The sequence below is a fragment of the Pseudonaja textilis genome, chromosome 1 (genome assembly GCF_049901715.1).
Source record: "Pseudonaja textilis isolate UNSWEBS1 chromosome 1, rPseTex1.2, whole genome shotgun sequence".
In the NCBI taxonomy this organism is placed as follows: Eukaryota; Metazoa; Chordata; class Lepidosauria; order Squamata; family Elapidae; genus Pseudonaja; species Pseudonaja textilis.
Window position 1 is genome coordinate 239,008,152 of NC_141990.1, and position 144,179 is coordinate 239,152,330.

The 144,179-nt window shown below is 38.4% G+C and overlaps 2 long non-coding RNA genes across 2 annotated transcripts; both read left to right on the plus strand.

The window, feature by feature from the left end:
• The first annotated feature begins 19,289 nt into the window (after positions 1-19,289).
• Positions 19,290-42,107, plus strand: LOC148128119 (uncharacterized). The gene is made up of 3 exons (XR_015741367.1): positions 19,290-19,401; positions 41,584-41,634; positions 42,039-42,107. It is a non-coding gene; the product is annotated as an uncharacterized LOC148128119 (long non-coding RNA).
• A 2,660-nt stretch (positions 42,108-44,767) lies between these two features.
• On the plus strand, positions 44,768-76,875 carry LOC148128120 (uncharacterized). The gene is made up of 3 exons (XR_015741368.1): positions 44,768-44,874; positions 49,982-50,105; positions 76,860-76,875. It is a non-coding gene; the product is annotated as an uncharacterized LOC148128120 (long non-coding RNA).
• The last annotated feature ends 67,304 nt before the right edge of the window (positions 76,876-144,179 follow it).

A 144,179-nucleotide genomic window follows, 5' to 3' on the forward strand; every position in this document is an offset into this window, starting at 1 on the left:
TATAATTTTAAATGTATGGTATTCAGCTTTGTTCAGGTATTTTCCCACGTCATTATAGTTGTGCTTTTAAAGTTGTAGCAACGTTTCGTAGCAACTTTAAAAGCACAACTATAATGACGTGGGAAAATACCTGAACAAAGCTGAATACCATACATGTAAGTACCTGCAAAAACTTAAGAAAACCATTACATGTAAGTACCTGCAAAAACTTATAGAAAACAATTATATATATATATATATATTTTCTATTAAAAAAATATAGAAAGCTCATTTTTCCCTAAAAGAAATAGGTACTTTGCTTTAGATTCTTCCAGAGGTCAAGTAAGTTTTTCATCAGAAAATTAAGCAATTCACAGATGTGAATTCTTACTCCATAAAAATATAGGAGATGTGCACAATTCTGACTTTAGCATAACACTTACTTCTTGTCACAATGTTCATGTTAGTCAGATTTTCTATGAATTTGTTTTTTTTTAATTTTCTGTCTATGGCTTATAGCAGTGGTGGCTAACCTTTTTGGGCTCTTGTGCCAAAAATTGTGCATGCGCTTGTGCACGCACGTTTGCGTGCCAACACCCAGAAGGCAATATGCTCCCCCCCTCCATGCTCCCTGTGCATGCACATGCAATCCCCTGACCCATTACCTGCACTGCGCCTCCCAGATGATTTTCGGCATGTTTGAGGCCTATTTTGGCCTCCCAGGCTTGAGGAAGGCCTCTGCAGCCTGAAAAATAGGCCCATTCCATCACTTCCGGTATTTCCGGAATACAGAAAGTGATGAAATGGGCCTATTTGTCAGGCTGCAGAGGCTTTCCTCAAGCCTGGGAGGGTGAAAAAGGCCTCAAACCAGCTGAAAATGAGCTGGGAGGTGTGCGCATATGCAGTGAGGTAAGTTTGCTTGTGGCTCGTGTGCCGGCACAAATGGCTCTGTATGCTACCTGTGGCACATATGCCATCGGTTCGCCATCATGGGCCTATAGGAATGCTCTGCATTTCATCCCATATTGGCTAAATTATATACAGGTAGTCCTCAACTTACAACAGTTCATTTAGTGGCCATTCAAAGTAACAACAGCACTGAAAAAAGTGACTTATGACCATTTTTCAGAGTTACAACCTTTGCAGCATCCTCATGATCATATGATCAAAATTCAGGTGCTTGGCAACTGGTTTTGTACTTACGACCTTTGCAGCATCCTGGGGTCATGTGATCACTTTTTCCAAACTTCTGACAAGCAAAGTCCATGAGGAATCCAGATTCACTTAATAACCAGTTTTCACTTCATAACCAGATTCACTTAATAACCAGTTTGGGACATAAACCAATCTTGCTGCACTTATAACATGCAACATTAGATATATCGTTCCTAATAACTGAGTTACTAACTTATCAACTGCAGTGATTCATATAACAACTGTGGCAAGAAATGTCAACACTCACTTGACAAATTCTCCCTTAACAAAAATGTTAGGCTCAATTGTGGTCTTAAGTTGAGGACCGCCTGTATTCCTTGATAGCTATTGAGTTTTTCTATGTTTAGCAAAATGTCTTATTCTGCATCAATGATGCCACATAAATATTGGACAAATCTGGATATCAAAACAATTGTATCCCTTTCATGCATTAAGAGAAGCGGTTGTAAAACTAGTCTTCTTAATGTTACCATTAGAGACTCACATCAAGAACTCACTTTCAGTGGAATCCTGTTGAATGGACTGAGGATAATGAGCAATATGGTTTTGTGAATGGAACTAGTGATTCATGCATTGACTTCATTATGTATACCCAACTGCATGGCACCAGCATGGCCATTTAGGTAATTTTAAAAAGGCAGGGTTAGACCTTTTTGAACTAGAAAATCCAGAGCATATCATTGAAATAACCAGAGATGGCCCTGGGTACAAATACAATGACGGCTCTATGGCCCCAAGATTTTGTAGAGTTGTATGCAAAAATGAGTCCAGCAAATGCATATTCATTCATGCAATAAACACCACTGCAAAAACCAATCCCAACCACAAAAAACTTCGCTCAAGACCAGACTTATCCATACTGCAAAGAATCTGCTCCCATGAACTCTGCAAAGAACTCAAAAATGATCTAAACAATGGAGAAAAGGACCTATACATTGACTACAGAGCTGATTGCATCAAAAGAAAGTCACACAACCCACAACTCTGCATCCAACCCCATCCCATCCAATCCAACATCACTCAAAACTAGGCATGCACAACCCTAACTACCTCTATTCCAACCACAACTGGCCTTAAATGCAAGCTACTCAATGCAAGAAGCCTTGTAAATAAAATACCTAAATTTATCCTCTTACTAAATACGGCTAAATTCAACATTATATTTGTCTGTGAAGCATGGCTCAACACATCTCTCCCTGACTTCATTACCACAGTAATAGACTATCATGTTTACCTATCAGATCGTGAAATCCGTAGAGGAGGTGGCGTTGCTATCTTCTATAAAAAGTCCCTACATCTAAAAAACATCCAAGTTACCCGGAAGCTTGCTATTCCTGAGACCATCTTCTGTGAACTGTCCTTAAATATCACATTTCGGTTCTTACTATGTTACAGAACCCCTGATTATGACATCAAACATGCAAACAAGCTAAATACACTACTAAAATGGGCAGCATCCTGCCCACATGCTTTTATCTTTCTTGGTGACTTCAATTTACCTCATATTAACTGGGCCCTTAACGAATGTACAACTGAACCCACACATGCAATCTTCTACAATGCAGTAACAAATCTGGGACTAGAACAACTAGTAACCAACAACACTAGACTTAACAACTGCCTTGAACTCATCTCCTGCGATAGTTTGAATTCAATTTACGGAATACAAATTAAAGAACCCTTTTCCAATAGTGACCACAACATGATAGACTTTTGTCTCAACATATGCCCACACAAAAATCATCACAATGACAGAATCCCAAATTATAACTTCAAAAAAGGCATCTATGATCTTATAAACAATGATCTCTCATCCCTTGACTGGCAATTTCTATTCACTGGATACAATACTGTAGAAGACCATTACAACATATTTTTACTTGAAGTCAAAAAAGTCATCAAACTATATGTACCATTAAAAACTCCCCAAACCAGAAAAAGCAAATTACCCATAACAATAAGGAAGCTTCAATTCAAAAAGAAATCACTTTGGCGGAAAAACAAATCTGGTCACGTTGCCAACTTCAAAAGGCAATACAAAAATTTATACCACCAGATAAAAACTGAATGCACCAATTACCACATTAAACAAGAAGAAAACCTTCTATGCACCAATTGCACCTGCCCTTTCTACAATTTTGTAAACAACAAACTAAAAGACTCAAGGTCCATCCCACCCCTGAAAGGACCTAATGGTAAAGACTGCAATGACAACACTATTAAAGCCAACCTCTTTAACACATTCTTTGGCTCAGTATTTGTAAACAGCAATAGATCATGCCCAGTATTTCCTAGTTGAAACACAGACAACTACAATGATCTAATACATATCGATTTTACAGAAGACAATGTTAAAAAAGCACTACACAATCTAAAACCATCTCTATCTATTGGACCAGATGGAATATGAGCCTACTTCTTAAAAAAGCTATCAACTGCCATAGCTGAACCTCTAAGCATAATCTGAAAAATCTTTCAGGACCAGCTCCTTGCCAAAACTATGGTCACAAGCCATGGTCATCCCCATCTTCAAAAAGGGAGACCCCAGCTTAGTTGAAAATTATAGTCCTATCTCTTTATGCTGCATCACCTGTAAAGTCATGGAATCAATTATTAACCAATCCATCATCCTCCACTTAGAGACAAACAACCTACTCTCCAATAAACAATTTGGTTTCAGGAAAAACTAACATGTAATCTGCAACTCTTCCACTGCAAAAACATATGGACTACACAACTCGATCAGGGCAAAGCAATAGATGCAATCTACATAGACTTCTGTAAAGCCTTTGATTCAGTGGTACATGACAAACTACTCCTAAAACTAAAATCTTATGGTATCTCTGGACACCTGCATAACTGAATAGAAGCATTCCTGTCAAACAGACAACAAATGGTCAAAATTGGGAGCATCCTGTCAAATTCTGTACCTGTCAATAGTGGTGTCCCCCAAGGCAGTGTTTTAGGACCAACTCTCTTCATACTCTACATAAATGATCTCTGTGATGATATCAAGAGCAACTGCATTCTCTTCGCTGATGATGTAAAGCTATTCAACACCACAGACAATATTGCTACCCCTCAAAAAGACCTTGAATATGTATCAGAATGGTCAAACAAATGGCACCTTCAAATCTCAACAAATAAATGCTCTATCTTACATATTGACAAAAAAACACAGAAAATAAAATACAGGCTGAATAGTCAAGAACTTGTTGATGATCCAAACTCTGTCAAGGATCTTGGAGTACTCATCTCTAATGACCTAAGTGCTAGACCCCACTGTAACTACATAGCCAAAAAGGCGTTAAGAGTTGTTAACCTAATCTTATATAGCTTTTTCTCTAGTAATATTACACTAATAACTAGTGCATACAAAACATTTGCTAGACCAATACTTGAATATAGTTCATCAGTCTGGAACCCACATTTCGTATCTGATATTAACACAGTTGAGAAAGTCCAGAAATATTTCACAAGAAGAGTTCTCCACTCCTCTACTCATTCCAGAATATCTTATGCCACCAGACTCGAAATTCTAGACCTAGGAAACCTAGAACTACGCCGCCTTTGGTCCAATCTAAGTATAGTATATAAAGTCATACATTGCAATGTCCTACCTGTCAATGAATACTTCAGCTTCAACTGTAACAACACAAGAGCAAACGACAGATACAAACTCAAGGTTAATCGCACCAAACTTGATTGCAGGAGATATGACTTCAGCAACAGAGTGGTCAACGTCTGGAATACTCTACCTGACTCTGTGGTTTCTTCCCCAAACCCCCAAAACTTTAATCTTAGACTGTCTACTATTGACCTCACCCCTTTCCTAAGAGGTCTGTAGGGGGCGTGCATAAGCGCACCAAAGTGCCTACCTTCCCTGTCCTATTCTTTCTTTTATTTTTTTTATTTTTCTTATATGTATCCATGTATTCATAACAATGTTTTTACTTATACCTATTATCTTGTAAGCAATTGACAAAAATAAATAAATAAATAAACAAACAAACAAACAAATAAATAAATAAGCAGTAGGTTAGACCTGACAGTTTGAAAAACATATGAGCAGATGGAAGATAGAACTGCCAAGAACATATATTTATGGAAAACAACTTTGGGCAATTTTCATTACACTGTCCAAACCAATCCCACTTCCTTTTTATTATGGATGTGCATTTTTAATCAAACCAGAGAAGAGTCCCCAATAGTACAGGAGAACAAATAAGCAACATGGCATTGGGAATGTGAAAGCAACTTACAGTTTTAGAGAGTTTTCAGGATGCAATATTTCATATTAAAGCACAGTCAGTTTTATAGCCCTTTTTCTCCATTCCACTAAATAAATGGTATCATGATAGCATGTTTGTTAGAAGTAAATCTGCAACTGGGCAATTAGATTCTTGTATTAGTTGTCTTCTATTTTATGCTGTTCTGGGATAAGACTTTTGTAAAAGGCATTGAGTTGGCAGTCACAACCCCAACTATAGTATAAGGAAAAATTTCCTTCCCAGTACAAATGTATCTTGATTAAAGAAATCATCAAGAAAGAAACATCTTGTGTGGTTTTCATTTTCAGAAAGGAAATGGAAGTTAGACCTCTTTCCCTAGTACACCCAAAAATGCATACGGTTGTATTGCTGTTATATCAAACATATGAATTGTTCATATGCTTTAAATTTTAAATATTTTACATATCTTTCCAGAAACTCCTTATGCAGCTCATTCAATGCAAAACCAATACACGCAAACTGAGGCACACTTAAAATACATTGAAAATTCCCATTTCACACACCAAAGGGATGGGAAGAAGAAAAATCGACAGTCAGTGAAGGGACTTCTGAAACCTTACATGTAACACAATTGAATATGTTATGTAGATCCTACCAATTCATTCTTACTTAAGCAAATAAGTGCACCAGAGAGAAAGATGAGTGGCTTTTCCTACAGCATCATTCCTTTCCTGGAACTGCCTCACAAACAGCTCCCACAAATGGAAGGGTTCAGAGCCTATACGGAACACCATTTCATCTCCCCACTGAAAGTGGTACCTACCCATCTACTTGCATGGAAGATATTTTGAACTGTTAAGCGGACAGAAGCTGAGGTGAGTGACAGGAGGTCACCCTGCCATGCAATGCTTGGACTCGAACACCCAGAGCTGAGACTATCCCCAGCATCATTAAGCCGCTGAGCCACCATGCCTCTAGTGCACCTAGGAATCTGAAGAAAGCCCATATCACTTGGACCAACGTTTTTTGTTGCAAAATGCAGAGCTCTTAAACTGCATCAGACTATAAACAGGTAGGCTTCCTTAGGATTGCTGTGAAAGTTTTTGAACCTTATTAACAATGTATCCAATGTATCAGATCCTATTATTTTGAGAAGAAAGGCACTTACATTTTCTTCCCAGAGTTTTGTTTTGTTTTGTGCTCTGCATGCACTAACGGTATTCTTTTAAGCTACAGGCCAGGATACCTAAGACCATCTCATCTGCTCCCTCTCAGTCAAGCAGGGAGGGACATCCTGCGTATCCTGTCAGTCAAGGAATTGTGATTGGTGAGATTTAGGAGGAAGGCCTTCTCAGCTGATGCCCCCATTCTTTGGAATATCTTAACCCCAATGGTGAGGTGAGCCCACATTCTCTGGTTTTCCAGAAAGTGTTAAGATACGGCCTTGCCAATTAGCATGGGGGTATTATGCAGCCCTGGGGAATGGCTGGTGACTTGAGAATTCTCCGCTGCCTTGTTAATCTTTCAGGTTTTGGAATTTTTAAACTTTGATGTTTATTTTTACTTAAAATAAATTAGAAACATAGACAGATTAGAAACAGAATTAAGGACAAGTTAAAACTTCCTTTAACTTGTTCTTAATTCTGTTTCTAATCTATGCGTTTATTCATGGGGTTGATATGGCTTTATTATGATATTGTAAATTGCCCAAGAGTCACTTAGGTGAAATGGGTGGTGTATAAATTTAATAAATAAACTAAAATAAATAAAATAAAATTGGACAGGAAAGTATGCTAAACTGGAGAAACTGATATAAAAGAATGGACTGGACCTGAGATCCGTGAAATATATGAATAAAAAAAAAAGAATCTTAGCCATTTTAATTATTGAAAAATCTAGGAAAAGTGCTGAAAGATAGTTGGAATATGTAATTAAACTTAATGCCCCAAATAAGAAAGAAAAGCACCGGTGCCATTAACATCAAAGCCACATTCAAAAAATGTAGGCTTTACAACTGATAAGCTCCTTCTAGAAAAAAGAAAGAATCAGAAAAATCTCCATATGTCAGTGTCACTTGAGTAAAACTGACATGATAAAAGCAAATATGTGAAGAAAGAAAAGGCAAGGGAGGGGAAGGGGGTGTCAGGTTCCTGCTCCCAGCAAGATTGTATCATGTGAAGTCTTTAAGTAGTGAACTTTGTTAAAAAGTAACTAATTCTCAGGCAGCTAAGAAAATGACTCCCCCCCCCCCCTCTTCTTCTCCTGTAGGCTGCAGATGGAACGCTTGCACCCTCCATATCAAAGCAAAAGAGGGGGGGGCAGTTAGATTGACAGAACGACTCTTTAGATAAGTTTTGGCTCAAAAGCACAAGCGGTTAATGTCCTTTTCTCTCAGGGTTGATCTTACATTATTTCACAAAAGGCTTAATCTTAATGATTCACAAAGGATGAAGCCTGATATCCCAGCAATATGCCAATGAATAAAATATATTTCTTTTAAGAGCAGTAAAATTAAGCAGGAAAGAAAAAGTCTTAGAACTTATTAAGAGTCCTAATTCCGGTCTTTTAGTAAAACCTGAAGAAGTGCATTCAGCGGGGTTGAGATGTATTTGTTCTGACTTCTTTTTATAATTCTTAAATTCCAAAAACTCCGTGCCGAAAGTAACCTAACTATGCTTTCTGCCACTCGCTTGCAGTTATAGAAATAAATTTGAAACTGAATCTGTCCTAAAGTACATGGGAATCACTTTTAGGCTTCTCTAAAAAGAGAAAGGATGTTGTGCTATGGTATGCAGATAAACCTCTAATTTTCCTTATCAGAGTACAAAAAAAAAAAAAAAAAACCTCACCAAAATAAAAAACAGGGTGGTGGCTGAGATTCTGTGAGTTATGGCAACCTGACAAGAAAACCCAATGTTGCCATTGGAAGGACAGGTGCTGAAAAACAACCTTCAACAGGAGTTCAGAGTTGTTTATCCTCTTTCCTAGAGTTTGCAAGTCTGTTAGTGGATGCAATTGTTTATTTATTTTTTATTTATTTGATTTGTCAATTGCTTAAAAGATAATAGGTATAAGTATAAACATAGTTATGAATACATGAAATGGATACGAATAAGAAAAAAAAGAAACAATAGGACAGGGATGATAGGCACATTGGTGCGCTTATGCATGCCCCCTGCAGACCTCTTAGGAAAGGGGTGAGGTCAATAGTAGACAGTCTAAGGTTAAAGTTTTTGGGGTTTGGGGAAGAATTGCTTAAAAACTGAAGGATTTTTATTTAACAGTGTTAAGTAAAAATACAGGTAGCCCTCAACTTATGGCAATATTCAGAACCAGAATGTCTATTGCTAACAAGGTGAGTCATACCTGATTCAGTGAGTCATACCTGATTTCATGAACTTTTTTTAAACCATGGTTGTTCTTCACTTTGCTTGACAGAAGCCAGCTAGGAAGGTTGTAAATGGCTAGCATATGACCCCAGCATGCTGCCACCATTGTAAACACATATCAGTTGCCAAACACCTGAATATTGATCATGTGACTGTGGGAAAACTGTAATGGTCATAAGTGGCAATAGGGCATGTAACAGCCTGGAATATAGTGGTTTCTCATGGTTTGTAAAGAACGCTGAGGTAAAGATCCTTCCATTTTTTGTATGCTGTAAGGAGAACAAGTGGGCTGCAGTCTTATAAAATGACACAGGGAGTCCTCTTTATAATCGGTCATTAAGCAAAGCAATTTCTAAGTTAAACTGTCATTGCCCTATGATTTTATTTCAGCTTTCTTTTGCTTGACAGACTTGCAAAGATCATAAATGTAAAGATTGATCACAAAGTTGCTTCTTCATTGTTGTTGTACCTGCAAACAGTCGCTAAATGAAATGGTCACTAAACAATGAGAAGCCAGACTTATCAGTACTTTTAATTGCTTGATATTCCAAGGCTTTTCTTTTTTGGGGGGGGGGGGGGGGGCTATTTTGCATATTCCAGATCCATGTGGCCTTTCTATATGCAGTCCATTGTATACACACCACATTTGTTTATTAAGCCTTATGCAGAAGTAGATTACTTGACTAATAAATATCCACTGTGACAAGAGTCTGAACACATGTAACGCAAAGACAAAACGACACAACATGTGAGTTCCTACTATTCACAGATTTTGTTTTTGTTTTGCTGTGCTTTTTAAAATGAGAAACATAGGTAATAACTCAAACACAGAGAGATCTATTTATGGCTCAGAACAAACAATTTACAAAGTCTATTATATACAGATGTCTAAATATTTGGAAAAAAATTGTTTATGGATGTGAAATGAAACTACCTGTTTCTATTTGAAATATTTTCCCCTTAAAATTTGCATGTAAAACTAAAATCATTTGTTCTCTGCTGCACAGCAGTAAACAAGGCTTATTTGCAGAGTATGTGAAGTGCCTAAGGTTATGCTTGTATACAGAAGAGCAAAAAATTTGAATGTTCATTAGATGGCTTCCTTTTTTCCAATGAGGAAAAAAATATAGATTCATTCTATTCAACGAGTACCAACCAGCTTACTTTTTGTCTTTGTCAGGAGACAACTGGCAAATTGTAGGCAATGTATTTCCGTTACTATACAGTTGTGTAGGAAACACAATGTTTTTCCAAGCAATTTAATCAACAGGGTAAAATACAAAATGATCTGCAAAATAAATACTTTTTAATAATGATCAACATCTTGTAATGATCGCAGGATAAGTTTATGCATCTGCCTTTTGCCTTTTTTTTTCTCCTCCTCAAACACAAAGCACATCATAGTCTATTATCTGCAGTTTTTGGAGTATAATCCTGCAAAAATGGTTTACGTAAGAATCTCCTTCTCACACTTCAACAGAAAAGATGGGAAGTGGAGATTTACGTATAATCAGGCCAAAAAAAGTTTTCTTTTCTATTGAATGACATTCAGTGATGCATAATAGTACTAGTCATCCTTGACTTACAACAGTTCATTTAATGACTGTTCAACGTCACTGAAAATAGTGACGTATGACCATTTTCCACACTTATGATGATTCCAGCATCCCAATGGTCATGTGATTTGCATTTAGATACTTGACAATGGACTCATATTTATGGCGGTTGTAGTGTTCAGGAGTCATTTTGTGACCCTCTGACAAGCAATGGAGGATCCAGATTCACTTAATGACCATGTTACAAATTTAACAACTGCAATGATGCACTTAACAAAATTTTCACTTGACAACATAAATTTGGGGCTCATTTGTGGTCTTAAATTGAGGACCACCTATACTTGCATTTGCAATGACAATATTTGTTCCTTCATACCTTCCACTGTATGTCATCAAAATTTGACCTGAAACCTTGTAAAGCTATCTCAACAAATACAAGGAGGCTGAATAAGACATGGTATGATCATTTCCTTTACTGAGGGAAGCCTTTCATCTGCAGAAATTCACTATTAAATTTCTCCCATTCATTTCAATGGAGTAGATTCCCTATTAAGTGTGTCCCCTCCATCCCTCACCCACATGAACGGAAGATCTGACAGATGAAAAGGGATTGGTAATAAGCGATCCTGACAAAATGCTCCCTGGGATCACACCATCTATTTACTACTGATAGATGCAAAAAAATGGGATAGAAATAAAATTTATATTTATTTAACTAATTTCTAAACTGCTGCAATCCGGTTGTCCCTCAGTGATGTACAACAGATTAATAAAAAAAGACATAAAACATCCACAGTAGACATAAATATGGATAATACAAACATCCCATCCTGCTAATCTTCTCTGTGATTAGCTCCACACAAATCTGGAGCTAGTTCCAAATTAGAAATGAATAAAGGAACACAGAAACAGCAGAGATTTGCATTTTTCAATATTCTTCTCTATTAATATCATGCATTGAACTAATTATATGGGTATCACTTGAAGTCCTTTTCATATTTTATAAAAAAGCAGGGAAAACAGAAAAAAATGAATATAATTGCCACGTTTTTATAACCTATCAACTGACTAGATGAAGAAAATAATTTCAAGTATTATAAAAATTAGTGTTTGCATAAGAACAAATTTGTTTCACGTTTGATTGTATAATTCCTTTAATAAAGAATTATTTTATCTGGATTCCAAAATAAAAAGGACATAGTTTTAGGAACAGAAAGGCATAATTAAACATATTGCTAATTTTATGTTATGCATAAGATTAGCTGACCTTTCTTTCTTTTACAATTTCTATCAGAAATCCCAAAAGGTTTCTGCATATCCTAATGCAGGGGCCCACAACCCCCAGATTGTGGCCCACTACCAGTTTGCAGCCTGTTTTAAAACTGGGATATGGGAGATATGGGTAAGCATGCATGAGTAAAACTTCACTTACATAAGTGGAGGGTGCTTGCGCCTGAAGCTCCATTCACATCAATGGAGCTCCATGTGCGAGCATCCTCTGCTTACGCAAATAGAGATTTGTGCATAAGCACAAGTGCTCTCTACTCACACAAGTGGAGCTTCTCACACACAAAGCTCCATTTGTGTGAGGTGCACACAGGCATGTACCTGTCATTCACATGCACCCCTCACCTGTGCTGGGTGGAAAGGTTGGGGACCACTGTCCTAATGGAAATGCTGAGAAATAAGGGAAATAATATTTTTAATGCTTGAAAACAGCTAGTTTGTTTGAAAGCTTTTTTTAAAGGTTACTAACTGAAGTTGGCAAAATAAATCCAAACATACATGGACAAAACACTGTAATCCATTATACGCAACCAGAAATATTCATCCTGAACATCCTCAACATTAAAGAGAAGGCAAAATAGAATAAAACTAAGGACACTTTCTAAAATAAAACCGTATTAAATTCTTTAGGAATACGATGGTATCCAGTGATGCCAGGGATGTCAAAATCTTCAGGTTAGAATAGAATATAATAACAGAGTTGGAAGGGACCTTGGAGGTCTTCTAGTCCAACCCCCGCTTAGGCAGGAAACCTTACACTATTCAGACAAATGGTTATCCAACATCTTTCTAAAAACTTCCAGTGTTGGAGCATTCACAATTTCTGGAGGCAAGTTGTTCCATTGATTAATTGTTCTAACTATCAGGAAATTTCTCCTTGGTTCTAAGTTGCTTCTCTCCTTGATTAGTTTCCATCCATTGCTGTTTGTCCTGCTCTCAGGTGCTTTGGAGAATAACATGATTCTTGCTTCTTTGTGGCAGCCCCTGAGATATTGGAACACTGCTATCATGTCTCCCCCAGGTTGGTAGATGGAGCATCACAAATCAAGCCCTAGCCTTTTTGTCATATGTGTGCATTGCCCATAAGAAAGAGTAAGATTTTAATAATAATACCCACCATCTTATTGATTTTGACACCTGTCATGGATTATTTAATCTTCAAGTAACAAAGTATTTCAACACAACTTCTATTAAAAAAGTATAGCCAATACTTTTTTTCTATTCTAACTTCACTGGGAAAAAAGTAGGTGTCTATGGAGATTATTAATCATCCTGGTGATAGTTGTCCCAAAGGTGCTTTTCCAAAAGGCAGCTTGACTTCCTCAGCTTTTAATTTTTTTCCTTGAAAACATTTCACTTCTTATCTAAGAAGTGAACTGAAGAAGTTTCTTGGATGAGAAGTGAAATGCTTTCAAGGAAAAAAAAACAAGAAAGTCCAATTGTCTTTTGGAACAGCAGCTTTGGGAAAGCAGTAGGCATTTTCTGGCTTACTGTAGTAATTGGAAAAAGTTCAAAATTGTGGGTTTTTCTGGGGATTTCTTTCTTGGGATATAAATGTAAATATAGCGAGTTGGAGAAGGATGGCATACTGATTCTAAGATATATCTATGACAGAATAATGAAACAATAGACTATTGTGGCATGTTCATATTTAATAAGACATGGTTGCTCTTATTTCCTGCCTTTTTGTCCTAGCAAAATGGTATATTAAAGCACTTAAACTAATGTTGTGTGTAATTTTCACAGGGTGCCTACTAGGTAGGTGAAATGGCAGCATCCACATGCAAAAGATTAGAAGATTTGGGAGAATCCTTGGGAGTTGCCAAACTCTGAAAAGAAGTGATAAGTTAAGGAATATTAAAAGAAACACGTGGTGTTTAAACCTCCTTGGGTTACTGATTGACTATTGAAGAAAATGGAAATCAGAAGAAGGAAGAAATTAAATGGACACCATCATCATCATCATCATCATCAACAACAACAACAATCTTCACGATGAAACCACTTTGTTACTAGTTTCACAAATGACATATATTAAGGTAAACCAGCCAAGTCATAATCAGTCCAGACAACATAACCATTGAATGACCACGGAATGAATAAGACTTATCCAAACCTCACAAGGCAGGAAATGGACTGCTACAAAAAAACCCAAGTTATTTGTTCATTTATGACTTTGTGAAAATCTTTTGGCTCTGTCAGTTGTTTTGAATAGAGAGAGAGGATAAGCTGAGGTTTATCTCTTCTGGGGAATAAATTTCAAAATTCTTCCAGCTTCCTGCTACCATGAAGTTTTATATGGGAATCTGGCATTCAGCATCTAACAGCTGCTTAAGCAGCTCTTACAAAGAATAAATATCAAGAATGGAATTTCTGTTCTTGTTGATGATGTTGACAGTGAACAGAAAGGTTTCAAAATAGTTACTGTTTACTTAGATTTTTACATGTGGATAAGAGAGGATCAAAGAATCCCCAAAAGTAACGTATCTGAATATGAACACTGATACCTGTAAATAGATAAACATTTGAAAAAATAGCCTTCAAAATTGTCTATATATTTTGAGTCAGAGACATTGCAAGAGTTCTCTTTTAACAGTTTTGTGGGCTCAATTATGAGCTCTTTTCTTATGAGATTGTTCTCCTTCCCTCCATCCTTTCTATCTACTACTAGTAGTAATGGCAGCAAATCTGAGTAGTAGACTCATCTTGTTGCATCTTGCATAGTGCCAAAGATAGAAAATTCCTTGATAGTCCAAAGAAATATGGTAAATGGAGAATTTTTCAGAGTAGCTTCTGTTTCAAGCAGGAGAAGAAAAGGGTTGAGTCCTAAATGCCATCCAACACATTAACCACATCACCACACCATAGTATCTGAGAATCTCTGATTTCCTATCTTGTAGGTGGCTTGATGGTATTCAGCCATACTCTTGCAGAGCAGAAGAGAGCTTTCTTCCTTTCTGCAGGAGGCACAACAAATTAAGGTAAATATAACCTAGTTGATGGTTTTTCACATAGTAGAACTAGATTTTCCTGGTAAAGAATGTTCCTACTGTTGACTTGCAAAATATACTAATAATCAAACTGTGACTGGCTCTGCTGTCCTCTAGTCAAGACCATTAGTCAGTTCATTCACATTGCAGATATTATTGAAATACTATTTAAAGGACTAGTGTGTTTTTCCTAGAAAAGATATAATAAAGAGAGAACATGATAGCTTGCTTAAAATATTTGAAGATTGTCATAGAGAAGAGCAGGTGTGTTCCCTGTTACTGTGGAGATTAATCCTGAACCAACAGAGTCAAATGCCAAGGAAGGGGAAATTCATTTAGAAGGACTTACGGAAATCACAAACTTCTTAAAGTAGTACAGCATGCTTGGCAAATGGATGAGCTGCCCTTTGTTTTATGCACAAGTAGGAATAAGAACATCTCCAGGAATAAGAACATCTCCAGAGGATTCATCTTTGGAAAAAGATGGGAGATTCAGTTAGAATGGCAAATTTTTCCTGAAATCTGAGGTATTTCCTACTTCCTTTGGGAGAACCTGGGTGTCAACTCATAAAGCATTCCTATGCCTGTTTTAGAGTTGCCATAAACGGGTGACAGGGTGGGGGGAGGAAGGAAATCTGGAAGAGCAGTGCAGCAGTTTGAAATCAAAAGTATATTCCAACACATGTTAAAAAAAATTGTAACTAAACTACAGAGCTTTTGCCCGTGAATATTTTTAATTGGAGAACATGATTGATAACACCCAGCCTGTGAATGTGCTTAATTGGAGAATCTGATTTATGGGACACCCAGGGGGAGGGGGGAAACAGGATCACAGGTAACTGCAAATTATGGGTGCCAGAGTTGGCTTCATACAGGTAATGACAGTATGTCTCCTCCAATAAATCCTTTAAAGTTTTTGAAGTTTGGCTCGAGACTCATGATTTAATTAGGGCGATCACTGGAATCCTGACACTAGATCTAATTGCTGGGGTCTAGGTGCTTCGGATGCTTTGAATTCTGGATTGGGTACCAGATTTCCAGTTGAGTCAGCCAACCGCGAGTGACAAAAGAATTAGCCTAAGGTTGAATGGCCTATATTCATCCATTAATCGAATTTTTATGAATTTTGATCCCCTTTCCAGTGAGACAAGGATAGAAATAGGGGAAAATGGCTGCCAAAAATGAAAGAAAATAAAACATATGGAAAGTAAAGGAATGCTTACCTTGCAGGTCATTCCCTTCATAGTAATTGTATATAAGGAAAATGTTTAATATGAATATTTCAAGGCCATATGTCATGCTATGGAATTGGTGTGATCCTGAAACTTTAAAAATTTATGTTCTGTGTCAATTTTTGAATCTTGAAAAATGAAGTTTGTCATTAAGTTTGCATTGCATTAACATAGCCTGTTGATATTAAGGTTATCTTGGAGGGTTTGTTGTGATAGTGAGCATCAGCTTTGCATTCTTTTAGTTCACCTTTCACAAGGATCTTTGTCACAATCAGCCCTCAAAATGGCCTCATCAATTAAAATATGAGAAGTTCTTGGTATTCTGTTCCAACTTTGGACTTTAGGCATTGCATCAACCTTCTTATTTCTGTATTATTTTACTAAAGTACAAGTTTGTTGGGAGGCAGCCAGAGTTGGTTAGAAGAGGGGGGCTATATAAATGCTTTAATGCTTTAAATAGATAGATAATAGAAAGATAGATAGATAGATAGATAGATAGATAGATAGATAGATAGATATTGATGAAGCAATACAAAAAATAATATTAATGAAATTGTATCTACAAAGACATTAAGATTGCTTTTTTGTTAGCATTTACTAAGATATGCCTGCAGGGGAAAAACCATACATATTAACTGAAATAGTGTAAACTTCAGTGAACTTTACTCAGCGCATTTGTTTTAAAATATTTAGAAATAAAAATTAAGCCATTTTTCATTTAAAAAAACAAATAAGTTATGTTGAACCTCAGAATTCCAGATGGAAATGTGGATTATAGTATTCTGCAGTATCTCTAATATATTACATAAATACATACAATGTGCAAAAGTACATCATGGCTTTGTGCCAGTTGTTACAATTGGAATGTTATATCCCAAGGGAATGAGTTTATGCATCAATATATAATCTGTCTTCTCTTGGAGGGAAGGTTGTCTAATGTTTTGAAGTGCTGGATCATCAATATGCTTATGATACTGATTTTTTTTTTCATTTTAGTTAAGGGCAATTTCTTCTGATCCTTGATGTCAGGTGTTTCTTATTTGTGTTAGGCGTGCATAAGCACACCAATCGTGCCTACTGTCCCTGTCCTATTGTTTTTTATTTTTCTTATAAGTATCTATCTCATGTATTCAAAACTATATTTATTCTTATACCTGTATCTTGTAAGCAATTGACAAATCAAATAAATACTAAAATACTAAATAAGATCTCTCTTTCCTATAGTTTAATTGTGCATGAAAGAGCGAACCAGTCTTTGTGTTCCTGTGCATGCACCTGCAAATCAGGTAAATAAGGTGAGAGAAATATAAGACGTGGAATTAGTGATAGAGGTTTGAACTCTCCTTTGCCATTGTTAGCACATTTGATACTGAAGCTGAAACTGATGGACTTTGGAGCTAACAGACTAATTAAGCTGGTCCATCGCTGAAGATTTCTGAAATCAACAGGAATCCCAAATACTTGTAAAGTGTTGTCATGATAGTGCTCTAATGGAAATTATAGTCTCATTACAAAATTGTGAAATGGAAATTTGCTGTGGATACAATTTCTATCAAATATCCTCTCAGCTTTTCTAAAGTTTATCCACTTTAGCAGATTCAAAACATTATGGGCAAATACTTCTATGAGACAAGGAGCCCTGGTGGTGCAGTGATTAGAATGCAGTATTGAAGGCACAAACTGTGCCCACAGCCTGGAGTTCAATCCTGATGGGGCTCGAGGTTGACTTAGCCTTTCAAACTTCCAAGGTCAGTAAAATTAGGACCCAGATTGTTGGGGACAATATGTTGACTCTGTAAACCACTTAGGACTGTAAAATACTAGAAGCAGTACTACATGCTATTTCTATAGCTATGTGATTAGTCTAGACATTCTCTGAAAATAAGGGCCCTGCAAACAAGAAAAGATGCTGCTCTGATCTTTGAACTGTGGACCTTAAGCAGTCCATTCCACTTCTGACATACTTCTGTCTGAAAAAGGTAAAGACTGTGAGGGCCTCATCCTCTTACGAGATGGAAAGGTAGAGGATCCTCAGCCAGCCAAAATGAAATTGTACCCCTTGGCACTCTAGGAAGGCTGTGAAAATAAGTAAGAACAGTCTCTCAGAGTCTAGAAGAACCTGGTTATCACCAGCCAATAGCCCCATTTTTTAAAGTCAATATAAATATAAATCTCATAACCCGTCATTTTGTAAATACATATGATAGGGCTGATGTTGGATTATAAACAGACAAAAAGAGGAAACTATTAGATGCTTTGTTATGAGTCTGGCCAACTTAATTCCAAACAATGCTTACCCTTTCATTATGTCCAAAAATTGAAACTATCCAGATTCTGGGAAACAAGCAAAGAATGTGACACAAAGATTTCATTGATGGAATGGCAAATACACGGAGTTCTAAAATAGGGCTGAAATAATATTACTGCTCCCTCTGATACTACTAATACAACACATCTCTCTTTGTTTTTTTGGCAGCTGGGGTTGGTCAAATGGGTTATGTAGATATAGTATACATTTGAATTTAAGTAAGGAGAAATAACTGCTTTAAACAGCATAATCCTAATGATGAAACACATGGCTTAAAGCAATTAATTCCAATGAATGACTCTACTGGCTAAAATATAGCATTTACAACATACTGTTATAGATTTGCAGTGAATTTTTGTGGCAATGAATCATTTGTTAGATAAAATCTTTCAGAAGATCAGATTAGAAATAAGTGAAAAGAGAGGCTCTATTACTAGAAACACTTAGAATCATAGAGTCACAGTCTTCTAATCCTATGTCCTGCCTAGAGCAGGAATCCTGAGATTGTCCCTGACAAATAGCTGTCCAATCTTTTCTTGAAAACCCCCAGTGACGGAGTGCCCATTCTTATATATAGTATTTATTTATTTATATTTTCATGGTTGACCATCTTGCCACAGAAACTCTAAGCAGGTAGCAACAGATAAAGCAGGCCTAATAACTTGGAGATGCCCCATGGTCTCCACCTAAACACAGCCCCTTGCTCAGGAGCTTATCCAAAGTCTTTAGCTTTATGAGACGCCAGCAGATTTGGGGCCAACCTAACCTTATGGAGTGTGTCATTCAAAAGGGCAGGCACTAAGACAAAAAAAGGTCCACTTTCTGAGTCTGCAAGATGACATACCTAGATTGATGAGACCTGTAGCCTGTGTCTCCTTCCAGATCTGATGGGGTTGGTAGAAACAATTGAATAAAAAGAGAGTCTATCCCTCAAATTAACTTGTTCTATGCTCAGATGATGAGGCCCATACAGTCTTACAAATGTGCAGATTTATTATCTTCTTCCTGTTCTGATGCAAGACGGCAGTCTGAGAAGGGCCTGAATTCTACAATCGCTGGTTTACTGCATTCCAAGCCACAGCTCCAAAGAGAGGGAATTGCCTGAGAACTCCAACTGAAATCAAGTTGGACATCAAGGTGCTAACTCGGGACTTGCTCAGAAAAAGTACTTTTCTCTAGAAAGTGTACCTGAGAGCACAGATATGAAGAGAAGGTACGTCTATTGCTCATTTGGAACTCTTGAAATCTGTTGAACACAGGAGTCTCTTCCAAAGCTGTAGACAGTGTTCATTGTAGCAGACTAGTACCATCTTGGGTTGTGCCTGGAACATTGTACCTTCCTTTGAAACTTTTCTTTTTTAAAAAAAAAAATCATTTGAAAACAGCTGTGAACAGTTCCTAACCATATATATCTTGAGCTTTAAATGTTTGCATTTAATATTTAAAGTTAAAACAGATTCTATGTTTTGTTCCTTTCAAAAAAACATTGCTTTTGTTTATGTCTTGCAAGATACAGAGTGGCTAAGTCTTCCCATTAAGGTATGTATGTCATATAGCTAGGAATCGGCATTATTGATATTTATTTTTTTATTTATTTTATTTATTTATTTTGTTTGTTAAGCATGTCTGAGAAAATAAATATAAGTATGAATGTCACATATAAACATATAAGTATAAACAGGTATAAGTATATATATAATAAATGAGTACAAATAAATGGATAAATGGGAACAATAGTTCAGGGATGGTAGACACGCTGGTGCACTTATGCGCACCCCCTTACAGACCTCTTAGGAATGGAGTGAGGTCCACAGTAGACAGTTTAAGATTAAAGTTTTGGAGGTTTAAGGATGTAACAACAGAGTCAGGTAGTGAGTTCCAGGCATTGACCACTCTGTTACTGAAGTTGTATTTTCTGCAATTGAATTTGGAGCGGTTCACTTTGAATTTGTATCTATTGTTTGCTTATGTATTATTGCTGTTGAAGTAGTCATTGACAGGTAGGACATTGTAGAACATTGTAGCAGACAATTTTTTGTACTAAGCTTAGATCAGACTATAGGCAGTGTAGTTCTAGGTTGTCCAGATCCAAAATTTCAAGCCTGGTAGCATAAGGTATTCTATTGCAAGCAGAAGATATTATTTCAATCTTTTTGTCATCAGAAAGTTGCAGAGATTGTGAGAGCCTTAACTCTCTCACACACTGGGGTTAGGAAGAAAAAGTCTGGTGGAAGATACTGGGAATCTTCCAAGTCCCTATTTTAAAGCAGGAGGTTTTGGGGCAGAGGAGGTTTGAGACTTTCAATATTTTTATGCACCTGTGTTCCAGTACACTCATGGAAACAAATATTATTTAGATCAAATTGAATAGAGTCAAAATTGAATAGATTGAAAGAAATTTTAAATTATGTGCACACTTTGTGAAACTATGCAAATGTTTCTGATATGGTAAATACCCCAAGCATTGCTTACCATACAGCTTTCTGCTTCTTAGGAAAATACCCCAGGTTCTGGAATGCATATGTCATTTTTTAACTGGGATGTAAACTCTTCTTTTTCAGATTGAAGTTCATATTCAAACAAGAACCTGTTAATGCCAGGCACAACTGTTCTGTATTTTGAAAAATAAGCAACTAATTTCTACCTACTTCCCATCAATATACTTGAGCCACCAATTTACAAATGATTGTAGATCTACAGCAAAATGTGTTTAGATACTATATTTGAAACAGGTTTGACAGAGGGTCAGGTAACAACAACCCTGTAATGCACAATAAAAGAAAGAAAGAAACAATAGGACAGGGACAGTAGGCACGTTGGTGCGCTTATGCATGCCCCCTACAGACCTCTTAGGAAAGGGGTGAGGTCAATAGTAGACAGTCTAAGGTTAAAGTTTTTGGGGTTTGGGGAAGAAACTACACAGTCAGGTAGAGTATTCAAGATATTGACCACTCTGTTGCTGAAGTCGTATTTCCTGCAATCAAGCTTGGTGCAATTAACCTTGAGTTTGTATCTATTGTGTGCTCTTGTGTTGTTATGGTTGAAGCTGAAGTATTCATTGACAGGTAGGACATTGCAATGTATGATTTTATATACCATACTTAGATCAGACCAAAGACGGCGTAATTCAAGGTTTTTTAGGTCTAGTATTTCAAGTCTGGTGGCATAAGGTATTATACAACGAGTAGAGGAGTGGAGAACTCTTCTTGTGAAATATTTCTGGACTTTCTCAACTGTGCTAATATCAGATACGTAATGTGGGTTCCAGACCGATGAGCTGTATTCGAGCATTAGTCTAGCAAATATTTTGTATGCTCTAGTTAGTAGTATGATATTACCAGAGAAAAAGCTACATAGGATTAGGTTAACAACTCTTAATGCCTTTTTGGCTATGTAGTTACAGTGGGCTCTAGCACTTAGATCATTAGAGATGAGTATTCCAAGGTCCTTGACAGAGTTTGGATCATCAACAAGATCTTGCCTATACAGCCTGTATTTTATTTTCTGATTTTTTTTGCCAATATGTAAGACAGAGCATTTATTTGTTGAGATTTGAAGTTGCCATTTGTTTGACCATTCTGATACATAGTCAAGGTCTTTTTGAAGGGTAGCAGTATTGTCTGTAGTATTGAACAACTTTACATCATCAGCGAAAAGAACGCAGTTGCTCTTAATATGATCACAGAGGTCATTTATGTAGAGTATGAAGAGAGTTGGTCCTAGAACACTGCCTTGGGGGACACCACTATTGACAGGTACAGAATTTGATAGGACGCTCCCAATTTTGACCATTTGTTGTCTGTTTGACAGGAATGCTTCTATCCAGTTATGCAGGTGTCCAGAGATACCATAAGATTTTAGTTTTAGGAGTAGTTTGTCATGTACCACTGAATCAAAGGCTTTACAGAAGTCTATGTAGATTGCATCTATTGCTTTGCCCTGATCGAGTTGTGTAGTCCATATGTTTTTGCAATGTAAGAGTTGCAGATTATAGGATAGTTTTTTCCTGAAACCAAATTGTTTATTGGAGAGTAGGTTGTTTGTCTCTAAGTGGAGGATAATGGGTTGGTTAATAATTGATTCCATGACTTTACAGGTGATGCAGCATGAGGAGATTGGTCTGTAATTTTCAACTAAGCTGGGGTCTCCCTTTTTGAAGGTGGGGATGACCGTGGCTTGTGACCATAGGTTAGGCAAGGAGCTGGTCCTGAAAGATTTTTCAAAGATTATGCTTAGAGGTTCGGCTATGGCAGTGGATGATTAAGCAGATAACTATATCAGCACAGGGAGCATTTCCCTTTCTTTCATCCTAGGAGACAGTATTTGTCCCTTTGATCCCTGAACAGATCAAAGACCTCACTAATCAATTATTTCCCTTTTCGTCTTTCACATTCTGCCACAGACCTTCAAACACAAATAGCAGATTGCTCCAAGAATTCTTTATTTGTTTTCTTTTCTTACAACAACTATACACTACAAATAAGTGTTTTGAATTCACTTTTGAAGAATGTCTATTCTTCAGAATATGACTTTGCAAGGACAAGCTTTCAATATTTCTGTGGTGCAGTTTATTACTGGTTACCCAGTTAAAGAAAATATTTTGATTCTTTTAAATGCAACACCGAAAGAAAATCTAGAGCAACGTATGATGTTATTTTGATAAATAATAACAGGAGTCTTCTGCGCTTTTAAAGAACATTTACCGAGCAATATCCTGCCAGCATTCTTTTCATTTTGACTTTCTTGCCTTCCTCCATTAGTCATAAGCTAACTCACATTGTCCTAAACTGTTCTGACCCAAGCCTTGTTCAAATTAAACAAACACAAACTGTGTATAAAAGCAAACCTTTTTAAATGCGGCGCTGGGAATTCAGTGCATTCCCAGCCAAGAGACATTTAATTGTCTGATATGGAAAGCAAGGCCTTTCAAGGTTGCAAAAGGCTGCCAAGAACAGAAGATTAATTACTGATTAAACATCCACCGACAGAAGTTTCAAAAACCAACCCTTTTTTCTTGCAAACTGTATCAGTTGCTGTCATAAGATTGTCCATTTCATTCTCGATTGCACAAAGATGATTCACCATCTTTATATGTGTGGCCCAACAATTCACAGTGTTCATATCAACATAGTCATTATCAAAGCCAACTTTCATTTGATGTTCAATTTCGCTTAGAGGGATTCTTTCAGTGATCAAAATTCAAATGTGGCATGTTGCTTAAAGCATGCTGATGAGTATCTACTGTAGTACTCATGAACATTAGCAATACAGGTAGTCCTCGATTAACAACAGTTCACTGAAAAATGTGACATGACCGTTTTTCACAGTTATGACCTTTGCAGCATCTCTATGATCATGGGATTAAAATTCAGAGGCTTGGCAACTGGTTCATACTTATGACCAGGGGTGGGATTCTACCAGTTCGCACCTATTCGCTAGAACCGGTTGTTAACATTCTAAGGAGTTCGGAGAACCGGTTGTTAGAAGAAATTACTGGCCTAATCCTGTAAGGAACACAGGAAGGAAACATTCTGGTGTTGCTTACAGAAACTGCCTCTCTGTTAACCCTTATTACATTCTTGGCAGGACTAGACTTCCTGTCTCAGAAACCTCTCTTGAGTTTTTCCCCCCTCCTTTACAGGTACTTTGCTTGTGTGGAGTGACCATTCAAAGTTAAAATGGCACTGAAAAAAGTGACTTATGACCATTTTTCATACTTATGACTGTTGCAGCATCCCCACAGTCATGAGAGGCCAGGCAAGAATGTGAGTGATATTGAGTTGGCCACACCCAGCCAATAACATGACCACCAAGCCATGTCCACCCAGTCACATGACCACCAAGCCACACCCACCACCTAAGCCATGCCCACAGAACTGGTTGTTAAAAATTTGAATCCCACCCCTGCTTATGACCATTGCAGCATTCCAGGGTCACGTATACCAGTGGTGGGATTCAACAATTTTTACTACTAGTTCTGTGGGTGTGGCTTGGTGAGTTTGGCTTGGTGGGCATGGCAGGGAAAGGATACAGTAGTAAAATCTCCATTTCCTACCCACTCCAGGGAAAAGGTTACCACTGGTTCTCTGGACTACTCAAAATTTCCACTACCGGTTCTCCAGAACTGGTCAGAACCTGCTGAATACCACCTGTGAATACCCTTTTGCCACTTTCTGACAAGGAAAGTCAATGGGGAAGCCAGATTCACTTAACATCCAGGTAACTAACTTATCAATTGGAGTGATTTGCTAAACAACTGTGACAAGAAAGGTTGAAAAGTGGGGCAAAACTCACTTAAGAAATGTCTCACTTAGCAATAGAAATTTTGGGCTCAGTTGTGGCGGTAAGTCAAGGACTACCTGAATAACCTTTCCTCATAGCAACATTCTGCCAACTGAAATATACAAACAGTATATTTGTGACTTATAACATTGGAGGCATTATTTTTCATTCAACCCTTATACTTATTCCAAATGGTATGACTGCACTCTGTATGGTTTTTCATCCACCCATCCCACTGTGCACAACAAAAAGAGGGGTTTCAAACTTAGGATACAATATGTCCCTTTGAAATAATCCTCAGAATACTAGCTGCATTCCAGTAGGACAAACTCAAACACAGTTCAAATGTTTTAAATTGGGTGAAAATAAAGCTATTTAGCTATTTAGCTTTATTTTTCCTATTTAGCCATAAAATATAAACTTCTTCTATCCTTGTTTCGTACCTTTGGGCCACATGTGTAAGTGGTAGTCCATATTCACAGGAGTAGTAAAATGAACCAAAGACATGGTTGTCATGATTTACAGCCTGAGCTTGGCATATCTAATATTTCATTGCTTAATTTGACTTTTTGACTTGACTTGGCAAAAGATTCACAGCCATGGAATTTAAACTTAAGCCTGCTTTTTCTCATTTACTGAATTAACAGATTCTTGGCTTCGGACTTGTTGAACTTGAAAATGAGCAGTTATCTGCTATCTCTGGGTTGGGAACCAGTTGCCACCTGACCTATCTTAACTTTCACATATCTTTAAACACTTTTAAAGCACAAAACAATTTAATTTGTGATGGAAAAAATCCATTAATCCAAGTCTATTGTCACTACCTTTTCTAATCCCCACACTGGTTACCAGGGGAGTAAAGTTGTTTTTTGTTTTTGTTTTCAAAATAAACCTTGAGTTATTCAGGCAACACATTAACAGGACATTAGAGCTATTGTTATCAATATTATCTTCAATTATTTCATCCCAGCCTGGGAATAAACAAGGCAAGTGAGTACAAATTGTCCTGAGTTGTATCTTTCCCCGCCTTCTCTTTGTATTTGATGCAGCTCACGAAAGCTTATGCCTCCTAATAAAATTTATTTATCAGGAAAGATTTTACCAGATTCTGATTTTTTTCTTGTCATATATTAAGACAGCTTTCCTCCTAAAATTCCCTTCACATGGGATTTTTTAAAAACATTTCCATTTTAAAAGTAATCTCTTTCAAATATTTTTTTTTGTTTGACAGCACAGGCTAGCCTATTACCTCTTAAGGAATATCAAGCAAGACATTTGCTGTGGTTTTTATTGTAATTAAAGTATTCTGCTCAGCTTAGTTCTTGCTAAATAAAGAGAGCATGAACAGAGAAGCACTATACAGATAGTTACTGCTCCAGACTCTCCTATTAGCAAACAAAACCATTTTGAAAGCTCATCAACAGTCAAAGGAACAATCATACAGACACACCAATTATTCAGCAAATTAGGCAAATCCATGCAGCAGTTTTAAATGCATCTGGAAATTCAGTGTCTACAAGACAATATCCATAAGGCAAACAAAAAGCATGCACAGAGTGCACATATCCTGAAGTTTAGCACTGTGAAATATGTGGCTGGAAGGCCTTGTGCAAGTCGACCTATTCCATGAATTCTTCAGAGTGGAAATGAGCAAATTTTGAGTTCCTTTTTTTTTAGTATTTGTTGTTATTTGAGTGATGAATTTGAAGAGGTCAGATTGATGCCTTTAGTCTTGCAGATGCTTAAAACATTCATTTGACTCATTTAAACTCCCTGGAACCTCATCTCCAAATGGATCCTGATTCCATTTAATTTTGGAGCGCAGCCTTCAACTTGCCATAGAAAGTCTGGTATGATTCTCTGATCAACAGAAATTGCCTCCTTCTGCCAAATCATTTCAAAGTAACAAAAAATAACTTTGCATTTTAAACAAACTAAAAGCTTATATGAGCATGAACAGTGAGCTCCTCCAACACCAACTCGGAATCGGACCAAACCAACAAAGAACTTTATTGTTTGAAATGCTTTCTGTGGTAGTGGACCAAAGCAAGAACACTAGCAATACTTGAAGAGCTTCAAAGTTAGCTTTGTTTTATTGACAGCTTGAACAAAATACTTCTCAAAGTGGTTTCATGGAACAATGTTGCATCCTGCCACTAAGCAGTAGAAATAGTTAATCAACCAAAGCTTAGCATGTCACTCTAATCAATGTTTCCCCACCTTGGCAACTTGACAATTTGTGGACTTGAACTCCCAGATTTCTCCATGTTTGCTGGGGAATTCTGGGAGTTGACATCCACCTCTTGAAGTTGCTAAAGCAGGTTGAGAAATTCTGCTTTAGATAAGGGACCAAGGTCACCAAGCTCAGGAAACTACGAGATGAGCTTTGAAAAGGAGCCAGCTCCACCTTGCCTTGTGGCTTGGCGCACCTGCCTGCCTTCTTCCTCAAAGGAGGGACACTTCTTTTCAGCCTGGCTCCTGGTGATTACGAACAGAACCTCATCTCAGAGGAAAGTTGGACAATTAGAAGGAGAAAAGCCACTTAGAATAATGTGGATCATCTAAAGATGTACATTTGTAGCTCCTATAAGATATACATTTTGATTTAATCCAAACTGCTGTTTGTATTTTGTATTGTATTTAGTCTTATTTTGTTCTACTTATAATCTCTCTCTCTCTCTCTCTCTCTCTCTCTCTCTCTCTCTCTCTCTCTCTCTCTCTCTCTCTCTCCCCCTCTCTCTACACCCTCCCTCTCTGTGTATCCTGGACAATTAGCTGCAAGTAAAATCCTGAAGGATTCAAAGCATTTTTCTTTCTCCCCATCGTCTTCCTCTGTTTTCTCCTTAACCTTTACCTACACAATAAAAAACTTGAATCTTTTCAAACCATATCAGTCTCCTTCTGACAGGGAATTTATCCTGTCATGCATCCCCTCGGCTCTACTACTGAGAGAAACACAAGACAGTCAAGACCTGGGGAAGATTTTCCATTCCTTTCCTCTCAAATCAGGTGCAGAGAATTTCTTCTGGATGATGATAGTGACTGAACAGACCAGACCCTCCCATGTCTTGTGAGAGGGAGCAACAGGAACCCCTACTAGATCCCTCTGTGAGTGTGCCATTGCAGCCCCTCACCTCTCAAAGCAAAATGAAGCCTTGCTTGCATTCTTCAGCACTTCAACAGTTCTGGAGGAGATGCTGAAGAGGCCGCAAGCTGATGTGAAGCAGCTTGTTCAGGCAAATTGTGTGGCCTCTTTACTTAGACAAAATGCTTCGTGTTGCTTTCTCAGTGTGAAACATCTTATTAAACCAAATCAAAACCGCAGGCTCTGTAGTGATGTGGAGCAATGCACATGCATACACACACCATTTGCATTTGCCTGTCTGCTTTTACGTGCGTTCATTTGCTTTCTTTTTCAGGAGAGGCTGAAATCCAGACAACAAAATGTGGATGTACCCTTCTTACTTATCTATGGGAATTCTCATTTTCCCCACATAAAGTATTTTCTAAAACCTAAATAATGTATCAGGCTGGTTGGGATTCTTGCATTTGTGAACATTTTTAGTCCAGCCATCTTGCTTAAGGGCTGCTTTTCTCTCAATGCACCATGCCCTCACCAAGTCTCCAGCCAATAATAGTGATTTTTGCTTGCGTACTGACCAGACTGGAAAAAGTTTGGGATGAAAGCAATCAACTTCAATCCAGATATCAATATCTCAACTCTAGTGTTTGAAACTTTCAGTGCACACAAAGCAACACTACATGAAACAATCATGAACAAATTTGAATTCAAATACTCAAATGACTGTATAAAGGATTTTGCACACCTCTAAATGTAATATTGACCACAAAGCAACTTTCCATGTCAAATCTCATTTTCCAGGGTTTGCTAGCTAACATAGGAACTTCTGAAATTATCCCTTGTGATTTTGCAATCATACAGAGGTTGCAAAGTTGTATAGTGTGAATTGGACTCAATAGATCTGGATGATTTTTGTCCGGTCTCCAATCTTTTCCTTTTGAGAAGGTAATTGGATTATAGCTCCAGTTCTTTAATACCTCAGTGACCTTAAATATCAATCGTGCTGAGCCTCAGGGGATTAGAAATAGGAGGTGGTTCTTCTTTCTCTGCATGTCCAGTTTCAGTCAAAGTTGTGTGTGTGTTTGTTAAGAGATCAAACCTGAGGCCTCTGCTCTTTTATGTAACACCTACATGAAGGCACTGGGGGATGTCTTCCTTCAGCATAAGGTGTAGTATCATTAGTATGCTGATGATACTCAGATGTATATGTTTTGTTTGAGCAATGAGAGGCTGAACCAGAGCATGAGTGCAACAATACTTTATTTTACAATAAAGGGCTGACCGTGCTTGCCAAGCCTGGAACTGGCTCGCAGCAATCAGCAACCGGTTGGACCCCGCAGCCTGCTTTTATAGCTGGCTGCTGGGGAGAGCCAACCAATGGGAATGGGGGAATAACGCCCACGTAAAGAGAGTGGACCTGAGTGAGAACTCCTTGAGTCCTCAGGACATAACACCCCTTCCCCCAGATGCGAACATGCATAGTCCTTGAGGTAGACGGGGGTTTGTGTTGGCGCCCGGAACGGCGCAACTCGGGAACATTGTCTGTCTGTTCAGTACCAGTCTGTGATGGTCGAGCTGGCATAGTGTCGCCAACACTCTCTCTGGACTGGGCATCCTCGGGAACCACCGGGTTGGTTACTGGGGTCGAGCTCTCGTGGGTTGGATCAGGCTGGTCAACTCTCTGGGCGCTGTTGTCCGAGTTTGGGCTGACCGGAGCGACCGCTGGTGCAGACTGGTCGCTGGGTACGATGTGGCTGGGCGGCGGATGAGGCGGTTCTCCTTCGACTGGAGACTCTGGATTCTTGTTGGCAAGGGTGCTGAGGCGCCTTCTAAGCTGGTCTATATGTCTCCTCCAGACGCGACCATCCTCCAGCCTGACTCTATACGATCTCGGCCCGGTGATGGCGATGACCTCGCCTGGAATCCAAAGTGGGTCCCCAGCGAAATTCCTTGCGAATATCGGCTCCTGTAACAAAAATGTCTAACCCCGAAGTAGAAGCGAGGAGAGTCAGGGCAGTATTGTGGGTGCAATCTGTCCAATACAGTCCTCAGGCGCCGGCCCATCAGAAGTTCCGCTGGGGACTTATTGGTGACTGCACAGGGGTTGAGTGCTGGCTCATCAGGAACCGTGCGAGTTTGTGGTGCCAGTCATCCCTGCCAAACCTAGCGAGGGCCTCTTTGGTGGTCCTGACGGCCCTTTCAGCCAACCCATTACTGGCAGGGTGAAATGGGGCTGTGAAAATGTGGCGAATGCCCAGGTTGGCAGCAAAACGGCTGAATTCTACTGATGCGAACTGTGGGCCATTATCGGAGACAATGGAGTCGGGTAGTCCATGTGCTAACGAACAGGCGCGTTAACACGTTGGTGATTGCTAGTGTGGTGGTCGTGGATAGCTGTGCCACGTCTATCCATTTGGAATAAGCGTCCCACGACCACTAGGAACATCTTTCCATGCACGGGGCCTGCCAGATCGATATGGATTCTAGACCAAGGGCGTTGGCGTTCTCCCATCTGGTAGGGGTGGCGATGGGGGAGCAGGACGGGATTCCTGGCAAATGCTGCAGGAACTTACCCAATTGACAATGTCCTCGTCTAGACCCGGCCACCACACGTAGCTGCGTGCTAATGCCTTCATTCTCACAATGCCGGGTGTCCCTCGTGCAACGCTCCAGGACTCGGGTGCGCAGCGAGGTCGGAATGACCACTCGAGTGCCCCACAGGTAGACAACCCTGCAAACTGGACAGCTCCTGCATGCGCGAGTCTTAAAGGGTGTGAATTTGTTATCAACGTTGCCTCCCGGCCACCCCTCCTCACCCAGTCGAGCACCTGGGCGGCGTGTGGTCTGCCTTGGTTTTAGCGGCGATGTCAAGGGCGGTGATGGGCAGGTCCAACTGGGTGATCTCGAAAATGGCGTTGACAGGAGCTGGGTCTTCAGCCAGAGCGGGTAAGGGCAGTGACTGAGAGCGTCGGCGTGGGATAGAGTTTTGCCCGGGCGGTGAATAAGTTTGTATGAGTAGGCCGCTAGGAAAAGCGTCCACCTTGTCATTCTAGGGGAAAGGACTTGAGGTGTCTGTTTGTCGCCGACCAGTAGGCCCAGGAGGGGCTTATGGTCGGTGACCAGTTCAAGAAATGGCCAAAAAGGAATTCGTGAAACTTTTCACGGCTGCAACAACTGCTAGGGCTTCCTTGTCTATTTGGCTGTAATTACGCTCCGTGGCGAGGCGTCCTGGAGAAAAAGCGATGGGGGCCTCGGCGCCATTGGCGTCGTGACTAAGGACCGCCCCAATTCCAAAGGGGATCGTCTGCTGCCAGTACTAAAGGAAGGTTGGGGTCGGTGGATGAGCACTGCCTCTGGCGTAAGTAGTGATTTGTGGCATTAAACGCCTGGTCTTCTTTGTGCCCCCAGTGCCACGGTGACTTTTTGTCTAGTAATCTGTGTAGGGGTTGGCTACTGAGGCTTTATGGGGCAAGAAGGATGCATAAAAGTTCAGCAGCCCTAAGAAAGCTTGTAGCTCCGTTTTGGAGGTTGGTGTGGGACCTTCGTGGATTGCTCTAACCTTGGACTCCAGGGGTGAATGCCAGAGGCGTCAATTTTATAACCCAGAAAGTCCACCTGTCTAGTGGCAATGGCGCATTTTCTTTTTTTTAACTTGAGGCCATGCTGTCTGAACCTCTCTAACACTGCTCGCACTCTCTGGAAGAGTTGGGGTCTGTCCCTGGCCGAGACCAAGATGTCGTCAAGTAGGGTACTACACCAGGGAGGCCCTGTAAAATCCGCTCCATGAGGGATTGAAAAATACCGGGCAACACTCACGCCAAATTGGAGACGCTTGCATCGGAAGGCACCCCTGTGAGTGGCGATGGTCTGAAGTTCCGCTGTTTGGTTATCAACCGGGAACTGCTGATATGCTTGAGACATGTCCAATTTAGCAAAAATACTGCCCGGCTCGAATGTGTGCAATAAGTGCTGAATGACGGGCACAGGGTAGGCGCTAACTTGTAAATATTTATTGATTGTTGTCTTGTAGTCCGAGCAAATTCTCAGGCTACCATCTTTTTTTAAGGGTGTGACGATGGGCGTCTCCCACTTGGCGAAATCTGTTGTTCAATGACCCCTTGTTTTAGTAGTTTATCAATTCAGCGTCTAGTTTTGGTGAATAGCAAATGGAACTCTCACGTGGTTTTAATCTGATTGGGACTGCCTGGGGTCAACGGTGAATGAGATGGGGGTTCCATTATAACACCCCAGCTCCTCGCTGAACACATCTGCGTAGTCAGCGAATAAGAGTCAGTGTCTGAGGTTGAGACAGCATGGACTCCTGTTAACCCTAGGCCGAGGTGGGGGAAACCAATCGAGCCCCAATAAGGTGGGTAGATTGCCGTTAACTACCACTAGAGGTAGGTGGCCTTTAAAAGCTCTAAAACTGACAAAGAACTTGCCTCTACCGATCACGGGAATGGCCTTCCCCTGGTAGTCCTTCAGACCGAACTGGCATCTCTGAAGCCGGGTAGTAGATAGGCTGGGGTGGAGTCTCTTGAGGGTGTTCCATGAGATTATTGAGGAGCGCTGACCCTGTGTCAACCTCCATGTGCATGGTTTACCTTCTAGGGAAGCGGAGAGAGAATTTTACTAACAGCGTGGCAAGTACGCCTGGCAAGGCGGTGCGTGCGACAGTTTAATACTTGCCTCTGTGGTCCTGCGTGCGGGACGGGGTCTGTGTGCAGCGCTTTGGGGGCTTGGCAGACTCTCGCGATGTGCCCCTCTTATGGCAGTTGTTGCAAGTGGCTCCTTTAAACTTGCAGGTGGCCCTTTGATGCGATCCCCACAGGCTAGGCACAATGTGATGTGCTTGGGTGGACCTGTGTATTCTTGTTTGGCCCCTACCTGCGACCGTCTGTCGTTGGCGGCGGTGGGCGTCGTTTTCATCGTTGTGGGTTTCCTCCGCTTCCACCTCTTGAATGGACTGGGAACGATGCTAGCTTGGCACTTGGGCCCTAATTTCGGTGGCTGCGTTCGTTGCTAGCTCGGCTGCTAGGGCCTCCTCGACCGCTTGCGCGAGGTTGAGGTCTTTTGCTAGCAGGCGCCTCTGTAGGTTGAGATCCTTGACCCCACAAACTAATTGATCGAGGAGCATGTCCTCTAAGTATGTTCCAAACCCGCAGTGCAGGGCTGCTGTTCTGAGGCGGCCATATATTGATTGATGGTCTCCTTACTTGATTGCTTCCTCATACGGAGCGTGAACCTCCTGGCGATTTGTGAAGGCCTGGGGCGTAGTGGTTAGTGAGGACCTCCAGCAACTTCCGGACCACGGAGCGTTTTCAATTCTCTCGGCGCTACGAGTGCTGCGGCGGTATCGTAAGCGGTGGCTCCGCAGTAGATTAGGAAATAGATTTTTCCGATGCTCTCCCGCATCCGCCAAGCCGACCGCATCGATGTAATGATTGAAGCGGTTCTTATCGACTCCCACTTCTCTTCGTCTGGTTTAAACGCCCGGGAATACTGGGTTGGAACTCATGGTGCTGGAACGGCTGTGCAACCTGCGGAAAAATCTCTCTGGGACTACGGGCGCTCATTAGTGATATCAGCTCTGGAGAGGTTTTTGCTACCCTCTCTTTCTCTCTCTGGGTTACCACGTTGGCTGCTAGCCATTGGAGGTGTCTTGATTCGCGCCAAAAAGTGGGCGCTAGTGACTTCCTACAGCTGTGCTGTGTCTCCTACTGGCCCGAAATTCAAATGACACCCGTTTGAATTTGGCGCCAAATACAGAGCGGCTGCGGCTCGCAGCGCTTCACTTTCCCTGCAGCGGGCCTAACAAGCGGCTACAGGCGCTTCTAACTTTGAATCAGACCGCTTTCTCTGGCTGCGGATCAGCGTTTGCTCTTTTTGATCGCTCGTATTGTTGGCTGACCGCTCTCTCTGGCTGCGGATCAGCGTTTCCCTTGTCGCCAGCCGATCGCTCTCTCTGGGCTGTAGATCGGAGGCTAGTGACTCAGCGGTTGCAAGGTGCTTCTGGTAGCCATCCCACCTTCGTCGCCAGTGTTTTGTTTGAGCAATGAGAGGCTGAACCAGAGCATGAGTGCAACAATACTTTATTTTACAATAAAGGGCTGACCGTGCTTGCCAAGCCTGGAACTGGCTCGCAGCAATCAGCAACCGGTTGGACCCGCAGCCTGCTTGTATAGCTGGCTGCTGGGGAGAGCCAACCAATGGGAATGGGGGAATAACGCCCACGTAAAGAGAGTGGACCTGAGTGAGAACTCCTTGAGTCCTCAGGACATAACAGTATATTTCTGTTCTGAGCCAGTCAAGCAATGTTGGTATGGTCCCTTCCTTGTAATTGGAGGCTAAGAGAATCTGGATAGTGGAGAACAGGTTTTGGATCAAAGCTGGCTGTGGATTTTAAGACCCTCTGGTTCTAGAGATTACTATCTTTGACTCAGCCTGGTGATGCACTTTTACAGTAAGAGAAAGTGAACAATTTGAATTCATCCATGGCTAGGGATGCTTTTGCGCAGGTTCATCTTAAGCACCAGTTGCACCAATTTGTGGACCAGGAGACCTAGTCCATGTTGATAGATGCCTTAGTCACTTCCTTGAATTCCTTGAATTACTGTATTGTGCTCTACTTGGGGCTGCCCTTGAAGATTATTCAAAAGCTGCAGTTCACAATGCAGTTTTGGCATTTCTTGATACACTCAAATAACACTAGTTCCCACAAGCTACACTGGCTCAGGGGAGGCTTCCAAATCCAATTTATGATGCTGGTTACCATCTATATAATGCCTTACATGGCATAGGACCAGGCTATTTGTGGGACCACATGCCCCCATTGTTTATTCCTGTCTTACCATGTTTAGCAAAGAAGGAATGCTCTGGGTTCCTTCATTGTTCCTTCAAGCAATGCCATTTTGTTGGGCTCCAAATTTCAGCCTTCTCTGTAGCTGTGGCTGTCTTTTAGAATATCATCTCTCCAGAGAATTAGACAGTCCCAACATTGTTAGTTTTTTGCTGTTTACCCTAGTTTAGGCAGTTAGTAAAACTTTGTTGGTGATCTCATTTTATTTTATGGGTATTGTAGAATCAGGCTATCATTAGTTTATACAGTTTTGATGTTTCAAATCTTTGTACACCACCCAGAATCACTGCTGTGAGATGGAAAGCTCAATAAATAATTTAGATAAATAAAGTAAGAGTTGTGCAAATAGGACACTGAGCTCTTAATAATAATATTCTGTTCCCTTTTAAACCAAAATCAAAATACTGTATCATTCCCTATCACCCATAATGACCAGTGGCCCAACATAAGAGATTCAAACAAACCTCATTGTGTAAACAGGAGCCTGTTTTTTCATACTATTTAGTTAGGTGAGGAAGATGAATGGTTTCAAACTTTGATAAACAAATACATAATATGGAAGGAGAGAGATGAATCCTGAAATCTTGGAACCGACCGTGCTATTGCAAGCTGCATTGGGGAAACCATTTTGTCTGCTTTACAAGAGGAGCACATAATTTTGACAAATTAATACAGTGGTGTGTTTAAAAGAACAGAATAACTGATTATTTAGAATTAAACATCAAGCAAACTTCAACTGTTAAAAAAGCTATTTGAACAGTATGTTTTTGTTTTCCATGGACATTTTACTCCGTCTCTTCAGATGAAAGAAAATCTCACTTGGACAGTCTTAACTGATTCCTCGAATGCACATTTCCTGTAAGGAGGCCAATGGGAATGAGGGAAAAATTTTGAATTTCAACTGACTCCTCCTTACAAGATGGATAACTCTCTTGCAACATAAAATGTCAAGCAACATAACATGTAAATGGTATTATATAGCGTACTGTCCACTACTTCATATTTCTCTACTCCATTTCTATTTTATTTTATTTTATTTTATTTTATTTTATTTTAGGCAAAGGACAAGTTCTGGAATATAAAAAGAGGATACAGAATCACTGCATGGACAGCATTTCCAACAATCCCAATATTTTCAAGTGGTTTGTATTTTTCATTCCTTATACCACTTTCAGAATTTATTTATTTTTCTTTTATTCTTATTCATTTTGCCTCCATTTCAACCCACAATTACTGCAAGGTCTAGTCAAACAACCTCTTTGGAGTTATAGTCAATTCCATAAGGAATAAAATAAAATAAAATAAAGAACCTTCATAAGATTTCCATTGTTCAATTCAGGATTTGTAAATCAAACCTAAGCAGGTAAAAACATCTGCATTTCCAATAAGCATAGATCTGGTTGGCACTTGACTTGGAGATCATCAAGGATTTCAGAACTGTAGACTAAATATGAGAACACTTCCATATTGCCACCAGGAAAACTGCAATGACATGTCAGGCTCCCTGGTTCAAACTTGGCAGACACTTGGAACAGTAAGTAAGAATCTTTATTGCAAACTGAGATGAAACCATCTCAAGCAGTTGATTATTCTCCACTATGAGAGTGGAGTTCTTTCTTACAGCTATTTATATAGACCACAAAAGTCAGTCATTCCATGACCAGTATCATCTTTGTCAGTAATCGTCAGACACTAGTAGATAAATCTTATTCTGTGAGGTTAAACCCTCTACCAGGAATTGAACTCACAAACAATTGTACTATATACAATGCATTAGCTTTGCAAGCTATCCAAGCTCAGGAGTTTGAAGAAGGAACATATAGAATCTATCAGAATGATGTATACTATTTTTCTTAAGTTATCAGAGCTGGGAGATAAAGATGTTACATTATGCCATGTTTCTTTTTTTTTAAATAAACTTTATTGAATTTTTATTACATTAAAAACATAAAAAAATATATCACTCAATAACAGCTATTTGTGGTGCTTATCATATAATCATTTGTGCAATATTTACAGGTATTAATTTGTGCATAATTATATTCTTATTCTATCTATATTCTATATTTAATAATTATCTATCCTTAATCAGTCTCCGATCTATCCAGCTATACCATTGTTCCCATACCTTATAAAATATTGAAGCTTCCTTATCTTTTAAACTCAGCGTTAATTTATCCATTTCAGCACAATTCATAACTTTTTGTATAACCAGTTCCTCTACGGGTGTATATGGCTGTTTCCAACATTGGGCAAAGGTGATCCTGCAGCAATCAATATGTGCAATAATAAGTATTTTGTACTCTTTACATATTTTTTTTGAAGATCCCCAATAGAAAGAGTTCTGGTTCTAGGTCTAATTGTTCATTGGTGATTTCCTGTAGCCAATTTCTGATTTTGAGCCAATATTTTCAAGCCTCTGGGCAAGACCACCACATATGATAATATGTTCCCTCTTTTTTTTTTTTACATTTCCAACATATAGGACTCATTTTAGAGTACATTTTCACTAATCTCAAAGTGGGTAAGTGCCACCTATAGAACATTTTATTTGCATTTTCTTTGTTTGCTGCTGATTTTGTTAATTTGTGATTTCTATTCCATACAGTCTCCCAGTCTGATAACTTTATGTTATGACCAATATTTTGACCCCATGTGATCATACATCCTTTCACTACTTCTAGTAGTAAGAAGTATGCCATGTTTTTATGTATGGGTCATATAATTAAATCCTTGTGAATTTAAATTGGAACTTCTTTTTCCTGCCTGTCCCAAGACTTGTTGAACACATTTCTCAGGTGCTCTGCAGTGGTCCTTGGTAGTTTATTTCTTGATTTATTATACTTCAGTCCAGAGGTGGTATTCAGCAGGTTCTGACCAGTTCTGGAGAACCAGTAGTGGAAATTTTGAGTAGTTCAGAGAATCAACAAATACCACCTCTGACTGGAGATTTTACAGTATCCTTCCCCTGCCATGCCTACCAAGCCACACCCACAGAACCGGTAGTAAAATAATTCAAATCCCACCACTGCTTCAGTCCATCATTACTAGCATTTGTGCTCTGGGGTCATCTTGTTCTGCTCTAGTTTGTAATTCCTACATCCCTGGTAACAGAGATCAAGTCAAGGGCATCAGAGATCAAGTCAAGTGTAGAGACTAATGCCCAGGTAGATAGCTGGACCTAACTAATCATGGATATCAGAACTGGGAAATGAGAAATCCTAGGGCTAGATGGCAAATGAGGAAGAAGGCAATAGCAAAACCGACTACATATTGTTGCCAAGAAAAGTATACCGAAATGTCCGTAAGGCCACCCAAAATAATTTTTTACTTGAAAAAGACTTCATTAAAAAAAAACTACTTCATTTTTAATTAGATGCCGAAGATGATACAGAAAGGAAACTAGTGATGAATCTAGAGCAGAGTATGAGGAGTTCCTAACTTTCTCTTTTTCACAGTTATCAGAAGGTATTACAAATGGAATAAAGAAGCTGCAATAAGGTGAATAATTCTGTCAGAACAAGTAGTGATTTTATTTTATTTTATTTTTAGAAAAAACCCCCACATTACTTGCAATTCAGAAGCGAAAGTTGCTTTCCCTTACCTCTTTCTTTTGCCTGGGGTATTCCTAATTCACATTTTCATGTTTCGCTCTAGGGGATTTGAGGGACATTGTTTGAAACTTCAGGAATATCTTTCTGATGTTACAACCAGAGAAACTTCTGACTTCTGATTCTGTGTCACTTTTGACCTGAAGCAGTAGCTGCAAGAGTGACAGTCCATAATCTGAACAGAAGAACTGCCAGTAAACTAAATTTATGAACACAAGACCCTTTGATCCCGAGACATGCCCAAAGGTATTGATGGATGCCTTTGATAAAGGGACCAACCAATCACAGGCTTCTCACCTCTGGTTTGACTTATACTCAAGTAGCTTTGATGCACTGTCAGTGTGCCATGCACCTTTGTAACAAGGCATTATTTTGTTGAGTTGCCAACTCTGAAGATTAAGAAGATAAGGAAAAAAGGTTTCTATTCCTCATAGGCAGCAAGGGCCACATCACAATTGACAGTCACATGATTTTCCAAATCACACATTTTCTCTTCGTAACAAATATGAAAGAGAGATAAAGGATCGTGAACATATTTCCCAATCCATAGAGCTCTTTATAATAAAGTAAACCTTTGTGCTGAAATTCACATGAAAATAGCTTCCATTTTCTTTTTCTGAGCGAAGATCATTTCTATGCAGTGAAGACACTGTGGGTGAAGTGATTTTTTTTAAAAAAAATTTACACTGCTCTACAGAGGTCTCTAATGGCACACTAGGAAGAAAACATTGTTATGAATTTCATTGGCTTGATCACGTGGAAGAGTGATTAGGGAAAGACAAAGGAATGTTAATACTTCTAAATGCTGCTAGATGATTTTCTAAATGGGCAATCAACATACAGGGGTGAAGTCTGGGATCAGAGCTGCACAGATGTGAGATTGAGAAACAAAGCTAGGCTGGAATCTCTCAGACTTCTTTTGTGAGAAAAGTTTTGAGATTTTGCAGGAATACTTTTTGTTCAGGTTTCCCCCACAAATGCAATTTTGATTAGGTTGGCAGCTGTTCCTTCATCTCCATGATACCCTAGCACAGTATTTTTCAACTTTTGTCACCACACTGCACACTGACAAGGGATTAACTTGAGCGGTTGCATATCTCTTTGAATAGAATAGAATAGAATTCTTTATTGGCCAAGTGTGATTGGACACACAAGGAATTTGTCTTTGCTGCCCATGCTCCCAGTGTACATAAAAAATACATACATCAGGAATCATAAGTTACAACAGTGATAGTCATAGGTTACTAATAAGCAATAAAATCATACTAGGAAACAAATAAAACAATATAAATTGCAAAGATACAAGCAACAAGGTTATAGCCATAAGTGGGAGGAGATATGTAATAGGAAGGATGAGAAGAATAATAGTAATACAGACTTAACATAATAAATTCTTAAAATAATAAATAATAAATCTTAAAATAATAAAGTCTTAAGCTTGACAGTGGAAATTAGTTGTTTAGCAGAGTGACGGCATTTTGGGGAAAATGTCCTTGTGTCTAGTTTTTCTGGTGTGCAGTGCCCCTAGTGTCATTTTGAGCATAGAATTTGAAACAATTTATGTCCAGAATGTGAGGGGTCTGTAGATATTTTCACAGCCCCCTTTTTTTACTTGTGCAGTATGCAGGTCCCCAATGGAAGGCAGGTTGGTAGCAATTGTTTCTTTCTGCAGTTCTAATTATACATTGAAATCTGTGTCTGTCTTGTTCGGTTACAGACAACCAAACTTTGGTGGGGGTTTTAGGTTACAAAACAATCTGTCCCGTAGTGTCACAGATTGCTTAGATTTGGGTGGAGAAATTGAGGCAGTCTGTCCCTGATGATGTTGTGGAGGCAGGGATCTGTCTGCACAACTGCACAGCACTTCCAATCATTGCTCACTGATGCAACACACTTGTGGACCTTTCACTGCATAGCACTTGATCTAAAAGGACACTAGATTAGGGACACTGTAGAAGATGCCAAATGGCTGTCATCAAGTTGGCAAGAGCTTGTACCACAAGGAAAATTAAATAAGCCAAGCCCTGTCATCAACTAAAAAATGGAAAAATCCTCATAACCCTAGGATACTTTTAAATAAAATGGTCTTTCCTATTTAACTGCTGGTCAACAGGGCAGCTTCTATGTCGATGCTGATATCTACTGTGACAATTGATCCATCCCAACTTGATTTATCTCTTATCAGACCTCTAGTGACATTCATATCCTATGCAGCCTCATAATTTACTAATGTGCTAGTCCAGTCTTTTTTTTAATCATTTCTTCTCAGTTAAATGACTTCACAAGACCTTTGTGGGAAGAAAGGAGATGATTGCATCCATGTCAGATTCCTACTAACCTTGCTCCCCAAAGCAAAACCATGTTCTCTCTGAGTAATTTATGGTATCAAGAATAGCACTCTTGAAAACAAGAAAAGAAAAATGTTGTTTTCAAATATCCTGACTTCAGTGGATCTGCTTTATAAGCAAGGATTTTGTTAGCTTTTGGTGGTGCAGTGGTTAGAATGTAGCATTGTAGGCTAACTCTGCCATCAGCCAGGAGTTCGATCCTCACTGGCTCAAGGTTGACTCAGCCTTCCATCCTTCCAAAGTTGGTAAAATGATGGCTCAGAATGTTGGGGGGAATATGCTGTCTCTGTAAACTGCTTAGAGGGGGCTGTAAATCATTATGATGTGGTATATAAGTCCTATTGCTTTTAGCTTTATATCTGAATGTAATTCAGAGCATGGTTCCTCCTAAAGAAAAGAATATTGAATTTGCTAGTAGATGGGATTGCACATCTGCCTGGCTCTATAGCTAAGGTACTTGGTTGTCCATCATTCTTAAGGTGTCGGAGGTGATCTTGGTGGGACTCAGGGGTGGGATTCAAATTTTTAACAACCGGTTCTGTGGGCATGGCTTAGATGGTGGGCATGGCTTGGTGGTCATGTGACTGGGTGGACATGGCTTGGTGGTCATGTTATTGGCTGGGTGTGGCCAACTCAATATCACTCACATTGAGGCATGCATCTCCTCGTCTGGCCTCTCATGACTGTAAGGATGCTGCAACAGTCATAAGTGTGAAAAATAGTCATAAGTCACTTTTTTCAGTGCCATTGTAACTTTGAATGGTCACTCCATACAAGCAAAGTACCAGCAAAGGAGAGAAAAAAAAACTCCAGAGTCGTTCCTGAGACAGGAAGTCTAGTCCTGCCAAGAACATAATAAGGGTTAATGGAGAGACAGTTTCTATAAGCAACACCAGAATGTTTCCTTCCTGCCTTTCTTACAGGATTAGGCCAGTAATTTCTTCTAACAACCAGTTCTTCGAACTGCTTAGAATGTTAAAGACCAATTCTAGCGAATAGGTGCTGGTAGAATCCCACCCCTGGTGGGACCGATATAAAGTTTGAGAGTTATCAAGGCCTTAGATAGATTCTGAGGTCTGTTTGAATGAGGTATCCCAGTGGACATTTTAATTTTCCCCAGAGGATTTATTTAGACTCATGACAGTCTTCTGATTTGTCTAAAGAAGATCAGGATAAAAATTAGAGTAAAAACCTTCTGTCTTTTACTTTTCAGGGGGAAAAAAATACTCCACCCACCCAAGTTTGTGGAAGACTATGAAATATGGTAAGTGGGAGATGAATGAAAGCACCCCGCCCCTGAGGCTTATAAAATTCAAATTCATTTATAACCAAACTTTTTTTTTTGCTGGAAGTCTCCAGTATTGTTTCATTTGATAGTAGATTTCATTTCAAAGAGGAACCATCTAAAACAAATGCATATGTATATATCACATGATATGAAATATAAACACAGTACTTTAGATTTTGCCCTGTTTTAATGTCAATCTTTTTAAAAAATAAATTGAAAAGAGTTAAATCTATTCTTCCTATTCAATATCCTTGCTCCCTCCTTCAAACACTTTACCAGAATTCTATTTCAGATATTTTGTGTCCTACTTTGATAGAAAAGAAATACTATTGATATTTTTATTTCAGCTTGATAAGAAGTATGTTTGTTTTTGTTCATAGATTTAAAGCCCAAAATGGACCAGCACTGTAAATAAAACATGCAATCTCATTTTAAAAATTTATTACAAGGAACTTTGTTTATGATTTCATGTTCTCCAGTAATAATTAATTGGAGGCCTTCACTGGTCCCTATAGACCAACTATCATTCAAAATGCACTAAAGGATGATCAACAAAGAGCATCTCGTCAACAGTAGCAATAACCATATGTGTTTTTGATTCTGGCTTAATATAATTTTAAAAAAATCTTATTACAATTTATATCATTTACAAATATCAAGACCAACACATTTCTCCACATCTAGATGGACAAGCACGCATCCCATTTATTCCCAGTCACTAATAAATACTTAATAATTGTGATTTTGTATTGCTATAGTTTCTGTGTTCAAAGCAGTGGAAAATCCTGGCAAGTATTAATGAATTAAACATATTTATGTATTTTGGACAACTTGTTATCAATACAAATTATTTTTGCATTACAGAAAGTATGTAACAAAAGGGAAGCAAATTTTCCCTTCAGTCAATTTGCAAATCTTCAGGAAAAAAAATTATTTGCAAATATTACAAAACACTTCCTTTCAAGAGTTTGTTCAAGTCAGGCAGCATTCAAATTGAATAAAATAAACAAATATATAAATAAAGACAAGCTTTACATCATATGAATATCTGGCTGCATTTTATTATGGGCTGTATTATAGCTAGTTAGCATAATGTTGAAAGAGATTGTAGTCTGATCAAAAGTAGAGGCCATTTATAGTAATGCTGAGAAATCAGCAAAATGGATAGACAGTAATTCTGGGCTAAATTGCCTCTTCTCTGTGTAATTTCTTATTGCCTATGCTGAACAAGTGATTTTCATCACACAATGGTTGGGCATGCTCATTGTGTTAGGCCTAATGTGCCTGATTGCTCGCCCTGGCCCACTTGCTGCAATCAACTCACCATGGCCAATTCACCACAGGAAAATAGTTTCACTAATATTGAAGAAATAGTGGAATAGCACCATTAAAGAAAGGATGCAAAAGGAGGGACAAAATAAAATGTGAATGACAAAAATTAAAATATTTTTAAAATTATTTTAAATAATTAATTGGAATTGTTGAATTTTCCCATAGTGAGTTGTCCTGTGGAAATTTGGCCGTGGTGAGTTGGCCGTGGTGAGATGATGATGGCAAGTTGGCTGCAGTGAGTTGTCCCATTCCATGGTATCTTAGCCAATCAGGCAGGAGTTGGTTAAGGAGTTGGTTATTAGAATTGATAAACTGTGGTTGATGACTTAGTGTGATGTGCGAAGCCTGACATGTACTTTTTGCAAATATACCTATTTCTGTTACATATTAGTGTTTCAGTTTTTGTGCACATTTAATGGCATACTAAAGGTTAACTGGACCAGTTATTTAGGAGTTCATATCAATTATCAATACAAAAAATCCAGAGTAATTTTCAGTAGAAATCTAAAGATGTAACAGTGATGAAGCAACAGTACATCAGATAGTATGATGTTCATTGTTAGGGAAAATCAAAAGAAAGTCTTTGATGTCTTAAGGATTGCAATATTACTGTAAGATGAGTTCCTTTGGATACAAAATTCCAGAAATGGAGAAATGCAATAGAAAAATCTTTATACTTGACTTCCATTTGGCTTATCTCAGGTGACAGGAACATTGAAAGACTCTAAAATTAATTTTAATATCATGCTAGGGTAGACTAGTGCCCCTTAACCCAACCGTATAGAGATTTCTATACAAGGAAGCCTCAGGGTAGTCCACAGGTGATATTTATTCTGGTCTGTGTTTGGCCGTATGTTCACATGGTATCAAGAGGCCTTTTGTAACTGAACCATTAACTTCTGGTCTCTTGTAGTGCTGGAAGAAATGTTGCAAGAATGATTATCCCATGTTGGCTCCTAAGCCAGGGTTTCCCAATCTTAGTAACTTTAAGACGTGTGGACTTCAACTCCCAGAATTCCCCAGCCTCAAGGGAAGGGCTGCCTGGAGAATTCTGGGAGTTGAAGTCTATACTTCTTAAAGTTTCCAAGGTTAGGAAACTGTATTATGAACAGTGGAGCAGGCAATTTCTTCTTGGTACCTCTCCGCTTCTTGGATTTCTCCATCCCTGCTGAAATCATGGTGCCATTTCAACAGGCTTTATTTAAACTGCTTAAATAGAAATTAAGGCACTATCATATTTTATCACTATTGCACCAAGTTTTCCTGGAGCAGTGGATTTTTTTTTTCCTTTCAGTGAAAACTAAGTGGGGATGTAAACAATTCCTAACTCCCAATGACTTGGGGGCATTTTACAAAATTTAAGAAAATAAAACAAAATTATGTGCATCTAGAAGAGTGACTCCCAACTTTTGCAGCTTGGTCACTCAGTTGATGGGAATTGGATTATGCAAATAGTGGGCCATGCACATGTAGCTCAACTTATGCAAATGGCGAACTTTATTCAAGGTGGAAAACATATCTAATACTGCTTCCTCCTATTATTTTCTCCACAACAAAAATAACAACCCTGTGAGGCAAGTTGGGCTGGGAGTGACGGAGATTGGTCCAAAGTCAGTCTTTTTCATGCATAAGGTGGGGGCTAGAAATCAGTCTCTTGGTTAACCATTAGCTTTCATATGAATATAATTTATGCGAACAAAACAAATATATTAAAAATGGCTATTGGGGAATTTATGACTGTTTTTTCAAACTTTTACAGTCCTACCCTTTCCTAGATGGCAAAGCTACAAGATCAAGACATTAAGCACTAGTTATGCAATGTCACAGCAGTAGCAAAAAAAAGTGGAATTAAAACAGAACAGAACAGAATAACAGAGTTGGAAGGTGTTAAGTTTGAGCAATGAGAGGCTGAACCAGAGCATGAGTGCAACAGTACTTTATTTTACAAATAAAGGGCTGACCGTGCTTGCCAAGCCTGGAACTGGCTCACAGCAATCAGCAGCCAGTTGGACCCCGCAGCCTGCTTTTATAGCTGGCTGCTGGGGAGAACCAACCAATGGGGAATGGGGAAATAACGCCCACACAAAGTGAGTGGACCTGAGTGAGAACTCCTTGAGTCCTCAGGACATAACACCCCTTCCCCCCAGATGCAAACACGCATAGTCCTTGAGGTAGATGGGGGTTTGTGTTGGCGCCCGGAGCGGCGCAACTCGGGAACATTGTCTGACTGTTCGGTATCAGTCTGTGACGGTTGAGCTGGCATAGTGTCGCCAACACTCTCTCTGGACTGGGCATCCTCGGAAACCACCGGGTTGGTTTCTGGGGTCAACTCTCGAGGGTTGGATCCGGTTGGTCAACTCTCTGGGCACTGTCGTCCGAGTTTGGGCTGACCGGAACGACCGCTGGCGCAGACTGGTCACTGGGTGCGGTGTGGCTGGGTGGCGGATGAGACAGTTCCCCTTCGACTGGAGACTCTGGATTCTTGTTTGCGAGGTTGCTGAGGCGCCTTCTGAGTTGGTCTATGTGTCTCCTCCAGGCGCGACCATCCTCCAGCCTTACTCTATACGATCTCGGCCCGGTGGCGGCGATGACCTCGCCCGGAATCCAAAGTGGGTCCCCAGCGAAATTCCTTGCGAATATCGGCTCCTGTAACATAAAATGTCTAACCCCAAGTGGAAGCGAGGGAGAGTCAGGGCAGTATTGTGGGTGCAGTCTATCTAATACAGTCCTCAGGCGCCGGCCCATCAGAAGTTCCGCTGGGGACTTATTGGTGACTGTACAGGGGTTGAGTGTTGGCTCATCAGGAACCGTGAGAGTTTGTGGTGCCAGTCATCTCTGCCAAACCTAGCGAGGGCCTCTTTGGTGGTCCTGACGGCCCTTTCAGCCAACCCATTACTCGCAGGGTGAAATGGGGCTGTGAAAATGTGGCGAATGCCTAGGTTGGCTGCAAAACGGCTGAATTCTACTGATGCGAACTGTGGGCCATTATCGGAGACCAAGGAGTCGGGTAGTCCATGTGTAACAGGCGCGTTAACACGTTGGTGATTGCTAGTGTGGTGGTCGTGGATAGCTGCGCCACGTCTATCCACTTGGAATAAGCGTCCACGACCACTAGGAACATCTTTCCATGCACGGGCCGGCCAGATCGATATGGATTCTAGACCAAGGGCGCTGGCGCTCTCCCATCTGGTAGGGGTGGCGATGGGGGAGCAGGACGGGATTCCTGGCAAATGCTGCAGGAACTTACCCAATTGACAATGTCCTCGTCTAGACCCGGCCACCACACGTAGCTGCGTGCCAACGCTTCATTCTCACAATGCCGGGGTGTCCCTGTGCAACGCTTCCAGGACTCGGGTGCGCAGCGAGGTCGGAATGACCACTGAGTGCCCCACAGAAGACAACCCTGCAAACTGGACAGCTCCTGCATGCGAGTCTTAAAGGGTGCGAATTTGTTATCAACATTGCCTCCCGGCCACCCCCTACTCACCCAGTCGAGCACCTGGGCGGCGTTTGGTCTGCCTTGGTTTTGGCGGCGATGTCAAGGGCGGTGATGGGCAGGTCCAACTGGGTGATTTCAAAAATGGCATTGACAGGAGCTGGGTCTTCAGCCGGAGCGGGTAAGGGCAGCGACTGAGCGCGTCAGCGTGGGATAGGGTTTTGCCCGGGCGGTGGATAAGTTTGTATGAGTAGGCCGCTAGGAAAAGTGTCCATCTTGTCATCCGAGGGAGAGGACTTGAGGTGTCTGTTTGTCGCCGGCCAGTAGGCCCAGGAGGGGCTTATGGTCGGTGACCAGTTCAAGAAGTGGCCAAAAAGGAATTCGTGAAACTTTTTCACGGCTGCAACAGCTGCTAGGGCTTCCTTGTCTATTTGGCTGTAATTTCGCTCCGTGGCCGAGAGCCCTGGAGAAAAAGGCGATGGGGGCCTCGGCGCCATTGGCGAGTCGGTGACTAAGGACCGCCCCAATTCCAAAAGGGGATGCGTCTGCTGCAGTACTAAAGGAAGGTTGGGGTCGAATTGTATGAGCACTGCCTCTGACGTAAGTAGTGATTTGACGGCGTTAAACGCCTGGTCTTCTTTGTGCCCCCAGTGCCACGGTGACTTTTTGTCTAGTAATCTGTGTAGGGGTTCGGCTACTGAGGCTTTATGGGGCAAAAGGATGCATAAAAGTTTAGGAGCCCCAAGAAAGCTTGTAGCTCCGTTTTGGAGGTCGGTGTGGGAGCTTGTGGATCGCCCTGACCTTGGACTCCAGGGGTGAATGCCAGAGGCGTCAATTTTATAACCCAGAAAGTCCACCTGTCTAGTGGCAATGGCGCATTTTCTTTTTTTTAACTTGAGGCCATGCTGTCTGAACCTCTCTAACACTGCTCGCACTCTCTGGAAGAGTTGGGGTCTGTCCCTGGCCGAGACCAAGATGTCGTCGAAGTAGGGTACTACACCAGGAGGCCCTGTAAAATCCGCTCCATGAGGGATTGAAAAATACCCGGGGCAACACTTACGCCAAATTGGAGACGCTTGCATCGGAAGGCACCCCTGTGAGTGACGATGGTCTGCAGTTCCGCTGTTTGGTTATCAACAGGGAACTGTTGATATGCTTGAGACATGTCCAATTTAGCAAAAATACTGCCCGGTTCGAATGTGTGTAATAAGTGCTGAATGACGGGCACGGGGTAGGCGCTAACTTGTAAATATTTATTGATTGTTGTCTTGTAGTCCGAGCAGATTCTCAGGCTACCATCTTTTTGAGGGTGTGACAATGGGCGTCTCCCACTTGGCGAAATCTGTTGGCTCAATGACCCCTTGTTTTAGTAGTTTATCCAATTCAGCCGTCTAGTTTTGGTCGAATAGCAAATGGAACTCTACGTGGTTTTAATCTGATTGGGACTGCCTGGGGGTCAACGGTGAACGAGATGGGGGTTCCATTATAACACCCCAGCTCCTCGCTGAACACATCTGCGTAGTCAGCTAATAAGGAGTCAGTGTCTGAGGGTGAGACAGCATGGACTCCTGTTAACCCTAGGCCGAGGTGGGGAAACCAATCGAGCCCCAATAAGGTGGGTAGATTGCCGTTAACTACCACTAGAGGTAGGTGGCCTTTAAAAGCTCTAAAACTGACAAAGAACTTGCCTCTGCCGATCACGGGAATGGCCTTCCCCTGGTAGTCCTTCAGACCGAACTGGCATCTCTGAAGCCGGGTAGTAGATAGGCTGGGGTGGAGTCTCTTGAGGGTGTTCCACGAGATTATTGAGAGCGCTGACCCTGTGTCAACCTCCATGTGCACGGTTTACCTTCTAGGGAAACGAGAGAGAAATTTTACTAACAGAGTGGCAAGTACGCCTGGCAAGGCGGTGCGTGCGACAGTTTAATACTTGCCTCTGTGGTCCCGAGTGCGAGGACGGGGTCTTTGTGCAGCGCTTTGGGGGCTTGGCAGACTCTCGCAATGTGCCCCCTCTTATGGCAGTTGTTGCAAACGGCTCCTTTAAACTTGCAGGTGGCCCTTTGATGTGATCCCCACAGGCTAGGCACAGGGTGATGTGCTTGGGTGGACCGGTGTATTCTTGTTTGGCCCTTACCTGCGACCGTCTGTCATTGGTGAGGCGATGGACATCGTTCTCATCGTTGTGGCCTTCCTCCGCTTCCACCTCTTCGGAATGGACTGGGAACGCTGCTAGCTTGGCGCTTGGGCCCTGAATTTCGGTGGCTGAGTTCGATTGCTAGCTCGGCTGCTAGGGCCTCCTCTACCGCTTGTGCGAGGTTGAGGTCTTTTTAGCTAGCAGTCGCTCTGTAGGTTGAGATCCTTGACCCCACAAACTAATTGATCGAGGAGCATGTCCTCCAGGTATGTTCCAAACCCGCAGTGCAGGGCTGCTGTTCTGAGGGCGGCCATATATTGGTTGATGGTCTCCTTACTTGATTGCTTCCTCATTCGGAACGTGAACCTCCTGGCGATTTGTGAAGGCCTGGGAGCGTAGTGGTTTGTGAGGATCTCAAGCAACTCGGACCACGGAACGTTTTTCAATTCTCTCGGCGCCACGAGTGCTGCAGCGGTATCGTAAACGGTGGCTCCGCAGTAGATTAGGAAATAGGATTTTTCCGATGCTCTCCCACATCCGACAGGCCGACCGCATCGATGTAATGATTGAAACGGTTCTTATACGATTCCCACTTCTCTTCGTCTGGTTTAAACGCCGGAATACTGGATTGGAACTCATGGTGCTGGAACGCTGGGCTACCTGCGGAAAAAATCTCTCTGGGACTACAACGCTGTGAGTTACTAGTGATATCAGCTCTGGAGAGGTTTTTGCTACCCTCTCTTTCTCTCTCTCTGGGTTACCACGTTGGCTGCTAGCCGTTGGAGGTGTCTTGATTCGCGCCAAAAAGTGGGCGTTAGTGACTCTCACAGCGCTGTGCTGTGATTCCTACTGGCTCGAAATTCAAATGACACCCGCTTGAATTTGCGCCATGTGCAGAGCGGCTGCGGCTCGCAGTGCTTCACTTTCCCCGTAGCGGGGCTAACAAGCGGCTACAGACGCTTCTAACTATTTGACTCAGACCGCTTTCTCTGGCTGCGGATCTGCGTTTGCTCTTTTGATCGCTCGTTTCGCTAGCTGACCGCTCTCTCTGGCTGCGGATCAGCGTTTCCCTTGTCGCCAGCCGATCGCTCTCTCTGGGCTGTAGATCGGTGGCTAGTGACTCAGCGGTTGCAAGGTGCTTCTGGTAGCCATCCCATCCTCGTCGCCAGTGTTAAGTTTGAGCAATGAGAGGCTGAACCAGAGCATGAGTGCAACAGTACTTTATTTTACAAATAAAGGGCTGACCGTGCTTGCCAAGCCTGGAACTGGCTCACAGCAATCAGCAGCCAGTTGGACCCCGCAGCCTGCTTTTATAGCTGGCTGCTGGGGAGAACCAACCAATGGGGAATGGGGAAATAACGCCCACACAAAGTGAGTGGACCTGAGTGAGAACTCCTTGAGTCCTCAGGACATAACAGAAGGGATCTTATAAGTCATCTCGTCCAACCTCTTGCCCAAGCAGGAGATCCTACATCATTACTGACAGATGGTGGTTCTGTCTCTTCTTGAAAGCTTCCAATGATGAAGTTCCTACAGCTTCTGAAGGTAAGCTGTTCCATTGGTTGATTGTTCTCACTGTCAAAAAATTTCTCCTTATTTCCAGGTTGAATCTCTCCTTGATCAGTTTCCATCCATGATTCCTTGTTGAGCCTTCAGATGCTTTGGAAAATAGATTGTCCCGCCCCTCTCTGTCAGACTCTCTGCACCTCTACCTATGTTTGATCAGAATGAAAACCAGTTTAGCAAGATGCATTTATTTGTATCCTACCTTTATTACTTTTACATGGAAGGCAACATATGTAATGCACCTTCCTCCTCCTATTTTCCCCACAACCTCAACTCTGTGAGGTGGATTGGCTGAGATGGAGGTGGGAGGGAGAGAAGGAAGGAGAGAGAGAGAGAGACAGGGAGAGGGAGAGGGAGAAGGAGAGGGAGGGAGAGAGAGAGAGAGAGAGAGATAATATGACTGACCCAAACCTGGCTTTCATGGCTAAGATGGTACTTGAACTCATGATCTCCCACTTTCTAGCCTAGTACGTTAACCACTAGACCAAACTGGTTCTAGATCATCTAAGTGTCAAAATACACTACACTTCTCCATACCAGATTCTGCATAAAAGTCCAGATTGATTCACTGTAAGCCTTTTTGGGTGGCAAGCCCTTATAGCCAACATTCCATCTATTGCTATAACTAAACTGTTATAAAACAAGCCTTTCTCTTCCCACCCACATCTGGTACAGTTCAAAGCTGAGCTATAAGAACAGTCTAGAGGAAATAGAAGCCCCATTATGGATTAAAGATTTTAGCAGCTGATTTGCAAGGCAGCATTTTAACATTAGACCACATTCCCTTTAGCATGTGGCACATGCTTGTATTATTTATGTAGCTGCAGATATTGTTTCAATGATAAGTCCATATAAAGTTCCACAGAGGCAAATTATCCACCCATCATGATCCCTCCTCATCCAGGATTCCAAATTGATAATTATGCACTGTGTAAAATTACTTTTCCCATTATGTTTTATTTGTTACTGGGTTGTTCCATTGGTCAACTTGAGCTGTTAAACAAAGGGGAATAAAGAACATTAGACTGACATTCTCTACGCCTTTCATTATTTAATATCCCATTTTATAGCCTCATGTCACTGCCTATAAATCTTGTCTTTGTCTGTACAAGCTCTGTGCATTACAGGAAGCTTGAGCCTGGATTCTCAGCATGAAAGTTGATCAAGATTGAACATAAATATTTTGTTGCTTTTGACAACATTCTATTCAAGGGTGCTCTTGCATCTAGGGTTACAATTCTGCACCAGCTTATCGAGAAGTGAGACCCACTGCAATCTGACTTTTCAGGAAGAAAAGAGTCTGAAACATGCTTAGTTTTGCAGGTACTGAAAAGTAAGCTTTTGAGCCTAGTTTTCTTTTCTTTTAACTCTTTAATCATTCCACAAAATAATTAGAAATCATTTCATTCAATTAAAATTGTACTCTCATTTTATGGAATAAAACAATTCTTTAATTAATCTATAGAAACCTGAGATGTAATTTCTTGATCCCTTATCTGGGAAGGTATTTTAAATCCTGGATTACATAACTGGCATTCCCAGTCTATTAATAGCCATTGGTAAAGATATTTAAAATGCCTGAGTGAATGTCCAAATTCAACAGCTTGACAGTTGCTGTCTAAATTATGCCTGTTGCTTTCTTGTGCTCTTCATTTCTGAAATCTATACCTCTTCTCTTTAGATCCTTTTTTGTATTGCTTTTCCCCTGCAGTGACCCAATTTCCTCATTTAGTGGAACCCTTATTTGTGCCACATTTTTATTTGAGTGGATGGCAGGTGGGAAATTCTAAGTGTGGATAAAATTAAGATGATACCTCCCTTTCATTGCATAATTGCCCAGCTAAATGTGTGAAGTGTCCTTGGGTTTTGCCCTTTTGGGGGGTAGAATGAGCAAGAGGGGAGTGTTTTGCTTTCCTTAGGGCAGGGGTGTCAAACACATGGCCCACAGGCTGGATCCAGCTAGTGAAAGGCTCGCGAACCATCTTGGAGACAGTGAGAGATCGGCCCCAGCTGCCCCGGCCTCAGTCACGCCCACTCAATTGGCTGCGATGACCAGGTCACACCCACCCCAAACCTCCAAGGGTGAACAAAATCCCAACACAGCCTGCAATGGGATTGAGTTTGACACCCCAGCCTTACGATGACGTGTTATAGTTTGTGGATGGTCAGGAATTAATGAGAGAATGTGGCCTCTTAGTGGTTTCAGTATTTGTTGAGAATTATTTGTTGTATTACAGGTAGTCCTTGACTTATGCAATTTCTGCTGCCAAGCAAGATAGTACTTAAATGTGTTTGCCCAATTTTACAATCTTTCTTGCCACAGTTGTTAAGTGAAATGCTGCCGTTGTTAAATTAGTAATACGGTTGTTAAGTGAATCTGGCTTCCCCATTGACTTTGCTTGTCAGAAGGTCACGAAAGGCAATCACATGACCCAGGGACTCTGCAACTGTCATAAATATGAGTCAGTTGCCAAGCATCTGAATTTTGATCTGTGATTGCATGGTTTTATGCATGAAAACCAGTCATAAGTCACTTTCAGGGCCATTGTCACTTTGAACAGTCACTAAAGGAACTCCTGAACAGGTAGACCTCGATTTATTTTAGTGACTATTCAAAGTTACAAGGGCATTGAATCGTGACTTCACACTTAATGACCATTGCAGCATCTCCATGGTCATGTGACCCAAAATCAGACGTTTGACAACTGACTCATAGTCATGACCGTTGCAGTGTCCCAGGGTGACCTCATTCCCTTTTGCAACCTTCTGACAAGCAAAGTCAATGGGGAAGCCAGATTCACTTAACAACCATGTTACTAATTTAACAACACCAGCCATCCACTTAACAATTATGGCAAGGAAGGGAAAAACTCACTTAACAAATGCCTCACTTAGTAACAGAAATTTTGAGGTAAATTGTGGACATAGGTAGAGGACTACTTGTACTACTTGTACTTCATTTTGTCTTTCCAGGAAAAAACATTGTTTGTGATTGTGATTGTGCAGAAGACCTGTATGTATCCTTTTGATGCTTCTCGCATGGATGTTTTATGCTTCCCTTTGGTCTGAGGGAATGCTTAGAGTTTTGTTTAGAGTTAAATATGATCTCTGTGTGTTTTGGTCGGCATTTGTCTTTTCATCCCAGGTGACTGTGCCCAAGGTTTTGTGTGCATGGGCATATACTTTTTTCGTGTGTGTGTGTGTGTGTGTGTGAGAGAGAGAGAGAGAGAGAGAGAGAGAGAGAGAGAGAGAGAGAGAGAGAGAGAGAGGGAGAGGGAGAGGGGGAGAGAGATGTTTATACATAGTGAGGAATATATTTTGCAAGTCAGTATGGTGATTTTTGTAGTGGTTGTGATTGTTTATGTCTCATTACTTTCTTTTCTTAGGAGATTAATATGTTGTTTTGCTGTAAGGGCAAATAGATTTTTGGCATTTAGTTCCAGAGCAAATGTCTGCCCTTTAGCTCAATTTCTTAGGCAAGCAACTTATCATTTGTGACATTTTAGCCAAGCCAAATTGGCAACCATTGTTTTGATGTTTATGATAGTTTCTTAAATTTTAATGAGAGTTTTGATGATGCGTAGTCTTTAACATGCATTGATGTTTCACCCCAGTGATAATTGTGTCTAAAGTTGGTTTGTGTTTTTCTAAGATGTGTTATCCCGCTCCTTATGATTAGCTTTCCCTATGGCCGTTGCGTCTTACAAATCTAGAAATAGCATGTGACAGGATAGCTCAGGGCTTATTTCAGATTTGTGAGACAAATAAGAATATCAAAGGTTGTAATGTACAATCATTCATTAAACCACAGCTTAATAAATATGGGTTAAAACATGGTTTTGCTTTTATATTCCAGGGGAGAAAATAGTTGATTTTGCTCCACTGATCTCTGAAGCTATCCTATATTAATAATCTCAGACTCCGAATATATTCTGTGCAGCGCATACCAGCTCTGCACAGCAATAGAATTTGCTCCTTAATGACTAATTACAGTCCATTTTCAGAACTCACATAATTTAATTATTTAAGAACCTTGCAGTGCATTTACTACAAAGCAGAGATATTCATAATTCCAACTGCGCATTATCTTTGAAGTGAATTCACTTTAAAAAATTACACACTGAAATAAATGAAAATATGTTACAGAAAATAGAATGTTCTTTTCTCTTGCCCTCCTTCTTCAATGCAATTATAATACTTTTTATTTAACTCTCCAGTGTCAGAAGATACACAGCACAGTGAACAGAATTTTTAAGAGTTGGATTCTCAAGCCCCTTGACTTGTTGAAGCAAAAATCTTAATACGATATTTTAAAAGCAAACATGGCACAGATTGTGATAAGTCAACATTCCTATGATTTTGTTTCATGGTGTAATTGCAAGTAATTCAACTTTTTTGCTTGGTTAATTCACTGCTTATTATGATTCCATGTTGTTCTCTTATAGCCACTGGATGAAAATTTCAATTTTTAACAAGTGTTTAATTATTTATTGTTTTTAAAATGTTCAGTGTTCGTGTGCATTTTCTTGAGTTGCAAAGCACATTAAACATTTCTGAAAAATGGAGATTCTTGAATGTTTATATGTCTGTTGATATCACATGGCAATTCAAGAATTCTAATCTTAAATACTCCAACTAAAAACAGCAAAGAAGAAGACTGCAAACGAGCACCTACAGTTTGGAAAGCCCTTTTATTGATCACTATTTTATTTTATTGCTTTCTCCTTGTTAGTCATAAAACAAAGATTTGCTGAAGCTCACTAACTTTTCTGCACTGAGGCCATTTTCAAGCAGTGAAATCAATGAGAAAGGAAATAGTCATAGCTGAATGCTTCTTCTCTCATGGAGAAATTGAATAACAACTTAGTTATTTTATGATTGTCCTAATTAATATTTATTTTTGTAGAGTTGCATAGCTACCATAAAATACCCATGGGTTAACCTCATGAATATTTGTTTTTCCACTTGATGTTCGACTTGGAGTACAAATATGGCTTTTTTTAAAAAAAATGGTATGAATTTACATATCACATGACGTTAATCCAATAGCATAGTTGCAAATTGAAGTGGCCTTTTTATTGGTGCATGGGAGAGGGGGAGGAAAGAGTTAAAAGCATTAATATGTAACTGAATTAAGAGGTAAAAACATTAACATAGCTAAGCGCTCTGGATCAGTTGCATAACTGCAATTTCTGTGGCCAATACCCGCCCCTATGGAAAAGCCTCTCTCTTCCCTTGAAATTTGAGTGGTCCCAAGTCTGCCAGTCTTTTAGATCTGGTTCTTCTAAGGCTTCTGCTATCAGAGAATGCAGGAATGATGAGTTGCATGCTTGGTTCCTGGAGTGGTATGTTTTAGTTTATTACGCTTTGTTTTTCTCTCTCTCATTTTTCTTTGTACCTGTTGTTTTTACCTAAATTAATTGCCCAGAAATACTTGGCAAGTAGACAGCCAGATCCATCAATCAATCAACCAAGAAACAATCAATCAGATTTTTGATGAAATGCTTGTATTCTTTGCCATAAATAAATGCTTGCCCAATTGTCTTCATGCAAAAAGGATCAGATATTTCATTGTGTTTAATATTTCGTGGAGAAAATGCACCCTGGATTCCATCGTTCCATTTATTTCTGAGCCAATAATCCTCTCTTTGTGGAAAAAGAAAATGTCAAAAATGGAGAGGATATTAAAGTAACAATAATACTAATTTCTCCCTGATTCATCTGAGCTTCCAAAAAGATGCTTTCATGCTCTGCCTTTACCAGGGCAACTAATCCAATACATTATGTGCCATAAAAATTGTGCAATCATTTTTGACTTTCTAACTGTTTACACTGAATTCATGTCTATAAAAATTGATCATTACTGTAAACTTATTTTTCCCACTCCGGCTATCACATAGATTCCTACTTCTGTTGCTCTAACGTAAGTAACCAAACCCTGTGAAAACCTTCATTAAATACTGTTCATCACGTATCAAATGGGCAGAGTGAAAAATAATAATAATACTATTAAAGATAACAAATAGTTTCAAATGTTCTGTTCTTGGGTCATAAGTATTTTACTGAAATGCTTTTTTAAAAGGTCCTTATTATATTGCATACTGATTCAGCCTCTCTGCCAGTCCTTTTCTTTCACGCCCTTTCATACTTTTTGTTGTTGTTGTTTGACTGAATCTAGTGCTTCATTGTCTGGGTACACTTTACAGCTGGATAAAGCGCTTTGTTCCCTTGACTGAGTTTGTGCTGTTCTTTGGCCTTGTTTCTCAATGCTATCTCACTGCAGCAGCAGACATTGAAAACATGCTATTCCCACACCCACCAAACACAACGCTTGGGGGATAAGAACTGCACCATTGATAGAGTCTGCATTCTTTCCCACTGGTTCCCACCAGAATGTTGCTAACAATTTCCCGGACCTTATCAAATTAAAAAAGAAGAAGAAGCTATTGAAAAGTGGAAACAAAACATCAGACTTCATTGTTGGGCAATGTTGATTGCTATCATCTGTGTTTTCCAGCATTCTACATGAAGCCTACAAACATCACCTAATACAGATCTTCAGATTAACTGTGGACAGGTATTGTTCAGTACCGTTAATCTTTCATCCTAGCTTTTCAGAGAATTTTGACACTTTCCATTTTTTAACCCATTGGTTGCCTCTACCTGATATACTGAGAAAGACTCAAGTTAATTTCCAAAGCTGTGCTTTCCTCTTATATAACTGAAGAACAGAATGTTCAGGACTCACTGCAGAATTATTGGGCTGTTAAACTTTGATCTAAGTAGACAATTATTCTGGATTTAATTCTCCTAATTAATCATTCTAAACTGTAAGCTGCTTAGAGTTACTTAGTAGGGTGGCCAGTGAATAATTCTGATGAATTAATAAATACAATTTCAAATCTTGATTTTGGTATATTTACATATTTCAGTATTGAAAGAAATAGTAGTTACCTGAAAAAAAAAAGACAAGCACAACACAACTAGAAACAAGAATCCCTTCTATTATGTTGGCTTATAATATACATTATATTATATTATAATTAATATTTCATATCTTTGTATTGTATTGTAAATAGTAGTCAGGATAATGATATATATCCTTGAGGAAACACTGAAGTACTTGAACAACAAAGTTACCTGTTGCATGTAAAACTTGAACAGTGGTTGTCATATTTCTGCGCTATTATACCCAACTTTTTCCCAGTAAAATAGAGAACTGTGAAATTCCACCCTGCAAAAGTTGGTAATAGATCCTGGGAAATGTACTGATGTTAGAATAGGTTATTATCAATATGTAGAGGATACATAATTTGATTTGTCTATCTCTTTAAAGCCACATGGGATTGTACAGTATTGCTGTGAAGTTACACTCAATTCAGTAAAAATTGCTAATGCCCAAAAATGAGAATTAAACTGCAGTAAAGTGTAGTACCACTGAAAGAACAGATTCATAATTTGTAAGTCATATTATTAAAACTATTGGACATATTTAATGCATTAACTGATGTCATGTTTCTAATATCTGAAAAAAGAATACATGGATATTTTTGTTTAGCAAGTAATGTAAAAATAGGTTTCTTCACTAAAAATATCAAAAAACTAATATGGGGGGGGAGGAACCATAATTAATTATTGTAGGAGTTTTAGTTTTCTACCTTATAATACAGGTAGTCCTTGAATTACAACAGTCCATTTAGTGACTGTTCAAAGTTACAACGGCACTGAAAAAAAATGACTTATGACCATTTTTCATACTTACAACCATTGCAGCATCCCATGGTCATGTGATCAAAAATAAGTGGTGCATATTTATGATGGTTGCAGTGTCCTGAAGTCATGTGATCTTCTGACAAGGAAGGTCAATGAGGAAATTAAATTCATCTAACAACCATATTACTAACTTAACAAATGCAGTGATTCACTTAATAGCCATGTCAAGAAAAGTCATAAAATGGGGCAAATTTCCTTAACAAATGTTTTATTTAACAACATAAATTTTGGACTCAATTATGATCATAACTCAAGGACTACCTGTACTTTTTTAAAGTAAAAGGATAGTATATAAATCCACAAAAAATGCACTGAAGAAATAAATTGGGTTAGATGGAATTCATTCACAGGGAATGGACATCGTTCTTTTTACATATTGCACAATGCATGAATTTAGTCCCATGATTACTTATTGAAGGGTTAAAAAATATTTGACATGCCCTTGTAATAGTTAATTTAAGATATTCTTTAGACAATAAATTTTGAGCTCTGCCAAGATTAATTTAAATATGAATTGGCTCAGTGTACAGATTTTGTTATACTAAGAATTGGCTGGCATTTTCCTTAAAACTCATATAAATAGGGGTGGGATTCTACCAATTCGCACCTATTCGCTAGAACCATTGTTAACATTCTAAGCAGCCCGGAGAACTGGTTGTTAGAAGAAATTACTGGCCTAATCCTGTAAGGAAGGCAGGAAGGAAACACTCTGGTGTTGCTTACAGAAACTGCCTCTCCATTAACCCTTATTATCTTCTTGGCAGGACTAGACTTCCTGTCTCAGGAACAACTCTGGAGTTTTTTTACCCTCCTTTGTGGGTACTTTGCTTGTGTGGAGTGACCATTCAAAGTTACAATGGCACTGAAAAAAGTGGCTTATAACCATTTTTCACACGTATGACTATTGCAGCATCCCCACAGTCATGAGAGGCCAGATAAGGAGATGCGTCGATGTGAGTGATATTGAGTTGGCTACACCCAGACAATAACATGACCACCAAGCCATGTCCACCCAGTCACATGACCACCAAGCCGTGCCCACCACCTAAGCCATGCCCACAGAACCGATTGTTAAAAATTTGAATCCCACCCCTGCATATAAACTCTGATTTGAAAGACATAAATACAAATATTTCATAGGTTGTTCATGGTTGTGATTGCTATGCAAATGTGCATTTTTAGACTTTTTTTCAAGTTAAAATCTTCTCTTTGGCTGAAATTTTGGTTGTTTGTAAATGTAACCAAGCACCATTTTGGCAGCGACAATTCTCTGAGCTCATTATGTATTTATACAATTAAATTTTGGGTATGTATAGTTTTATTAAAACTTTTTGTTTAAAAAGAAGATAAAAACCAATAGAAACTAATAGAAAGGAAGAAAAAAGAGAAAAATGAAAGAAAAAGTAAAAAGTGCAAGAAAAGAAGAAAAAAGTTCAAGAAAAATAAGACAGAAAAAAATTAAGTGGTTTCCAATATTCTTCACAGCAATTATAAGTATAAATATATTTTAGGCTTTCCCTCTAAAGTTATATATAATTCTTCTTTATATAATCTGTTCTATCTAACCATCAAAGTTCATTGTTTTCCTTTTTATGCAAAAGCTCCATAAGAGGCTTTCAGTCATCAATAAATATAGATGATGTCTGTTCTCTAAATAAGTAAGTTTATTTATTTCAGCAAAGCATGTCAGCTTTACTAACCATTCCTCCTTAGTGAATAGTTTTAAATCTTATTTATGATATTACTTTTACATGTCTTTCAACATGAAACAAAGTACACACAATATGATGCACTGTTTTGCATTTGAATATAATTTCTAAACCTTAAAACATCATAATCAGCAAAATTTAAAGCAAAAAAATGAGAGAGAAGTTATATATTTGAAACTGTGTGATACTCAAGAAGAGGAAAATATCTGAGCAATATAACTCAGATCAAAAAGGGATTCATTTAATCCAGACAATTCCAGTTAGCCTCCTGAAGGCAGTAGACTCCACTCTACTTTCCCACTAACCTAAAATTCCTTGGCAAAAGCGCCCTCAGTATCAGAGCAATATTCTGTATTCAGTTCACAGCAGGGGTGGGATTCAATTTTTTTTACTACTGATTCTCTGGGCTTGGTGGGCATGCAAGGGGAAGGGTAGTGCAAAATCTCCATTCCCTCCCCACCCCACTAACCTGCTTTCCAGTTCTGTTCTCCTGTGCAGGGCAACAAAAGAAGATCATCTGGGACTTAGGAGGCAGAGAATAGATGTGGGCAGGGCCAGTCAGAGGTGGCATTTGCTGGTTCTCCAAACTACTAAAAATTTGTACTACTGGTTCTCCAGAACTGGTCAGAACCTGCTGAATACCACCTCTAGTTCACAGGATGTCAGAAAGAAATCTAGCTATTTATTTGCACCAATTGCACTTTTCCAAATATTCTTAAAGAACAGACCCATCCAGAGTGTCTAAGGGATTAAATATGGATTACAGTGGGCCAATGTGCTTTTTTAGAAAGGCACACAACTAGTGCAATGGTTGGAGTATTTTTTTAATTATATGGAGTAAACTTGAGATTTATATAATACTGAAAATGGGCAAAATATATACTCTGTTCTATATCTGACCTTACATAGGGTGGAATCTGAATTGAGTTTTTAGAGCTATTATCCAAATTATATTTTTAAAGCAGGTTCATTTTAATAAAAGTGGTCTTCCATTCACTGTCTTGTATGAATCCATTACTGTATTGGATGACAGCTAAAATCTTAATCTTCAAGTTTAACACAATACTTCAGGCATGCAAATATTCAGTAAAATATCTTGGGAGACAATTTATTCTGGAAATTAGTATCAGGGCAAAGTGAACTCTAATCTCCTAGTAGAAAAAGTAAAATAAGATATAGGAAGCTGGAGACTTCAAAATGATCACAGCACGCATGAATTCAGCTGTGAGAAAGAACATTTTCCCCTAAACATGTTTGCTTTGGTTTTTGTTAATCTATTCATTGATTAAGCTCCCTGTAGGATCAGTATTGGGTGAATTAGTTGGGAGTTTTATACATGTTCACCTGATTTTATTTGCTATTTCAAAGTCAGTTACTAAGCGGATTCGCAAATCTGCTTGAACTAAGTGATTTAGCCAAAGTGTTGATATATTGAAACACCCGTTCAAAGGCTTTTGCATCGCCCTTTGTGGCAGCATAAAGTACTTATACAATCAACATTGAGAAAACCTGCTTCACCTGATGGGTTCTGAACTGGCTGTGATCTTCAAATTATAGTGGATAATTCAGTGGAAAAAAATCAACCCAGTATGAGGTGCAATGAGAAAGACAAATTGTATTTATCGGATCATTAAGAAAGGAACTGAAAATAAAGCTGCCAACATTGAAATGCCTACATACAAATCTACTTAGCAACCATTCTTGAAATAACTGTAAACTTCTGTTGGCTCCTCATTAAGATAAAACAAAAACCTGACTTAGAAAAGATTGAAAAGAGCAACAAAGATAATCAAGGAGTTGGAACTTTGCCCTGAACAAAATGGTTCTAATAGGCAAGTTTCTTTTTAACTTTAAAAGAAGAAAATGGTTGGGGGAGGGGGTATATAAAAGAGGCATCTAAAAGCTTGCATTGTGCACAAAGCATCAAAAAATCTGAACAGTGAGAGACCTGCCCAGGAACAGTCAGATAAGAGACAGCATAGCCTGCATAGCCTGCACTAGGTAGACCAGAGGTTCAGAAGGAACCCTCCCTAGTTTCTAAGGCTGTAAAGGAGATGTGGGCAGAAACACACTTTCAAACTTGCAACATTCTGTTCATGTAGCTTTATAATAGAGTAAAATTAGGGTCATGTTTCCTGACTGGTCTACCTAGTAAGGCTACCATCGATATTGTAAGTTATAAAGTTCAATTCTCCTCCTGTCTTCTTTACAGCCTGAGAAACTAGGAAGGATCAAATCTGAGCTTTTTGCCCTGTCCATTATCCAGCTGAAGGTCCTCCTGTCTCTTATTTGACCATTCCCTAGGCAGCGTCTTTTTGGCCCAGCCTCCCAAGGTCTTTCCTATATACCATTATACAATCTGAACCTGAACAAGATGGAATAGTTACTGGTTCTGGAGATTGGCTTCAGGATTTGACAGATATGCCTGATTGGGTCACAATTTATTATTAAGTATTGTACCTTATGATTCTTGACTCTTGATGAATTTATCTTTTCTTTTATGTATACTGAGAGCATTTGCACCAAGACAAATTCCTTGTGTGTCCAATCACACTTGGCCAATAAGGAATTCTAATTCTAATTTGTCTTAAGAATCAAGTTCATGATAAGCCAGATATGTCCATTCTTGAAGGAGAAAGTGATGGTTGGATTACTGAAATGTTTCTCGCAGCTTGGCCCCTGAAGATAATCAGGAAACAATTCACCTGGTCAAGAGCATTGTGGAGTTGGGCTTCTTGGTAACTCAGTTTCTTGGCCAGGTTGTAATAAGTTGATTGGTAGATCTTGTACATACAGTTCTTTCTGTCATATAGTCCATAATATCTATAACCACTAATTATAAGTCTATCTCCTTATCTAGTACTCCAAATAGTTGATTTATAGAAGACACTGCTTATGGATGTGGATCTCACTTCTGTGCTAATTTGCATCACCCTGCAGTTCCCACAAATAAGATATTGTGTCAGGACTCTTGCCTAGAATGAATCTCAGCTAGAGAGTATAACTGGTTTGAAAATACCTTGTGCAAAGTGTTGTCCCAATTTTCATTCCCTCATATCCCTTCAACTCTTCCTTGAAAATTTGTGGGAATTCAGAAATAAATCTATCCAAATTTTATGCATTTGAATACTCTACAGGATTTCCAAAGGTGAAAACCCATTAATTTCCAGAAGGCTTTTGTGATCCTTCTTGGTTTACAATGAAAGAATCACAAAAACCTCAGGGAATAAATGGGTTTGTTCCCTTGGTTAAAATGAAAGATAGATTCTGTCAAATTGAGCAAAGTTCACATTTATTGGGAACCTTCCACTAAGTACAACAATATGTTTATTGTAATCAAGAAGTTGACAGATGTCTTTCCTAACTTAGGTGGATAGTGATAGAATAAATAGGAAGATTTTTTTTTTGATCAATGGGAGATATACCAGAACTTCAGCCAAACTCCATTATACTCACAGATGCCAACAACTCTGACTCTGAACCTTATGAGGTCCTCATATTTTTAACTAAATACAAATTGGGTACTTCTGCCCAGCAGATGGATCCAACTTATGTGTATATCTAACATGGAAGCCTGTATTGAAAATCTGCCATTAGTCTTAAACACACAGACTTTCTGAGTGCGTCATGCTTTCTTCTGGAAAGAAGAACACTTTGTGTTCCTGAATCAAGCCCCTACCCCAACAGCTTTAACATGCCCATCTCTTCTGTGACATTGGAATGGAACAATTTCCAACTGAACCAACTGAAGATACTCTAATTTCTGTTCATCCTGAAGCTCAAGAACATTGCAAAAAGTTCCAGAATAAAGTGCTTTTAATTTTGTGGTTGGCTTTTCGTTGCTTTTCCTATGCTGTGATTCAGCACAGAGTTAGCATTGAGTCTCTTCATCTTTAATTCCATATCTAAAATGATCGCAAAGCAGGCCTTTAGAACAGGGGTCCCCAACTACCAGGCCCCGGACTGGTACCGGTCCGTGGAACATTTTCTACTGGGCTGCCAGTTTGCTGGGCGCCGCCATCTTGTTTTGATGAGAAAGTGCTTCCGGTGAGCTTTTCCGGTTGGAAAGCAGCATTTGGGTCCTGAAGGAATCCTCGCACCTTAGTTTCATCGAAGTGAGGGGGTGGCTTTGAACAAAACTAAGGCACGAGGATTCTTTCAGCACCCAAGGCAAGGCAAGCCGAGCGACCGTCCCAAAGCCGTCCCGAAGCCCATCAACAAAGGTACAAAGGAGGAGTTGAAGGTGTGGGGGGAGAAGCGGGGCACGGCTGGCTGGCCAGTCGCTCGGCTCGCCTTGCCATGCGTGCTGATGCCGGTACCGGGCCATGGATCATTTTGTGATGCCGGTACTGGGCCATGGATCATTTTGTGATGCCGGTACTGGGCCATGGATCATTTTGTGATGCCGGTACTGGGCCATGGATCATTTTGTGATGCCGGTACTGGGCCGTGGCACAAAAAAGGTTGGGGGCCACTGCTTTGGAAGGTTTCCAAACTGCCAGAATTCAACAAGATGTTTGGTGTAGTATGAAAATGGGCAAGGTGATTTATACGCACCAACTATCAAAATAATTATTCTGTTCTGGGTTCTCTATTTTATTAGCCTCCGGGTAAAGAGAAAGTCTGTTTATGACTTCCATGAAATTGGATGGTTTATATCAAAACTTCAATTACAAGGGATGAATAAGGATACCATCTCAACTTTTTGACCTTCCCAGCAGAGGGGTCCATGTTATGTGGTGTCATTCAGGACACATTATAGTAAGCAGCTGGGCCTAGCAATAACTGAGTGTTAGTCTAATATTACAGAGGGTGGGTACCCTAAGCTGTAGCTTGGTACCACATTCCAAATATTGGATGGGAACAAAACAAGAAGTCAGAGCATTAAGTTGAAAGATGTGCACTGACAAGACCAAAAAAATATTTAGCCATATGGATGGAAGAAAAAAAAAATCCTAGTAGATTAAAAAAAAAAAAACTTTCAAGTCTTCTCCAACCATGTGCAAGCTCTTGCCAACGTAATAAGATGATAGTCCCAAAGTTGCTTTTTCAAGAAGCAACTGGACTTTATTTTTCCTGGAAGACATTTCATTTCTGAAGAAGTTGAAGAAGCTTCTTGGATGAGAACAAAATGTCTTCAAGGAAAAGCAAAGAAAGTCCAGTCGCTTCTTGAAAAAGCACCTTTGGGATAACTATGACCTGAATGACTGAGAATCTCCATAGACACTAATTAGATGACAGTATTTTTATAGCAATGTGCAGTACAAAAATGCAAACAGTTACATTTCAAGAAAACAAGACATTTTCATACCAAATTTCCATTATATCCACTGTTTTTTTAGTGAAAACATTATATTGCAAAATTTTGGGATGAGAATAATATGTACTCCATCTGTGTCTTTATGCTGGAAGTGTAAATTAGGTTGGTTTGCTTCAATATGCAGACTAAACAAATTTATCCAATATCTTTACTGAAGCCCTGGAGTAGTTTCTCAGCTCTTTCAAAATGCATTTCTCCTCTAAGAAATAAATGTAACAAGACAAGACTTTAAATTGATATGGTTTTCATGCCAAGTTTTACTCCCCCAGGTGGTCAGCCTGCCTCATGATTAGTGGAGAAAACAAGATAGGCAACTGAGATTGGCAAACTCCTGAAAAGTAAATGAAGTTAAATGATGACCAAAAGAGTCAGGGATCAACTCCTTCCCCATATCCTCTTTAGAAGCACATCTTATGAATGCAGAAAATGTTTACTTCAAAGTGAATCTTACCAAATTCAGTGATGCTTACTTCCATTTCTTCTCACAAATCTCAGTTGGTTGCATTCAAATCTGAACCATTTATTATTCTTTGCAGTTCTAATTAATACAACTTTAAAGGGAGTTTCATGATGTGCAGTTTTGTCATAAAAAGGGGGGGACTTGGAAATTGGAGCTAACACAAATGTAACTATTCAATAGAATAGAATAGAATAGAATAGAATAGAATAGAATAGAATAGAATAGAATAGAATAGAATAGAATACTTTATTGGCCAAGTGTGATTGTACACACAAGGAATTTGTCTTGGTGTAAATACTCTCAGTATACATAAAGAAAAGGTACATTCATTAAGAATCAAGAATCATAATGTACAACACTTAATGATAGTCATAGGGTACAATCAACAATCAAATCATACTAGGAAACAGTCAAGTGGGAGGGGATGGGTGATAAGGAGTGGTGGGAAGATTAACAGTAATAGTAGTGTACACTTTGTAAATAGTTGAACAGTGTTGAGGGAATTATTTGTTTAGCAGAGTGATGGCTTTCGGGAGAAAACTGTTCTTGTGTCTAGTTGTTCTGGTGTGCAGTGCTCTATAGCGTTGTTTTGAGGGAAAGAGTTGAAACAGTTTATGTCCGGGATGTGAGGGGTCTGTAAATATTTTCACAGCCTTCTTTTTGACTCGTGCAGTATACAGGTCCTCAATTGAAGGCAGGTTGGTAGTAATAGTTTTTTCTGCAGTCCTTATTATCTTCTGAAGTCTGTGTCTGTCCTGTTGGGTTTCAGAACCAAACCAGACAGTTATAGAGGTGCAGATGATAGACTCAATAATTCCTCTGTAGAACTGTATCAGCAGTTGGGCAGTTTGAGGCAGTTTGAGCTTTCCTTGGGCAGTTTGAGCTTTCTGAGTTGGCGCAGAAAGAACATTCTTTGTTGTGCTTTTTTGATGATGTTTTTGATGTTAGGAGTCCATTTTAGGTCATGTGATATAGTAGAACCTAGAAACTTGAAAGTCTCTACTGTTGATACTGTGTTGTCTAGTATTGTAAGAGATGGTAGTATAGGAGGGTTTCTTCTAAAGTCTACCACCATTTCTACGGTTTTGAGTGTGTTCAGTTCCAGATTGTTCTGGTTACACCACGAGGCAAGTTGTATAACCTCCTGTCTGTATGCAGATTCATCGTTATCTCGAATGAGACCAGTAACTGTTGTGTCATCAGCAAACTTCAGTATTTTAACAGATGGATCATTTGAGATGCAGTCATTGGTATATAGGGAGAAGAGAAGTGGAGAGAGCACACAGCCTTGGGGGCCTTCTGTGCTGATTGTACAGGTATCAGATGTGATTCCTCCCAGCTTCACCTGCTGCTTCCTGCCTGGAAGCTTATGATCCACTTACAAGTGTGTTCAGGTACCACTAGTTGGTTTAATTTACTTAGAAGAGTGTCTGGAATGATGGTATTGAATGCTGAACTGAAGTCTACAAAGAGGATCCTTGCATAGATATTGGGAGATTCAAGGTGTTGTAGGATGTAATGCAGAGTCATGTTAACAGCTTCATCTGTCGATCTATTTGCTCGATATGCAAACTGCATGGGATCTAACAGCGGATCCATGATGGTTTTCAGGTGGGACAGCACAAGCCTTTCAAAGATTTTCATAACTACAGATGTTAGAACAACTGGTCTGTAGTCATTCAGTTCCTTGATGGAGGGTTTCTTTGGCATTGGGATGATGGCAGAACGTTTGAAGCAGGAAGGAACACAGCACATCTCTAGTGATCTATTGAAGATTCAGGTGAAGATGGGGGACAATTGGTCAGCACAGAGTTTTAAGCAAGAAAGAGTCATCTTGTCTGACCTTGGTGCTTTTCCTGGCTTTCTGTCTGTGTAATAGATCTTGTGCTTCTTTTTCTGTGATCACCAGAGGTTGTGAGCCCAATGGATTGGGGCCAGTTGTAGGAGGCTTGGCTGTTAATGGTGTGTTTGAGATGTGGGTTGTGGAAGGAAGGAGGTTTGCTGAAGCCAGTGATGTTTTTAAGAGTTTTCCACATGTTTGCTGGTTCATTTGTTGATTTTTTAACTTTTCAGAGTAGCTTCTTTTTGCTGCTCTGATCTCTCTTGTTAATATGTTTCTGGCCTGGTTGTATAGCATTCTGTCACCTTTTCTGTAGACTTCCTCTTTGGAACAACGTAGCTGCTCAAGTTTAGCTGTGAACCAAGGTTTATTGTTACTATATATTTGCAGGTTCCTTGTTGGTACACATCAGTTTTTGCAGAAGCTAACGTATGATGTTACAGTATCTGTGAGCTCATCTAAGTCTTCAGAGGCATCTTCAAAAACATTCCAATCAGTGCAATCAAGGCAGGCCTGGAGTTTCAACTTTGCCTCATCTGACCAAGTCTTCATTGATTTAATTGTTGGTTTAATGGTTTTAAGTCTTTGTCTATAGGCAGGTACAAGGTGAATCATACAGTGGTCAGAGTTTCCCACAGCTGTTCGGGGAAAAGACCTATAAGTATCTTTTACTGTTGTGTAGCAGTGGTCTAAAGTATTTTTGCCTCTGGTGGGTCAATTTACATGCTGGAAATATTTTGGGAGCTCTTTCCTTTAACTTACTTGATTGAAATCTCCTAAAATGATGGGAAGGGAACCATTTGAGATTAATGTGTAACAGTCTTTTATTTTAAAATTTCCACTAATGATGGGAAGGGAACCATTTGAGATTAATGTGTAACAGTCTTTTATTTTAAAATTTCCACTAATCATTCCTCCGTAGCATACAAAATTTTCTGTCCTATCTTTTTATATTCTTAAAACATGTTACTGCTTTTTTCTCTTTGCCTGTCTTGTTTCATATTGTCTCACAAAGACTAGATGAATTGGTAGCAGCCAGTTAAAATACAACTTTTCTGATCTGCATGTCCCAGATCAATGTGTTGGAAACAGAGCTTCTTAGAAGTAGTTCTTGACTTACAATTATAATTGGGGTCGGGATTTATCATTGCTCAGCAAGATGGTTCTTAAGTGAGTCACACCCAATTTTACAATTTTTTTTAAACCATGGTTGCTCAGAGTATCACTACAGTTCTTAAATGAATCATGTGGTTGTTAAGCAAATCTGGCTCCCTGCGTTGACTTTGCCTGCTTGAAGCTGGATAGGAAGGACATAAATAGCAGTTACATGACTTTAGGATGCTGCAACCATTGTAAAAAAATGCCAGTTGCCAACCAGCCAACTGAGCCTATCTAACCTCTGTGGCCTTCCAAATCATTCTGCTAGATGTCCTAATTAACGAGCAAAGAACATTGCCATTAGGCTAAAGTATTGATTGTTTGTGGCTCTATTAACAAGAAGCCAAGTTTGACCAGGTGTCCTGCCCAGTCTGGTATTCCATTGAAGCTAGTCAGGTGCCCAAGAAACATCTAGTTTGTCACCTAGTTATGCTAGATGTCCCCAAACCCTATAAGCAGACCCAGTTAAGTTCCAGAGCTTCAGAAGGACAGGATAACAAACGTGATTCAAGGTTATGTCGTGCCTATCATCTGAGAAAAAGCAAAGGAGAAAAGAGTTTATTTTTACTATTTTTAAAATGTTAAAAATGTTTCTGCATCAGTCCAGTGTATCTTTTATTTTGACTGCCTTGTTTTCCCACTGAATCTGAAGAAGTCAGATTTTCCACCTAACAAAATTATTAAAAGACATTTGTGAGGGGACAGTATATTTTTAATAAAATGCATTAGTCAGAAAAGATACTGTTATATGCCTATAAACTAGTATGGTTCTATTCCTACACTGCTATTGCTGCCTTAAAGAAATGCAGGGGGAACATTTCAAAAATTTATAGAGGTGAAACCTTGATAGTAACCAGTTGAAACTTGCAGAATTAATATCCTCTTAAGATTTTACCATTTGCTATTTTCATTACATTAAGAATTAAACAGTTGCTGACATTTTGATGCTCCCTCATTGTAGCCTCTGGACATACCTTTATTTTTAAAATCAAATCTCTAAGTGGCTGGAATTAAATCAGTTTACTTTTGAATCTCAAATTGCAAACTCCAGTCAAATCAACTTCACATGAAATCACAAACCCTGAATTTGATTAAAAGTGTAGCAGAATGAATTGACACACACCCCCAGTTGAAAACTGAAGATCTCAAACCTCCTTTCCCAGAAACACATGGTGTCTTTGTATTATATCCTACTTTGGAGTACTAGCTTGATATTTTCTGCTGCCATTAGCTGTCTTCTGGCAACTCACCTAACATACTACCTCTAACCCTGTTTTGTTTCTTTTTTAAAGAGAGAGGATTCTCACAACCTGTTGAGTCTTTCATGTGAGAAAAAAAAGGTAAATAATGTTCACAGTATAAACTTTTGACCATGTAGTATGTAGCTGCATGGCTAAAGGTTTCAATCCTTCTCTCCCGCCTGCAGGAATCAATCAATCTCACAGCAGTTAAATAAAATTAAAACTTTATCTTTAAAAAAGTAGAAATATTCAGCATTTAGAATGATGGCTACTTCTTGATTAAAAAGTAATTAAAAGCTTTTGAAAACAGGAAAGGAGAGAAAAAGAATAAAAGGGCAGGATCTGGAAGGGAGGAGACTGCCTGAAATTAAAAAGAACTTACAGCAAAATCTCAACAAGACTTCCAAAAGATACATTCTAACTGAAAAATTGCAACAAAAACCCCAGGAAGAGAAAGTCAAAAAAGAAATAAGAAGATATAATTCAGGACTTTCTGGATTACTTGATGATTTCTGGATTCTTGGTTATAGTTTTGAATGACTAAAATCAATCGGGTGGTTGTTTAAAACTGTTTAAAATGGCTCCACTTTTAGAAGAACTGAAAATGGAACTTAAAAAGTAAAAAGAAGATGCACAAGAAGGGAGAGGTTCTTTTGGCTTCGGATTTCAGTTTTTAGAAATGGAGATTTGGAATTATGAGAAACAACAAGAAATGCCTGCAGAACAAGAAGATTGCAACAAAGAAGAAGCCATCTTTAATGAACAAGTAATCTTAGATGGGGGAAAAAAAGGAAAGTGGGGAAAGAGAATGGAAAGTTTAAGATTGGGAAAAACAACTCCCCCCCAAAATAGAGTGAAGAATAAGTATAAAATCAGAAAGCAACAGAAGAGGGAAATGCAGAAGAGAGAATTAGATGTAGAGGGACAAGGGGATAAGAAGGGGAGGGAGAAGATGAGAGGGAAGAAAGAAAAGAAAAGAAGTTATAAAGGAGAGAAGCAAAATATAGAGAAACAGGGCCTATTTAGAGATAATGGGAAAATTTAATGGAAAAAGGGATTCTGCAAAGGTACATAAGATAGTATTGTTATATTAGAAACAGAAATAATTTTAGAAAATATGAAACAATGTATGATTAAAATGTCTGATAAAATAGCTATCATAATTCAGTGGAATGCTTGTCAATAAATAAATGTAACAAAAGGTATATTTAATGATTTATAAAACATGTGAAGAGAAATAAGGGAAAATTAATTATGGAGATTATATGTGTTTTTAAGGAAGTATGATATTTAATTGAAAAGAAGTGTTAAAGATGTTAAGATTTTAATGATTATTAATGATAGAACTGAATTGGAATGGAATGAGGGTTTATAGTTACATATATTTACAATCTTTCTTTCTTTCTTTTTTAAAAAAATGAATATAGTGTGTATTATAAGAATGTACCAAGCAAAATTCGATTGGAAGTTATGTATTATGTATTATATTGAAGGTCATAAACTTAAGGTATATATTGAAGTTTAAATAAGAGTTGAATGGATGTAATTAAAAGATATAAAGGTGTCATACTCCAATTAGTAACTACAGGAGAAAATTTGTTTAATGAGAAAAGATAATATGAAATTGAAACAGAACAGACAAAAGTATAAATATAATGATGTGAATTGAGATGACATAATCAAAATAAAATTGAGAAAATTAAAAGAGGGGAAAAACTATATAGAAAATGTAAAATAGTATAAGATATGGAATAAAATACAAAAAGGAGCATGAAATTGAGTTTTGTGTCTGTATAAAGAAGTTCAACCAGGGACCATGCTATTTTCAAAAAAGATGTTTTACTTGTATTTTGTATGTGTGAAAACCCAAATAAAACTTTATTTTAAAAAAAGCAAAATAAAATGTTCTGGGCAGATCAGAAGATATGATGGCCTGTTGCCTGTTGCAGATATGAATTTCTTTTCAGGACTATCAGCATAGATTTGACTGAGATTCCATATTAATATACAGATTCTAGGAAAATCCCAAATAAAACATTATATATTCATGTACAGTCTGAAATATTAATAAAAGTATAAAGGTTAAGGTAAAGATTCCCCTCGCATCTGTGTTAGTTGATTCTGACTCTAGGGGGTGGTATTCATCTCCGTTTCAAAGCTGAAGAGCCAGCACTGTCCAAAGACATCTCCATGGTCATGTGGCCGGCATGACTAAACACAGAAGACACATGGAACGCTGTTACCTTCCCACCAAAGTGGTCTCTATTTTTCTACTTGCGTTTTTACATGCTTTCAAACTGCTAGGTTGGCAGAAGCTGGGACAAGTAATGGGAGCTCACTCCATTATGCGGCACTAGGGATTCGAACCCTGCTGTACTGCCGACCTTTCTGACTGACAAGCTCAGCATCTTAGCCACTGAGCCACCACATCCCATAATTATATAATTAAAAGTATAATTAGCAGCATTAAAAATGGCACAGAGAAATAAAAACATTAGAATATGACATTTTAATACAAACTCTAAAAACAAATTAGCATAACCTAGTACAACCCTTAGCTATATTTACCTCCTTCTGTATTTTTTTTAAGAAGTGAAGACCAAATTTATGTTGATTTTCTTTTCCTTGAAATTTGTTGGGGAAGTTTTCACCATAGCCTTTCCCCAGCCTCAGTTAACATTTTTTCAAGGTTTATTTATTCTATTTATAACTTGCTGGAATCCAGATAGATTCTCAAGATTTAAAACATATATCACTATCTCCTGAAGAAGGAGAGGTTGGGATAATATGACAGTGTTGTATGTGATAGAGAGCACCTCTTCCTCCTAGTAATGGACTAAGTTTCTGGCCATCAAGGAAACAACATTCACAACACAAATCCAGGCTAATTTGTGAAGTTAAAAGCACACTTAATTTAGCAGAGAGAAAGGCTGGATGAAAACATATATAGTCACACGCTATTTCTCAATGTGTCATAGGGGGGTTCTTGTGACCATTTATTTTGAAAGTGGCAGTAAAGGAATAGAGATTTCTATGGATCAGTGCCCAAATAATATTTAACCTCATACACATCTATTAACCCCAGGTTAAAAAAAAAAAAGCATTTTGCTTTCAGTCATAGAAATATTGGGAGGAAATAATTATAGTATATTTGACACATATGTGCAATAAAACCCATAATGCTTTCTCTCTGTCTCTCTTTGCTTATTTTGTAAATTAAGAGCTATGTCAAAAATTAATTTCAGAATAATGCTAATACGCAAAGGAATGAATGGTTACTGAGAAAGAAAGGAAGCCACAAACAATTACTAAAGATCATAATAAAACCTTTTTTTTCTTTTGGACACATTTATTTTTTAACAGGCATGGAGAATATTTTTCTTTATATATCTTTCTGCAGTTCTACAAAGTTAATGGGAGACAGTCTTATTTCCAGGCCTAGTAATTATGAGGGGATAGTTCAATATAAAGAGCTGCTGTCTAGTATCACAGCAAACATGATGGACAATGGAGAAAAATCAAACGATGTTGAAATGTGAATTTCTTGTTGTGATGTCTCATCTGTGTGTATCTTCCCTTGAAAATCATGCAAAAATCCTCTAAGCTTCTCTGGAAAAATCCTCCAGCTTTTTAAAATAAAAGCTAAAAGCCACTCTAGAAAAATGAAACACGGATAGTCTTCTCTTAATCAGATCTCCATTCTTTCGTAAACCATATTAAGTGGAAGCAGAAGTAATTGTACATAGGTAGCAGGAAAAGTTGGCATTCTACAATAAGAGACATCTTGCTAGACCTTACCATGATATAATCCAGGTGACAGCGCAGTCTTAACATGGGCAAAATGCTTGTGCTCAATTCATACATGATAAGGGAGCCCAGGTTAAAGGATGGTGTTGTTTGTCATCAAGAGTTTGCAATGGTGACTGCTACTGTGCTTAGTGCTAACCTTTATCCTTTATTGGGGAATTGCCCTTTCAGCCAGCAAATGCTGCTTTGCAAACATCAAGATGTGGCTACTATGTCCTTTGAGGAGGTGTTTTTGGTCCCATTAGTGGCGAGGTTTCCTTTTTTCCCACCCACCCCCAGCTCTTGGGTTTGGATGGGTTATTTGGAAGGGGCACAAATGTTTCCTACAGAAGCATTACAGAGCCCAAGGTTTGGCTTAGAAAGGCAAACTAGAAGATTAGTACCTCCTGAATTAGAAACGCCAAAGAGTTGTCAATGTGCTTGTTTATAATGTTCTACTATGCTTTACAGGTGATCTTTGACTTACAAGCACAGCTGAGCCAAAAATTTAACAAGAATTTAAATGAGTTGTGTTCCATTTTAGGGCCTTCTTTTGCCAAGTTGTTAAGCAAATCATTGCAGTTGTGAAGTGAAGCATGCCTTTGTTAAGCAAACCTTGCTTCCCTCATTGACTACTTGTAGGAAGCCAGCTGGGAAGGTTACAAATGGTGATCACATGACCCCAAAACCAAAACTGTCATAAATACATGCCAGTTGCCAAGTGGCCAAATTTTGATCACATGACCATGAGGATGCTGCAATCATCGTAAGTGTGAAAACAGGTCATCAGTTCCTATTTTTTTAGTGCTGTTCAAATAGTCACTAAAGAAATGATTGTAAACTGAGAACTACCTGTATTATGTTATGTTTTTAATCCTAACAATCAACTATTTTATTGTAGAGCTTTCCAGCTTACTTCCTCTGACAGCCTTAGCCCCAGAATGAAGAAACATTCATAGATACATGAACAGAAATAGCAGTGGCAGGATACAGCAATTTATTTTACTTTTTTATGTGTAAAGAAAGGAAGGAATATTTACTTAGACATTGACTTGGTGGAATCTGAGAAGGTGAGAATATTTTCTTGATTGATTAGCTTGATAGGATGGAAATTACTGACTGGCTGAAAGTTTCTATGCTCAATTGTCTAGAAAAGGAAAACAGAGATTTGCTGAGAAAACTGTACTTTTTGCAAGTGGAAAATAAGAAAACAAGAGAGATCTGTTATTCAAGTTTTTTTTTCTCAGTTCAGGCTCTGCAAATAACAAATATAAATATGAATGAATTAGTGAGTAAAGCTGTTACCTGGCATTTTAGGTTTTATTATATTAAAAATGATATTAGCATTTTAGTAAGGCAATCTATGTTTTTTTTAACTTTAGAAAACCATTTTTTCCCTTTCAGCCAAAGGCCATTTTCTTTGAAGTGAAAAAAAAAATTAACTAGCCTTTTCAGAAACTAAACAATAGGAGTGTACATTGAAGTCACTGAATATACTTGCAAGTGTTAAGAAAGAAAGGTGGGTAAGAAAGGAAGGAAGAGATGCATCCCTTAAATTTTCCACTTGTTGAATGTTACATCTAGGGTCAGTTTCTTCTTTTGTTAATTTGTTGCTTCATGATGCATCTTCCACAAATAACAAGTGTATATAATTATATATAAAGACTTGACCTTCCCTGTAATGCACACCTGCCACTTTCCCTGAAATACTTGTGGTTTCTATTGGACAGGGTAAAAAAGCTACTTTTCTCTCTCAAATTTGGGGTCTAGATTCTTTCCAGCTCCATGTTACTTGGATGCCTGGGTTCCATATGCAAGCAGTCAAACAATCTCCAATTCTTACAATAACAACCTTCTTATTATAACCATGTTCTGGAAAAGCTGTTACTAACACTGTAAAAGAAAACAGGTTTTTCCCCTCTTTTTTAGCATGTTAGTAATTATTAAAATGATCGACTGAGTTGTAAACGTATGCAAAATCGGCTTGGATTAAAAGGTGTTTCTGTATTTGTTACTGACATAAATGTTATTGAACTATTCTATTATTTAAATTAATAATGTAAATGTTTGCCTGATGAACTGAACTTGATTAAATTAAACCATTTCCCATTAATTCTGACACATTGTCAAATGGTGAGGCATGGTCTTCAGAACCTGGAAAAACAATATTTAGGTACTACAATATTGCTTAAATAGCTGCTGACTGTATATTTTTCAAAAATATTTTAAAACAAAACAAAACCTTTGTTCATGCACTCATAAACAATGAGCCAAGGAAAAAGAAAGGAATGGGATTTTTTAAAAAAATCATTGCATAATTGCAAAGTGGTTCCAGGACACTGAGGTAATTCTGGTATATTAGTCTTGATTATCATAAAACTATGTAATAACTTTCCACAAGAGAGAATATTGGTCTGTTTGACAAAACTGCTACCATACCAATTTGTGGTCATGATTATTCTCATTAATTGAACATTTTAATTTAATATCACAAGCTACACTGGCTAATGGAATAAAGAAGGAAAGGAAGACCTATTTTAGGTTAAAGCACTTGGCCTTTAAGTTGAATATGGAGGTCAAATGCTGTATTTAACAGAATGTCTTAAATATCATTGTTATTATTTCCTATTGCAACCATTCTGTTTCTTACTCTCTCACCATTAAAAACCAAGGCAGGAGTTTTCAGAATGTGGTTAAAAAAAATTAAGATGGCTGCCACAACAGTGTAGCTGAAATTTCACCTGCTTCTTATGCATGTGCCACACAGATTTAGTATCAATTGCATGTTCATGGTTATCATATTGATTGTTTTGACCATTATTTGAAAGTACTCCTGTCAGGATGCCAGTTTTGGAAAACTGAAGATACATTCAAGACGTTGGTTGTATTAGGTTTCACAACAGGGCTGGATAATAAATCATAGCTGTCTTGCCAAAACCTTGCAGGTTGACCTGGCTTAATGACTGGTCTGTTGAGCTATCATTCTGCGTTATAATGGTGCTGAAAAAATAACTTCATGGCTACCCTTTGCATTTACGACCATCATAGCATCAACATTTTGGTGCTTCACGAGCAGTGGATGTCGTAGCAGCCTATCATCATGTGAGCATTTCACAGCCATCAAAAACAGTCTGTGGAGAAGCTGATGATAAAATCTCAAGTTGCAGTCGCATGATATATCACTCAACAACCTACAGTAACTTGCTTAATGATTGAAGTGAAAATGATATTATAAATCTGTCCTGGTCATGTGTTATTTTATTTAGCAACCATGTCACTTAATGAAGGAGTTCCTGGGTTCCAGTTATGGTTACTAAGCAAGGACTCTCTGAATTCATTAATAGGCTTAACTAGGCAGAAGATTTTTGGGCTGGATTTAGCTAAATTAAACTCTTCATTGCAGACAAGTAGGAAGCCTTACACCACACATGATTTGACCTTTGCAGTGAACAGATGACAAAGGACTCTCCCAGCTGAAAGGAAGGAAGGAAGGAAGGAAGGAAGGAAGGAAGGAAGGAAGAAAGAAAGAAAGAAAGAAAGAAAGAAAGAAAGAAAGAAAGAAAGAAAGAAAGAAAGAAAGAAAGAAAGAAAGAAAGAAAGAAAAGACTGAAAATAAGTACATGCTGTGCATTTCCAGAAAATGTGAATAGACAAAGAGGTAGTTCAATACGATGTGCGTGTAAGTATATATGTGTATAATACTTAACATGCTTCCTCTGTTGTAGATTATTTGTAATATCTGAAATTGCCCTGAGAAACTAAATATCTAAACTAGAGCCTCTTCTTCTCTAATTTATCTTCCTTAATTTTGATTGTGGCTAACCCAACTTAGATTTGTTGCAGATGATCATTCTTTATATTTTCCTTCAGATTTTAATCTTGAACAAACAGCTAGGATCCAGAGATCCCATGAATAAAGGTCTGGTACCGATTGCAATGATTATTCAGTACTTTCGCCTTCTCTCTGAAACCATCTGTGACTTCTACAGTGTACAATGATTGAAAAGGGGTGAATGTTGTAAACTAGTTTTTCCCATCCTCCAATTCTGCTGGCTTGCACACACTTTTCTTTGTGGAAAGGCGATCTAAATTCACTGGTTTCTTTTTTAAAGATTGCAAATTTAAAGAAGAATGAAAGAATGCTTAGTATGGGTCACTTGTCAGATTGCATTGAGATACTGTTTATATAATATCATATGCACCACAAGGATTAGTCCTAGATACTGATTCTTCAAAAAAAAAAGGCCATATTGTATACTGATTTAAGTTTAGCAACTGAAAGACCCAGGTTTAAACTTATACTTTATATGCTCTACTTTAATATAAATCATGGAACTTGCTATTTTAAAAAGTTTGTTAAATGAACTGATTATGATTTTAAAGTCTGAACATTATTTAAATGAAAACATTTGACCTATTTTTTCTTTCCAATTTTATTTTATTTTTTATATTTGTTTATTTTTTAAATTCAGTGTGGTTTATGCAACATGTTGTTTTTTTATTTTTTGCCCTGTAAGATTTCACTTGCATAATATTTTTGACTGTATCCAAGGGCCTTTAATTAATTAGTATTAATAATAAAGATAAAAATAGATAAAAAAGATAAGATTAAAAAAAAAGATAAAAATAGTGGTTATCTCTTACTGCATGACACTTCAGGGTCAGATTTTTTTTCATTCTTTATCCCTTCACCATTTTCACTTTTATACTTTTCAATGTTCTTTTTCAAATTCTGATTTATAATATTATTAATGTTGCCTTTATTATAAAGTCAAAATTTATCTTTCTAATACTGACTATCTTTAAATTTAAATTTATGAATTTATGAATTACTGGATTTCCCAAATTTTTCCCATTTTCTTTTAATAGCATATTTACATAAATAATTTCTTCAGCTTCATTTTTCTCTACTTATAAACATTTATGTTTTCTGAGGTTTTACTCTGCTTGGTCATACATTTTAAAATACATCACTACTTTATTTTATATACTGTCATGAAAGTCTTCTTATAAAAATCTCTACTAATTTTCCAACTCCATTATACACATTAGGTATTATTAATACTTTGGATCAGAGGTGGTATTCAGCAGGTTCTAACCAGTTATGGAGAACTGGTAGTGGAAATTTTGAGTAGTTCGGAGAACCGGCAAATACCGTCTCTGACTGGAGATTTTATAGTATCCATCCCCTGCCACTCCCACCAAGCCGCTCCCACAGAACCGGTAGTAAAAAAAATTGAATCTCACCACTGCTTTGGATATGTGTGAATATGCCTATTTATATCAGTCTATATTCCTGGCAATTCCCCAGATAATCCCTTGCAGTTTTCTCAGCAAGATTTTAGAAGTGGTTTAACATTGTCTCCTACCGAGGGCTGAGATAAAATGACTGGCACAAGTCATTGAATTTAAATTCCTCTGTCCCTCTTCCTCTTCTCTCCCACATTTAAATTGGTAGATTATATGAACATCATCTTATGTTTTAAACAATTCTTTTTAAAAATCATTTTAAACCATTCTTATTGGCCCCTGCCCCATCTCTCATCTCAGATGTTTTGAATTTTTAATGGTTCCTTTAAATCAGGGCTGTCAAACTCCCGCCCCATGGGTCGGATGCATGTGCTGGCCACGCCCACACCCATTTTAGCAAAGGGGGAAAAGTCCCATTATGTCACATGATGCTGCCATGATGACGTGAATTTAAACCCCTGCTTTAACTCATCATGAACACTCTATAGTAGTGATGGCTAATCTTTTCTGGACCAAGTGCCCAATGTGCGCGTGTCTGAACCCCAAAAATGCAATGCACACCTTCATGCATGCGTCCCCACACATGCAGGCAGGACCCCCCTGCACATGCCCCCTCCCCCCTGTGCATGCATGCATGATGCCCCTGCAAGCACCCTGCCTCCATGTATACACAGCAGAGACCTGAAGGCCAGTTGGCTGGTGTGAGGCATGTGCGCAAGTGCATTGGTGCTGAACTGGGGCGATGGCTCACATGCCATCACCCCTGGCACGCCTGGCATAAGTTCACCATCAGGGCTCTATAATTTGCATTACTAGTACATGATGACTGTATTATGTCAGTGTTTATAATCAGTCTGTGTGATCTCTTTGTTCAAACTGAGTGTATGATCTACTGTTACTTCTGCTTCTTTGCACAATCTGCAGTTTCAGTTCTGGTCTTGACTGCATTAATTTTAATAATTTCTTTTTTAACAGCCAAAATTAAGCCTTCAGTTTCTTTTTTAATTTTCCAATTGTAACTCATTGCAAGGTTTTAACTTAATTCACTTTCCCCTCAAACCTTTGTAGAAATCGACTGTGTAATGCTTTTCCTTGCCAGATTAGTGTTTATGTTTTTATTACATTATTTTGATATTCGTGTTTTGTTTACCATGCAGTTGGTAGGTTTCAATTTTTAACTTACATCATTGCTTGTTTTTGGTTGTCTTTTACTTTATCAGCTAATTCATGCTTTTCTTCTTCCACAGGTTGTTTGACTGAAGCAAATCTCTACCTCCATTTCTGTGGGCCAGGTATAAACATCACTTAATATAATACAATGAATAGTGACTAGTCATAAGTTTTCTTGTCCTTTTAGTGCAAACTGTGCAGTTCAGTTTGTATCCAATTAATAATTCCAGAATTTTATTGTATCACACATATGGTCCAGATACTGATTTATTTTATGGTATTTCCACTATTCAGTTTTATCTTTAGCAATTTAGCAATCACTCTTTGAATACATATTTTTACTAATCATATTTTTGACTTGTCCATCTTTGATGGTAACCAACTGTGAAATACCCAGGTACTTGTACGCTTCGTCCTGATGAATCCTAATGGTTTGGTCATAATAAAGAATTTTTATGATTGTTATTTATAAATAATAAAGTATTATTAGTAGTATACTGTTACTCCACAAGACTGAGCACAACAAGTTTATCCAATCCAGTTTATTACACATTATATAATAGCAGAAATGTGAACATCTAGTTTATGGAGAATAAATACATGTCACCCACCAAACATGTAATGCTGGCTAGGGCTAGATATCTTGGCTTCAGAAATCCAGTTGACCACTAGACGGCACTAAAGTTTCTATATCTTTTTGCTGGCATGTAGTGGTTATCTGGAATTTTGCAATTGAGATCCAGTAGCCTAGCCTAGGACACACTGTGTTTTTAGAACACAGCCAACAGAAGTTCTGTCTGGAATTTAATTATTTGCTGTACATTCTATACACAGAAAGTGATGTCTAAAAATGCATACTACCACAGGAATCTCAATTTTATTATTCATTTAGCTACCCCCCAGTATTTTGCAAAAGAAGGTTTACAAATTCTCTCTGACAGTTCTTTTTTCCATCTGATAAATTCATAACTCCGGGGCGGCAAATGTCTTGGATGCATTTTGTTTCAGCTTCAATTTCATAGCTAATAAGCTTTCAGCTGCAGATTCTTCACTGTCTACTGCCACCTACTGCCAGATTGAAATAAGTGTAGATAGACCTACTTCAAAAAATTCTGCGAAGTGGCAACGTAGAAAAGTGTCTCAGTGGATTAGCTACACAGGAGCATACACATACACACAACCCCAAAGTACTGAGACATATCAAGAGAAAACCAATTGTTAAGCAACAGGAAGCACATGTGTAAAAAGTTAAATCATTTCTATTAATAAGAGTCTGTTTTTCTAATACATAATCAGATACTTAAGGTTGAAAACATTTGTATATATTATTGTCTTTTCTCCTTGACTTTTTCCAATTAAAAATCCCTTTGATGTGGTCACCCTCCCAGCTTTACTCTAGAGTTTTAATTCATTTGATCTATAAAATGTGAAAACATCTTTGGGAGGGGGTGCAGGTGTGGAGTGGAGTTGACTTAAATTATTTCTTTCCATGTTTTATAATCAATGCAAATGCATTCTAAAGTCTCAGGTCAGACCTCAGTTTTGAGAAATCAAAAACATGTTTCTCTTGTATTTATGTATTCACATTTTTAGTCTCTTTCCACATGATCTACAGCAGTGATGGCTAGCCTTTTCATTGTCACGTGCCAAAAGTGTGTGTGTGTGTGTGCGCACATGCGCGTGCCTGCACCCATAATGCAATGTGCATGCAACCCCCACGCCCCTGTGCATACGTGCAACCCCCCTGTGCACCATGCACCTCTGCACATGTGCACATGACCCCCAAACTGTGCACCTCTGTGCATACATACGCAACCATCCTGTGCATGCCCCACCCCCTGTGCATGCACGGTAGATACCCAACAATCAGCTGGCTGGTGTGGGGGGTGCATGCATGCGCAGTGGATCTGTTCCAGGCGACAGGTCGCATGCTGGCAGAAATGGCTCTGTGTGACACTTCCGGCACATGTGCCATAGGTTTGCCATCACGGATCTACAGCATACTCCTGGTTTGTAAATAATCATCCAGAAGCTGCTGAAAATGTACATGTGAGTTAGATCTAAGGCTCATTATTAAAATAGGATAGTTCATTCCAAATAGGCAGCATTTACAGATTTTTATTAATTTCCCCCTTTCCTCTTGTTTCCTTTTATTAACAGCCCAATATATTTTAATTTTAGCATAATGTGTTTATAAACAGCTAGCTATAGTGGTGCCCAAAGTGAGCGGTACTGCCTCCTGGGGGGTGGGGTGGGATGCCTTAGGGGGGCGCTAAGAGGCAAGGGGGACAGCAAGGGGTGCTAAGAGGTGGCAGGGGGTGTTCGAGGCCCTGCAGGGTCACCCCATTGACTGTTGCACCTCTCTGGAGCCGGCACCTTGAATGAAATGGGCTCCAGGAGGAGGAGGAGGAGGAGGGGATAGAGTAAAGTGCACTAAATTTGAGTGTGCTGCACAGGTGCTGCAAGAGCAACCATGGAGCCGGCTGTGGTGGGGCCTGGAGGGTGCGCACGAGAGGAGAAGGAGGGGAGAGGGAGGAAGGAAGCCTCCTCCACGGCTTGTGTTCATTCCTCAACCTGGATTTCCAAAAACTTGCCAAGAAGAGAGAAAAGAAACTTCCACACTCTCGGAAAATTCTGCGTGCTCTACTTGAGGCTCTTCGCTATCCTTTTTTCTTCCTTCCTTTTGGAAATCCAGGCTAGCTGAGGAATGAGTGGAAGCCACGGTGGAGGCTTCCCTCCTCCTCCCCCTCCTCCTCCTCTTATTCTTCAGCTAGCCCAGATTTCCAAAAGGAAGGAAGAAAAGGGGACAGCGAAGAGCCCCAAGGAGAGCACGCAGGGCTTTCCGAGAGAAGAGAAGAGACACAGACAGGGAGCAAGAGAGAGAGAGAGATACAGACACACAAAGGGAGGGAGGGAGATTCGGCTCAATTCAGCTCTGTCTGCTCCCCTCTGTCTGTCTTTGCCAATTTTGCAAGGATTCAACAGCGATCTAAGGCAGGCAGCAACCTCATAGCTCTGTGAGGTAACAGCCTGACTGTCACTCCTTTTGGAATACAAGTTTTACTTTTGTATCTTTCCAGAGACAAAGAGAACATGGCCAAATTTCCTTACAGTTATTCCCTGGGTGTGGGAGTTGGGAAGTGGGGTGGGGAGTAGGGGAGAAGGAGGGAGGAGGGAGGAAGAGGCACACACACAGAGAGAAAGAGAGTTAGAGGACAGAGAGATAAGGAGAGGGAGAGAGAAAGAAAGAGAGATGAGAAGGAGGAAAGGAGGGAGAGGGAGATAGAGGGAGAAAGATAGAGATGGGGAGGGAGGAGAGAGAGAGAGAGAAAGAGAGAGCAACCTGTTCCCCATAGAAAACACAGGAAACCACATAACCTGGGGGGGTCATGTGACTCAGTGGGAGTGACATTGAGTTGCCATGCCCACCCATGTCTTGGAGCTCCCGGTGTTTTGTTTTCTGTGGGAAACAGGTCCAAATGGCTCTTTGAGTGTTTAAGATTGCAGATCCATGAACTGGGGCGGGGGGCAGAGGAAGGGGGGCTTTGACCACATGCCCAATATCCAGGATCCTGCTCAGCCAAGCCCGCCCTTCTTTGTACTTGCCATGCCTGACAGCAAGTTCACAGGGTGCCCCTCCTGCCAGGGATCAGCCTCCCAAGCTGCCCCCCCTTGGGGCACTCATGTCATAGAGGGCGGTGCTGTTCTTTCCTTCCTGGAGCAGGGCAGGGTTGAGGAAGCCCAGGGCAGGCAGCTTTGCTCTACTTTCACAATGTGCCACTGCTGCGTTCGACGTACTGGCTCCGCAGGCTCTCCGGTGCAATAGTCAATGGGGTGAGCGTGCAGTGCCGGCACCTCGAACGCCCCCCCGCCACCTCTTAATGCCCCCAAGGGGGCTGGCAGAAGGGGTCTAAATGGTGGCAAGAGGGCGTTTGAGGCGCTGGCACTGCAGGTTCATCCCATTGACTGTTGCACTGCTCCGGAGCCGGTGCCTCGAATGTGGTGACGGCGGTTTTGCTTTACTTTCCCAAAGTGCTGCCGCTGTTGCATTCTGTCTGTCTATCTGTCGGTCTGTCTGTCTATCCATTCATCCATCCATCCATCCAAAAGGTCTGTCTCTGCCTGCCTGCCTTCCTGTCTACCTACCTACCTGCCTGCCTGCCTGCCTGTCTTTCTGTCTACCTACCTACCTACCTATATATCTATCTACCAATATCTACCTACCTATCTACCTACCCACCTATATATCTACCTACCTACCTATCCAAACATCCATCCAAAAGGTCTGTCTGTCTTCCTGCCTGCTTGCCTGCCTACCTACCTACCTATCTATCTACCAATATATCTATCTACCTATCTACTTACCTACCTACCCATCCATCCATCCAAAAGGTCTGTCTGTCTGTCTTCCTGCCTGCTTGCCTGCCTGCCTGCCTGCCTACCTACCTACCTATTTATCTATCTATCTACCAATATATCTATCTACCTACCTGTCTCTCTCTGTCTCTCTATCCATCCATCCATCCATCAATCCATCCATCCATTCATGTTCGAAGCGCCGGCCCTGCAGGCACATTGGGAAAGTAGAGCAAAGCCAGTCTGGGAAGGAGGGAGGGAGGGAGGGAGGGAGAGAGAGAGAGAGATTGAGAGAGAGAGAGAGAGAGAGAGATCTGATGCATCAGATTGAAATGAGACCTAGCTTAGCCTGAGGCCCTTTGCCACATTGAAACATCTTTGCCATCACATTGAAACATCTTTGGCTTCTATTAAAGGTTTTGTGGATGAAACATGGTCAAGACTATCAGGAAGCTCTCACATTTTGTTGAGGCTTTAAACAGGATCCATTGGACCAGATCTCCACCCTAAAATATTACTTTTCCCCAATGTTTTAAAGTGCCAATTCTGAAGAAGGCAAAACCAAAATGTACTAGTAAATTACAAGGAGAACACACACACACACACACACACACACACACACACACACACACACACACTTCTAACCCTGCTGGAGCAGGTGATTGGACTAGAATAGATATCTCATTATCTATCTCCTCCCTCCCTCCTTCTTTATTTCTTTTTCTTTCTGTCCCTTCCTTTCATCCCGCCCTCTTCCTTCATCTGTCCCTTTTTCTTTTTTTCCCCTTTCTCTTTCTTTTTTCCTTCTCTCTTTCTCTCTCTCTATCTCTCTTTCCCTCTCTCAGGCTCACCCCATTGACTTGGTGCACCGCTCCTCTCAGACTTGTTTGGGCAGGTCCCTCCAGTGCAGCGGGCTCAATGGGGTGGACCTGAGGGGCTGGAACCTAAAATGTGGCAGTGGTGGCATGTTTGAAAAGTCAAGCAAAGCCAGAGGTCGGTAATTTTTACTGCAAAGAATCACAAAAGCTTCTGGGTTGTGCACAAGAAGGAACACACATGTCAATGCAATTCAGCAACATAAAATAAAGAAATAAAAATAAAACAAATCAACAAGAATCGGCAAAGCATCTCTGATTAGATTTTATTCACTACTAGAATCTAATCAGAGATGCTTTGCCGATTCCAGTCCAATGACCTGCTCCAGCAGGGTTAGAAGGGAGCGTGTATACATGTGTGTGCATGGCTGTCAAAACTCCAAAAACAGGACAAGTAGCTCTGGGGAGGCCAGTCATAAATTAGAACACTTGCTAAACAACCGGACATTAAGTGAGGAGCACTTGTATTTGGTTTTCCAGTCACCTGGCCGTGCCCACCCAGTCATATGACCACCAAACCACACCTATCCGGTCATGTGACCGGCAAGCCATGCCCAGCCAGTGAGCCATGCCAGCCAGTCACATGACCAGCAAGCCATGCCCACACAGTCACGTCACCAGCAAGCCACACCCTCAAATTAGGCCATGCCCACAGAAATTTAAATCCCACCCCTGGGTGGGGAGCACTGAGGATAAGTTTGTAGCACAAAGGGGGCAGTGGATTGAAAAAGTTTGGGAACCACTGAGTGAGAATATACATTAAATGTGAAAACAATGTGTCACATCCAATGGAAATGATCTGTCATCAAAGGCAAAGATCCATTTGTTGAAGAAATGTCTTTTTTCTGTTATCACATTTAGCAGGAAAGGAAAAGGAAAAAAAGTTCATCACATTATAATTTGATATCACCACCAAATATAATGTTAATTAATTTAATCAATCGGATTACTCCTAAATCACTGATACATAGGTTTGAGTCATTTGGTAACAACTTAATTTAAAAAATGAAATTTCGAAGAGTAAAAATGTCTGAGGATTTGATCTCGGTTAAAAAGTCATTCTGTAAATCATGCATAGTGCAAAGAAAGTGGATGGCAGGACATAAATTCAAAGTATAACTGCATGCACACATGTATATAGTTCTTTCTCGCAATGTTAGATGCCTGGAGTAATTGCAATAAGTTGAACTGTGGGAGATCCAACACAGATTAATAGAGGTTCTTTACATGACACATAATTGTAGCACTATGTTGGACACAGGGGTGGGAATAAATTTTTTAACAACCAGTTCTGTGGGCGTGGCTTAGGTGGTAGGCATGGCTTGGTGGTCATGTGACTGGGTGGTCATGGCTTGGTGAACATGCTATTGGCTGGGTGTGACCAACTCAACATCACTCATATCGAGGCACGCATCTCCTCGCCTGGCCTCTCATGACTGTGGGGATGCTGCAACAGTCATAAGTGTGAAAAATGGTCATAAGTCACTTTTTTCAGTGCCATTGTAACTTTGAATGGTCACTCCACACAAGCAAAGTACCAGCAAAGGAGGGGAAAAAAAACTCCAGAGTCATTCCTGAGACAGGAAGTCTAGTCCTGCCAAGAATATAATAAGGGTTAACAGAGAGGCAGTTTCTGTAAGCAACCCCAGAATGTTTCCTTCCTGCCTTCCTTACAGGATTAGGCCAGTAATTTCTTCTAACAACTGGTTCTGTTGTCAACAAAAATATATGAATGTTGAATCTTACTTAGGATTTTATTTTATTGAAAGATAAATACATCAGATACTGAATTTGAGATTAATAGAAAAATGCTAATATAAATGCTTTGGCAATTATATTACAATTTTAAGCAAAAAAATAGAATAACCATTAAATATATTTATCAGACAAATAACTAGATAACAAAGCATAATTGCATGCTTTTGTTGGCACTAGGACCTAGATTTATATAGTCTATTTGCACTTAAAAACAGAGAAAAAATAATATATAATATTATCGTCATTTTATTGTGCCATTGTTTCTTTTAAATAAATACTGCCATCAACTCCATCACCATCCCAATGGTGAAAAGTGTTGTAGAGAACTTCCCAAGGGTTATTTATGATTTTGAATAATGTAAAAACCACTGTAAATAAACAGTGCTATAAAATATTGCCTCATTTATCCAAGTTATTTGGATAACATCCAAAATGTGTGGATAATGAGACATTTGGCAATGTCAGTATCTATTTAGAACATGTAGATTCAACATCAAGTGTGGATATAAGTCACAAGGTAAATGTAGATTACTGATCAGTTATAGAAAAGAGATTTGATCCCTAAATATATGTTAGGTTTGGACTGATATCCCCTGAGTCCTGGTTTTAAAAGAATGAGAAATGTAAATGCCTTATCATGATTACTTACTATGAAATTACAAAGATGAGCAATGAAATTGCCAAAATACAGAGGATCTAACCAATTCAAGGTCACTCTAATTTCAAAACTGTGTTCCTATGGCTAGATCCAAGTTCAAAATTTTACTTTTTCAAAATGATTTAAAGAGAGAGAGAGGGGGGTGGTCTAATAAAATAGAGAAAAATGATAATTCTTTGAAATTTGTGGTATTTGCTTACCACTGATTTATTAATGGCCACTACTGAGATGAAAATCTATCAAATGATGCTAAAAGATAGATGAGAAACAGGAAAAAACATTCCCTACCAGTTGTAAGCAAAGGCTGTAAGCGCACATGGATTGATCAGGCAGATTAGTAAAATGAAACATTGAAAACAGTTATAGAGAAGCATTCAATAGAACAGAAATTCTGAAGAATTTATTTTTGGTTAAAAAAATGGAGTGTTTCAAAAACTTAGCTGCAATAAAATAAACACCTCCATTTTTCACCAAAGAGTACAAAAAAATGTAAAAATAGCAGGTAAACATAAGAATATCTGTTAAACTTCAATCTTTTAAATAAAGAAATAAAAGACTAGCCTGGTTACAAATTAATTTAATTTAGATTCAAGTGAAATAAATGTCTGAACTTGCATTAATAACAAGTCTGCAAAAGACTGTAGCTATCAATCAGTTGTGTAGAATCAGGATAGGTTATAAAGTATAATAGACAATAGGATCTACTACAGTGGTGAGATTCAATTTTTTTTTTACTACCGGTTCTATGGGCGTAGTTTGGTGGACCTGGCTTGGCTTGGTGGGTATGGCAGGGGAAGGATATTGCAAAATCCCAATTCCCTCCCCACCCCTCTTACCTGCTTTCCAGCTCCATTCTCCTGTGCAGAGCAACCAAAGAAGATCCAGCTGGGACTCTGGAGGCAGAGAAGAGATGGGGGCAGGGCCAATCAGAGGTGGTATTTGCTGGTTCTCTGAACTACTCAAAATTTCTGCTACCAGTTCTCCAGAACTGGTCAGAACCTGCTGAATACCACCTCTGGTTTACTATCATCCTATCTATTTCATTAATCTCTTTCCCTTGACAAATCAGAGGTAGTATTCAGCAGGTTCTGACCAGTTCTGGAGAACAAGTAGTGGAAATTTTGAGTAGTTTGGAGAACCAGCAAATACCACCTCTGACTGGAGATTTTACAGTATCCTTCCCCTGCCACACCCACCAAGCCAGGCCCACAGAAACAGTAGTAAAAAAAATTTGAAACCCACCACTATGACAAATATTCAAAAATAAAATTAATACTATTGTTTTAAAACACATATGCAGAATAATCAATTATTAGTTATTTAAAAAACACACCAAAGGATTCCAAGTATCCCAGTGTTATATTTTAATTTATATAAAAAAGCAGAAGCAATTAGGAGTATAAAGATGTATTTTTTTTCCCTTCTCTCTCTGTTCTTTTGTTTTGGGCTACTTTTGCGTGTGTGTGTGTGTGTGTATGTGTGTGTGTGTGTGTGTATGTGTGTGTGTGTGTGTATAGGATTGAGTTATTTGTTTTGAAATGGTTTAACAATGTGTAAATTATCCAGACTTGGCATATAATAATAATAATTAGCTACCATTATTATTATTTTCCAAATAGATGTTATAATATAAATAATGCATACAATAAAAAAGAATAATTAGACCGTAAAACAAAAATTTATTTTAGAAATACAAATAATATGAATAGCTACAATATAAAAATTATACATTTGGTGGAGCTTCCCTTTTGTTACCCCATGACAAAATAAAAATTGTATTTAATGGAGGAAAATAGTTCTGTGGGATCAGATTTAGTATCTGATAACAGACCAATTTTCACAAAGATAAAGAATTAGGATATATTCTAGGCAGAGATTCTACATTTTTGGAAAATAGTTACTGAGTACATGTTACCCCGGAGTTTTTCGTCCAGTCTATTATGCCCTTAACTTTTTCACTGCCACACCCAACTTTAGTATACAAGATATTTTTGTATTTGCATTTTCCCCTTATAATATTTTTATTATAAAATGGCTTAAATTCTTTTTGAAAATTTGCACTTATCTATTGTCTTCATTCTAAGTAAACATTTTTACTGCTATTTAGTATTAAAATAGTTTTAAAGAAAGAAAATTGAAAGAAAACTGAAATTTTAGTCTCTTATTTTACCTTCAGCATTTACTGAGTTTTAATGCCTTCTCAGGTAAGCAATGAGGGTCCAGTGGTACCATTGTTGGGATATGTTGAGGGCATCAATTAACCTTAATCTGGCTCTGAGCCAGCCACTCATCTTAAAATTGCCCAGATTGAGAAACACTGCTTTAGAAGCAAAAAGAAATGTATGTTGTGTTTCTTCCTCCAAATTTTGTCATTCATCACAGTAAATTGGCCTGAGAATTAATAAGTGGCCCCAATTCACATAATGAGCTTCCATCCAAGAGATAATAACATGATTCTTGGTCTCCATAAGACTAAGCCAATTCACTATTCTTCAAACATTATTTGTGGTTCAGACAAGAATTCTTGCATTTTTCATGTGCCTGCCCTGCTTTGCATGCATTATATATAAATAGACTTTGCTACGCCTTTTTGTAATTGTATTTTAAAATGTACTTTTTTATTGTTTTGATTGAATTTAAAGATAGAAGGTCACGATTGCTGTTTTTAACTCTGTACGCCCACCAGAGTCACATGCAAATGATGTGGGCAGCTATATAAATTGAATAAATAATTTTAAAAAGTAACAGAAGAATTATTAGAAGACTCTCTACAAAGGATTGATGGATGCATATGATTTCCTGGAGTCTGTTGGGAAGTTTCATGAAGTTTTAGAAAATGATTTTATCACAGATTTTAACAAAAGAATGATCTGATCAAGCAGTGAAATCCCTTAGCCCAATTTCCATGCCATGTCAGTTAGTTGGTTTGCTAAGGACTTAGACATTAGAGACACAGATAACCTTCAATGAACATGTTGAAACACAAGCAAAAAAGCACTTTTCAGATTTACTTTTAGATTTGCAAAACAGAATCTGGCCAAGTATTTTATCTGCATGAATAATACAAATAATAAACTAAATCAATTTTTTATAAATGAATATTCCTTCCTCACCACACATATGCTATAATTATAAAATGATTTTGAATTCAGTCAATAATCTATGTATAATTACTTCTCCTTTTTCCAGACTAGCTCACTGAAATCTTCAAACAGAATGTACATTCATTGACCACTCCTCAATTTGCCTTATCTTAGTAGCAAATAATTTAATGACACCATTTAATAACTAAACCTATTTAAGACAGTTTCCATGAGCTGTCTTTTAAAGCTGCTCAAGGCAGGAGTGGCATCATCAAAACAGCTGTGCCATAAAATTTTGTCTTCCCCTTTTGTTTTGTTTTTACTTGCACTCATCCTGAAATTTGTTCATGTCAGTTTGTTGATTTTGTGGAACAAGTTTAGAATTGGAAGAAATGGAACAAGTTTAGAATTGGGAAGCAAACATATTTGGATTAGATGCTATTTGAAGAGGCATCTTCTTTTGCCTTCAGTTAATTTATTTCACAGGGTGACCTTAAGGTTATTTCAGAAAGAGAAAATATTTTCCTAGTGAGCTTCTTTACACCATATGGTTTATCTAGGGTGTACCAAAAGCCAGGACCCATTAATAATGTATTGTATAAATTGCATGAAATGTTCAAAGGGGTTGCCATTTTCTTCTAAATGGCTCCTTACTCATTTGATACCATCTTTAGACATTACTAAATACACGAACATTTTTACTTCTTGAAAAAGAAAACCCATGTATTGTCATTGCCCTATGGGGTTGACTTTTGGTACATTTTAAATATATATCTGTTATGTTTTTCTTTAATCAGAGCTAAATGCAATCTTTCATGTGCAGGCAGATTATAGTATAGATGGGGAAAGAGGGAGAAAGAGAGAGAGAGGGAGGGGGAGAAAGAGAATGTGTGTTTTTCACTATCACTGAGTGTGGCGGTGCCCCATTATTTAAAGAGGAGAGGTAAGGGGACAGCAAGTGGAGTGACATGGGGGAACCCACTGTGATTACCAGTATGGGTTTTCATAGCGTAGCAATCAAGAAGGGCAGAATGAGATTACACTGGGTTACCATCGATGATCTCACTGGTATTGAGGATGCTAATAGCATGCCATGCAGCGTATTGGCATCTCTGTTCTGATTTTCAGAAAACTTTTTTATTTGCACTTTACAAATGTATAGTCTTTACTCTTTAAAATATTGTTGTAAAGGAGATTGTTTTTATTCTCAGGAAAATTCTCAGGAAAAAACAACAACTGGTACATTTCAACAGAATATAGTCCATGCTTTATATAACGTGACACTTAAATCTTACTAGTCATACGTTTTATTCAATGTTTAAAATTTTTAATTGGGCTTTTACATTAATTTGGCAGTTAAGCTGTTAAAATGTTTAAGAAATGTCAGTTTATCTCCATGAACATTTTGCATACGAAGTATTGGTGTCTTCACCCTTTCCTATTTCATTTTGGATCATGGCTTTCAATATCACCAACTCAGGGGATTGGAGCCGGTCAGCATGGTGTTGTGCTGGCTTGCCTCTTTCTTTTGGGGTTAATTGCAATTGGCAATGATTGATGAGTAAGTCCTACCCCTTGGTACTACTATGTAGGGTATCACAGAGTTTGGTGCTCTCTCCTCTCCTCTCCTCTCCTCTCCTCTCCTCTCCTCTCTGCATGAGGCCAATGGGTAAGCTCATTCATTGCCGTGTACCCAATTATATATATCTCTACTGTATAATGTAGCCAATTATACACTTCTATCCCTGGCAAATTAAGCAATGCCTTGAATGACTCATATTAGTGTCTGGAGACTCTAAGAGTCCAGATGGGCTATGACAATATTGAGTGGCTTTAGATTATAGATCCACTGGTTCTGGGACTTTGTCATCTTTGATGTTGCACTACCCCAGACAGACTATGTGCTCAATTGAGGGGTCCTCATAGACTCACAACTCCTGACTCCTGTCAGTTGTGCCTGTTCCTGGATTAGCAGGCTCTGCTTATAGTCACTCATATTGGTCTGCTGCAATGAGCTCCACATAGGGCTGCCACTGAAGGGTATCCAGAAGTTTCAGCTGATGCAGAATGCAGCAACTAAAGGAATTATGTGTAGTCCTAGAGCACATCTTTGCTTCCAGAATCAATTCAAGAAGCTGGCTTTAACCTTTAAAATGCTTCATGGCATGGAATTAGGCTATTGGGTAATTCAAACTCTCCCCAATTACATCAGCCTGCCAAATTAGATATGGCAGAAAGGACATACTGTAGATACCATAAGCTAGGGACCAACATTCGGTGGATTTTGGAGATGTGCCTACTCCACTTTACATAACTTATGGAATATACTTCCACCCAAATTAGATTAGTTCTATCTTTTTGACATTGTGAAATTTCCTTAAGACCTAGCAAATTTCCTTAAGACCTAGCGTTTAACCAGGCCTGTGCCCCCAAGGAATCAGAGACATACTTAAATGGCTCCGTTGTTAGGTACCGTTGCCTAGGATTTTTATATTTGTTTTTATAATATTTATATTTTAATCTGGATTTTATATTTTTATATTTGTTGTTGTTGTTGTTTGATTGTTGTATGCTGCTCAGAGATGTGTTTTGTGAGGTGGATGGCTGTACAAATTTGTTAAATAAATAAGCTGTTCTTACAATTTCTCATCAAAGTTAGCTTCATAATTATCTACTGTCTGTTACCTGTCTGGATGTATTGATTTCCAAGCTTGATGTTTATGGTTTCTGATGTTATTAAGTAGTTGATAATCTTAGTTATAAGAGGTTTCAGGCCAAAGATTTACTATTTATTGCATTTTGCTGAAAAGTAAAAATCCCTAGAATAAGATTTTGAGATGTAATAAGAGACATTAAAACCTGAGGTTTTTTTTTTTTTTTAAAAAAACTGTCTTTTAAATATACACCATGCAGTGTATTTAAAGTCATACATGAGGGACGTTGAAAGGACCTGGGGGATATTGAAAGGAAGAAAATGTCCTTCTAAGGTGAAAGAAATTGAAAACCAACACTAACTCCTTGCATAGTCACTCATCCTAGAATAAGAATAATGTTTATTTATTGGTACGTTGAGCTATTCCATTCAAAGCTGAGGAACATGGTGGATGGGACTGACATTGAAATTAATGTAGCCTGACAACTGAAATCTATAATACAGATAAAATGGATGAAAACTTGCAACTTATTGAAATAAATGGATTGCATTAGGAATTTTTGACAGCTGATACACAGAGAGATGACCAAAGAGACTGTAAAAACAACTGATTTCATTAGCTAGGACATAATGCTTTTAATTTATTACTTGATCTTTTACTCTGGATAGAGACCAAGTTTGATTTAATCAAACATACATATTATTAAAGATGCTCTTACAGTTATTTTTTTTTCCAAATATAGCCTAATATTAGAGTTAAAATGGAGACGAAAGTATGAGTTCAGAAGAAATAAATTTAGCGGTATTTTTATGGCTTTGAGTAGGTTAATGTGAAATATATTTCATCTTGTTTAGTTCTGTACTGGTGATATCTTGAAGATACATCATTATAAAGTAACTGGATAGTGTGTCAGTGGTTAATGCAATGCCAAGGAGTCATAAGAAGTTGCAGGAAAAGCTTCCATAAGTCTGCTATAAGTGAGAAAATGTTGCTGGTCAAGATATTCCACTTCTAACAAGAATCACACCCCTGTGGCAAATTTCTCAACCCACAACTGTATTATTTAATTAAACCTGGAAACAAATGTAGAAAGCAGGAGCCAGTGGAGGCATGATATGACTTTAAAATCCCCAATACATGTTTCATATAATGTTCTTCAGGGGAAAACTTAAAATTAAGTCTGAATGGTAATGTCTATCTCCCAATTTTGTCACTGATTTACAGATGGCGGAAATGAAGGGGAAAATATTTTTTGCAGGAGTATAGTGAATGTGGCTGAAGTAGGGGATGGTGAAATTTTGGACTGGGGTTTGTGGCCCCTACAATAATCCCAGAAGCCATTTTGTGAAGTAGAAGGCCTAGGGGGAAAATGAGTGGAGGCATATTTGGGCAAATTGCATTTCTGGGATAGGAGGGGAGGAATGGGGCGGGGTTTGTCCAAACATGTTAGATGAACCAAAAATAACTTGTGCCTTATTTTATTTTTACATGCTTTATTATTTAATCTACTTTATTGAATTTATTAGAATATGGAATATATGGTAAATATTTTGCATGGAAGCATTATATACATACAGTATTTCAAGCAAAGAGACAAATTATATTTCTGCTTTCCTCTCTCATCCTGAGCATATTTTCTCCTTGTAACTCCTATTGATTTTGATGAAGTTAAGTTTCAGAATTTCAGTGAACATACCTGGAACGTCAACATTATTTAATTCCAAGCCTGTAATATAGGAACTATGTGGAAGTGACACATGGCTTCTTTTCAAGTAATTCTTTTCTGGTCCACTTTCCCCCTCCTGTAGTTTTCAGAATTCCATTGTGATTGAAATATGTAGGCATCATTTCATTCAAATTTTATCGTTTTCCCACTTGCTCAGTATTGAAGTCATCATCTTTCCAGAAAACCTGTGCAGAATGCTAAATGTGTTTAACACACTATTAAAGCAAGGGGTTGAATATATTCTCATGAGACCAGGACAGAATAACTAAAATCACCAAAACTTTTGAACTTTCAAAAAAGAGTACACTTTGGAGTGATATCTGTCTCTCTATTTCTAATTCTGAAGGTACAAGTCTATGTTGTCTCTCCCTTTCTCTCTCTCTCTCTCTCTCCCCCTCTCATTCTCATGTGTGTGCGCACACGCATGTGCATACATACACACTCAAGTCTCTGTAACTCACAGCATCTGTTTGATTTTGTGTGATTGACTCTGACTGGTACTTGGATAGAATCTACCTGGCAACCGCAGGATTGTAGAATAGGCTGGGACAGCCGAAAAGAAGACATAGGCAGATCAGTTCTATTATGTGGGAAAACTACAGGTTGTGTCCATTTCATCCCCTGGCCATGTTTCAATGGGCAGCCATTTAAATTCTGGAAAGAAAGAAAGAAAGAAAGAAAGAAAGAAAGAAAGAAAGAAAGAAAGAAAGAAAGAAAGAAAGAAAGAAAGAAAGAAAGAAAGAAAGAAAGAAAGAAAGAAAGAAAGAAAGAGAAATTGGGACTAAGAATGTTTGGCCCTACGATAACACTTTTAATCTAAAACCAAATTAAACCAGATTCTATGTCTCAATGAGAGTTGAAGGTAGCATTTATATTCCAAATTCAATATTTTTTTTTAATAGACTTTCTGTGACTTTTATAATCCTTATGCAGTAAATTGTTTTTAGTAGGAAACATCGAAAACAAGGCCACCCTCAGTCTTGGAAACTCACTGGCTAATTTGGTGCCAACCACTTCTCAGTCCAACCTACCCCCTAAGAATAGTTGAGGGACTTTTTTTGTGGAGCCCTGGCCATTACTAGAAGAAGAGGAAAATATAAATCAAATTAATTTCCTAAATTTATTATGCTCAAATTATTATATTGGATAGGACTCAACTTGGTCCCTTTTTGCCAATAGAAGTCCCATCTGTGGACAGAAAGGAAGGCAACTTCTCCTTTCCATAGTAATTCTTACCTTCTCCAGAAAGTTTACTATTAGGAGAAGCATAGGGAAATAGAGAAGAGAAGGAAGAAAACCAGCCCTTCTCTATTGCATCGATAAATGTCTTCTACTGGAAAAGAGGACTAACAAAATATATATTTGCTCATAGGATAATAAACATTACTCAAAACAAAAACATACTAGAAATGTACTAGAATGTGAATTAGAAAAGGGAAAAATCTGCTTTGTTTATTCTAGTTATTGCATACTTTCACATGCCCAAATAGCTTCAGTGCAGAAACTTTTCCACTATCAGAGTGTCCAAGCCTGAGAGTGTGAAATGGTATTCATCAGTAGCTAGCGAGTGTGCCATTGTCATCCTGCCTCCTGTGTGCAAACTGACACCACTTCATGTAAAACCCAGTCACAATCTGAGCTGCGTGGTGAATGCTACTATGACAAGACAGGCACTAGACAGAAACCCATCCAGTGAACAGATGCAATTGACCTCATTATGCTAGCCAATTCTCTAGCTCATTTTGAAGATGGAGAAAGTGAGCGGTCCTAGGAAGTATGTGAGTACTGTACTTCATGCTACAGAGGAAAAAAAACAAAACCCTGGATGGGTTAACTTATCTGTCTTGCCCTGTAGAACAGCATTCCTCTCAAGATCCAGGTGATTTCAACTCTGCTGGTCTTTGGAAATGCCCTGAAGACTTGGTTCTTTCTTTGGCAGGATCAGTCTTGGCCATTTCCTTGGCCAAAATGTTGTGTGATCTATTGCTTTATGTGATATGAATTTTATGACCCATGGAGGTGATACCAGCAAAGAACTTACAGTTCTTTAGCATGCAGGTAGTCCTCAGCTAATGAACACAACTGGGATCAGAATTTCTGTTGCTAAGCAAAATGTTTGTTAAATGAGTCAGAACTAATTTTAAAACCTATTTTTTTCCATGGATGTTAAGCGAATCCCTGTAGTTATATAAATAACATGGTTAGTAAGTGAATCCAGCTTCCCACATGGAATTTGCTTATCGAAAGCTGTTGAGATCAAGTTCTAGGACATTATCTGAAGGGGTTAAAAATCAAGACTGTTAAAAATCAAAGGAAGGAATGTGAGGTTGGTTTGGTTGATGAGATGCAAAATAAATAGATTGTTATAATTTGGTAACAGTGGGTTTTTGCTGACCAGAACTGAATGACAAGGCTTTAAAGATTTGTTTAGAGATAAGAGGTGGGATGTGGGAAACAGAGACTATTTGTTATATTTTAAGAGAAGATGATAGGTTACTAAATGTTTATACTTGAAGGAGGAAGCCATTTTTATAGGATAGGATAGGATAGGATAGGATAGGATAGGATAGGATAGGATAGGATAGGATAGAACAGAACAGAACAGAACAGAACAGAACAGAACAGAATAGAATAGAATAGAATAGAATAGAATAGAATAGAATAGAACAACAGAGATGGAAGGGACCTTGGAAGACTTCTAGTCCAACCCCCTGCCTAGGCAGGAAACCCTACACCATTTCAGACAAACGTTTATTCAACATCTTTTTAAAAACTTCCAGAGTTGGAGCATTCACAACTTCTGGAGGCAAGTTGTTCCACGGATTAATTGTTCTAACTGTCAGGAAATTTCTCCTTGGTTCTAAGTTGCTTCTCTCCTTGATTAGTTTCCACTCATTGCTTCTTGTCCTGCCCTCAGATGCTTTGGAGAATACCTTGACTCCCTCTTCTTTGTGGCAGCCCCTGAGATATTGGACTATCATGTCTCCCTTAGTCCTTCTTTTCATAAACTAGACATGCCCTATGCAGCCTAGAACTGTTGGCTTTTTTGGCAGCTGCTGCACGCTGTTGGCTCATATTTAAATGGTTGTCCACTAGCACTCCAAAATCCCTCTCTCAGTTACTACTATTGAGCAAGGAACCACATATACTGTACCTGCACATTTGATTTTTCTTGCCTAATTATAGAACCTTACTTTTTTAACCATTGAATTTCATTTTGTTAGATTGTGCCCAATGTTCAAGCCTGTCAAGATCCTTCTGTATCTTAAGCCTATCTTCTGGAGTGTTGGCTATTCTTTCTAGCTTGGTGTCATCTGCAAATTTGATGAGTTCCCCATCTATCCCCTTGTCCAAGTCATTGATGAAGTTGTTGAAGAGTACTAGGCCTAAAGCAGAGCCTTGAAGTACTCCACTGCATACTTCCCTCCATATAGATGTAGTTCCATTGAGGACTACACATTGAGTGGGGTTGGCTATATTTCTTTGTTATTTATATATTCTATAATTAGACTCTGGAGACCTAGTCACGGAATGTCTAGGAATGTTGGAATCATTAGAATTTGGGTCTATTGTATTGCTTATCTGAATATACATGGGGGGGGGGGGGCAGCTATTAACATTAAGGAAAGATATTTGCAATTTAAACTATACTTAAGAAAGGGCAAGGACGTTCATAAGGAATAACACAAGTTGAGAATGACTATGGACATGATTGGATTCCACTGAAATCAGAGGAAGTGATACATGAGATGGCTTCTAATAGGAAATGGTATAGACTAAAGAAATAAACATGAAAAAACTTAGTTCTGATTCATTTTCCACCATACTATTTTAAGAGTTATTTCTGGCTTGCTTTCATATCACTTTAAAAATATTCTATTACAGGTACTAGCATAGAAAAATCTCAAAATCTTAACTTGTGTTTATTTTTAGAACCCTCTTAAATATGTAAAGTAACTGAATTAAATTGAAAGGGAGAATATCCATGAGATAGGCTCTAGGGCTCAGAATGATGATCCCGAGACTGTGAAAATGTCCCCTTGGAATCAATAAGTGCCTACAGTCAGTGTTCACGAGTAGAAAAACAGGCTAGAGACTCAAATTAGGAGCTCCTATTGCTTTTAAGATTACATGAGAACAAATTAATTGTTTGCTATCAATTTAATTTGATTTTATTATTATATCTTCAGCATTTTCTGACATTTGCCCCAGTTCCCTTTCCATAGATTTATTTTGTGTGCAGACACTTTCTTCATGGAGTCAAAACCCAAGGTTTCTCAATATGTCTTAGATCAGGCGTGTCAAACTCTCATCATCATGGCAGCATCACGTGACATGTCGGGACTTCCCCCCCCTTTGCTAAACTGGGCAAGGGCGTGGCCAGCACGTGATGCATCTGGCCCATGGGCCATGTGTTGGACAGCCCTGTCTTAGATTATAATTAAAGAACTTATTTGAACTCAATTTCTTGCTGCTGTTTGTCTCCAGAAAATCTATAATCGAATGAGGATGAGGATGAGGATGAAGAAAGAAGACACAGTGTGCCTTTCTTGCACATATTCATCATCCAGTGTTGAAAATCCATAAATGGAAGGGCTCTTTTATTTTGTGGAAGGCAGCCAGATCCAAATGTTATCCCACCCCAGACAGAAGTGCACAAAGCAACTTGGGGTAATTTTGGAATATCTTTGGAGTCCCATAGTCAAAGGGGAAGTGGGAACTGGTAATAAACACCTCCTGCTACTGACATTTATAGGAATGTCTAGACTAGAGTGTTCTTCTATGTGCAACTCTGGAGCCAGCCCATGGTTTCTGCAGAGTGAGAAGGAGCTGCTGTGTCCCTTCTCAGACTCCATTAATAAACCAGTTACTTCCCCATAAGCTATAAATAAGCTCCAGAACATATTTTTGATTTTATTCAAATAATGCCAGTACATGGAAAGATTTCTTTTAAAAAAAAAGTATGATTATAATGGAGTCAGCTAAAAGAATCTATTTATTGTAGCATTGTATTGGAAAATATCCAGTTTGGTACATTTCCTAACTAAGTATGCATATGCTTCCTGTTGTCATTTTATGTCACAACTATACCGTCTAGTCAATGTTTTGTACATGACATACTGCTCAGTTCTTATGATTAGACTCGAGAGACTGAAAGTGAAATGAAAACTAATATTATCTTGATAGATTAAAAAAAAAAACATTCCAACCGGGAGCAATAATTCTTACAGCATGGGATCTCTACATTAAATACTATGTCAGCTAAAATTACTTCTGAGATTGGTAATTGACTATGCAATGTCACTAGTAAAAGATTTCAGTCTGCTGTACAGTATCCACTTAGAATTATAATTCTGAAACCTTTATGGAGTTTGAAAATCAGTTTGTATATGACAATTGTTCCTGAATATTGGGGTGGAAAAAATGACTACGGTACATTATGCCATGGATTTTTCTCTTGCAGGTCTGTGGGATTGCATTTCATAAGATATTATAGTTTTTTCAGAATGGAAAGCTGGAGTAAGATTTGAATTTGACATATAGTGCAAGATCAGATTTAAATTACTCAACAGGATAATAAATTACTAGTTCACTCATTGCCTTCCCAATGGCATAATGTATGGTATTGGGTTGAAAGAGACAATCTGTGGGTGGTTGAACACTCAATAGTAAAATGGGGAATAGTTCTAATGTTGTGTTAGTTAAGCACAAGGTCATATTAAAGATCCCTTGCAATTTCTCCAGAGAATTTTTCCATTTTTCCAGAAGATAAAGGGGAGAAAACAAAAGACAGGGTCCATTCTTATGTCATAATTTACTTTCAGAGGTAATTGCATCAGTTACAGAAAAAATATATATTTGTCTATTTTAATATAAATCACATTGAGTTCAATATATCATTTCAGTCAGTCTACAAATGCTCTTTAAAGAAAGAGTAGATGGGGACATTGTGTGACTGTTGGGCTCCTAGGGATGATGGGGTTCCAGTTACTTGTTAGTGGTCTAATGAAATAAACAAGTCAAATGATGCAGTGACACATGCACAAGCTCAAAGGATGAATATGCAGCAATAACCCTGACATTAACTGATCTCTTCCATGAACCAACTGCTCCTTGAATAATTTTAACAATAGCACTCTTGTACTACAATGTGAGTTGCTTTAATTGAGTCTTCAGTTCTCTCAAGTTTATCAGTAAAGTTTCATTTTCTTACATATTTTTTATAAATTTGGGTCTTACACAAGTAACAATTGTTTAAACATTCCATATGAAATGGTTAATCTGTAATAATAGTTTCCTAACTATATCTTCCAGAATCCAGGCACAAATTTTCCATCTTATCTATCTCGCTGTGGGGATGTCTTTTCTCTTCCATTCTCAGGATATTAGTCCAAAAACTTTTGCTGTTGTATTTTATCCAAGTTGGTAATACCACACTTGGAATAAAATGAGATACATCTGACATTTCTTGGCTTTTAACACAGACTTACCCTAAATCGTGGATCAGTGATGGGATTCAAATATTTTTACTACTGGTTCTGTTGGCATGGCTTGGTGGTGTGGCAGGGTAAGAATACTGTAAAATCTCCAGTCAGAAGTGGTATTTGCTGGTTCTCTGAACTACTCAAAATTTCTACTACTGGTTCTCCAGAACTGGTCAGAACCTGCTGAATACCACCTCTGTTGTGGATATTGTCATTTAAGATACACATTAAAATAATGTTTCTTAGTTGCACTAGTTAAACAAACAAGAAAGCTTTACTTGACTTCATTCATTCTCCATCTATTTCTATCTTTGCCCAGAATATAATCTTAATTGTATTTTATTTTATTAAACTTGTGAGATATTTCTGTAATCTGGGTCATTTTGACAGAGAGCTGATCATGATCCGATTAATCATTAGAGATTATATGTGGTATGAAGAAAACAACATCCAAATGAAATATAGCTTAACAAAAAATATCTTTCATTGATAGAACAAATACATGGACTCCTTTCTTTTCATTTTAGGCTGATGTTAGAACAACTTAAACAAGTATAATGAAAACAATTAACTGATTATGCTCTTCCCAAAGAGAACGGCCTATTTTATATCTGTTTAGAGCAGGGGTGTCAAACTCATGGCCCACGGGCCGGATGCATCATGTTCTGGCTCTGCCCCCATCCCAGTTTAGCGAAAGAGAAAATAGTCCCAAAACACCATGTGACACCGCTGTGACAACGTGAATTTGACACCCCTGGTTTAAAAGAACTCTTAACTTTTCCTAAAGGGACAATAGCTTCTTATCCATCTTTTATTTAGGGCACATTTTATTTTGTACGTAATCATATAACAAACTTCTTTTTCTATCTTTCTATGATGTTGCCTTTTTCTTGTACACCACTCATAAGTTTTCCCCATGAGGCCAACAATAACCTGTGATACATTTAAAGTGTGTATATGCCTTTTTATGCACAGCTGTCCATATGTATCTCTCACACTTTTCCTCCATACATTTTTCACACTTCGCCTATACCAACTTCTCCCCCACGGCAAACAGCAACTGATGCAAGCATATATTTAACAAAGCAGCTGCTTTGGCCTTTGGATTTCTATGTACATGTGAAGGTACAAAATTTACAGCATTTACTATGCAACTGAGTCATTTTGCTTTTCTTTTTAAATGTAGGAAAAAATAAATGCCTACAAATGTGTTCAGATTTCAAAAAATATACACTCTGAATTATATCTGGGAGCATATTGGGAGCCAGTATGATGTAGAAGTATTACCTAGATTTTCATAGGTACACTCATAATTACACGTTATATTGCATTCCAGACCAGTTGGGAAAAGAAAGAACATTATAGAGGTAGTCCTTGACTTACAACAGTTCATTTTGTGACTGTTCAAAACTACAACGGTGCCAAAAAATGGATGACCATTTTTCATAACCGTTCACAACCATTGCAGCATTCCCATGGTCACATGATCAAAAGTCAGATGCTTGGCAACTGACTGGTGTTTATGACAGTTGCAGTGTCCCAGGGTCATGTGATCACCTTCTGACAGGCAAAGTCAATGGGGAAGCCAGATTCACTCACTTAACAACTGTCTTGTTTAGCAACAGAAATTTTGGGTTCAATTGTGATAGCAAGTTGAGGACCAACGGTATTCATTTGTACTGTTCCTAGAATAGAAAGAGGCCTATTAGGGTTTAAGCTTGATAATAACAACTTTTTAAAATGTTGGAAAATGTAACATTTAATTATTATTTGGAACTGGGTCTATCAAAAGAAATAACAGACAGCAACAACTCCCTGAGATATGTGTTGTTGTACTTCACAAAAAGTTTACTAAGCTTTAATTTTTAATGTGACCAGAGAGGGAAAGTATTCAGTGATTGGTATTATACTGACCATATTCAATTGCCAGAATCTATTCTTAATTAAACTTAAATTGTATGATATTTACTATTTCCTTTGGTCCTGCCTATAACTTTCAGTTCAGTTTGGGGTAGTTCTGCTCTTAGATGCTACACCAGGAAATATGTGGCAGGAATGACAACTGTACTGACTAGGTGTTCATCTCATTCGCTTCTTAGGAGATCCAAAACATTGCTATTTTTTAGATCAAAATCCAAAGTCTTATTTCTTACTTTGTATAGATATGCTATGCTATTCATGGATGAAAGTCCATCATGTTTCTGCCTTTTAAAGGCAATTCAAGTAGCATAGTTCCAGAAAAATCATTATTTTGTGGAATATATTTTGTTCCTCTGTGAATTTCAGTTAATTTGTGTCTTATAATTGGGAAAAACTAAAATAATCTATCTTGTAGACTTCTTGCTCAGAAATCTTCGTTTAACTCGACTTCTAAGAACTTGAATTAGATCTGTCTGAAACAGAGAAGAAACTTTGCTATCCCCAGATGCATAACTTTGATTAATAAACAATCTGCACAGCCCTTTGGAAACAAGTTCACTTTATTAAAAGGAGTGAATTATCTTATCTTGTTCTTTATTCTGTAGAATTACTCATGTGTGACCCATTACCATCCCATTAGTACAAAATAGAGCACAAGTACCAAAGAATAATTCCTACCATATTGCTTATCAAAGAGCACAAAAATAGGTATATTGCCAATAAATCACAACTTAGAATTAAAATATGAAAATATACACACATCCTTTTATATCCCTGTTTTCTTTTACTGCAATAAAACACCCTTATCTAAGAGCTTTTTCTAGTTATGCCCCCTCCCAGTATGCACATATACCTAAACATACCTGTAATTATGCCATTCAACCCTATCAACGCTTCATTATGCAACCCTATATTTCATTAGAATTTCTCAGAGGTAGTATATCATGTTATCTTTTAATGTATTGTAATATAAAGCAGAATAACTGGAAATTAACCCATACAAATGTAGGAGAACCTCAGACTGTGCAAATCTTCACAGGGTTGTTTTGCTTCGATCAAAGTTATGAAGCATCCCTTGAGCCTCTCAAGGCTGTCCTTTTTCTAAGAATGCAGCAGAGCAAAACTTTATGTTATGTCGTTTTCTAAGGTCTACCAGCCTTCTCCCACTGAGCAGATACCTTGCTGAGATAAGCTTCTCCCACCACACTGGTGACAGTCCTGGGCAGTGCTAACAAAACCTGTGGGAATTTTTGTGGTATGTTTTCAAACCCCCAGAGTTAGAAGTGCCTCAGTCAACAAATGAGGAAAAAGCTAAGTGCAAACTTTTTCACACCATCCTGGCCTGTTGGGGTGCAAGGCAATGAAGATTGCTTCACTGAGGTGAACTGCATTGCCTCTTCACTTCAATAGTGAAAATCATATTGCTGGTCTCTGAGCTTGCTTGTCTTCTTCAAGATGTTTCATTACTGTTAGGAATGTAAGTCACCTAACAGTTGGGTTGAAAATATATAAACCAGGATAGACTTTTTAATACTGTCTCTTTAAGGGAATGCTAAAAATTGTAATTGGGTGTGGTTCCTCAAACGGCCATAAGATGGAGCCAGAAACCTGGGTTGTTCTGTTCTGTTGTTGCTGAGAGTGTTGCCATTCCTGCATTTCCCTATTGACTGTTACTGATCATCATTATTCTTGGATTTGATGTCAGTCTGTTACTGAACTGTGTATGATACTGGACTTTGTTATTTGGATTATCCCTGGACTGAAAACTGACTGCTATAACTGTGTATGACTTGGACTGCTTGTTGGACTTTGCTTAATTGTTTATTGGAAGTAAAAACTTACATTTTACTATACAGTGTGTCTGTGTGCTGGTTGTGTATTATTCTTTACCACTCTCACGACGTCTCCCTGTGTGCGCTCATTCTCCTAATGGGGAATTACCTTAACAATTACCCTAAGTATCCTAGGTAACATCATCAATGCTAGTAAGGAGTGCTGTTTGCTGTCAGTTTATATTCTGGTGTCTTGCCTGCCTGTATTAGAGAGTAGAGATTATTTGGTTGGGCTGTTTACTGATGGCTCTTTGGCAGTTTCTTGATTGGGGCATTGTTTATTTAATTGTTGGCCTGAAGTTAACCTTGGAGTTAATCTATGCTGATCTGATTGCTGATTGCTGGTGGAGAGGTGCTGAAGTCTTTTTTCTCTCTTTTGGGCTGGTTGATTGTCTCTTAGATGTTTGTTAATGTCTATGTGTCTATTGATGGCTGATTTGTCAGAGTGCCAGGCTCCTAGTAATTCCCTGGCATTTTTGGATTTGGCCTGGTCTAGTATTGTCACATTTTCCCAATTGAAACTATGGTTAAATCTGTCTATATGTTGTGAAATTAGAATTTTCATCATGTCTTCTGACTGCCAATTGGTGTTCACAGATGCATTCTGCCAATCTTCTGCCTGTTTGTCCTACATAGTGGTTGTTGCAGTTCTTACACTGTATGTTGTAGATGACTCCTGTTTCTTCTTCTGGGGTTGCTGGGTCTTTTGGGTTGCTTAGAATGTTTTCTGCTTCTGCTTCTCTGAATTTCTACTTCCTTTTAAAAATATTCTACCTTTTTAATATTTCCTAAGATATTTCATTTTTCTAGGAGGGCGGTAGGTGCTAACTTCCTACAGCACAATACCACAAATCTCCATAAGCTCTCCATACCAATTAAAATAATATTTTCACATGCATATAAATGTACCATTGTTTCCAGACCCACACTTGCAATAACTAGAGGTTTGAAGTTCTATGGGAGTGAGGGTGGGGCAAATTCCCATTTACATTTTAAAGTGTACCCAAAGGAGCTTATGGTTCAGTGGTGGGATTCAAAAAGTTTTGCCACTGGTTCAGTGGGCATGTCTTAGTGGGTGTATTTTGCACATGTGCACACACTTTGCGTGCACGTGCACCAAACACGCACCTTGCACAGGTGCAAAGGCATTCCAACTCACCTCCTGCAAGCCTGCACTCTCTCGATCCCTTCAGCAGCTGCTGCGCGGCACTCTGCTGTGCCGTACAAAGCAGCTGCGCTTCAAAAGCAGAGGATAAAGGTGAGTATGAGAGCCCAGGTGGATGGGTGGGCCCAACAGCAAAGCGGCAGAGACAACCGGTTTGGTCTCTGCTGCTCATCACCACTACCGGTTTGGCAGAACCAGGCTGAACCGGTAGAATACCACCACTGTTACGGTTGTTGTTGCATCTTCATTATCTTAACAACCCTTCCACCTATTGAAATGTAACCCATACTTTTTGCGAAAAAGAATGAGTTTTTTAATTACGGTATCTCAAACAAATGTAACCGAAATAACAGTCAATTTAACTAAAAATAGATTAGAGTACTTTGGGTATAACCAGGGGTGGTTCTACAGGTTCGCACCTATTTGCTAGAACCAGTTGTTAATATTCTTAGCAGTTTGGAGAACCAGTTGTTAGAAGAAATTACTGGTCTAATCCTGTAAGGAAGGCAGGAAGGAAACATTCTGGTGTTGCTTACAGAAACTGCCTTTCCGTTAACCCTTATTACATTCTTGGCAGGACTAGACTTCCTGTCTCAGGAACGGCTCTGGAGTTTTTTTCCCCTCCTTTGCTCGTACTTTGCTTGTGTGGAGTGACTATTCAAAGTTACAATGGCACTGAAAAAAGTGACTTATGACCATTTTTCACACTTACGACTGTTGCAGCATCCCCACAATCATGAGAGGCCAGGCGAGGAAATGCGTGCCTTGATATGAGTGATATTGAGTTGGCCACACCCAGCCAATAACATGACCACCAAGCCATGTCCACCCAGTCACATGACCACCAAGCCACGCCTACCACCTAAGCCACGCCCACAGAACCAGTTGTTAAAAATTTGAATCCCACCCTTGGGTGTAGCAACCACAATTGGATTTAAACAAACTGACTCAACCATTTGTTATAGGAGTAACACAAGGGCACAATAAAATGGAGAAAAAATAGTTGCATCCACCCATCATGGTCAATAGCATTTAAATCTACAAACTGTGTGGGCTTGAAGATAAATATTTATTCAGGTTAATAGGGAGAACTTCAAATACCTTGGTTTCTGTCCCTGAATGGCAACCTCCTCATAGTTTGCACCAGTTTGAGTCTAGCATAAGTTACTTCTTCCCAAATTGTGACTTAACTTGGTTTTCCGAATCAGCTTGAGCTATACAGGCAAACCGCAATTCAATACTTATGAAGTGCAAATTCCGAAATTTATAATTCCACCTGAGGGAGATTAAATATTCTGAAAAACTTCTTAAAGCAAGACTTGCTTGAGAAAATCTGGGGTTAAAAATCACTAGGCAAGAGAATCAACTGAAGAAAATGGAAGCCATGTTAATCTTTTTTTTTAAAAAAAAAAATCAGATTTGTGCTTCTGCCATTGCATTATAGAACCAGTACTATATGGAGGAAAAGTTGAGGATTGGTATAAGAGTCAATGTTCAAATTTACTCACAGCAAGTAATTTTGGGGGCTTGTCACTCTCTCTCAGCCTAACCTCAACGACAGGATTTGGTAGAAATACAATGAAGTAATATTTCCTTGTTAACCTCCTGGAAGTCAAGGAGAAAAGATTAGGGATAAATAAATATCGTATAAAATGTTATCCATGAACTCTGTTTAGAATATCTGTAGTAGCAATATGAAGCAGTTAAAAAAAAGCAGCTTTTTTCCTTTTGCTGTCAGAAGAAATATCCTTCTGGGTTCAGTTCCAAGTGGGGAAAAAGACACTGGAATCATGGAAGTTGCTTGGAAAGAAGGTTTAATGGTGGACAGGATAGGTTCCTGGACAGAAAAGGCACATAGACTGGAGAGAGAGAGAGAGACTCCCATGTGACTATGCAGGGGCAACTCTATATGCCATCCTTATTCCCAGGCTTGGTTGAGCCTTACTGGATGTTGATGTAATGAAAGGGCTTTGGGATTCCTATTAGGGACCTGCCTGAAAGATGTAGACCTTTGTTATGTAGAATAGACTGGCTCAGGCCATAATGGCCCATTGACAAAGGTGTGGGTTTCTGCCACTCTGAGTTTCTACTTCTCTTTTAGGAGAAATATTCTGCCTTTTTATTATATCCTAAAATATTTCATTTTTCTAGGAGAGGGATGGGTTTTAACTTCCAACACTGCCATTCAGTTATTTATTACCTTTTTCTGAAGAAAAATGTTGGCCCTGTTTTGGCCAGAACCATTACTGTGGGAGGGGGGAGGGAGAGGTGAAGGGAGGGGTGGAGAGAAAGCAGGATAACCAATGGTGATTTAGGAGGAATGGTTAACAAAAAGGGAGGATACTGTTTACTTTCCCTTGTTTTTTTTAAAAAAAGGAATAAAATGTTGGCCTTGGTAGATGGTTGCAATTTGCTTTAATGAAGCTCTTTGTGCAGAAAAAAAGGCCCTGTTTACTTCCTTAAACTATTTGCAACTGTTCTCTCCCCCACATTCTACAAACCAAAGAAATGTCTGTGTACACGGCATTGCTGGCAACCAATAAATCTCAAAGTCTGGAGACATACTAAGCACTAAAAATCTTGCTGAAAGAAAGATAGAAAAAAGAAGGTACTTTAAAATGATCCATCCTGATAGGAGAGATAAGCTTAGGTCTGGTTCTCAGCTACTGAAATTTCTGGGAGTCAAAAATGTTTCATATCAGATGGATCTGTAAGACATGAACAAGTAGGCCATTTGTTTAATATGCAGTCAGATGTAGATATTGCTAAAATAGGAACAGGAGAGAAAGGGTGTAAAGGTCTATGCAGAACAAATAGTCTCCCTATGCAAAAATCGAAGTCTCCCAGTTTGGAAAAAAGACTCCTCTCCCCCATCTGAGCATTGACACCTATGGTAATAGGAAGAAAAATTATTACCATTAAAGGTAGATGAAATTTAGAGAACAATACTGTACAGCAAGGGTTTTAAAAAATATTTATTTATTAAATTTATATATAGGTAGTTCTTGACTTATGACCACAATTGAGCCCCAAATTTCTGTTGCTAGGAGGACAGTTATTGTGTGAGTTTTGCCCCATTTTACGACCTTTCTTGGTAAAGTTCTTAAGTGAATCCCTGCAGCTCTTGATCATATGACTATGCAGGGGTGGGATTCAAATTTCTTAGCAACCAGTTCTGTGAGCATGGCCTAATTTGTGGGTGTGGCTTGGTGGTCATGTGACTGGGTGGGTGAGGCTTGTATGTAAATATTGTAAATATTTATGTAAATATTGAATGTATGTATGGATGGATATGGATATGGATATGGATATGGATATGGATATGGATATGGATATGGATATGGATATGACTGATGCACAGACAAACACAATACAGAAGCCTGATGATGGCAGATGAGATTCTGGCGAAACATTGCTACAACTTTAAAAGCACAACTACAATGACGTGGGAAAATACCCAAACAAAGCTGAATAACATACATGTAAGTACCAGTGAAACTTAAGAAAACACACACACACATATACATATACACATACACATATTATATATATATATATATATATATATATATATATATATATATATATATATATATATAAAAACACACACACACACACACACATATATATATATATATGCAACTTTTATCCAAAATCAGGCAAAGCATATTGAGTTACATGCGGAATCACAGATTCATTCACAGATCTACCTTTCTGCAATCTGCTGCCTGAGTCTGTACTGAAAAATAGAAGCTTCAGTCCTAAGGAAGGTGCAGCTCTGCTCTCAGGCCACTTCTCCCCCACCCCCCAACTCCCTGAATACCACCCCTGACTGGGCCTCAGGGAAGCCTCCTGGGTGAAGGCAAAGCAGTACAACCGTGATTTAGCTTAGCTAGAAAGCAGAAATCCGACCGGAGAGGAGGGGCCATCCAGTGGTGCGATTTGCCGGTTCTCCGAACTGCACGGAATCGTAACAACTGATTCTATAGAACTGGTCTGAACTGGTAGAATCCCACCCCTGCGCAAGAGTCATGAGGAAAATTGCCATAATTCATTTTCAGTGCCATTGTAATATTGAATGGTCACTAAATGAATGGTAGTGAGTCAAGAACTACCTGTACCACCTGACTCCTAATGATTCCAAGAAATTCACCAAAAGAACATCAAACAACAACCATCCCATAAAATCTTTAAAACCCTAAAAGCAATGTAGCAACCAGGAATCAACAAATGCATACTCCTCCAAAGGGGCTACAGCCATCTTAGTCAAAGGCCTGAGTGAAGAGCCTGGTCCTCAAGTTCCTCTGAGATGTCAGAAGCAGGGGAACCTATAGGAAAGAGACTTAAGTCACAGGAAAAGATTTAGCTTCCTTATCTTACAGTAATCAGGTTGATCCAAAAGTAGACCATATCTTCATACGAAAAGAACATTCCTCATGCCAGATGGGTATTTAGTATTTTTAGTATTTATTTTATTTGTCAATTGCTTACAAGATACAAGTATAAGAATAAATATAGTTTTGAATACATGAGATAGATATTTATAAGAAAAATAAAAAACAATAGGACAGGGATGGTAGGCACAATTGGTGCGCTTATGCACACTCCCTACAGGCCTCTTAGGAAGTGGGTGAGGTTAATAGTAGACAATCTAAGGTTAAAGTTTTGGGGGTTTGGGAAAGAAACCACAGAGTTAGGTAGAGTATTCCAAACATTGACCACTCTGTTGCTGAAGTAGTATTTTCTGCGTGTGTATTTCCATGGTCCCATGGAGTTTCAGGTAAGTAGAAGATATGAAGGCAGTATTGTGTAAAAACAATTTCTACATTTAAGAAATAGCTCATCATGACTAGCACAGAAAATTAAAACAAAGGTTCCCTGCATTTATTTCTTTGCCACCCCTGCATTTATATGACCCTCTTGGGCTTCTCAGATTTTTGTAAAGAATGACTGAAACTGTTATTAAATTGAATATTCCAAAGTTACAACTTGTAGAATATGCCATTATTGTATATATTTGCTTTAAGTCATGTGAGTGACAATTGTTCCAGGTCACTAAAGTGTCTGTATGTCTGCTTATGCATGTTATTGAAACTTACTCAACAATCCATAGTTTAAGATTTTAGCTATATTTATATCTGACTACATAGCTCTTCTATGAAGAAGAACATAGTTTTGTAGGCAAACCAGTTGGCTTCAACATTCATTTTTAGCTCAGTGCTTTTTATTTGGACATTATGTCTTAAATAACAGCAAACTTACCATCACTCCATCTATCTCTGACAGAAATGTTCAAGCTTTTGTACTTTAGGACTGTCTCTGTGAAATATTTCAATTTATTATGGGATGTTTTCCATTATTGTCATTTCTGATGTTTAGAAGTAGCTTAAATTTTTTTGCAGATTTTTATTTCCTCTTTTTTAATGCTCTCAAGACAGAGATTCAATTTGATTCTGAGCCATGAAACCACATCTCGTATATCCCTCTTACTTGGCTGGTTAATTGGAAAACTAGGTCATTTTAAAAATGTCTTAATTTAAAAATAGAGAATAACCATAGCAACAACATAACTCATTTGGACAGTGAGGAGTTACTATTCTTTTTACTTTTTCTTTTAAGAAGTATATGATTTATGAGTGATCATGTCTCAAAAGTATCAGTGTCATGCATTTTTTTTACAATATGTCTTTTATTTGCATTGCCATGCAACTGTATTTTAGCAAATAACAGTCTGGAAGAATGAACAATCTAACAGACAATCCATGAGGCTGAAACTGACATTTCTTTGGTTTCCTTCAATGTTTTGTTTGATTCATTTTGGATTGTTTGCTTTGATCCCCTTCTAACAACTTGGCATGGAATGATTCTAGAATAAATTAATCAACATATTCACTGGAAATACAGTTTTAGCAAAAATCTAGCATGAGCAATGATGGCTTTCCACAGGGTCTTATTCCAGAAAGCTGCCTTTAAGTTTCCACAAGAATGGATCCAGCAAGACACAAGCATGAAAGTTAGGAAAACTGGGAATTTAGGTCTTCCCCTTAAAAATGTAAGCAACAGCACATTCTAATGTTGTAATGCAGCCTTTAACTATGTCAATGTTTTTCAATAGCCTTTGCTGATTAATAATAATACCTAATTGATATGAGTAGAAGGTAATTCATGTATAAAAAAATTAAAATATCATCTAAAATGTCTGTATTGAAAATGTCCGTATTGTAAAGTTCACAGAAAGACTACGGATTTGAAAGCATTTTCCTGGTTAGTTGGCAATTTGCTTTAATATAAATAGAAAATCATCACAAAAATGCTTAGGTTCCAAATTCTAACCCTGCAAAAAAAGGCAAAAATTGCCAAAGTGAGTAGAAAACTGCATGATGGACTTGTTTTAACTAAAAAAAATCCATTTGTTGCATTTACTGTTCATGAACTGGTACAGTGCATTCATAGTCTTATACTCAGCTGCATACATTCTACATTTTCCTCCAACTGTTATTTAGGTGACCCTCTATCCCACCCAAGTCCTACTCAGCCAGGCCTTGCAGTGGGATAGAGACAGGTAGGCTTTTACCTTTCTAGCCAGGGAAGAGGATGCAATTGGGGGCCAGTCTGTGCCTGTGAAAATAATTCAGTTACACTTAAACCACAGAATTTCAATTCAAGTATCTAAAAATAGAAGAGGCAGATGTAAAAGATAACCAGGCTGAGCCTGAGGAAGGGGTCAAATGCGTTATCAGTCATGAGTGCCTGCATGTCCACAACAGAGCTAAGTCCAGCTGACCTTGAATTCCTTTCTATTCTTAACTGCCACTAATTTCCTTTTACCGTTAGTAGTTCAGATTCTTGTAGAAAGCTTAACTTGCAATAAAACTTCATATTCATTTGAACAGTGTGAATCTTCTGATTTCCCTAGAGCTTGACACATTAGAGCAGGAGTGTCAAACTCGAGCGGATGCGTCACACGCTGGCCACCCCACCCTTGTTTTAGTGAAGGGGAAAAATCATGATATCATATCATATGACAACAACATGACGATGCGAGTTTGACACCCCTCCATTAGAGCACATTGATAAAAAGCAATAAAGCATACAATAGGTTATTGTAAGATTACATGTAAGATTCTTTTCCTTCCCAACAGGAAAGTTTAATAAGTTTAATTTCAGTTACCAATTTACTATCCTGAACCATTCTTCTGAATGCAACCACACTACTGAATTCTGACATCTCCCATTTTTAGGAAAAACACTTTATAGAAGTTACATTGCAGTAAATATATTAACAGTTAGCCTGAGATCTAATACTGAATTTCTAATTCTTTAGGCTAATAAACACCCCCAATTTATTTATTTATTTTTCTAAATTTTGATCTTGTCAATTGAAAAAGAAAATAAAGAAAACAAAACTATTGCCTTCAGTTCATGTTTTCATGAGTGCAACTGAAATTATTCCTAAAACAACTTGCAGAAACACTTTCATTTAAGCAAATTCTTCTTTTCTATAGTAGCAATCTGCTGAAATATTTGGCCTGGTTTCTATATTTTTTTATTCATTAATTTTAGGTGCCAGGTATTTGCTGGATATTTTTCTGAAAAGGCTCTTGAAATGGGTTATTGTTCAGACAAATTCTGAACAAAAAGATCACTCAGCTGTAATCTAGAGAAATAAATCAACACAGTGAACTGCTATCGTAGTCTAAACCATAGTGTTTACTCTACCATTAGTATTTTGATAGCATCTGTCCTAATGACCATGGCCAGCTTTTATTGTATACCTGTAATCATTAATCGCCCTCAGCTCACCAATAAGTGCTTCTATTCTGTTTGATTCTGTTGGTTTTTAATGAACAACAGGGTTTGTTTATAATGATCAGATTAGCTGTTCTTTAATCATTGTCTATTGTTTCAACATATGAGAGGATTTCACAGCTCATTGACTGTGCTGACTCGCAATCTGCATGGAGAAAACAATGTTGCAGCTCATCAAATGTAATCAGCTACTAATTGAAAAGAAATGGAATTTTACAATTATGTGACACCTTTCAACTACACAAGATCATGCAGACTTACAAGAGCAGCATGCCAGGAACACTTGACAATCTCCCAAGTGCTGTCACCTCAAAGGTGGGACTGAGCAGCTAATTTATACCGGCACATCCTGCCAAAAGTACGGTAAAGTTGGAGAATACAAAACATGTTACACAGACATAGAGAGAGACATAGAGAGAGATCACAAAGACATCAAAACCAAAATCAGAAATAGCACACACACTTGCACACAAACACACAAAGATTACGTTTCCGTTCAGATAGAATACTTGAGGAACATTTTTAAGTAGAGGCAAATTCTTTAAAGGACAATTATTATTATTTTTAAGAGAAAATAATTTGTTTCCAAAAATTATTCTACATCCTTTGAACATGTTTGTGTGGAACAGTGCAATGGTTTATCAAAAGTTTTTTTGATCAACTGTGTTTGAAACTTCATGAGTGACATCAAACATTATATTATTAGACTGCCTGATGTCTCTGCTCCCTGATGTTCTCCATGCCCCCATATTTGCTTCCAAAGAGAGTCAATCCCTTGAGAGAAAATTTAAGGATATATATATATATATATATATATATATATATATATGTATTCAGTCAGAGGCGGTATATATATATATATATATATATATATATATATATATATATATATATATATATATATATATATTCAGCTTTGCTCGGGTATTTTCCCACATCATTATAGTTGTGCTTTTAAAGTTGTAGCAATGTTTCGGCAGAATCTCATCTGCTATCATCAGGTTTCTGTATTGCAATATATATATATATATATATATATTCGCTTGCACAAGCACGAAGCCAAAAGCACCAGCCTGAAGATGGCGAGTGGGACCTCGTCGAAATGTCACCAAGATACTCTCAATCTTACATGGGAAAAGACTCGAACACGCCAAGGAAGAAACAGAACATGATCTTATTTTAAAAAGTGAAAAAATAGAAGAAAACACACAATATACGTTTTAACTGCAAATAGTTACAATTCTATATATAGTTAGCTAATGTAAATGTTATTCAAGTACACGTATATTTCTAATTTATTTACTTACTTTATTTTGTATAAATGAGTCCCATAAAGTCTTTCTCTATAGGGAATTCCCACATGAGTAACAAGTGAAATTAAATCTTTAATCCATTACGTAAAAGAATTTATCTTTATACAGTTAAGCTTCTAACCATAACCATACCTTTATTTTTCCAATGCTGCAATATTAGTCCATGATAAAGGAATGGAGATTACATTTGCACTGTCTGGTTGTCAAATTCAAAGTCCTAGGTATGTAGTTCTAAAGAATGGAATAATGTTATCTTTGTGCGTATGCACATATTATGATCCTAGCAGTGGTGGGATTCTTTTTTTTTACTACTGGTTCTGTGGGTGTGACTTGGTGGGCGTGGCAGGGGAAGGATACTGTAAAATCTCCAGTCAGAGGCGGTATTTGCCGGTTCTCCAAACTACTCAAAATTTCCACTATCGGTTCTCCAGAACTGGTCAGAACCTGCTGAATACTACCTCTGGATCTTAGTATGATCACTCTATTGGCATAAAAACTTTTATTGCACAATAAAAACTCCCATTGAACAGCTGAATTCTAACACTTTTAAATGGCATGGAAATGGGGCTTTGAAAGGAAGAATTACAGTGGATATAAAAAGTCTGCACACCCCTGTTAAAATGCCAGGTTTTGAAATGTAAAAAATGTAAAAAAAAAAAAAAGTAAAACAACAACAGACCAAGATAAATCACTTCAGATTTTCCCCACCTTTACTATAACTCATAAAGTAAATCTACCATATCCCTATCCTATTCTTTTTCCCAGGCACAATTGTTTTTCTCCAGTTACCAGCAACAATTCAGTACTGAAATTCTGTGTCTTGTTTTCCTTTTGATTGAAACCTGTTGGGTGAGAAATTAACACAAAGCAAAAAGAGAGACGTAGAGCAAAGACAACACATCTTCCTCCAGTGCAAATGCATCCTCTGATTGTGACTATTCCTTTCCTCCAATTTTGCCACCTCTACTTATAGGATTACTCTATAACTAGCACTCAGAGGTGGTATTCAGCAGGTTCTGACCAGTTCTGGAGAACCGGTAGCGGAAAAATTTTGAGTAGTTTGGAGAACCGGCAAATCCCACCTCTGACTGGAGATTTTACAGTATCCTTCCCCTGACACGCCCACCAAGCCACGCCCACAAAACCAGTAGTAAAAAAAATTAAATCCCACCACTGCTAGCACTGATTAAATGAACCTCTCCAGAGAAAGTGTTCATGGGAAGCACTATACAATAACAGAATAACAGAGCTGGAAAGAACTGTGTATGTCTTCTAGTCCAAACCCTTGCTCCAGCAGGAGACTCTATAACATTTCAGACAAGTGGTTGTCATGTCTCTTAAAAAAACCCTGTGATGAAGAACCCTTAGCTTCTAAACTGTTCTACTGGTTAATTGTTCTCACTGTTAGGATACAGAGGTGGTATTCAGCAGGTTCTGACCAGTTCTGGAGAACCGGTAGTGGAAATGTTGAGTTGTTCTGACAACCGGCAAATACCACCTCTGACTGGCTCCGCCCCATCTATTCTCTGCCTCCCGAGTCCCAGCTGATCAGCTGGGTCTTCTTTTGCTGCCCTGCACAGGAAAACAGAGTTGGAAAGCAGGTTAGTGGGGTGAGGAGAGAATGGGATTCTGCAGTAACCTTCCCTCAGGAATGGGGAGGGAATGGGAATTTTGCAGTATCCTTCCCCTGCCATGCCCACCAAGCCATGCTCACCAAGCCACCCCATGCCTACCAAACCATGCCCACAGAACTGGTAGTAAAAAAAATTGAATCCCACTACTGGTTAGGAAGTTTCTCCTTAATTCAAGGTGGCTTCTCTCCTTGATAAGTTTCCATCCATTGTTTCTTCTTTTGCCTTCTGGTTCTTTGGAGAATAGCTTGACTCCTTCTTCTTTGTGGCAGCCCCCTCAAACATTGGAACACTGCTATCATGTCACCCCTAGTCCTTCTTTTCACTAGACCTGTAACTGTTCTTCATATGTTTTAGCTTCCAGCCCCCTAATCATCTTTGTTGCTCTTTTGTGTACTTTTACAGTGTCTCTACATCTTTTCTCTATAATATGGTGACCAAAACAGGATGCAGTATTCTAAGTGTGGTCTTACTAAGGCTTAATAAAGTGGCATTAGTACTTCATGTACTTCTGCTAAGTTTATCAACCAGGAAGAAAGTACCAAACTTTGTTGTGGGCAGTGAATATAAAGATTGTTTTTTAGTGGTGAGGTGTGATCATTAAATAAAAATTTGGAGAGCAATACTGTTCCCATTGTAACCTCTTCAATAAGACAATGTGCAGCTAATAATGCAAATGAATAAAGCTGATTAGAATTGAGGACTTGTGCAACAGGACTGAGACTGGTTGCGAGGAAAAATGGTAAATCATGTTAAGGGAAGTGGTTTCTTTTTTAATGCTGACATGGTGTTTTATGCTTTCCCTTAATTGAGCAATATTTAAAGTTGAAGATTCAACATCAGATAGCCTTGAAGGAAGCCTCTTTTTCAAACTGAAAATGAACATGGATGCTGATACTAAGTAATTTCCCCCACATTCCAGGCAGTATATTTAAAAAAAATAGGGGTTAGTCTACTAGGCAGAAGTGCTGCATTGCCTTTGACCTTGTCTGCAAGCTGATTTTCCAGAAACCCTTTTTATTCTGAGAACATCTGATGAAAAAATGCATTAACAATGCGTTCTGGTCTATATCATCGTGCAGCACCACTCATCTTTAAGCAGGAATGAAAACAAAATCCTTGAATCACACTGCCATATTCTTTGTGTTCCCATGGTCTTTGGTCTCAGTTAATCGTCTTATCAGGAGAGGAAAAAGTTGGAATGTCACCAGCTTTGCTAAAAAGGGAGATCATATTCTTAAAAGAAGTCAGATATAGCTCTTTTACTCTTCCTTTATTGTTTGAAATTTATGCTGAGGCCTAATTACCAGCTTGCTGAAAATGCTGCTGGCAGATGAACAAATGGATTAATAATGTTCCCAAGATGCCTGCTTGGCTTATAAACATTGTCTACCACTGTGTTTCAGTCAAGTGATTATCAAATATACTCAAATAAAATCTAAGAAAAGGCACTCTAAATATCATTCATTATTTGCTCTCCACAATCTCTCATTTGGTTAGTTAACATCTTTCATTTTTCACATCTATAAACTTTAACAAATATATTACAAGAAAAGGCTGCCAATGACTCATGCAGACTTCGGCAAAGACAGAAGATGAAAACTGTAGAAGAAAGGTGTCAGAGCATATTAAAGAAGCTAACAATATCTTAGGACAGGCTTTAGAGTCATGAGAAGAAAACAGGCAGTTGAGAAGGGAAAACTAAATAACAGCTTTATTTCAACAACATCTGGAATTATATGGTTAATCATCAGTGTGAGGCTGTCATCTTAAAAATCTACAGTACTGTTCGGAAATTGTGGGTTACATCCATTTAACTTATTCGCTATGAAAAATAAATGCCACTACTAAATGATGAAAAACATTTCCAATGCTGCCTAAAATAACAGCTTGAAAACTCTTGTTTTCTAATCATAAATGAAATGTCTTGCTTTCTAATCATCACAGTACTAGAAGAATGGAGAATTGGTGTTCTCTGAGCTTGTTTATTTGCTTGAAAATGTTTCATTACCCAACTAGATAGTAGCATCAGTGTGAGTGAATTTAGTATTTGCTGCCTGGTGTGTGTGTGTGTGTGTGTGTGTGTGTGTGTGTGAGTGTTGGTTTCCTGGACAATATTGGAATTAATTAATTTACCCAACTATACTGCAAGAACAGCAGAGAAGCAAGTAAAAAAATTCTGACAATATATGTAGCATATTTTCAATTCCTATCTATGTTCTGTTAAGGATTGTAGGCAAATTCAAAAACTTTTTAAACAAAGGCAATAAATTTGAACTGTATTTTGTATGGATTCAGATATGGATTCTTTGATATTTTACAATGGGTCAAACACAGTTACAACACAGATATATTTACTATTTTGCAATTTTCAAAATCCTTATAAGTTTGGGTCTATTCCAAAGATCTTTCAGTGTCTTTTTCTTTCTCTCTCTCTCCTCTCTCTCTCTCCTTCCTTCCTTCCTTCCTTCCTTCCTTCCTTCCTTCCTTTCTTTCTTTCTTTCTTTCTTTCTTTCTTTCTTTCTTTCTTTCTTTCTTTCTTTCTTTCTTTCTTTCTTTCTTTCTTTTGGTGGAGGCAGGAATAATCCCACGACAAAAGAAAAACATAATATATCTGACATCAGAAAAAGAGGAAGAAAAGATTCATTTTAAATACCACCTATAAAAGACCAACTGCATTGCTGAAGATTATGGAAGTTAGTCATAGTGTAGAATCTGCATTATGACAGATCGAGTGGAAGGCTTATTTTTAAAAGGCAGAATCTTCTGTGTCAAAGCTTCCATTGGATCTATGCCTAGATGCTCTGGTGTTCTGGGAATAGATGCTGCAGTGATTCTTCCTACTCTCACTTTCCCTATATCACACTTATTTCATCCTCTCTCAGAAGTAAGTGGGTTGGGTTTTTTTTTGAAGCCTATATTTAAGCAATAAGACATGACAGGCTGTCCATTTCTAGAGGATTATTGTATCCTTGGGTGGTGTCTAAGCGGTAGGTTTTCCTTTAAATGTCTTTTTGCTATTATGAAATGGAATTTATAAATCAAAATATGGAGTGGCGGGGAGAATGTCAACCCCCTGCACTTACAGGGTGTTATTGACATAGGCATGACATCACTGACAGTGAGCTAGAAAGCTCCACTTATATTCAGACTTTTAAAGCCATTTCATAATTTATAGGCACCAAGGAAAAGAACGTTGCCCTCAGAAATATATGCCAGCGTTGCAGAGATTATCTCAAGAAGACACTTTAGTTAATTGATTTTCAGAAATGATCATTTCATCTGAATGCTACCTGTACTAAAGCTAAGACACTGGAAACTATCAGCATTTATACTGAGTTTCAGTGCAAGCACGCAAGAAACCAAGACTGTAATTCTGCACAGTTGCTGCTAATATGTAACTGAATCACCTGTCAAACTATATTCTGTGGGCTTCAGTGACTTGACTTCACACCCCATATTTTTATTTTTTGATTATATTTTCCCATTAAATAATTAGTAATAAAGTAATTCAGCAATTGATGATAGTATGAAACAGATTCGATATTAAAGAATAATTTGACAAAATTTCCTTTCCTTTTTCCTTCTTTCTTTCTTTCTTTCTTTCTTTCTTTCTTTCTTTCTTTCTTTCTTTCTTTCTTTCTTCTATCTTTTTCCTTTTGTTTGCTGGATGAAAGGAAAACCATTTCATGAATGCCATGCCCTAAAGTTTTGCCCTGCATTTTTTTCTATAAGTACATTATAATTAAGCAATATTTCTTAGTGGTGTGTATTATTTTCCAGACCCGCATTATTACATAAAGGGAAAGTAGTAAAAGAACCTGATGTTAACTTTAATCTTTTAAACAAAAATAAAATACTTGAGAAATAAGCCATTGACTCAACAGAAGTTCAGAGATGATTGATTCTTATGTCTTGCTTTTATTCCAATGTGTTTTAACTTAAAAGTACAGGATCTTGTATATGTAGGTTTGAATATAATAATCTTCCATTGTAGCTTTCAACTGAATATGTCTATTTATAAATTCATCTATCCATAACATATAAACACATTCAACTTCCATGAAGATAACCTTTGGAACGTTTAGACACTGAACTGTTTACTTGATTTAGAATCAATTATGTTTTTAAAGGTGTAAGCTAAAATTAAGGTTGACACATGCACCCTAGTTTTATCATAGGCAATTTCCTTTTGACCAAAACTTACCTATCTTACAAGGTTATGTAAGCCTACACAGGTTATTGACCTCATCAGTGCTAAGCATGAACCCAACTGATGTTTTGTTTCTTCTTGTTTTTATTTGTATGTGATCTAGTTTGAGGGTTTAAGGAGCATTCAGCTCTGAAAACTGTTTAACAATGAAAGTTTCAAAGTAATTAAAATCTGCGACATACGATAATAAATCTGAAAAGATAGTTGTATATCAAGATCTGAGAAGATGCAAATTGTTAAGCATTCCTTATTCTTGAAAAAGAATTGAACTTTTTCAAAACAAGCTTTGTCCTTTTTGGATTTTTTTTTTCCATTTGAGTTTTCATTATTATTATTTTTCTTGAATTTCTCTAAACCGAGTCTTGGAATTTCTGCATGCAAATCAATATTCTGGTAATAAAACTATCAATATTACATTGTCTCTTTTTTGTCTCTGTCCATTCTTGACAAAAAGCAAGTAATAGAGGCTGTGTCTATAATAATCTCAAAGGTGCTTTTTCAACAGGCAACTGGACTGTTTTTTCCTTGAGGAAGATGTACTGTAAATAGAACAGTAACCTCTTTACATTAACATCCCTAAAGAAGATATTACTGTATTTTACAGTAAGTAACTAGAAAACCTTACATACTTTAAATGCCACACTTGATAGAGACTGCATTTTTATTCTCATTAATATCATGCTCAGACCTATTGGATTGGTCATTTCATTTTTTTGAAGGCAAAACCCATTGGGAGAACCTTCTTTTAAGGCACTTGTTGATGTTCTGCTCAAAAAAAGTTCAACATAAGACATTCGCACATAAATAAGGCATTGACAAGTATTCTAGGAGAAAAAAATCAGTTATTTCTCTGATAGCTATTGGATATGAAAAGCTAAAATGTAGGACAGAATGATTGATAATTATTTGTAACAAGATTAACTATTCAGAGTACTATTGCTATTTAAAAAGGCTCACTTCTCATGGAAATATTTCATCTCCCATATAATTATTTTTAAATGAATTACTTTTCAAATATTTAGACAGGGATATTACATTCTCTAGAAGTTGAATTTGAAGTGCACAAGTGAATTTTATTTATGATTTTCTTACAAGTTGCTGAAATTCTGGGACTGTTTTATACGGCCACTTTATCTATCTCCATGGAGCTATAGGCAAGTAAGTCTTGGGCTACCTATAACCCCACCAGGTTCCACAATCATTATTGGATGTGTATATGTTTCTGCATTGTAGCTGTACAAATTATTTCAGGGGGTGCTTTGCTGGTAGAAATGTTAGTTCATATCTCAGTCAGCCTATCAGACCTCCTAATGGAAGTGTCTGCTGGGTTTACACAGGCAAGCTAAGGACACACACATAGAGAAACACAAACAAACATCTGGACTCCTGCCCTAAACTGGTGAATCTTCAGAAGGACATCTTTAATACTTCAAGGAGTATAAATTTCTTTCAGAATAGCCATGAGTGAAGATGAATATGAATATAGATCAGGCTTATGCCATCATTTGGAGGCACCTTTTCTTCAGTTATTGGCAATATCATAAGGATGGCCTGGTGACATCAATTTTTATCCTTTGTCCTTGTGACATTTGTCTTATTATGATTTTCAAAGCATTATTCCTGTTTCCCTGAAAAAATACCTGCCAGCTACAACAGAAAGGAAAATAATGACATATCAACCTAGCATGGTGCTATGAGACCATATGCTACAATTTAACTTATTTTGCTTCCTTTACTTTGTTAAAATAACAGAGGAATATGTGGGTGATCCATGTTTAGTCAAAACCCATTTTAAAATGAAAGATCCAATTTGCCATCCTACTCCATTCTCACAGAAATATTTCCTAGGCTGAACTCTTCTCTAAGGCCTATGATTTTTAGGACCTAGATCTGTGTATACCTGAATATTGGTGTACACCTTGATGGGGAAATATAGTGGGAATCTACAAGTAATCAAAGAATGTGAAAAGTGGGGGAGATGATCCAATGATGGGGGAAGAAGAGAAGGAGGCTGAGGAAGAAAAACATTACTATTGATGACTGGGGCTGCACCATTCAATTCAATGCAGTTTAACCTCTGGCTCCTGTATGTGCTTGTCTCTCAATCAACTACAAATCTAGAGTCATTTGTAGTTAAGTAGCTAATAAATTCGATGTACAAAATCATCATCATGATGATCATCATCCCCCAGTGAATCACTATTATACTGTACAGGTACTGCCATGTTCAGTAGCCAGACTTTGGAAAGGACTCGATAGGTAGAGAACAAAAGAAGACCCAACCAATTAGCTGGGACTCAGGAGGTAGAGAATAGGTGGGGGCAGGGCCAGTCGGGGGGGTATTTGCTGATCCTCCGAACTACTCAAAATTTCCACTACTGGTTCTCCAGAACTAGTCAGAACTGCTGAATACCACCTCTGAATTGTTCCTCTCTATCTTTCCCAGAGTTTCCCAACATCAATTTTCCCTATAATAGGTTGACTGTTCAACTGGGTTGAATTATGTGTGTCTTTGATGCTCTTCATGGTTTTTTTTAAAAAAAATCTTTTTCTAGTTAAATGTATAAGGCTTCATTTTTAACATGTGAACTACCTAAAGTTTCTGATAGGTTTTAAAACTCTATGTCTTGAGAGTAAGTTCCTTTCTTATTCAAATGTCTTTTGTAGGGTTTTGTTTGGAAGAGAAATATTTTGGAAGCCAGTCATGGAGTGCAAAAACCAGTTAAATCATCTGCAGAAAGGAGCCACCCAGCATTGATCTATGTTAGCTTAGCAGTTGGGATTGCGCTCTTTTGCTGTAGTTTGGTTTGATGGGAAAATTTGTATTAGATACATTGAATGGAACAAACTATTCCTGTCCTTTTTTAAACAAGAAATAATATAACATAAATAATGTTGAGATGATCCATATTGCCTTTTTTTGTTATTCCGTTTAATATTGAATTCCATGTGAAATTCTAATATATCTTAAATATTAATTAAGAGTGTTCTGTAGAGATTCTCAATCATCCAGGTCATGGTTGTCCAAAGGTGCTTTTTTTCAAGAGGCAATTGGACTTTCTGGTTTTTCTTTAAAGACGTTTCCCTTCTCATCCAAGAAGCTTCTTCAGCTCTGACAGGATAGTGGGGAATGGAAGGATTTATAATCCTTGCAGACAGCTGGCCATTTGCATCCTTTTAGAGGGTCATTGAAGCACTTGGAGGTTTACCTGCACCCCCAGGGTCACCTGAGTAGTGCTCCTGCTTCATGTAGTCTCTGGGAATTTTTCCTCTGGGAATTCATTCCTACTCCAACACCATTCAAAGGGTGTTCATCCCAATTAAGTTTAGCTAAAAGTCTGTAGAGATTCTCAGTCGTCCTGGTCATGGTTATCCCAAAGGTGCTTTTTTCAGGAGATAACTGGACTTTCTTGGTTTTTTTTTTCTTTGAAGATGTTTCGCTTCTTATCCAAGAAGCTTCTTCTGACAGGATAGTGTGGAATGGAAGGAATTAATTAAGAGTGTTTATACTATATTTTGTTTCTTCTGTCAAAAAATTTTGCCCTAAAGATCCTGAATCTTTGAGATACACGTGTGTGTTTGTGAGAGAGAGAAAGAGAGAGAGAGAGACAGAGACACACAGAGAGAGAGAGTATGTGCGCATGCACACAGACCCATATATAAAAGTTTTTAAAAGGAAAATAAAAACTAATATAAACTAATATAAAGTAAGAAGGAAAAAAAAGAAAAAGAAAGAAATCAAAAAGAAAGCATCATTACAGTTTCCTTTGGATGCTGATGAATATATCATCTCAGATCAAGAAATTAGTTATTTATGCAATTTATCTACTGCCTCAATCCTCAGAGATTATAGGTGGTCTACAGATACTAAAATAGCAATCAATCAAATTACATGTTAACATCAAATTACATGTTAAAAATTCAGTAACAATTTTTTTACACACACGCACACACACACACACACACACACACATGTTTATAAGTACCTGTGTTTTTAAAATCATCCCTAAAAATCTTCAGAAAATTCAAGTGATGTATTTACCAGCTTCTGGAAGGGCCATAAGAATGGGGACACCCTTGCCTCAAGGCATCAGCTAGGAGGGAGCTGCTACTCTGAATATTCAATGACAAACCTACTTTCACCAGGCTCCTCCTGGTAGACAGGACTCCTTCATGAGCTCTCTGGGGTCGGTGGCCAGAGAGTATCTGGGTCCAGGAGGATTCTTAGATATCCAGGCCCTTTGCCTTACAGGGTTTGAAAAGTAGTAATCAGCACCTTAAATCAGTGGTCACCAACCAGTGGGCCAGGGACTACTGGTGGTCCATGAGAAAATGTTAGTGGTCCATGGAGAAATGTCCCCTCCAAAGCACCCTCCCAAAACAATTAATCCAGGCGGCATGGGACCAGAAGCCTGCACCACCCACATGGCCCACCCACTCTCTGGCCCCCACCCTTTGGCCAAGCATAAACTTTACCTTGAGTAGAGCCATGCAAGCTGGAACTGGAAAGTAAGACCAACAGCGGGGGAGGGAAATCTGCCCCAGGGTGACTTGCTGAGGTTGGTGAGAAAGTCGGTCCCGTATTCCAGAACTGCAGTAGTCACAGGACTGGCTCTTTGGTCATCCCAGAGCAGCTCCTCCAGTCCATGGCAAGCTGGTGCAACTGGGTGGAAGAGCAGCTGCACACCAACATCACACCAAAGTCAGCAAGCCACTGTCAGTCAAAATTCATATTAGTGGTCCACGGGATTTAAAATTATGAGTTTGGAGGTCCCTGAGGTTCAAAAGGTTGGCGACCCCTACCTTAAACGGCATTTGGAAAGATCCTGGCAATTCCGTTTATAGCATAAGCATATCACAATGGATTAGCTTTCAGACATGATGATGTTAATAATTCTGATCAAATGAATGCTTTTGCTGTGTTATGTGTTGAGCAAAATTAATACACACATAATAAACCAGAAATAGCATCCTCCAACATGATTGCGCATTTTGCAAGGGGTAAATTGGTTATCCAATTGCACTGGTCAATAGAAATTTGAAATTTGAAACTTGCCTCTCCTTACATCAAAAACAAAACAACACATTTGTATGCACATGCCAGGCGACTTTCCTAGAAAGCCCCTCGGCATACTGTGCCAAAAATGATTACACCATTCATTCTTATTCATTAATTAACACTTCATTAAGTAAGTGTTGATGCCAAGAATCAGTGTGAGCTAAACATTTATTTTCTTTGAAAAAGGAAGGGGGTGGAGGATAAGTATAGTTCTCTTAAATTAGAATGGGAATGCATTCATTTGATCAGAATGCTATTAGGAATCAACCAGTGAGAGACCATCTTTGAATAAGTTGGCATGGGCAACTGAATAGAGTCCAAAGTAAGTCACACAGGATTTCTTTTTCCTTTATTTATGTACAGGAAAAAAATAAAATAAAATAACATTTGTCTTATTTTGCAAGACAGCTTTTAAGATTACCTCTTGTTCTTGGCAATTTATTTACACTGTTTTCTGTAAGCGCCATTCTTCTTTCCTCTTAGCCATCCCAGTTTTCACGCCATGTGATTTTTGCCAGTGCCATCACAGTGCTACATCTCCTGAGATGACATCATGATGAATCAGGCTAGCGCCTAGAGAAAGGAAAGCAGCAGCGGGAAGGAGAACAGTGAGGGGAAATAAAAGTTTGTTATCAAATGGGAATGTGAAGACTTGGGAATATTTAAAATAAATAAATGTGCTATTTTGGAAGACACTATTCCATTAAAGAATTGTCAAAGTGAATGCAGTTTTCAAAATTTGCCCATTCAGCTCCATGTTAAGAATAGGAGACAGAAAAAGAAAATAGATATTCAACATAAGCAGCAGTTCAACCTTACAAATCCCTCCCTCTCTCTCTCTCTCTCTCTCCCTTTCTCTCCCTCCCTCTGTCCTTCCCTCCCTCTCCCTCCCTCTCTCTCCCTTTCTTCCCCCTCTTTCCCTCCTTCTCTCCCTCCCACTCCCTCCCTCCTTTCCTCCCCCCTCTCCCTCCTTCCCTCCCTCTCTCTTGCTCCCTCAATCCCTCTCATTCTAGTCAGATAAATACAGGTAGTCCTCGATTTACAACCATAACTGAGCCCAGAATATCTGTTGCAAAATAAGACATTTGTTAAGTGAGTTTTGTCCCATTTTCCAACTTTTCTTGCCACATTTGTTAAATGCATCACTGCAGTTGTTAAGTTAGCAATAGGGTTGTTAAGTGAATCTGCCTTCCCCATTGATTCTCCTTGTCAGAAGGTTGCCAAAGGTGATCCCATAACTCTGAGACACTGCAACTGTCATAAGTATGAGTCAGTTGCCAAGTGTCTTAATTTTGATACTGTAACTATGGGGATGCTGCAATGGTCATAAGTGGGAAAAACAGTCATAAGTCACTTTTTTCAGTGCTGTTGTAACTTTTAGTGCTGTTGTAATTGAATGGTCATTAAATGGACTGTTATAAGTTGATATATGATGGTTACATATAATATTGCTCACATTTTGAAATCATGATCTTTAGGGAGGAGATTTATAGCAGCAAATTAATTGCAATCAGTAACAACATGCTTGAAAAATGGATTTCAGATGAAAGAAGATCTAAGTCAGAGTGTCCAAGATTGGCAACTTTAAGATTTATGGACTTCAACTCCCAGAATTCCCTTGACAGCCATGCAGGGAATTCTGGGAGTTGAAGTCCACAAGTGTCATGCCCCTGTTGGAATCTGATTTGGAGGGGGAGGCTGAACAGCTGACAGGGAGTGGGAGTGTGGCTCTGTTGGCTGTGGAAGAAACTGGGGAAGGGCACAGTCCAGCTGGGCAGAGCAGGGGTGTGATGACCTGGAGTGTACCACAAATGTAACAAAAACCAAAACGTAAATAAATGTTCTCTAATGCCTTCAACTTGGCTCCACTATTCAATTGTTCAGTTGATTAAACTCTTTCTAAAATAACATTCCAAATGAAAGAAATACAGTCCAAACTCAAAGAGCAGATAACAAAGCAATAAAAAACCAAAACCAAACTGCACTGAAGTTCCACGACAGACTAGGATAATTAATTACAAACTTCAAGAAGATAACCAGGTATAGTCCATTGGAAGAACGCCAACCAAGATAAACCTCATCCAGGAATAACAATCTTTGTTTCCAGCATTTGCTGGCACGCAGGTCCAAACTCTTATGCAGTTCTCACACCTGCATCCCATGAAGAGGATCAATGCCGTCTCCTCCCGAGTAGACCACATCTTTCCCTTATCCTCTGCTCACTGCATGCCTTAGGATGGATAGGGAGTGGTCCTGGGTGCTCCTCTGCCTGCTCAGCTGGCCTCTGCCCTTCCTCAGCCTCCTTCACAACCTCTGGAGCCACCCTTCCACTCCCTGTTGCTTGTTCCTCCTCTCCTTCAGAGTCAGTCTCCACCAGGGGCATGACACGGGGAGAGGTAGAGCAAGGGAGAGGGAATTCAGAGGAAGACCCAGGCCCACCCTTTCTTCATCCTAGGGCATGCAGGGAGGAACGGAGAAGGGAGCAATGTGAGTTGCATGGATTACGAGGAAGGAAAGGGCCCTGATTCCCTTCATTAGCTTGCAGTTGGGAACACAGTGTTTAAAAAGGGAAGCTGCGCACAGTAAGTTGTTAGGAGCAAATTGTGAATTTATCTTGTATCATTGTGGGTTATCTGTGTTCTTCAGTACTGGGATTCAAATTTTTTTACTGCCAGTTCTGTGGGGTGTGGATTATTTAATGGGCGTGGCTTAGGGTCATGTGACTGGGTGGGCATGGCTTGATGGTCATGTGACTGGGGTGGTCGCATGACTGGGTGGGTGTGGCTTGGTGGTCATGTGACTGGGTGGGTGTGGGCAACTCAATGTCATCATGTCAAGGGGTGCCTCACCTGGCCCCTCCCCTCCCAGCCATTCCTTGTCACACCCGGCCTCAACACATCTATAGTTCTGCAAAAATGTTGTTCACCTTTTTTTGACTTTATTATCTACGTACTATAGATGTACTTTCATGGACCACTAAAAGGAGGAAATGGCTCACATGCTTTGCCCAAGAGGGTAATAGGCAAAGGCTTTTAGGGAGCTGCCAGAAAGAAGGGGGGGCAATGTATTTTCCAAAGCACCAGAAGGATGGAAACTGAACAGAGAGAGAAGCAACCTAAAAGTAAGGAAAAACTTCCTGACAGTGAGAACAATTAACCAGTGGAATTGCTTGACACCAGAAGTTCTGGGTGCTCCAACACTGGAAGTTTTTAACAAAAGACTGGACAGCCATTTTCTGAAATGGTATAGAGTCGTTCCCCCCCGCCCCCGGTCCCTTCTAAGTGCTATTCTGTTATTCTGACACCTTTCCCGGGACCTCTATTCAGATTTTGGCATCCTCAGAGTTTTCCTGCCTAAACAGGGGGTCTTCAAATTTGACAGCTTTAAGACTTGTGCACTTCAACTCCCAGAATTTCTCCTCCAGTCATGTTAGCTCGGGAATTCTGGGAGTTGAAGTCCACAAGTCTTAAACTTGCCAAGTTTGACTAGAAGATTACCTCCGAGATCCCTTCTAGCCCTAGATTGCTGTGCTGTTTCAAAGAGTCTTCTGAAGCCAGGGTTTGTGTCCTTCCTTCCTCTCCTTTTTTTCCTCCCTTCCTCTCCTTTTTTTCGTCCCTCCCTCCCTCCCTCCTTCCATGTATCTATCCATCCATTCATTCATATATCTTTCATTTTCTCCTCCCTCTCTCCCTCTTTCTTTCTTTCTCTCCCTTCCTTCCATCCCATTTTCTTTGACTATCCCTTTTCTTCCTTTCTTTCCCTTTCTTTCTTTCTTTCCCTTTCTTTCTTTCTTTCTTTCTTTCTTTCTTTCTTTCTTTCTTTCTTTCTTTCTTTCTTTCTTTCTTTCTTTCTTTCTTTCTTTTTTCTTTGTTTCTTTCCCTTTTCTCTTTCTTTTCTTTCTTCTCTCTTCTCTTTCTTCTCTCTTTCTCTTTCTCTCTCCCTTTTTCTCTCTTTCCCCCTCTCTCTCCCTCTCTTTCTCTCTGTCTCTCTCTTTCCCTCTCTCTTCCTCTCTTTCTCTCTTCTTTCCTTCTAAGAAAGGAGACCCTCTGAAACACACACAGGCTTCCAAGTGCCCAGCAGAATCGCTCATTACAAGGGTTCATCCCAGCCAGTCCCCTGTCCTGCATTGCCTGAAAAAGCCCTCCTCCCCTCCCACTTTTGGGACTGGGAAATTCAAGTGAGGCATGTGCTGCAGCCTCTGCACCCACCCCCAGCAGCTCTGGGCTAGGCAGCTTTCTTGACTGCCTGAAACCTTTCCTTCCTTCCTTCCACACTGAAAAAAACATGCAGTGGTTATAAGCTTCTTCAAGAGGCTTTGCTGTGCTTCTCCAACCCGCTGCTGCCACTGCATCCTAGCCACCGGCCATGCAGGTCCACCCCCTTGAGCTTGCTGGTGCAGCACTCCAAAAAAGGTGGCTGGAAATGATTTTTTTTCCAGTGCCAGCCACCCCTTTTTTAGTGCAACTGGACAGATGGCTACTCCCTTCCTTCTCTGCCTTTTTGTTCTATATGGCTGAGGAGGAAGAGAGTAGTCGGCCAGTTGGGAGAGGCTTCTGGTGCTGCAAAAGGGATGGCTGGACATGTGGCCACCTACTGGCTGGCTGTGCCAGGCCAGACTGGGCTGGAAGAGGCAAGTCCACCAGGAGAAGCATGCTCCGGGCAGGTGGGCAGGTGGGCGGATGTCCTGGGGCCACTGTATATGCGCACTGCATATATAGTGACTGCACACAGAGTGGTGCATGTGCAGCAGCTGTGGGACATCCACCCGAGCTGCGCCCAGCCACCACGTGGTAGGGAAAGCTAGGAGAGCAACCGGGGCAAGTGAGTGACCGGGCAACTGGGTTGGGGGCATGGCCAGCCAGGGGTCACCACCGGTTTGGCAACCCATGCCATATCACTGCTACCGGTTCACCCGAGCCGGTGCAAACTGAACTTGAATACTACCTCTGGTGTTCTTGGAGTCTTCCCAACTGTGTGAGTTTTGCTGTGCTTTCAAATCTGAAAATCTTTCTCCTGCCCTGTCAAGCTAATTACTGCAGCTTTGTTTGTTTGGATTTTGGGCTACAGTCAGTATGTACCTTCTTTTGGACTGAATTTTCTACAGTTAAAGGCTATTCCTGGGAGAGTTTTTCTCCAGCCGAAGGTAACCTGGAAATTGTGGGCAAAGTTGGAGATAATAAAGGGACTCTTCTTGCTTATTTGACTGTGTTGCCTTGTGCCATGGCCCGGGTCATCACAACAAGTCTTAAAGTTACCAGGGTTGGACACCCCTGATCTAAGTAATTAATTAGGAATGATCATTATTATACAGCTACAATTTTGGACATGTTTGAAAAACATAATAGATAAATTCAATACAAATGATATTCATTTCCTTTGTGGTTGTTACAAGTTACCTTTCTGTGCAGGGCATGGTTAATTCAAGAAATCCCTTATTACTAGTCCTGATCTTTGCTATGTACTTTGCCCTGATCCAGAGAAGTCTATTAAAGTTTGAGACAAATATATTTGGACCTGGACATGCATGTATTCCTTTTGTAGTCCGTAACTTTGCATATAAATTCACTTATTTTGCAATTAAAACCATGGTAACTCTTGCTAATGTGGAGTAAACTTTAACACATTTATATTCTGTATGATTATCACCTAACTGGTTGTGGGTATAGCTAAATTTCCAAGGTAGCAGAAGAGTGTTATGATGCAGGCTGCACCCCTCTTGAAGAGTTTATGTGATGTCAAGTTCACACAAAAGGGATCAGGCTTACATTGTGATGCTCCATGTACCTTCTATCATCACCACTCTCAGAGCTCACTGGAGTTGGACCGCCAATAAATTTAAATGCATCATAATCACCAGTATCGTCATCATCATCATGCTGATTTTGACACATGTACTACAGAGAACAAACTGCCCTCTGGTGATTTACAACAATCAGCATATTACAGGTAATGACATAAATTAAGCAGCATAAAACAATAAGTAATCAAATGCTAGTCAAATGTCTAACATCATGAGCCAGAAGTCGCAGGTCAGTTCTCATAGCACATCTAGTTCATTTCATTCTGACTGCAAATGTGTAACTACAAGGAAATGTTTCTAAAAGCTGGGTCTGGATGAGGGGGGAGGTATAATGACTTAGTTGTAGAAATAACATATTTAATGACTTCTCTGTTAGAGGTCAAAGCATTTGCTCTTCTAACAACTTTCAGATGAGAGCAAGGGAAGGTAAAAGGCTAAGTTTCCCTCAGCAAGACTGGATGAAACATTTACTGAGCAAAAAGGATGGCAATGTTTTTTTTTCCCCACTACTGTTTTATGTCATGCATAAATGGCTTTAAAATAAAATAAACAGATTTGAAACAGAAAGCAAATTAAGAGATCTGTAAAAGACCTAAGCCAATAGGGAGAGGAGGAATCCTGCCAATATGTCATGGTGAGATTAATAGGTCAGTAACCATTTGCATCCTATTAGCAGCAAATATTCCATTTCCTGTTTTCAGCAAATGCTTAGCCTTTTAAATATTTTTTCAACTTGCTGTGTTCTTTAAAATAAACTATCCAAATGAATTGTATCACCCATCATTTTAGCTTATTACATGTGATAGTTTAGTAAGTGATAGTATATTTTGCTCATCACTCAGTTTCATCATTTACATATGAGATTATGTTTACTGTGGCAACCTTGGTGTTCTCTGAGCTTAGTTGTTTGCTTATAGATGTTTCATTATCCAACTAGGTAACACCATCAGTGCAAATGGGTATGAGGTATGCTCTCTATTTATTGTTTAAACCGTAGGCTGCCCTGCCAGTTTGGTGGGGGTATGGCTTTTTTATTCACAGTTCCTTGTTTAGGGTATTGTTTTCTGCTTGACTGTTTGTCTGATGCCAATCCCTATTTATCTGTGTATTGCTTGCTGTAGACTATGGTCTTTTGAATGTATAACTATTGCTTATTGCTATGTAGAAACAGATTGTCCATTAGTTTCTATAATATGCTGGAATCAGTCGATGGTTGAATCCACAGCCATACCCTTATGGTAGATTTAAGTCTTGACCTGTTTTTCTTCATCCAGATCCTTGCAGCTTCCGAACACCAGCTCAAAACTCCCGCTGGATCTACTGGTTGACATGGAAAAGACATGTACACCTAGATGACATTGCTGATACTGAATCAAAACTATCAGATAACCTTTCCCAGCAGCCTAATGTAGATGTTAAATCAAATAAGGGAAAGGGTTGAGTCCTGTGGCAATTTTGATCCCACATTTGGGTCTATGACTGAAAAGAATCCAAATAGCTATTTTTCCAGAGAATTTTGTAACTGACATCCTACCACATTCTCTATAATCTAAAAGCAGTCCTTACATATTATTGACAGGTTTAAACAAGCCTTTTTAGATTGATACATAAGAGAAGACCTACTTAGGCCCAATCCTATCAAGAAACTTATTGCATCCTTATTTCAAAGGTCATTTAGGATTCCCGCAGATTTACTCAAGAGACTGCTGAGAAACTCCCCCCAATTTGGAAATCAATTGGTTCATGAAATGTTTGGGGTCATCCTATGTTACAAGTCTCATCCCATAATAGATATTGGTGAAGTTGAACAATCCCATGATCACTAGAAAGTAATCTATCCCATGACCAGATTGTGTTTCAATCATTCCAAAATACAAACCAAGTCTAATGTGTTGCCCATACCTTCTCAGGTATTGTAATTTCATTGATAAAAACCACCATGACAACAATAAGCTTATTGTCATGGTTGTTTTCAACAAGGAAATTCTAAGCTATCTCAGAAATCCTCATAGGAATAACAGGTTCAAATTATCCCAGTCTATCAATATGATAGGCTACTTCTCAACCTAGGTATATTCAACATGAATCCCAAGGCAAGGTTGAGAAGCCCAGGCAAAGATACTTCCATACAGCTGAGAGAGCATTAAAACAGCTTAAACCCCCATCTTATCTTAATGGACCAAATGTAAATACCATCTTCATATTTAGCAACCTTCAAAACTGAACGTCTAGTGACTTTCTGCATCTCAAAAGTACTTCCACTAATTCTTTCTGTGCCTCTCTCCAAAGTTGATGCAATACGTAAAAGGTGGGTGAATATATCTTGGTCAGGGCCTAACTACTCCATTCTCATCCACCCAGATTATTTTTGACATTGGTCTTATTGCAAATATATCTGGCACTCAGTACCTTCGGCTTGAGACCAAGGGACAGAGCAATCTGATTACCTGAATTCTGTACTGAGAAGAACGATCCACAAGAAGGAATTCACCTCAGGGTCAATCTCCCTTCAGTATTTTCTGCAGTATTGCCATCTGCTCTCTGAAAGTGTGTCCCTTTCCCCTTCTGTACAATCCTTCACTCTTTCTTCACTCCTCCCCCCATTCCAAACTATCTTTGGCAAGATCTCATCTTAAAGTAATCTTCATACTACTCTTGAGTACCATCCCTCACTCTGTCATTCTTCTCTTTCTCCCCTGCCATTCATTTTGTTCTCAATAGTTATATTTACAGACTGCTCACATCCTGGACATAAACTGTTTCAATTCCTACTCTCAAAACAACACTATAGAGCACTGCACACCAGAACAATTAAACACGACAGTTTTTTCCCAAATGCCATCACTCTACTAAACAAATGATTCCCTCAATGCTGTCCAACTATTTATTAAGTCTGCATTGCTATTACATCTATATCTATATCTATCTATCTATCTATCTATCTATCTATCTATCTATCTATATCTTCTCATCGTTCCTATCACCCATCCCCTCCTGCTTGTGATTGTATGACTGTAACTTTGTTACTTGTATCCTTACTATTTATATTGACTGTTTCCTAGTATGACTTGATTACTTATTTGTACCCTATGATTATCATTAAGTGTTGTACCTTATGATTCTTGACGTATATATCTTTTATTTTTATGTACACTGAGAACATATGCACTAAGACAAATTTCTTGTGTGTCTAATCACACTTGGCTAATTCATTCATTCATTCGTTCATTCGTTCATTCATTCATGACATTTGTCAGCCCTTTGATGTAGGTCAGTTGAGGAAACAGTATGAAGTACTGGAACTCTGTTTTATAGGATATTATGACTAAATCTTGAAAACTTGATAGAAGTTCTCTCTGCTTCCCTTTTATATCAAAGAGTGCTGAGGCAAGATAATCATTTTTAATTTTTTTTTAATTTTTACAAAAAACCCAACAAATAAAAACCATCTTTCAGATATACAGTGTCATCCGGGGATATATATCTTGTGCACAAATTAATATTTGTATACATTTCTCACTGAGTTTACATTCACATTATTTTCTTATCAACATTATGTATCATATTGCATCATTAATACATTGTCATTAGATTTTTTATTTCAGTTTCAAACTATACTTAAAGGCAAATCCCATCTATACTAAATTATATTCATGTTGTAATTTATTCAAAAACAATCAATTAGAAAATATCATTATTATCACAATATCCTTTAATTTCTTACTCTACTTTCTAACCCTCCATAGAATAAATCCCAAATCTTATAATACTCCTTTTCTTCTTGCTCTCTAATTGCTAATGTCAATCTACTCATTTCTGCATATTCCATTATTTTCTTAATCACTTCCTCCTCCATTGGAATTTTCTCATTTTTCCAATTTTGTGCAAATGCAATTCTAGCTGATGTTAATACATTAATAATCAGATATGTTATTTCTTTAATATATCTTTCAGGCAAAACCCCCAATAAAAATATTCCAGGCTTTAAGTCTATGTGTTGTTTTATCATTTTTTACAACCATGTGTGTATTTTAGCTCAATATCTTTTAGCTTCTGTGCATTTATCCAAATTATCCCATATCCAAAAATATTTCCCCAAGTAATTGTTTCTTTAACCAATTCTTCTTCTAGTTTCACTCCTAATAAACAGTCCTATAGTGTTTAATCATCTTCTCTTCTGTACCTGTTAAAATTTTATCTAGCTCAGTCAATTCTTTATAAAATCCATCTGCCTTATTGTCTTTTTCATATCTAGAATGTATTTCCTTATATGAATACCAATTCATATGCATCCCTTATCCATCTAATTCTTGTTTTGTTTTGAGTTCACCCTTTTCATTTAAAAAATCATTATATCTAACAATATGTTCCATTTTAAAAACATTTGGATACAAAAATGCCTCCATTGTTGATAACCAGACTGGTATTTTCAGATAGTGTTTTCCCTTTATTTTCTCCCATGTTGACAATAGAGCATTATCTCAGAAAGTAACTATGTGCCTTACTTTCCTTATGCCATAAAAATGCATGCCACCCCAATTGTAAATTGTGCTCTTCCAATATTAACAGCCTCGTATTTCTTAAGACAATCCATTCTTTCATCCACATCAATACCACTGCCTGATAATATGTTTCCCAATTGGGTAGTCCAAAACCTCCTCTCATTCTAGTATCCTGTAGCAGTTTTAAGTTAATCCTTGTCTTTTTTCTCTGCCATATATATTTCAACATCATTTTATTTAAGTCCTCAAAGTATTCTTTCCCTAATTTTATTGGAATTGTCTGGAATAGATATAATATTTTTGGTAATATATTCATTTTAAGTGTTGATATTCTCCCTATCAAAGATAGCTGATTTTTCCATTTTTCTAAGTCTGTCACAATCTGTTGTTTTAATCTATAATAGTTATCCTCCTTGAATGTTCCACATCTTGCTGTCAGTTGTATCCCAAGATATTTCACTTTTTTTTGTGATCTGGATATTTAATCTGTCCATCAGTTCTTTCCTTGAGGCAAGATAATCTTGAGTTTCTTCAGCACCTCCTCCTGTCTTTCTGGTCTAAGTTCATTTTTCCTAACAGTTGCTACATGCTTTATTTATGACTGTCTCTAAATTCACATGCAGGCTGCATCTAATCATTGCTAACCAATATTCTGAGCTTGGGAGACCCTTCCAACTAGCCATTCCTTTCTGCCCCTTAGGGTCAGGATGACTTTTCAAACTTGACTCCACCCTCTGTCTTCTGCTTATGGAAAAAATATAAATAGAAGTAGCTGTCAAAGAATGAAGAAGAGCAAAAGTTATTTAGAAGAATGTTATTTAAACTAATGAGAGGACTAAAGCAATTAAGAGCATATGCCAAAGGTGAAATGGGGAAAATATCAAAAACAGAATAAACCAATGGGTAGAGGAAATAAAATTGGAGGAAGAAAGGTGGCATTCCTAAAAGAAAAGAATGATAGTCCGCAAATAATTATAAGAGTCCTCTTGTATTTGAGGAAGTACAATAGGAAAGAAATGTTTTGGCACTAAAAGGAGTTACAGATGTAAACCCCATTTGAATAGGAGGTAATTTTCTAATCTCTTTTCTTTTTGACTATCTGATCAACTTTACATTGCTTTCCAAAGGATTCGTTCTGCATTTTCCTCCATTGTATGAAGAAATGCTGCTCTCCTCTGGATCCAGGACCTCAGGGCTTTTTAATTTAAAAAAAAAAACAAGGACTAAAAGCAGTAAAAAAAAAAGTGAATGATTTTCAAAGTGTGTCAGAAGCTGAATTACACAATTCTATTTCAAGATGCATTGCATTTCCATTTTAAACTAGTAATTTGTGACCAATTTAGGTCAGACAGCAGCAGTAATGCAGCTCTGTATCATAAAAACATTCTATTTTTATCTATTTTTTTAAAGTCCCTTTGCCTCCACTTACCTCCTCATTATATTTATGCTCACTAATTGATTCTCTAAGGCTCTGGGTTCTTATTTATTCATGCAGGGAGGATGAATGAGGAGTAACACAATCAAGTTGGATGTGTAATTGTTCCCAAAGCCTTTTATTATTTCTGAAAAGGAAAAAAAAACCTCTCTATACCAATCAGATTGTCCCATCACACTTTATTGCTTTCAGTTTAAACAGGATACCATCCAAATAGACCTTGGGCTGGCTCATACACTCATGTTCCACTGCAGCATAAAATGTTGCTTTAAATGTATTAACAGAACAGACAAATTCCCGTCCCATTCAGTAAGATATCAAGTGCTGGAAACATAAACATCATCCTTAGTTGGTTGGTATTGACATGTTTATGTGAAATAGCTCTCTTCCTCTGTCTACACTGCTCCTTTCTCCCAGCATGCTCCTTTAAAGCTGACAAGGGCTAAAGTGGAGACACAGTTATGGTGAGTTTTTTCCTTGGAAAAGAATTTGGTGGGTTTAAGTCAAGACTCCCAGCTCATCATCCAAGCAGTTTTGTTTCCTTTTGGCTACTATTTTTATTTAAGCAAATCTCATAGGAAAAGGACCACCAGTAGTGATGATGTATCAATGTTTAGTTTTATTTTGGACAAGAATATGGCTACTATCGTAGCAGGGTGGCTGCCAATAAGTACTGCATCTCCCCCAAAAGGTGAAAGAGGGGATGAGATTCTAATCATTCCCAAATTGGGTAAGCTCCACCATTCTGGAAATTCATCCCATCCTATTTAATAGCAATAGCACTTAGACTTATACACTGCTTCACAGTGCTTTACAGCCCTCTCTAAGCATTTTACACAGTCAGCATATTGCCTCCAATAATTTGGGTCCTCATTTTACTGACCTTGGAAGGATGGAAGGCTGAGTTGGTGAGGATTTAATCCCTGGTATTCAGCAGAATTAGCCTGCAATACAGTGCTACCACATCTCTTAATAGACACAGGAATGGAATATGAAAGGTTGTAAATTCAGGAGAGAAGAAAGTTTTAGATTTCTGAAATAAACCTTATGGCTACTAGGATACAGTAACAGAATCTTGAAAAGCTGACAAAATAATTATTGGAGATTATTTTATATATAGTGCAACAAAATGATTGAATTGGTTGATTGAATTGATTGAAGGCAGAGTTGGGTCTTTGTTCTCATGTTTTCTTCTTCCTCTGGACTCAGGATTCTTTCCTCTAATGACCCAACTCCTTCATACAATGGTTTGGTTTCCTCCCATGAACTCAGAGTCAGTTAGGCATTCCATCACATCACATCCTTCAAGATTTAATAAGTCTGGGAAGCCAGAAATACTGCAATCCCTTGTATGGTGGAAGATGGGAAATGTGCATCAAATTTATGTTCACTATGTAATAAATAAGTGCAAGAACTGTGAATATCATCAAAAAGGACTTCTTCAATATTTTCTTCTTTTCTGAAAGAAGTTCAAAATCAAATTCTCTTTCATAAAGTTAAGTTAGAACTGGTAGGAAAAATGCAGGAGGAATCTTCAGCTCAGCACTACCTGCATGTGGAATAAAGAAATTTTCAAACGTATTACCATTCTTATATAAGTGATGGAAGCTTTCATTAAACCAGGAAACTTTAAAAGGTTTACAGATGGAGAAACCAAGACCATAATTCAAACAGTACTACTGTCTAGAAGAATTAACAGTGTAGCAATGCAGTGATGGGATTCAAAATTTTTTAGTACCTGTTCTGTGGGTGTGGCTTGGTGGGCGTGGCAGGGGAAGGAGACTGTAAAATCTCCAGTCAGAGGTGGGATTTGCCGGTTCGCTGACCTACTCAAAATTTCCGCTACTGGTTCTCCAGAACTGGTCAGAACCTGCTGAATCCCACCTCTGTAGCAATGCCTCCATGATAAAACAACCCATGGATTTTTATTTTGTTTTATTTAAATTGTGATGAACTAAACAAAAAGCAAATGCAAATATAATCAACAGCATTAAAGGATCATCAGGTATAGCCTCCTAATTGATAAGCATTTTGATTAAAAAAAATAAAAACTGTAAAAAAAAGCTGTTGGGGATGGAGGGGCTCAGAAATTATGTTACACAATGAGCAATTCCAAAATCACTGATTTGCTCAAAAGTTTTTTTCTTTTCTCAAAAAAGACAAATTCAAACATTCAATTTCAACCATTCAAAGGAACGATTAAAACTACTTCCAGACAGTGTTGCCAGAATTCATGGCAACTACAATAATACATGGTTGTACTAGAAAATTACATGTATACCACTTTAGTGCAGGCCTACAGAAAAGAGCATTTTCATCTCATTAAGAGAACATATCCTCATCAAATTAATACTGTATAGTTTCAATGCTGCTGCATTCAATCTACATGACAAAATATAATGGTAAAATATGTGCTTAGTTGTGCATAGATTTTCTTGCCTGCTAAAGTTTATGAATGGGTCATTAACAATTGTCCATTTTTTATCTTGTGATCTTTTGGGGGGTCCACATATGCCCCAACTATTTTTTTCTTTAATTTGTTTAATTTACATAATTGTATCAAAATCTTCTTCCTATTCTTCCTTTGATTTTCTATTCATCTGGGTCTTGCATGTCATCATTAGCAAAAGCACACGAGTTAATCCATGACATTTCCATATAATTGGATCTTCGTTGTAATATAGGGGGAAAAAGTAAAAATAAAAATAGCCTTTGGCTTGAGAGCAGTACCATCTTCAAACAACACTGAAAGTCTGATAAAACTGAGTAGAAAGAAAGTCTGTATCCTCTATTCAAAGGATATAATGCAGCCACAAGACATGGCATATATTATTATCAAAATATACACACTCTTTATTGACATGGATATTGCTAAAAGTATTGGAAACACATGAAACTTTTTTTTAAAGTTATGAATCAGAAATTTACCAACTACCAAAACCACCAAAATTTTATATCACTCACCCTTTCTGGGGCTGTCCTACATATGAGAATCCTATACATTTTGGCGTCTCAACCTGGAACTGGAAAGATACTATTCTGGAAATGCTGGAAAACTGTTAAAAGTCCATGTCAGAAATACTGCACTCAACAGAGTAATAGAACATACTCAGTATGAGATAACTTTTAATATTACTATGGCAAACTGATTTGAAATTAGGCAGTTTTCAAAACTGTTGTAAGATGATAAATACGAGTTTGCTGTTCTCTGCGTGTATATGAATATATGTGTTTTTGGCTTCCTGTTTTTTTCGCTATCTATTCATCTTTGAACATATGCAACAAATAACTGTTTAAAAGTTGGACAGTTTGATGGCTTTATTTGATATTAACAAGTTATTTTTGTTTTGTTTAGATTGGGTCATTGAGAACATTTTCTTGAGATGAAATCATTATTTCTCGTGGTTTTTAGATTGAAGGGATTGACTTAAGGAGATTGACTGAAGGAGGCTAACTTAAGGAGTTACTTTATTCATTCCTGTTTGGCTTTTGTCATAGATTCTGAATGATAGGCTATTGATCTTAACAAATTGAGTTCAATAATTAAAATCGATAAGATAGGTAGCTGTACAAGATAGGCATAAGCAAAAGTCCATCTTGCAGAGAAATTAGAAACCTGAAGTATATTTCATCAGCACTCTCTCTGAACATTAAAAGTATTCTATCATTTGAGAATCTCTTTTGCCTTTCTGGTATTTTTAGCACTAAATCAACAAAGCTGTTACTGTCATTTTTTCAGTCAGACCGTCATCTAGTGGGAATGCAAAATTATACTCAGCTGCAAACTATTGACACTCCCCTTAACAAAAATGATTTTAATAAATCTTTACATTTAGCTTCTGAGATGAGAGAGAGAGAGAATCTTTACCATGAAATATACAAGTATGTAAGTGTTTTATGAAAAGTTTTATTAACTTTACAAAAGAAGAATTGGCAGCGAACCATGAACATCCTGTACTTCGAACACGTGGTTATAAATTACATGTTCTTTCCAATAACATCTGAAAGAGAGACTGTAATTTAAATTTCAAAACCACTTGGCATACCTACTATATAGTGCTGACATGAAGTAAAGGGAGGATCTGGAGAGACTCAGACAAAGAGTGAAAATATAAAGACATCCTTAGCTTAAAAAGCTGCTGATGAATACAATTCCTTTCCAGCTGGACAGGGATCAAGTACTTGCTTGTCATGTCATTCAATGCACTGTTCAATCAGAGATTCTTCCTTTCAACAAAAAGGAAACTTAAGTGCTGCTAATCATCCCTTGTACAACTTTATCTTGCAGATACCTTCTTTATGTCAGGATATATTTTTTTTCAGTGACCATTTGCCAACAGTAGAGGAATCAAACTTGTTATTAAGAACAAAATGCAAGTATGCCTTTACTGACTTGGGGTGGCAAAAGGAGGGAGGAGAGCATTTTTATAGGTGCATGTGTTACACATTACATATAGCTTTATAATGTTTAATCTCTCTTTCTTTCTCTCTCTCTCTTCCTGTATGTATATACTATCTATATATGTCTGTGTATGTGTTTATACACACACATACATATGCATATATACATTCACATTCATACTTACATCCAATCCAGACAACTTTGAATGATGTAGAGGAATGTGCATATAGTTTGCTGGAAAAAATAAACCTGGTCAGTTTTAAATAGCAGTATGCCTATGATGTGGGAATTAAGACTTATTCTTTACCAAACTTTAAATAAATTAAGCTAATTTGCATTGAACACACTTTAGGTGAAGGCAATCTTTCTCTCATATTTTGGGCATGGTGAGTACAGTACATTAGGAAATCTGAACGCGATTCATTCTTATAAAATGGCCACTTTGGCGGTTTTCCTCACAAGATGTCTGCCACAATGGGTATTTCCAGTCATAAACCACATCCATTTATAAGAAAGTAAGCTGATCAATTGTACTTGTGTTGTATTATCCCTGCTTAATTTTCTTTTCTGATTGAATTTTAAAGTGTGCCCACTCAAAAACTTCTCTGGGCTGCAGACTTTTTTTAATGAATCCACTGATTCAAGACGTTAACATTTGGAAGGCAGCTTTTTTTCCTTACAGTTAAAAGAATTTAGAGGCAGGATGTGGGGCAGAGGTGGATGGCAGACAAAGTTCAACAATGGCAAAGACATTGTCAGATTGACACTGATGTTTAATCCTTTAGGAGGCCCCCGTGTTGCTTATTTCTGCCTGGAAACAGATTTCCATGATTTAAACAAGGATCTTACTTAGCTCTGGTTAGGTTAAATGTGGGAAGTTTTATATACCAAAAATGTAATCTAACGCCAGCCTCTTAAGGGAAAAGCTATGTTTAATCTTCATGATACAATAATGATCATAAGGCATGGGTGATGTGGGGATGTTTTTCTATGCACAGATAATGTATATTCATTAAATAATCCTCTTGACTTTAATTGTTCATATCCAAAGAAGTTAAATGATTTGTGCTGACTGCTTGATTCAAAGTATATGTACAAGGAAAACATTTTTAGTTCCACTATTTGTATGTACCACCTTGTAGATAAATTACATTTCTTGTATTCTTGTATTTTTTTTCAGGATTCCAGCTCTTGTGTTAAGATCTGATTTACCGGGTACATTAATTATTTGTATTCTTCCAAAATAGTTCTATTGTTTTTCCCAGTTGTAAAGGTAATGCATTGTGCCTTTAAACATTTGATACTCTCTTTAAATAGTCAATGATAATGGCATATGTAGTCAAAATAAATCCAGCTTTCATGCTAGAATTCTGGAAAAACATTTAACAAAGAGCTCACCTCTAACATGGGAAGCTGGATGGAATGAATTTTTCCACTTTGCAAGGCTATGTTCAAACTTAGAAGGCAATGCCAGTCAGTTCAACTCCTGGAACTGAATGTGAAACCAGATAGAGAGAGCCAAACCACAGACTATCATACAGTGCTAACATTCCTTAAGACCAGTAGCTAAAGCAACAGCAATTGAAAAACCAGTAGAATATGAAATGTGGGGGGAAGGGGAAGAAAAACCAGTGGAGCATGAGGAGTGGGGAAGAAAGTTGATTTGCGAC